This window comes from Ambystoma mexicanum, chromosome 8 (genome assembly GCF_040938575.1).
Source record: "Ambystoma mexicanum isolate Mex_15411 chromosome 8, UKY_AmexF1_1, whole genome shotgun sequence".
NCBI classification, from domain to species: Eukaryota; Metazoa; Chordata; class Amphibia; order Caudata; family Ambystomatidae; genus Ambystoma; species Ambystoma mexicanum.
Window position 1 is genome coordinate 3273480 of NC_090929.1, and position 144179 is coordinate 3417658.

General features: G+C 52.2%; 1 protein-coding gene across 5 annotated transcripts; it reads right to left on the bottom strand.

Moving 5' to 3' along the window:
• Positions 1-9712: 9712 nt before the first annotated feature.
• SLC25A25 (solute carrier family 25 member 25) lies at positions 9713-112049 on the bottom strand. 5 transcript variants are annotated; one of them, XM_069609097.1, is made up of 11 exons: positions 111588-112049; positions 37889-38015; positions 37275-37362; positions 36787-36822; positions 36553-36664; positions 34776-34934; positions 33793-33945; positions 24618-24725; positions 23767-23934; positions 12310-12460; positions 9713-12228 (listed from the first exon to the last, which is right to left on the bottom strand). In XM_069609097.1, the coding sequence occupies exons 1-11, from the start codon at positions 111891-111893 to the stop codon at positions 12044-12046; spliced, it is 1593 nt and encodes a 530-aa protein (XP_069465198.1). In that variant the 5' UTR covers positions 111894-112049; the 3' UTR covers positions 9713-12043. The 5 variants fall into 5 exon arrangements, with proteins under 5 accessions (XP_069465198.1, XP_069465200.1, XP_069465201.1 ...); XM_069609099.1 differs by lacking the exon at positions 111588-112049 and adding an exon at positions 49852-51124; XM_069609100.1 differs by lacking the exon at positions 111588-112049 and adding an exon at positions 46469-46642.
• Positions 112050-144179: the final 32130 nt, after the last annotated feature.

Here is a 144179-nt window from a genome sequence, read left to right on the forward strand (position 1 = left end):
GGTGTTTGCCCCTTAATCACGATGAGACGGTTTGTGCAGCTTGCAAGCTCCTGCGTCCGAAGACGCTGAAGGAGCGCCATGTTAAGTGGTGGGCGGCCTACGGAATGTTGCAGGTCAAGTCTAGTTCTCCCGCTGCCACAACCGCCAATTGTGATGAGGGGCTGAGTGACGAACAGGCCTCTGATTAATTGGCAATTGACCTCTTTGCAGAGCACTCTTGCTCTGCATCGTCTGTCCCCAGCCCCACTAGGCAAGACCTCAGGTCCTGATATGGGGACTGTATGTAGAACCTGATAATATAGAGGTCTGGTTTGTTATCAGTACAGAATCATTACCCATCATTACTCTTGGTTACAGAACCATTATTTAGTATTACCCCCTTTAGGAATTATTGCATCATGTTTAGTTATCCATCATATATTCTGTTTACTTCTGATTAGAACTGACTAGTAACATTACACTATCCACATATTAGACTGCCACTTTGTATGCATTAGCCATTTGCATTTAGAATGACACACTGTCATATTTGGAATACCATGCAGAGCCATTTAGAATGACACATTGTTATATTTGTAGGTACACATGTAGAGACTGTCATGTATACATGTATGCATTGTAGAGACACCATGCAAGTAGAGTGTGCACTTAGAATATGCTTTGAGCATATAGATAGCGCTTGGAATTGCGAGAGAAATCGTAAACGCTAGAAAGCATTTAGATGGCATTTTAAAGCCATTCCACTGAAGGAGACAGAAGCGCCACGGTGTGCGAAGATTGTTTTGAATTACACTGAGTACAAGTATTCGTTAACAGTTGCTTGGCAGGCAGAGACGGATATAACACGAACCTTGTCCAAGTGGAAGGCGAAGGAAGCCTTATCAGCATGGGCTTGTGTGCTTCGCGGAGACAGAAAAGGTGGGAGGCAGCGCCACATGGAGAATGGGAGTGTGTGCTTTTGCGAGGAGAGATGGCCTGTTCTCTGGTGGAAAGAGGATTTCGTGAAGCCAACAGTGGAGTGAATGGGTATGAATGGAGAAATAGGAGGCAGGCACCGCAGACAGATAGGCCATGTTACAGATATGATGTCCAATGTCACATTGACAAAGAACACGGAGTGAAAGAACACAGACTTTCAGGCATTGCTAAATGCCGACAGAGAAAGAGACATTCTTAGCTTAGAGAACAAAGCAACCATGGGGAATGAGTACGTCATTGCCTAGTATAACCAGGGAAGAGGGGAGTTGCTAGCGCTAGTTGTTGTTGGAGATGGTGTTAGATGTTGAAGGAGTTAGAGTTTGATGAGAGAGCTTGGCAAAGGCTTCAGGCAGTTCGAGAGATACTGACTGGCTGGTTGCAGAATAGCGGGAGAGGAGAGACTTGACAAAGACAGAGCTGGAGAAGGGAAAGAGGCACATGCAAATGGGAATTATGGTTTATGGCCTAAACTGATGATTAGAACAGACACTCAAACAAAGAGCTTTGGGAAAGGGGAAATCAGACAGGGATTGTCTTAGAGAGTGTGAAGCATGGTGTGGATTGGAGAGGAATGCGGACGCTTGCATTAGACTGCATTTGAATCACAGGCTTGCATTAGAAGCCTGTAAAGCTTGTAGTTATTGCATGGTAGATTTGTACCAGAAGCATAAAAGGTGCAAATTAGATATTTGCAATGGTTTTAATAGTGTTTGCATCATGCTTTGCTGTGCATAAATAAATGTATTCTATTGTTATAATTGAATCGAGTCATGTTTTTTCTTTGTGTCTTGTTATTGTGTCCATAGGAGTATGATAGGAGTATGTTGTTAGAAGTAATCTAGGAGTAACACAGTGCACATAGGCCCTGAGATACGAAAGCAGGGGGGGTATAGTGATTCACCCCCCCCTAGGAGATTGTCGAAGAGCGGTGCATGGTTGCCCAGGGGGGCTAGACCGTGATAGGGAATTGTTTTAGGACTAACATGTACACCCCAGCGACAAAGACGCACACATTCCACACACTAAGAACACAATCCCAGGGATGTTTTCGATGAAACAGTCAAAGCTGTCCATAGTGCCAACGGGCACACCGATCACTTCTGCCTTGCCCGCCGATCATCAGGATCGGCAGCCCTCCCCGCAACCGCGCCTTGCGACTGGGCCCTCTAAATCAAAGGGCGCTGCCCCCAATATTCAGGAGTCTGTCGAGACGCATCGGAAGAAAGCACCCACGGCCGAGAAGGCCCCGGTTCTGCTGAAAGTAACCGCGCAACCGCAGGCCCAAACTTTACAACTTCCTGATTCTGAAGTGATTACCGAAAGCATCGCTAGGATCATTCTCAGAAGCAACGGTCCAAGGATTCATCGAAACCCAAGGACAAACACAAGGATCCGTCGAAATCCATGGATAGGCCGAAGGATTCATTGGACCCCACGGAAAGGCCCACAGACAAAAGGACACGCGTCAACCGTCGGTCCCCCAAATTTTTGGAAGGCACTGGAGGGATTTCTTTGACGTTAAAGAATAAATCTCGAAGTTTAACGACACAAGATCCATTACAAGAGCCCTTTCTACCCCTGTACCGCTCTGGTGCATCTTGTTTGGACCAGAGAGACATTTTAGGGATGTATGGATAGGCTAGAGAGGTTTGTAGAACTGAGAAATCCACACCCAAAAGACCTAGAGAGGGAAATCCCCCGCTCCCTGTGGCTAAGCTTCACAAGGTCTTTGAGCCTTCTCAAGATGAGGAAGAAGAATATATTCATGACCTCACTGAGGAGGAAGTTCAAGATCCATTTGCTGACACTGGGTATGTTTTGTTTTTTTTGTCCCACAGAGGGTTGGGGAGACAACCCCGACCCCATTGATCCTCGTCCTTTGCAGTCTCCTACTCCAACACCAGAACCTGACTCCTTGTGCTTGGTTTCCCCCCACCACTCAACCACCCCCACTCGGCAAACCTTCCCGGTCAACGACCAAATGACGTTCAACGCCATATTGAGGGAAGCAGCAGAACATTTCCATATTGCTACCCAAGAGGCTGTTCTAGAAGCTGATTTTGTGGAGGACATTTTGAAAGAAAAACCACTGGCCAACTAAGCTATTCCTCTGTTGATTTCTATCAAGCGGTTGGCCCCTTCTTTGACGCCTGCCCTTACTAGAGCAGTAAATCCAAGGGTAGAAAAACTGTTTCGACCCTCCCCTCTGACACCCTTTACATCAGGGATCATGGTACTCCAGATTCACTGGTAGCAACAACCAGGAAGAGAGCAGGGTTCCCCTATCAACTGGGGAGGCGCCCCCGACAAGGAGTGCAAGAGGCTGTACGCTCTGGGAAAAAGGGTCACGGTGGCAGAGGCTTATTCCACTGCATTGTAAATAATACAACCTTGTTGGCCAGTTATGCTGATGCACAAAGGGCCATGCTACAAGAGGACCTTCAAGAAGTCCCTGAGCCGGTGCAAGCCCGTCTGTTCTCCACAGTAGCAGAAGGCAGACAAGTTAACCAGAGAATCCTAAAAAATACTTTGGATGCAGCAGAGACAGCTGGCAGGTCCCTGGCTCAGGGTACACTCCTGAAGAGTCACGCATGGTTAAGGAACTCTGGTTTCAAACCAGAGACCCAAGCTTCATTTATAAATAAGCCAGTGGAAGATGCTAATTTATTTGGGAAGGCAGTTGATGAAGCCCTCGAAACTGCAAAGGACGACTCTGGATCAGATCCCCTAGAGACCTTCACAAAGAAGGGGAAACGGGAGTGCTTCGGGTGCGAAGGACAGTAGAGAAAAGATGTCTTGATACTGCTTGTCCCACCTGAGGATCAGACCTAGAATGAGTGTCTAGGCAATAGTGTTTTGTAAAGGTGTGTACAGAACTCCAGTTTGCCGCTTTGCAAATGGGCTCAAGGAATGAACACCATGGAAGCCCAAGTGCCCCCAGAAGTGTGCTCTAGGCTTGAAGAGAAGTTCTCTCTTAGCAAGAGTGTAACATAGTGTGATGCATTTGACAATCCATCTTGAGATAGCCTATTTAGAGACAGGATCCCCTTCTCTACCAGCTGCCACTGAAACGAAAACTTGGTTTGTTTTCCTAAGTGGTTTAGTTCTTTCCAGGTAGAACATGACTGCCCTGCACACATCTAGTGTGTGTAGGGTTCTTTCGGCCATGCTAGTGGGATTCTGGAAAAAGGTAGGTAGTTCAATCGATTGGTTCACATGGAACTTCGAGATGAATTTAGGCACAAATCTGGGGCAAGTGTGCAGAACTACCTTATCCCTGTGGACTGTAACAAAGGGGTCTAGAACAGAAAGTGCCCGTAGTTCACTAACCCTTCTGATAGAAGTGATAGCCACTAGGAAGGCTGTTTTATAAGTGAGGTCTTTTAGACTTGCTTTACGCAATGGCTCAAAGGGAGCTCCATGAGCCTGGTCAAAACCACATTTAGGTCCCACCCAGGAGCTGGGTGAGAAATGGAAGGATAAATCCTCTTAACCACTTCCATAAAAGGCTTTATCACCGGTATCTTCCACCACAATACCTTTTGTTGTGATGTGGTGCAGGCTGAGAGAGCAGCCAGATGAACCTTTAGGGAAATGAAGACCAACCCATTGTCTAACAGATGGGTAAGGTACAGCACAACGTGTGTGGGTGACCAATCGATCAGATTGATGCCCTTGGAATTACACCAGATGACAAAACGTTTCCATTTGCTGGCATAGCAATAATGTGCGTTAGGTTTTCTAGCTTCCCTGAGTATGTCCATGCACCTCTGAGGGAGCTGTAGGTGTCCAAACTCTATGACCTCAAATTCAGAGTTTGTGGACATGGGTCGCCCCCCCGTCCTGAGACATGTTGTATGGGCAGGGTAGTTTTACTGGTGGGGAGAGGGACATTTCCATCAGATGAGCGAACCAGGGTTGGTGGGCCCACATGGGAGCCACCAGTATCATGCTAACTGGTTCCTGGTGCATCTTGTGCACTATCTTGTTGAGAAGTTGAGTCGGGGGGGATAGGGGGGATTGCGTAGACAACTTTCCCTGACCATGTTATCCAGAGACCGTTCCCTTGAAGCGGTTCTGGGGGTACCTGGAGGCGTAGTCTTGGCATTGGGCGTTCTCCTGAGTTGCGAACAAGGTCGATCTCTGGGAAGCCCCATTTTGCGAAGACGGACACAATGTCTTCGTGCTGACACCATTCGTATTCTCCAGGCAGAGGAAAATCTCTGCAGAGCACGTCTGGAACATGTTGGGGCAACAGAAACATCTTGTGTTTGAGAGCCCATATCCAAATGTTTTGGGACAGCTTGGATAGCCCTGGAGAGTGAGTGCCCCCCTGTTTGTTCAGGTAATACATAACTGTAGTGCGGTCTGTTAGAATCAGCACTGTCTTCCCCTGTAGTTGCATCTGAAAGGCCTTTAATGCATTGAACACCGCTAATAGCTCCAGTAAATGTATATGGTTGGACGCTACTTGAGGGGACCACCCTCCATGTGCTGTCTGCTGAAGCAGGCGAGCCCCCCACCCCGTGAGAGCTGCGTCTGTCATGAGAGTGGCTTCCACTGCAGGGGCGGTGAAGGTTTTCACCATCAAGAGGTTTTCTCTTGACCACAACTGCAGAGAGAACAAGGGCTGGCGAGACAACTACCAGATCTTCCCATTGTCCGCTGGCCTGACACCACTGGCTGTTGAGCCACTCTTGCATGAGATGCATGTGCGGCTGGGCATGGGGAACCAAGTATATGCACGACACCATCATTCCTAGCAAATGCATGGCTTTGCGCACCGTCACCTCCCGACTGGCTACATATTGAGGGATCTGAAAAAGCATGTTCTGAACCCTCTCGTTGGAGAAGACAAGGCCATTTTTTGTCCGGATAAGAGCTCCCAGAAATGGTTTTATTTGGCTGGGGACTAAACTGGATTTCTTCTCATTGATAGAGAACCCCAGACTGAACAGAAGGTCTACGGTCTTTCGGGTGTTCTAAAAACATGTGTCGTACGAGTCCCCTGTTATGAGCCAGTCGTCGAGGTAAGGGTAAACCAGGACGGATAACCAGCACAGGTGTGCTGCAGCTACTTCCAGGACCGTCGTAAACACCCTTGGTGCCGAGGCGATGCCGAAGGGGAGTACCTTGAATTGGTAATGCCTGTCCTATCATGAACCTTAGATATTTTCTGTGCGCTGGCAACATTGAAATATGAAAGTATGAATCTTTCATGTCCAATGTTGCCATCCCCCTGTTTCAACAGTGGGATCACCTCCTGTAGCGTTACCATGCAAAACTTTTGAGGTTTTATGAACTCGTTCGCTGGGCACAGGTCTAGAACAGGGCGTATGGTGAGGTCCTTTTTGGGTACAAGGAAGTACACTGAATAAATACCCTTGTTTACCTGAAGAATAGGGATGGCATCTATGGCGCCCTTTCCCAGCAGCACTTCCACCTCTTGATTCAGGATCTCCAGATGTCCGATGAAAGGTGCCGTGAGCGCGGTGGTCTGAATTGTGGAGGTCGGGCGAATTCCACACAGTACCCGTGGGTGAACGTCTTTATGACCCACTGGTCTGAAGTTATCCCCTCCCATGCCGTGAGGAAAGATGTTAAGCGCCCCCCCGGCCGGGGTGAAATGGGAGGGGACATGGATCTGATGGTCATTTCTGACCGGAGGCTCCAGCTCCTCTAGGACTGGGGCCTCTACCTCTGGCTATGCCGACCCCTTGGAGGGTAGTATGCAGGGCTTCCTGATGTTTGTCCGGCATTGTAGTTTCCCGTGCCATAGTTGTTCTGACTTGCATGGGACTGCCCTCGAAAGGACCGCTGAGAATGATTTCCTCTCTGGGGGGGGGGGGGGGGGAGGTCTTTGAGTGATTTGTTGCAGAGACTTAAGAGTCTCATGCTCCTTTTTGGCTGTTTCTAGGGCCCCATCGACCGCCTTTCCGAAGAGGTTAGCTTCTTCAATTGGTTTATTGATGAGCGAGGCTTGTGTTTCAGGTTTAAACCCTGAGGTACGCAGCCAAGCGTGCCTTTTGAGTAAGGTTCCTTGAGCCAGAGACCTGCCTGCTGTTTCAGCCCTGTCCAGAGTGTTCTCATCACATTCTGGTTCACTTGCCTGCCTTCGGCCACAATAGTGAGAGAAGCTTGGACCTGATGGGCTCTGGGACATCTTGGAGACCTTCTTGTACTAGGTTCCATTGAGCGTCAGCATATCTCAACAGTAGCGTAGTGTTATTTTCTATGTGCGTAGTATATGCCGCAGTCGAGGTAACCCGTTTACCTAGGGCATATAACCATTTGGATTCTCTATCTGGAGGTGCCTCCACTGTAGCAAGGGGTACTCCTGCTCGTTTCCGGGTGGTAGTCACTACCAGTAAATCTGGGGTGCCGTGCCCTTTAATATATTGTTGGTCCGAAGGAGGTGGCCGAAACAACTTTTCAACTCTGATTCACTGCCGGGTTTGAGCTGGTGACACTAGAGAAGGAGCCAATCTTCTCTTAATAGAATTATGGAGGGGAATGGCCTGGCTAGAGGGAGGTTTCTCCTTAAGGATATTCTCTACAAAGTTCTGCTCAGGCACTGCCTCTTGCGTAGAGATTTGAAAATGCTCAGCTGCCTTCTTTAATATGGTATTGAAGGCCATTTGGTCGTCTACAGGCGAGGCCTGGCGAGCTGGGGTGGACAGGAAGGAATCCAGGCACAATACATCAGTGTCCTGATCTTGATGTGGAAGCGTCCATGGGTCCGTCACCACTTGCTGGGTTTCTTCCCAATTTTCCGTGGCATCTGCCTGGTGCTCATCGTAATTCTGTAGGAAGGAAGGTTCTTCATCCTCACTGTAGATGTCCCTATAGGTATCCATCCGGACAATGTCTTCCTGATGGACGGGGCCAGAAGGCTGATGTTCATGGAAATGTGAAGCAGATTGAAGGGTAGGCTCACCCAGAGATCTTTTCGGGGAAGGATGGTCAGAGAAGTTGATAATTCTTTCAAGACGGTCCCATACACCCTTCAAATTTCTCTGTAGTTCATTTAGAGGACCCAGAAGAGCCTACAGGTGGAAAAGCGTCGTCTTCCGCCCTCTGGCATCGAAAATTGTCTCTCAGGGTGTTGGAAAGAGGCTCTTGACTGTCCTCATAGGTATTGTGAGAACCGAGGCACCCTGATGTATCTAAACATTTGTCCGCGGCCTGCCCCAAGTTTTTCAGAGGAACGGGAATAAGCCCAAATGCTGAAGTAATTCTCCCAATGCTTTGTTCGATTACTGCCGAATCGGCGTGAGTTAGTAGTCCCGAAGGTTTATCGGCAGACTTACTGCCTTCTGCGGTGTTAGAGGACCTATCGGTTGGTTTTCGCCTTGACGCCTAGTCGTGATTCTTGGGCCTACCGCGGCCTTCGGAATTGTCATAGCATTGGATTTCCGCACTTTGACGTGTAAACCTGATTTAGGGATCGTACCCTTGTTTGTCTTGAAATGCCCAGTCGCAAGACGCTGCTGCGGATGCGGGGAAGGCTTTGAATCTGAACGATCCGAGGAATCCGCTGACTTTTTCGATGGCCCTGCCGGAGATTTTACCTTTTACGAAGTCTCCGTCGAAATAGGTGTAGGGGTTGTGTGCTTAATGTGATGCGCTTTTACGCCCCTGTCGCCGGGCGTTGTCCCTGAAGCGAGACCCGAGTCAGGCCTTCAAGGGCCGGGGACAGGCGTGGCAGACCTAGAAGTGTCCGCCTCAAGGTCTATCACATCCGCAATGGATGTTTGGTCATTGGAGGTGCCCCCGTAACTTTCGGCGGGTGTGGTGGTGGGGGAAGGGGATTCCACCCACGGCATACCGTACACGACCCACCACTTTACACGGCGCTCCTCAAGGGTCTTAAGCCAAAGGAGTTTGCAAACCGCTTTTCGTCGTGATCCAAGGGGAGACAGGAGTTGTAGGTCCTGTGTTCGTCCTTCCAAGGGCATCTAGTCCTACACTTAGGACATAACCTAAAAGGAGTCCTTTCCATAGCCAAAGGGGAAGATGACCAGAGCTATAGGGTAAAGAGGGAGAAAAAGGAAAGACATACCGGAAATATGGCCACCCCGACCCCACTCTCCCTACTGTACAGGCCGGCCAGAAGGCCCGGCCACGTGGATGCTTCAGCCGCCGGATCGTAGGCACCGAACACCACCGCCGTAGACAAGTCCCCCCGTAGTTTCGTCGAAGTTGTTCTTGGCGTCGAAATGACTTAAGGGGGGGGGGGGGAATAACCGACATGTCAGTTAGGATATTAAACAATGTCTCTTAAGTAAGAGCTCTGCTATAGGGTAACCAGTTATCTGGGCAGAAAAAACAATCTGAGGGACCTCAGCGTGTGAGGGATTTTGGGAACACTACACGCCACGATAGGGATAGTGCTACAGACACGCCTATGCCGACTTCCCCTTTTGGTCCCCGAAAGACAAGATGCAATACTCCGCAGTTACCACTGGATGTCAGACCATGTGCACAGCATTTGAATCTAAGCAGATACAATCATCAGAAAATAAAATACCATTCATTCATTACTATGGTCAGCTTTGGTAAATTTGTTATGGTTTCTCTCCACATCTGCCTTCTAGAAGAACTTTAGTCCCTCCTAAGTTTACTCATTTACTCCCCGGATACAGCCGTGTGCCCCAGGCCTAGCAACCTCACATTGGCAGATGATCAGAGGATTCTGCTTCCAGGATTCATAAAAATACACGCACAATGTACGCATTTGTTAAAGTTATTTAATACAGTTCTATGCCAAGATCACATGGTTTGGTTTTGCAGCTTGAAGGTAAAGTAACAGGCAGGTTATGTTTTGCATTGTTTCATCGCTGCAGTCCACAAATACCCCTGTAATTGGGCAACAATGGTTTGAGCAGGTTTACACCTGGTTGGGCGCAAGACATTTTAAGTTCAAACACTCCCAGGAGAGACAGTCCTGGAGCCACAACACATTTAGGACTTTGGACAGAACCAAAGAACCAGAAAATCCAGTGACACCGATAGGAAATTCAAGGCTGACATCTAGGACCCACAGGGACTCGGTCCAGTGCAGGAAGTAGTAGACCTCAATTCTACAGCCTCCAACAGATATGGAACAATTAAAGTGCAAATGTTCCCCCTGCATTCAGACACAGGAGGTGGCGGCTGCTTCCTGCGTCCCTGAGAATTTCCCTTCCTTCAGCAAAGCAGCTGCACCAATGCAGCCTTCTACACGCCCTTAAAGTCAAGGCCACAATCCCACTGAAAGCCACTTCCTTCAAGGAAGTATTTACAAACGGAACAACATTTCCTGACTGCAAATGTCTTACAGGAAACTGCTACCCACCGCACAGCAACGCTTGAGACAGGGTACCCTCCGGTGGATGCAAAGAACACACCTAGAATGGCACCCCAACACAGCATCCGTGGCAAACTTGTTCCTCCAGCTTCCGAAAATAAAAAGTGTCAGTCATATTAGGAAACAAGACATGACTCTAAAAAGAACATGAAATTATTCAAAATAAATACAAAATAAATACTCAGTAAAACCTAGAGCTGCTTGAACGGAATGTGGGTCGAGCCCTTGAGAATAAATGGAAACGATTGACATTCATTGCAAGAGACACATTCTCCTTGAACCAGACGCACCATCCCCCAAGCACACAAACATGTCACATACCTTGGTCAAGAGGGGTTCACGAGGAGCAAAACACAAACATCCCCCCCACGGAATAACCCGCCACAACGGCACAGCATTTGACGGGACACAAGACCGGCAGGGCGCAAGGTAGGGCATATGGCCTGTGCACCCAGGTCACCTGATGGGGCATGGCCAGGGATTGGGTCCACGGGAAGGGACAAGGCCAGTGTGTCCGGCAGAAAGGATAGGTTACGGCCTGTTTCTCCAGGCAGTAAAGATGGGGTACAGCTGTTCTTCCGGCCAGTGACTTGGCACAGTAGCTGTAAATACAGGATGTCACAAGTGGAGGACAGTTTCCAGATCACATAAGGCAAATACATGTGTCATGATTTCACATGGCAGCTATTCAGCAATCAAATATTCAGTATTCTTTCTGAAACCAGAGCAATAAAAACAGCAATTCTGAATTAAATAATCATGAAAACCTATTGTGGGAACAATGTGTGTGAAGTTGGGATTGATACCCACAGAGGGCAATCTTACACTGTTAAATACCCACAACGTACAGATTGTGTACATGCCTCCACACTGTACACACGCCTACATTGGTGTATGAAGGAGAGGGCTTGAAACTATTGAGAGGACCAAAATTGGGCAGAGGACTAACGGTCCTGCCCACCCCACATATGCAGACAGGAAGCATTCACAGTCCATCTGGAGCCGCCCGCACTCAGGTGCACATTCTAATAGCAGCCTCCAAGCATGATGCCCTCAGAATTACATGTCGGAAATGTCACAGAAAATAAATACAACACTGTGTGGTCACTCAGAAAATCAATCAATGTTCTTTCCACAAAATGAAAGGTATAATCGCACCCCCGCCTCCCCCACATACACAGACTCGCAAGCCCCACAGGTTTCACAATGCTTCCTTCATCCATTCTTGGTGCACTTTACACACTACATCACCAGAAGTCAGTCAGGGAGGACCCATTTTTCTGCAAGCTCAATGTATGAATTTCCCAGGGGGCTTAAGTGTAGACCCCCCGCCCTTTTCACAGGTTTCCCATATTTCACTGGGCACGCAGGCACAAGAGAACATTCAGCGTCCGCGGCGGGTCTCTCCTTGCAGCTTTCATGAAAGTTGAACATGAATACATTCTAAAACATACGATAATAAATGTAAACATTGGCAATAAATATCCGTAGGGAATCCGGCTGCACCATCTCTTCGGGGGTCATTCCAGGCAAGAGGCCATGGTGCTGGAAGAGCCAGCGGAAGTGCAGTCCCTGTAGATTCACAGGGGAGCGAGGAGCCCCCTCTGCCTCCTTGCTCGAGGTACGTGTCAGGTATAGTCGACTCAATGCATTCACAGAATGAGAAGCTGCTACACCATGGGCTTTGCCCAAAGCTATGAGAGCGGATCGGTGCCCTCACCGGGACTGCACCCCTAGGGAGATCTTTAAGTTCTCGTACACTACATAGCTGATGCTGACCGCAGGGATCACCTTCATGAAGTTTGGAGCCAAGCCACGGTAGAGCCCGAAGGCTCCCTCTGTTTTCAAGATGTGCTTGAAGAGTCCACTCATGCTGACTTGGGGCGCTCCCTCAATTGAAGCTGCAATGGAAACACAGGGTTAGAGGACAGAAAATAAAACAGCAGGCTTCTGTCTTGCTATCGGGTGGCCCGGAGTCTAACCTTGGGCCTGCATGCGTGTCCTCACTAGAGCCAGAGGGTAGCTAGCCAGCTGTCCACAGGTACTGGAGATGGTCCCACAGGCCAACAGAACAAAGACTCCAGGGTCAGCGCTGTTCACTGCGAATCGCTGCAGCCAGGCATTTTTCAGCGTCTAAAGAAACAAAAGGAGATCAAGAGGCTTAAGTAAACCAGTGACAGAAAGGGTCATGGGTGACATACAAGTGGCATAACAGGTCAGATTAAGCAGGCCCAGGCAGTGCTTAGAGCTCCGAGTTTAGCACGACTCCTCAATCTTGTAGACATGAATTATTTAATCCCCAGGATTTGCCTTCAATGGCTACCAACTTAATGGATATTGCCTTCAGTGGTAGTGACATTACCGCAAAACAAAAGACACAAGGGCCATTTCCAGGCCACTATCTCTGCCACCACCTGCCTGAAAACCCGCTGCTCCATTAGGAATGCCTTCAAGGTCAAATGCAGTTTAGACTTTCTGCAGCACTTTTTAAATGTTGCTGTAGGCATGGAGCGAACTACACCAAACCAAGCCATCCGTCTCCTCCACTACTTCCCATGGTTAACTAAGCCACAGGCTAAAGAAAAGAGGGCTCAAGGACCCAACGGACAATCAACCTTGCAGTTGACTATAAGATATATAGCAAAGACGAATGCTCTCCATTATTTGAGGTGCCAACTGTGAAGGCAATCACTTCCTACCGCCGTAAACTTGAGAACATTCCCTTAGTCAAAGTAATACTGTGTTACCATGTATTGTTGCTCCCCGCCACCCCCCGTTTTACTTCCAAGAGCTAGCCTTGATCACTCAACCACTGCTACCACCGGGTGAGCCCAGAAGCCAAGGATTAGCCAACTTGCTAAGATTTGGGAAGCCAACATCATCTACCGACCTTAGAACTTGGGAGTCGTCATGACCAAAGTGCAGCATTGAATAGGACACGAGGGAGGCGTTTCGCACAGAGCTCAAGGACAGGGAGGGCATGCGAGAGGAGTTCCAGGGAGGAGGCAGGCGTTTCGACCAGCGGGGAGGTCCGGAGCGGGGAGGTCCGGAGCGGGGAGGTCCGGAGCGGGGAGGTCCGGAGCGGGGAGGTCCGGAGCGGGGAGGTCCGGAGCGGGGAGGTCCGGAGCGGGGAGGTCCGGAGCGGGGAAGGCAGGAGCGGGGAAGGCAGGAGCGGGGAAGGCAGGAGCGGGGAAGGCAGGAGCGGGGAGGTCCGGAGCGGGGAAGGCAGGAGCGGGGAAGGCAGGAGCCAGGGAGGTCCGGGCCGGGGAGGTCCAGAGCCGGGGAGGTCCAGAGCCGGGGAGGTCCAGAGCCGGGGAGGTCCGGAGCCGGGAAGGCAGGAGCGGGGAGGTCCGGAGCCGGGAAGGCAGGAGCGGGGAGGTCCGGAGCCGGGAAGGCAGGAGCGGGGAGGTCCGGAGCCGGGAAGGCAGGAGCGGGGAGGTCCGGAGCCGGGAAGGCAGGAGCGGGGAGGTCCGGAGCCGGGAAGGCAGGAGCGGGGAGGTCCGGAGCCGGGAAGGCAGGAGCGGGGAGGTCCGGAGCCGGGAAGGCAGGAGCGGGGAGGTCCGGAGCCGGGAAGGCAGGAGCGGGGAGGTCCGGAGCCGGGAAGGCAGGAGCGGGGAGGTCCGGAGCCGGGAAGGCAGGAGCGGGAAGGTCCGGGGCCGGGAAGGCAGGAGCGGGGAGGTCCGGGGCCGGGAAGGCAGGAGCGGGGAGGTCCGGAGCCGGGAAGGCAGGAGCGGGGAGGTCCGGAGCCGGGAAGGCAGGAGCGGGGAGGTCCGGAGCCGGGAAGGCAGGAGCGGGGAGGTCCGGAGCCGGGAAGGCAGGAGCGGGGAGGTCCGGAGCCGGGAAGGCAGGAGCGGGGAGGTCCGGAGCCGGGAAGGCAGGAGCGGGGAGGTCCAGAGCCGGGAAGGCAGGAGCGGGGAGGTCCGGAGCCGGGAAGGCAGGAGCGGGGAGGTCCGGAGCCGGGAAGGCAGGAGCGGGGAGGTCCGGAGCCGGGAAGGCAGGAGCGGGGAGGAGTCCTGCGCGGGAAGGCAGGAGCGGCGGGGAGGTCCGGAGCCGGGAAGGCAGGAGCGGGGAGGTCCGGAGCCGGGAAGGCAGGAGCGGGGAGGTCCGGAGCCGGGAAGGCAGGAGCGGGGAGGTCCGGAGCCGGGAAGGCAGGAGCGGGGAGGTCCGGAGCCGGGAAGGCAGGAGCGGGGAGGTCCGGAGCCGGGAAGGCAGGAGCGGGGAGTTCCGCCCCACAGGCAGGAGCGGGGAGTTCCGCCCCACAGGCAGGAGCGGGGAGTTCCGCCCCACAGGCAGGAGCGGGGAGTTCCGCCCCACAGGCAGGAGAGGGGAGTTCCGCGGGCATGAAGGAGTTCCATGCTGAAGGAAAAGAGGGGCCGGGGGAGTGCTGTGCAGAGCTAGACAGGAGAACATTCCAAGAAGAAAAAGGCAGAGGTTCTGTGATGAGCTAGGGAGAGTCAGAGCAGAGTAGTAAATGACAGGAGGAAGACTATCGAGCTAAAGAGAAGAGTGTGGAAGAAATAATTAAGATAATGCAATGAATCAATTCAAATTTAGTTAAAAAAACTGTTGGCAACGCTCTGACACACAAGGGTCTGGGACTGGTTCTATGCTCTACTCCTCAGGATGCAAAGTCTAGTCCCCAAGCACAGGCGTAGCACGTCCAGGCTAGAGGGTCCAGACATGTTATGCCTGGTTTCCTAAAGTGAGGCTTGGTTTCTAAATAATCTTGAGACCCAACGGGCACGCTTGTCATCTGATGACCAACAAGGGCACATAGGGAGAACACTTCCAGTAAGGATAAACCCTGTTCACTGTCCCAGGCAGAGTGGCCAGAGTTGGTACAATACAAGCTTGCTGATTTGTCCCAGAAATGAAACGTGCAGGAGGGAGTAGAGCAAATGCTGAGGCGTAAGTGTGGGAAGGGCAGGGCCTGAGGCAATCACTACACGCCATACTACCCAACCACGCATCTAACAAAGCATTACCACTGTAAACCAGTCATAGCTGTAGCATATTTGCACTTGGAAACTCTAATCTATACATGTATGAGTAGATTTAAATATGCACCCAATCTCTGATAAAAGTTGAATTTAGAAGTGTACCCAATTGCATTTAGAAGTGTAACCAATTGCATTTAGAAGTGTACCCAATTGCATTTAGAAGTGTACCCAATTACATTTAGAAGTGTACCCAATTACATTTAGAAGTGTACCCAATTGTTTTTAGAAGTTGCGGCCAATAGCCTCTCTGAGAAAAGTTGAATCTAGAAGTGTTCCCAATTGCATTTAGAAGTGTACCCAATTGCATTTAGAAGCTGTGACCATTTGCATTGAAGTATACCCAATTGCATTTAGAAGTTGCGCCCAATAGCCTCTCTGAGAAAAGTTGAATCTAGAAGTGTTCCCAATTGCATTTAGAAGTTGCGCCCAATAGCCTCTCTGAGAAAAGTTGAATCTAGAAGTGTTCCCAATTGCATTTAGAAGTTGCGCCAAATAGCCTCTCTGAGAAAGTTGAATCAAGAAGTGTTCCCAATTGCATTTAGAAGTTGTGCCCGATAGCCTCTCTGAGAAAGTTGGACTTTGAAGTGTACCCAATTGCATTATAAGTTACTCCCAATTGCATTCTAGAAATTGCACCCATTAGCCTCTCTGAGAAAAGTTGAATTCAGAAGTGTACCCAATTGCATTTGAAGTGTGCCCAATTGCAGTTACAAGCTGTGACCAATAGCCTCTCTGAGAAAGTTGGAATTTGATATGTGCCCAATTGCATTTAAAAATTGCACCCAATAGCCTCTCTGAGAAAGTTTAACTTAGAAGTGTACCCAAATGCATTTAGATGTTGTGACCAATAGCCACTCTGAGAAAGCTGAATTTAGAATATTCCTAACCGCATTTACATTAGGAATATACAATACATTAATATAACTAACAGTATAGCTGTGTAATGTAGAATCTAGACGGCAACTAAGATTCTGATACAAAGTTGATTTAGATGCATACCTAATACCCTCCCCTGTATAAAGGTGAATTGGAAGAAGTACTTCCACCTGCTCAATTCCTTTAAGATAACTAACAGCTTAGCTGTGTAATGTAGAATCTAAAACGGTGACTAATAATCTAACACCCTCTCTATGTAAATTAAATCTAGAAACTGACCGAATACAGGTGAACTCAGAAAGGTAACCTACTAAACTTATATCATCTCTGCCGGCAAATTGCATCTAGAGAGCTTCAAATAGTCTAATTTCGTCTCTGACCTGTTGAACCTAGAAGTGTGCCTAAAGGCGTGACACCCCGATCCTATAACTACAATCAGGAAACGCTCCTAAAATCAACCTAAAAGTCCACACCAATCATGAGCGCACCCACCCCATCAGAGTCTCTCAGAAACGAGCCCCGTGGACCACCCAACACTCTCCGACCTGCCTTCACTCCCGCCCCCTCCGTCCCAAATCACCCCACCCTCCTCCACACTTGCTTCCACTCCCCTCTCCAAACACCAAGCCAGAGGAGCACGATGGCGAGTCACTCACCCTAGGACCATTCATCCCCTGAACCCCACCACTGACCCGCCAGCATTGCCCATACCTCCCTCCCCTCACTATCAGACCTGTCACACCCCACCCCGAAATCACCCACCCACAGCCTTGCCCTCATACCCCTACCACCTTCCCCCCCCGACCGCACTCTTTCCCCTCCCTAAAAACTGCGCGCCTAGCCCTGGCACGAACCGAAGCTGCTTCCCTCTCTCCCTCTGACCCCCCTACCCTCTCCCACACACCAGTCGCAGCAAAGAATCTAAAGAGGAAACGCTCCTGGTCCTCCTCAATCTCTCAGCACTCCTCGCCTCCCCTGTCTCTACCCACCACCTCTCTCCCGCAATCTCCGCCTTCCCCCATGGCCGCCCCCTTTCTGAAACCCCTCTCCCTCTCCCAACTGCAACGGAAACTCCCAGCCGCCCACACCTCTCCCTCAAATCCCCCAACCCAAACCCGATCATCCCATCACACCCAGCCCCGCCCGAAACCTGCCAATGTTTCCGCCCGCCTACTATTCCCTTCTAGCATCACTCACCTTACCCCCCCCCGTTCCACTCCCTCCGCCACCGCTTCAACCCGCTCCAGCACCGAGACCTACCTTGCCTGCCGATGTGAACTGTATCCTATTTAACGCCCGTTCCGTAGCAAAAAACAGACATTCCATCTATGACCTCCTCACCTCTGCCAAACCTGACCTAGTTTTCATCACTGAAACCTGGTTCTCCAATGACTTTGGCCCAATCGCTAGTGAAGCCTTTCCCCCTGACTACTCCCTCTTCCCACTGAACCGTCCGTCCAGAGGAGGTGGGGTAGCATTCGTCTTCAAATCTCTCTTCCGCGCCTCAATCATAGACAACCAACCCTCCATCCCAACCTGCGGATCTCTCCTCGTTAAACTTTCCCTCTCCCCATCGCTCTCACACAGCTTCCTAATAATCTACAGGCCCCCTGGCTACGATAGACAATTCGCAAACAACCTTTGCGATTCCATCGCCACTCTCCAACTAAACCATCCCAACCTCACCCTCCTTGGTGACTTCAACATATGGCTCGACATCCCCACCAACCCTATGACACACTCCCTGGTTGACGGTTTAGATGCAATTAATCTTCAACCCCACATAAACGGCCGACCCACTACAAAGGACACACTCTAGATGCCATCTTTAGCTCCAACACCCTGATTCATTTAAAGCCCCCCACCCCAGTCATCTGGTCCGATCACTTCATACTCTCGTTCGCCATCCACTCACCCAACCCCCTTCCCGTACTCGCATCCGAACCTCCGAATTTACGCAAATGCTGGAAAAAACTAATGATCACCCCGGACCTAGCCGAGGCACTCCTCCAATCTCCACCACCCACCTGCCGTCCCAATAACCAACTATCCCTTGAGGCCTTTGACTATTGGCTCAATACATCTCTTCTGCGACTCACCTCCCCGCCCCCGTGTAAACCATCAACCCGCCGTGGCCCTTTCCCCAGATGGTTCACCCCTGAGTTGAAGATCACTAAACGAATTTACAAATACCTAGAACACAAATGGGAGAAACAGGACCACTTTGGCCCAACACCTATATCAATACCAGGCCGAAATTCGGAAAGCAAAAAAAGCCCACTACAACTCCCGAAACCTAAACTGCAAAAACCCAAGCAAAGAACTCCACAAATCATCTCAGAATTCACCAATCCAGCTTGTAATACAACTGTCCCGACCCCCTCACAATCACTCTGCGACTCACTCTCCCTCCACTTTTACAACACGGCTATTGAAAGAACAAAAACTCTAAATACCAAACTGGCTCTACTACAGCCTCCAGGCAACCCTCTGCCCATACCGGCCAAACCTTCACCCGCGTCCTCTACGCAACCAACGTTTGAATCCTTTAGTCCAATATCACCAGAACAATTTCTCAAACTTCTATCTGCTTGCAAACCATCTGGATCACCACTGGACCCTTGCCCTGCCACAACCCTTAAAGAAGTTTTTGCTTCCACCTGCGCAGGCGAACACGCAAGATCTATCATAAATTCCTCCCTCTCCTCCGGTATCTTTCCCGACGCATTCAAAATAGTGCACGTCAAACCTCTAATTAAAAAACCTTCGCTCGACCCTCTCGAGCCCAAAAACTACCGCCCAATCTCAAACACCAGGTTCCTTGCCAAACTCATTGACCGAATCGCCTACTCCCAACTAAATGCCTTTGTCGAAACCAACAACCTTCTAGACCCCGCCCAATCAGGCTTCAGATCACGTCACGGAACTGAAACCACCCTAACCTCGATCTGGGATGACCTTAAAATGACAGCAGACTCCGCGGGATGCGCCGCACTAATCCTCCTCGACCTATCGGCCGCCTTTGACACGATCACTCAATCCTCCTAGACCACCTCCACTCCCTAGGAATTTGTGGAACCGCCCTTAAATGGATTGCTTCATTCCTCAAAGATAGGCACCAAATAACAACACTCTCCAGCTTCACCTCACAAGCCCGACCAGTCAACACGGGAGTCCCCCAAGGAGCATGTCTATCCGCCCTCCTGTTCAACCTCTACCTGATCACCCTCCCACCAATAATTTGTTCTCACAATATCCTGTGTTACAACTACGCTGACGACACTCAACTAATTCTAAAACTCCAGAACTCGAAACCCAACTCCCGACCTGACCTGGCATCCTGCCTCCTTAACATAGAACTCTGGATGACCCAAAGCCACCTCCTTTTAAACCACTCCAAAACAGAAATCATGGTCTGCGTCAACTCCGACCTTCTTCCGCACCCACTACCCTGGCCACCAGCCATGGACAACTCACCGACACCCTCCAACACAGTGAAAAATCTTGGATGCACCCTGGACTCCGACCTAACACTCTCGCGCCAAGTCAACAATGTCTCAAAATCCTGCCACTACCACCTCAAAAACCTTAAGCGCATCTTTCCATACCTCTCATTTCCCAACAGAGTCTCTACAGTCCAATCAATCGTCATATCAAGACTCGACTATGGAAACCCCCTATACCTCAGAATTCATACCTACCAACTAAATAAACTCCAAAGAGCACAAAACGCGGCAGCCAAAATGCTACTTGCGCTCGGTCCAAGAGACCACGTATCCCCAGCCCTTAAGACACTGCACTGGCTTCCAGTAGCCCGTAGGGTGGCCTTCAAAACTTTATGCCTCTCCCATTGAGCACTGCATAAAACTGGACCTCAATATCTTCAAGACAAGCTAATACCTTACCACCCCACTCGCACCCCAAGATCAAGCTCAGCCGGCCTCCTAGTAATTCCTAAGACAAACTCAATCAGGTTAGGCGGATCATCATTCTCAGCCCTGGCCCCAACCCTATGGAACTCGCTCCCATCCCACATCCGCCTAACTGAAGACTTAACGGCCTTCCGCAAACTACTGAAAACCTGGCTCTTCCCCCAAGACTAAACGGTTCCAAACTAGCTTCATCACAATAACACCGACCCAGCAATCGACCTGATGCAAGAAATGTACAGCTAAACAATCTCGAATGTAAACTATAAAGACAAACAGTACTAAACGAGCAATGTAATGATGAGCGCCGAGAGCGGATGAGTAGGAACGAATGTAGAGGATTAATGCAGTTGGCGGATGATTGTGGAGGGCGGATGATTGTGGAGAGCAGATGATTGTGGAGAGCAGATGATTGTGGAGAGCAGATGATTGTGGAGAGCAGATGATTGTGGAGAGCAGATGATTGTGGAGAGCAGATGATTGTGGAGAGCAGATGATTGTGGAGAGCAGATGATTGTGGAGAGCAGATGATTGTGGAGAGCAGATGATTGTGGAGAGCAGATGATTGTGGAGAGCAGATGATTGTGGAGAGCAGATGATTGTGGAGAGCAGATGATTGTGGAGAGCAGATGATTGTGGAGAGCAGATGATTGTGGAGAGCAGATGATTGTGGAGAGCAGATGATTGTGGAGAGCAGATGATTGTGGAGAGCAGATGAGTGTGGAGAGCAGATGAGTGTGGAGAGCAGATGAGTGTGGAGAGCAGATGAGTGTGGAGAGCAGATGAGTGTGGAGAGCAGATGAGTGTGGAGAGCAGATGAGTGTGGAGAGCAGATGAGTGTGGAAAGCAGATGAGTGTGGAGAGCAGATGAGTGTGGAGAGCAGATGAGTGTGGAGAGCAGATGAGTGTGGAGAGCAGATGAGTGTGGAGAGCAGATGAGTGTGGAGAGCAGATGAGTGTGGAGAGCAGATGAGTGTGGAGAGCAGATGAGTGTGGAGAGCAGATGAGTGTGGAGAGCAGATGAGTGTGGAGAGCAGATGAGTGTGGAGAGCAGATGAGTGTGGAGAGCAGATGAGTGTGGAGAGCAGATGAGTGTGGAGAGCAGATGAGTGTGGAGAGCAGATGAGTGTGGAGAGCAGATGAGTGTGGAGAGCAGATGAGTGTGGAGAGCAGATGAGTGTGGAGAGCAGATGAGTGTGGAGAGCAGATGAGTGTGGAGAGCAGATGAGTGTGGAGAGCAGATGAGTGTGGAGAGCAGATGAGTGTGGAGAGCAGATGAGTGTGGAGAGCAGATGAGTGTGGAGAGCAGATGAGTGTGGAGAGCAGATGAGTGTGGAGAGCAGATGAGTGTGGAGAGCAGATGAGTGTGGAGAGCAGATGAGTGTGGAGAGCAGATGAGTGTGGAGAGCAGATGAGTGTGGAGAGCAGATGAGTGTGGAGAGCAGATGAGTGTGGAGAGCAGATGAGTGTGGAGAGCAGATGAGTGTGGAGAGCAGATGAGTGTGGAGAGCAGATGAGTGTGGAGAGCAGATGAGTGTATGGAGCAGATGAGTGTATGGAGCAGATGAATGTGGACAAGCATAGAGGATTATTGTGGAGGGCCGATGAGTGTGGAGAGCGGATGAGTGTGGAGGGCCGATGAGTGTGGAGAGCGGATGAGTGTGGAGAGCGGATGAGTGTGGAGAGCGGATGAGTGTGGAGAGCGGATGAGTGTGGAGAGCGGATGAGGGTGGAGAGCGGATGAGGGTGGAGAGCGGATGAGGGTGGAGAGCGGATGAGGGTGGAGAGCGGATGAGGGTGGAGAGCGGATGAGGGTGGAGAGCGGATGAGGGTGGAGAGCGGATGAGGGTGGAGAGCGGATGAGGGTGGAGAGCGGATGAGGGTGGAGAGCGGATGAGGGTGGAGAGCGGATGAGGGTGGAGAGCGGATGAGGGTGGACGAATGTAGAGGACTGATGCGGTTGGCCGATGAGTGTGGAGGGCGGAGCGGATGAGTGTGGAGAGCGGATGAGTGTGGCGAGCGGATGAGTATGGAGAGCGGATGAGTGTATGGAGCAGATGAGTGTATGGAGAGCGGAAGACTGTATAGAGCGGAAGACTGTATAGAGCGGATGAATGTGGACAAGTATAGAGGATTATTGCAGTTGGCGGATGAGTGTGGAGGGCGGATGAGTGTGGAGGGGGGATGAGTGTGGAGGGGGGAAGATTGTGGACGAATGTAGAGGACTGATGCGGTTGGCGGATGAGTGTGGAGGGCGGATGAGTGTGGAGGGCGGATGAGTGTGGACGAATGTAGAGGACTGATGCGGTTGGCTGATGAGTGTGGAGAGCGGATGAGTGTGGACGAATGTAGAGGACTGATGCGGTTGGCGGATGAGTGTGGAGAGCGGATGAGTGTGGAGGGCGGATGAGTGTGGAGGGCGGATGAGTGTGGAGGGCGGATGAGTGTGGAGGGCGGATGAGTGTGGAGGGCGGATGAGTGTGGAGGGCGGATGAGTGTGGAGGGCGGATGAGTGTGGAGGGCGGATGAGTGTGGAGGGCGGATGAGTGTGGAGAGCGGATGAGTGTGGAGAGCGGATGAGTGTGGACGAATGTAGAGGACTGATGCGGTTGGCCGATGAGTGTGGAGAGCGGATGAGTGTGGACGAATGTAGAGGACTGATGCGGTTGGCCGATGAGCGAGGAGAGCGGAAGAGCGAGGAGAGCGGAAGAGCGAGGAGAGCGGAAGAGCGAGGAGAGCGGAAGAGCGAGGAGAGCGGAAGAGCGAGGAGAGCGGAAGAGCGAGGAGAGCGGAAGAGCGAGGAGAGCGGAAGAGCGAGGAGAGCGGAAGAGCGAGGAGAGCGGAAGAGCGAGGAGAGCGGAAGAGCGTGGAGAGCGGAAGAGCGTGGAGAGCGGAAGAGCGTGGAGAGCGGAAGAGCGTGGAGAGCGGAAGAGCGTGGAGAGCGGAAGAGCGTGGAGAGCGGAAGAGCGTGGAGAGCGGAGAGCGTGGAGAGGGGAAGAACGAGCAGAGCAGCTGAGTGTGGAGAGAGGCCGAGTGTGGAGAGGCGCTGAGTGTGGAGAGAGGCCGAGTGTGGATGCATACCTCTTACCACACCCCACGCTTACTCTGTCCTTACACCACCATTCAACTAGAACACAGAGATACTATGACACCATTCGGTATAACTGTTCTCATATCAACATCTGCCGCTCACTCCCCATCACTCTAAGTAAACATTGCTGGTCTCACACCCCCAGCCAAGCGTTCTCCTCAGGCCTAACGCTGCCACTCTCGGTCTGGATAATTCCGGCCAGATCTATCAGCCACCACACCTACCGCTAGAAAGCAGCTACCACAGGAATTCCGCACCAGCTGCACACATACCTGGTGCGCACACGCACCTTTGGACTCTCTCTACTCCTCTACTGACCAGGACTTCGGTTCCCAAGGGCGTTCAACCTACCAGCGCCTTCAGACCATACCAATGGTATATAAGGCGCTATATAAGTGCAAAATAACATAACATAACAAATAACATATTAGAGATGTGAAGGGAGGAGACATTAAATGGGTTAATGCAAAGAGGGCATCGCTGGAAAGAAATCCTCTTTTCCCAGAAACACAAACTGTTCCATCTGAGCAGCACATGACTTACCTCGTACACGGCGAGGTCAATGCCAGCATAGGGAATGATGCCCAACATGTTGGGGACGTATCCTTTGTAGAAGGCAGTCATTCCCTCCTTCACCAGAATCTTCTTACCACAGTCCAGCAAGCCCATGTATTGCCCAGTCTTCCTTAGAGCCATGCGCGTCTTCAAAACCTAGCGTACAGAAAATAAAGGAGTCAAGCAAAGCCACTCCCCTGCATACGGAGAACACAGAACAGTGTGGGGCAACGAGTATAAGATACTACAAGAAACCTTTACTACAAATCCAAGAGGCTGGGAAGACACATTAAACCACATTTCTGATCCACAGTGCCTGCCTGCCACCACAACTCCAAACAGCTGGGCATGGGAGCACATCATCTACCACACCTACAATCCACTAAGCCCGATAACACTACTGTGGCAGATTGTGCTAGCGGAGTATGTGTACAAATACTTCCAATCCTCAAACTGGCAGCATGTCCTCTTACAGTTCCCCCCGCCCCTCCTCCCGATCACGGAGCATGAGCATACCCTCTGCGATGATTCCAATCGACGGCCAGTGCACACCCCAACCCTCCAATCTACTAGAGGCTGGGAAGCATGCACTCAAATGGGATCAAATCCACCTAACCAGGTCCTTGCACTCACATTCAAACCACTTAGCCAGAAAGAATGCCTTTCAGTCAGGGCTAAGGTCCCCATGATAGTCACAGGTGGGCTGCAGGGAGGATCACTGTGCGCGCTAGGGACTCATGTCTGGTGCCACCAGGTGCTCACATATATCCTGAGACGCCAAACTCAATTGAGCCATACTATCGGACTACAGCCACTCCAACCATCCACACAAGCCTCACCTCCATTGGATAAATGCTGCTCTGTGCAATGGCTCCAGCCAGCGAGCCAGCTACCAACCGCTCGTGGATGCGCAGAGTCTCTTGGTCACTCCCGATGAGATGCTTTATCTGCAGAAATAAATCTGTTAGCTAACGAGGTAGCGTAAATATAGTAATCATCATTACAACGTTGAGGCAGACTAGACAGAAATCATCAGTTGTGAGCTACTGTGGAAGCGTACACACAGGAATCCTAAGCACTGAGCCAAGGGAGCATACAAACAGGATGCATCAACATCAACCTACAGACAGAGCTTAAGCACAGGAATCATCAGCAGAGCTGAGAAAACACACAGGAAGCATCTCTGAGGCAAGTGATCGTACACAGGATGCATCAGCACTGAGCTACTGAGGGAGCGTACACAGGAAATCATCAGCACTGAGCTACTGAGGGAGCATACACAGGAAATCATCAGCACTGAGCTACTGAGGAAGCATACACAGGAAATCAGCACTGAGCTACTGAGGAAGCCTACACAGGAAATCAGCACTGAGCTACTGAGGGAGCATACACAGGAAATCATCAGCACTGAACTACTGAGGAAGCCTACACAGGAAATCAGCACTGAGCTACTGGGGGAGCATTATGTGATGATCTCTACGAATTCCTCACTAAACCCCCGCCTAAAGTCTCGCTTTCTGACCTTGGGTGTGGTGTACTGCCAGAGGATCACCTGGGAGGAGACAAGGCCCAGGGTGGTGAGGAGATCCCATGGGATATTAGACAGTATGTGTCCTTTGAAAGGGAACATCTTTCTAAATTTCCAAAGCAGGTAATGGCTTATTTCCATTATAAAATATCTGAACCACATAACAAATCTGTGGCTCTGGGCACAAGGACTATACAACCTGAACAAGCCTCACCCACCGAAAGACCCATCTAAGTATTTCAGGATAAACATCTTCCTTACGCCCAAAGTTATAATGGAAAGAAATTGCCTTAAATAAAGTTTTTCCTCTAACTGCAAATTCTAATGATTTATGCTTAAATAACTAAGGGGAATAAATGTACCCTTAAAAATCAAAAGTTAAAGAATTTTGTTGCTGGGCACTGCAAGTGACATAATCCCATAAGTACGGGGACGAGTAAGAACTGGCCAATTAAGCAGAAGTGGGAGAACCAGAGGGACGCCGGAACGTGGATGTAGCAGATTTCACCTGCTTGTTCTGAGGGTGCTGTCCCTCCCCCCCAAACTCTGAAGTGCAGAGGCTGCGCAGCGCAACACGGGCAAGAAGGCGGCCTTTCCCAATGGGAGCCTAATTGCTGTGGTTGCCATTTTTCAGAGGCCGAGGAGTTGTTATCAAGCCGTGCGTCTCGGGAGCGAGAGGGGCTTCTTACACAAGTGGCAGCAAGGAAGCGTGTGGGTCCCTATGAAGCCAGAAGCAGTAGAAGGTGTGGCAGAAGTATCGGAAGTTGTGCATCCCCAAGAACAAGGTTCACAGAAGCCGGTGGGTGAAACCGGGCATTCTGATTCCTTGCCTGTGAACACCTGAATATCTGTTTTGGAATCTTGACTTCCTTCTATCCTCATCCTGCTCGACCTTTCTTCTGCTTTTGACATGGCCAATGACGCCATCCTGATCAATCAACTCTACAAGAACTCGGCCATCACGTATCAGACCCTGGAATGGTTGACCTCCTTCCTTATGCACCGACCGTCCCAGGTCCAACTTGTATCCTTTCTCTCTACCACCTCGCTCTCCTCATGTGGTGTTCCCCAGGGCTCTACCCTTTCACCCTGGTTCTTCAATGTCTACTTGACCCCTTTAGCCCACCTGAGCTCTACCTTCTCCTCTAACTTTCAGTGTTATGCGGATGACAGTCAGCTCTCTTTCAAGATCCCCTCAGCATCCACTGCTCTCGCTCATTCCTGACTGTATCTGCAATTCAGGATTGGTGTGCCTCCAACAAGCTCTGCCTTAATGACAGTAAGACTGAGATCCTTCTCATTGGGACTCCTCCTCCCGCTTTCCCCATCTTACTCTGGCCACCTTCTTTGGGTCCTCTTACTTTGCCATCCTGTGAGGCAAAAACCCTTGGGGACATCTTCGACTCCACTCTCTCCTCCTCTCCTCACATCAGGCCCACTACCAACTGCACCTCCTGAAGGGTATTCTTCCTTTTCTTACTTTCCCCCAGAATCCCACTGTCTCCAGAGGCCTGGTTCGATCTAGGCTGGACTACTGCAAGAGCCTCTCTCAATCTGCCTTCCTCTACTCTCCGCCCTCTTCAACTAATCCAAAACAGGACTACAAGACTTTTCCTTGGCCTCAAGCCCAGGGACAGTATCTCTCCAGCCCTGAAATCTCTCCACTGGCTCCCAGTGGCTGCAAGGATCAAGTTCAAGACCCTCTGCATTGCCCACAGAGTTTTCGGGTGCCATGACTCGCATTACAACCAACTCAGTCTTCCAAAATACCTTCATTCCCGAGCCCTTCACTCGGCTACCTCCAACCCTATATGGGTATGACGCTTCTCCAGGCAGAGAGTTGGGGGGTAGATCTCTCTCCTCTGCAGGTGCCTCCATCTGGAATGGTCATCCTTCCCACTCAAACTTGAGCCGGACCACCTGAAGTTCCAGAAGCAGCTCAAGACCTTGCTTTTCTCCTCTGCTTTCTCCCTCCCCTGCTGACCCACCTGTCTGCTTGGGTACCCTCAGAGCCTCAATAGGACCCAGGTCAATCCATGTTCAGGCTCCACTGCACTACCTCTGGGACTACTGTGCACTTAGGAGCTGTAACTGTAACCGCTACATTCCCCTGCCTCCTTGCACTTACCCAGAGCAACTGCTGCCCTGATTGCACTTCCTCCTTCCCTCTCGCCCTGGCACCTCCCTCTCTTCCCCCTGCACTTTGCACTGTTGCACTATCTGAATGAAAAGGCCAATTAAGATCATTGATCTTGTCCTCCTACCTTGTCTTGTCGCACCTTGAAACACATGTGTATAGGCGCATTATAAATGACATATTATGCAAGCACGCCCGGGTACAGTATCCAGTTTCCTATTCACTCGCGAATAGTCAGTTCGAGCTAAGTGGTTCGTTGAAGCTTAAATAAGGGAACAATGGAAAAGTAGCACTCCCATTTACTCACATGAAGAGCAAACACTCCGAGAGACCATTGTTAAACAAGACTGTAAAACATATGAAGGAGTGGTCGCGTGTGCCTAATTGGGCTTCAGTTCACAGGGGCATTCATCTTTTATAAAAGAAGTTAAGCAGTTAAACATCTACAATTGAAGAGAAGACCAAGCATTGCCCAAGCCAAGTGTCTCCCCATACTACGATTGAAAGCAGACTTTCTCAGCGCCAAAAAGCAATCCAACTATTAATGTGAACCCAGTAGCAGTTCAACCTTGACTAAGATGCAAGTGTGCAAGCATTACCTGAAGCCAAGAGAGTGACACCAAGGCTTCTGGGTAATTACTTGGGCTAACAGTTGGCAAAGAGGTGAAGGCAAAGTTGGGGATGGGGAACTTGCTGCTTGTAAAGATAATTTGAAGTAGACACAACCTATATTGCCAAAGACTGTGGAAGAAAGAGAATTGGGTCATAAAGGCAAACCTAGGTTGTTATTGTGGCAGAGACACAAGAAAGGCAAAGAGGCTTCCCCTTTTGAAGAGAGATATTCAGAGGAAGAGTGCATTGCAGCTTGGGAGGTGTAGGAGTACTTTAAAGTGAATCTTGTCAAAACAGGTCTTGAATCACAAATGACTGAAGCTGTGGCAGTCGTCCAAGTACTGAATCTGTGGTGGTTGTCTGTCGATGCAACATTTCAGTACCCCTAAATGAAGTGGAGTACGAGGAGGCAAAGGAGATTGTTCTCATGGTAAACTTGAGTAGAAGTGAAGAAGTGGAAGCAGCAGCCCTGTGAAGTCATCCTGACAAATATACCTACTGTGAATCCTAATCCTGTAACTAATGTTAAAGGACATTTGTACCGCGCACTATCACCACCGGAGTGGCCCCTTAGCGCTCTGGTGGCTCTGAAAGAGAAGGGGAGGTTGAGTTAGTGGGAGGAAGCAGGAAAAGTGCAAGAGAGCAGTGATGTGCTGCTGGCGGCTTCAGCCCGCTGGGTCCGTTGGCTGGGCCTGGGGTGTTTGCGGCCCTTAGTCGTCGTGTACTGTTGTGCAAGGCTGTGTGTGTTTTTTGTTTTGTTGTTGTAATGTAGTGAAGTTTGTGCGGTTTGTTGTGCTGCAGGTTTTGGTTGTGTTTGGTTTTGAGTTTGAGAGGTGTATGCAAAAGGGAAATTGTTAGTAGGGTTGGTTAGTTTGCGTCTCTATCCTGAATTGAAGTGTTCGGCTTTTTTAGTCTCCCTTGTTGCGGCTCTGTCCTGATCTGGGTGTGACTGGCATACAGGTTCCTTACTCCTCTAGCCCCCGCCTCTAATATGCTCTCTCATAGCTCCCCTTATCTTCCATTCATACTCCTGTGGCCATTGCACCTGACAATGACAACCTCTCAGGTAGTGCGATCACATTGCCAATATCTCGATAATTCCACACCCGTGGTACCTGGCGGAGATTAAGTAAGGGCGTGCGAGAGTGTTGGTGGGATTGTCTGGGGTAGTTGACTCAGTCTCCGTGCGTGCCACCTGTGTTCCAGTCTATCCGGTGTCACCCGTCCAGGTGCCATGGCCGTTATTCTCTCGGGTCAGGGATGTCCATGTCTTTTCGGTTTAGTCATCCTTTTTTGTCCAGTTTCGGTTTCTTGGTTTAGTCTGTGGTGTTGTAGAGCCAGGTTTTTAGTGATTCCCTGAATTTTAGTTGATCTTCAGTGCTTCTTATTTCTTTTGGGATGTTGTTCCAGGTTTTTGCAGCTAAGTGGTAGAAGGAGGTGGCTCCAATTTTTTTTTTTAATGGTATGGTTTGAGTTCCAGGCGGATTTTGTTGCTTGATCGGAGGGGTCTCGCTGGTTTGTAGACTGTTATTTTTTTTTGTAGGAATTCTGCTCCTTGCCCGCTGATTGCTCTGTGCGTTATGCACATTGTTTTGAAGGTGATGCAATGTTTTACTGGGAGCCAGTGTAGTATTTTTAGGGCTGGAGTGATGTGGTCTTTTCTGGATAGTTCGATGAGTAGTCTTGCCGTTGTAGTTTCTTCAGGAGGTATTCTGGTGTTTCCGAGGTACAGGCTGTTTGCATAGTCGATTTTAGACATGATTAGGGCGACGATAGTGAGTGATTTGTGCGTGAAGGAGAGGAAAGGTAGAATTCTTCTTGCCGTGTGGAGGAGGAAAAAGCATTTCTTCACTGTTGCATTTATTTGTGGTTCCAGGGTTAGGTTGTTGTCCATTAGGACTCCCAGATTTTTTTACTACCTACGATGGTGTTGGTGCATTTCCCATTTCCATCGGCCACGGGATGGTGGTTTCGTTCTCTCGGTCTTTGGATATGATCGTGATTTCTGTCTTTCCTGGGTTGATTTTCAGGTTGTTTGCATCCATCCAGTCAAAGACTTTTTTTAGACAGTCGGTTAGGGTTGAATGGTCGGCATCGGTGTCTTTGATTTTGTAGATGATCTGAGTGTCATCTGCGTAATTGTAACATGTAATGTATTTTTTGAAGATTCTGATGACTAGAGTCTGATAGATGTTGAAATATAGTGGAGATAGTGAGGATCCTTGTGGCACTCCGCAGTCGTTAACTCGTGGAGTTGATTTGAAAGGTTTTATCCATACGGTTTCTGTTCTGTCTGCTAGGAATGATTTGGTCCAGCGTAGTGCTTTGTCTGTTATGCCTATGTCTTGTAGTCTTTTGGTTAGGGTGTCGTGGCTAACTGTGTCAAAGGCTGCAGAGAGTCGAGCAGAATAAGGGCTGAGGTAGTGTTTGAGTCTGCGTTAGTTTTGAGGTCGCCCAGATGGATAGTAGTGCTGTTTCCGTTCCTCTCGCTGGTCTGAAACCGATTTGAGCTTGGTCCAGCAGGTGGTGTTTTTCTACGTGTTCTTGCGTTAGTTTATATACATAGGTTTCTAGAAGTTTCACTGGGTAGGGGATGTTAGGATCTGCCTGTAGTTGGAAAGGTCCTCTACGTCACCACTTGTGTTTTTTAAGTGTGGCTTGATGTATGCCGATTTGAAGATTTTCGGTACAGTCCCTGTTGATAGTGATAGATTTAGAATGTTTCTGTAGTGTTCTGCTGGTGATCCTTGCGCGAGGATTGATTTGTAGATGTCTGGGGGATATGGGTCCATGGGTGATCCCGCTTTCTTGCTTCGTTTAACCAGCATTGCGAATGCCTCTGCTGATATTTCAGGAAAGCTTCGGAGTTTGTGTGTTGAGGTTCCGAGTTGGGTTCGTTGGGTTGTATGTTGTGGTTGGTTGGTCACTTTTGTATGGTTTGACGGATGTCGTTGATTTTTTTTTTTAAGTGATCTGCCAGGTCGTTGCATAGTTTTTCAGAGGGGGTTGGGGTGTTATCGTATCCTGGTGGGATTCTCATTTCTTCAATGATGCTAAACATTTCTTTTTGTGTGTTGGTGGCATTGTTGATTCTGTCATCGTATTGTCTGTTCTTTGCCTTTTGAATTTCCTTCTTGTATGCATGGATTTGTTTCTGGTACAGTGTTTTTTCCCTGGGTTGTATTCTTTCCCTCCATTGCAGTTCCATCTTTCTGTTTTCCTTTTTCATGTCGTTTAATAGTGGGGTGAACCATTTTGCCATTGCTCTTTTCTTTGTTGGGGTGAACGGTTTTTCTGGGGTGATCTTGTCTATTGTATCTGTGATCCATCTGTGTAGTATCTCTGCTTTTTCGTCTAGGTCGGCTAGCTCCAGTTCTGTAGTTTCGTTAATTCCAGTTGCTCGAATAGGTTGCTTTCTTTGACACGTTTCCAGTTTCTTTTGGTGGTGGTTGTGAGTTTCGGATGTAGGCTTGGGTGGGCAGAATGATCAAGAATGGGATGATGAGATGGTCGCTCCATAGTATTTGTATCGGAGGTGCTGTGGTGATGAGTTTTTCTTTGGCGAAAATTGCATCTAGGGAGTGTCCTGCCGAGTGCGTTGCTCCTTTGACTAGTTGTAGTTTCATGGTGCTGAGTCGGTCAATTATTGAGTTTTGGCAGTTGGCGTGGCTGTCTTCAAACCAGATGTCGAAGTCCCCCAGGATGATTAGGTGTTCGTGGTTGATGGCTAAGTTGGTGATGGCTTCTATGAAGTTATCAACGAATGTTGCATCATACGTTGGTTGTCTGTACACCAGGATGAACGTGATGTTATTTTGGGCTCGCTGTTAGGTGTATTACCATGGTTTCGCAATTGAGGATGTTGAGTGGTTCGTCAGTTTTTATTTTCAGGTGTTCTTTGAATGCTATAGCGATGCCTCCTCCTTTTTTGTTTTTTCTGTTTATTTGTAGGCATTTGAAGTCGGCCGGGAGGCAGCTTTGGAGTGTGATTTTGTAGTTGTCGTCCAGCCATGTTTCTGTGATGAACAGGATGTCAATGCTTGTTGTCGTTGAGTAGGTCGAAGATCTCTGTTGAGTGTTTTGACATGGATCTTGCGTTTATTAGATTGCAGTGAAGTTTGGAGGTGTTATTTGGCTTGGGTTTTGTCGAGGTCGTCTTCTGGTCGGGGTTGAGGTTTCCTTCTTTGTCGGCCACTTGTTGGGCTGTGGGGTTCGGGGTGTCAGCGTCTTCGAAGAGTTCTTCTAGGTTTTGTCTTGGGTTTTCATCGGGTTCGTCTTCCAGGAGTTGTGGGTGTTGATTGGGAGTTCCTCTTGCTTTGGTGATGTAGGGGGTTATTGGGTCGGTCGTCTGTTTTGGACATCCTTCTACTTGCTTGTGTTAGGTTGACTGATGTTGCTGCTTCTAATGTTGGGTTGGATTGCCGTGTTGGCCAGTTGGCTGCGAGGTATGGAGTTAGGTAGAGGGCTTTTTCTCTGAGTTTTCCTTCGGTTTGTGTTCCTGCCTGTGGGGGTCCAGTCTATGGTTTTTCTAGGTTGCTGTTCTGGCGTGTTTGTTCTTTCATCTCTTCGTCTTTCTCGGAATTGGTTGTTTGCGCGGCATTGTAGGATTGAGAGTTGTTTAATCTTTGTTTGGTGATGTCTAGTTGGTCCTGCTTTGGTCTGGTTGTCTTGTGGTCTTGTGGTGTAGTGGCTGGTGAAGGGGTGTCTGCTACTAATTTGGGCTCCGTCTGTGGGTGGTACTGCGGCCGGAGTTGACGACTCGTTCAGTTGCTACATACGGACTGTTAACCAAGAACTATGTTTAACTGGCAGTGGTAGAAGTTGTATTTCTTTTTTGAACTGTGGCAAAGCTTCTTGGATTACTGAAAGTGTTGGCAAAGCATTGTGACAGGGAGTACCATTGGTGCTGTTCTGAGTGGAAAGTCCATCTTTTACAAAGGAGAACAGATATACTATTGTTGGAACTTTGGTTAACAAAACTTTACCTTGACATTGAAATATCAAGAACTGATTTGAGACTATTCTATCTTCAAGGACTTCCTTGTTCCATTTTATTTTTGAACATTGGAGAGGGGTTCACTTGAATTCTGGGGAAGGGAACTCGTCCAAGGTATTGAGGGGTTATCAAGAAACTGCGAATGTTGTTGATGCTATTTGAATTGTCATATTTTCTTTGTATTTAATGTTTATTGTGAGAGCCAGACATCTTGTGTTAAGAGTGTTTCCATTTAGTTTGGGTTAGGCAGGGAAATCCTCAGTAGAGTAGGGAGAGGGGCATTTTACATTATTTATACTTTAATAAAATGGCATGTTTTGAACAATCGCAGTTGTCCGCCTTGCACTGCTGATCCCTCGCATAACATAGGAAGAATCAGTGCTGAAAGCATGCAGGTGGATAGGCTTCAAGCACAAGAATTGTCAGTTCTGAGGCAACCGAAAGCAGAGGCTGCACTACTGACATTTTAAATAAATAAATTGACAGCGCTGCCCGCGCAGGGTCTGAAAGCCTCGCCCGTGCAGGGACGGCAAGGGATTATACCCAGTACTTCCTTCTGACAGCAGGAGCAACTGAACAGGAGGCCATTCAACCTGCTTGACCAGTGCGACCGTGACATTGGTGTGACACCCTAACATCTGCTTGACACCTGCAACAATACAACACCCAGGCAGTAGAAGATGTCACGATTGCTTTCTTCACACCTACCCACAATTCACACCGCCCCACAAGAGGCCTTACCTGCTCATAAGCCATAAATTTGATGGCGGACTCCGGGGCTATTTTTAAAACATTGATGCCATTCCCTCGCCAGAGCGATCGGGTGCCCCCCTCCCGGAGCATCTGTGTGAATCCGCCTACGATGCACATGTTATTAGTGCGAGTAGCGTGAACCTGCAGAAAGGGAAAGACTAATGGTTAAAAGAACTGATGCTTGGTCAATCACAGCTGTGTGATGGGACACGGACATAGAGGAAGAGCTACAGGGCCACACATAGGCAGGAGGTTTGGAACCAACCACAGATTTTAAGACGTGATGTGCCCTGGACTCACACAAGAACACCACACAAGAGAACAACGCACAACACGGTGAACCCACAAGTCAACCAAAGGTGTGTCAGGAGGGGAGAGCATGAAATATATGGAGGGGTGGGGGCAGTTAAGAATCTGCAACACAGTGCCTGAATAGCTGTGTGGTCAGTGTGCCCGGCAGCGAGTAGAGGGCAAAGTCTCTTTCAGGAAGGGACATGTCCACAGAGCAGGTGTGGCCTGCATTATGAAAAGTGTGTACACAGCCATTATGAGGGGACAAAGCTGTGTGTGTTTCAGAACTTCGCTGAAATCTAGCGCAAGCAGCCAGTAGGCTGCTGTGTGTGAGACTTGCATCATAACCAAAGTCTTAACCAGAGCCGGAAAAGTAGAGCAGAGGTGAGAAGTAAAGAAGCCCCATGAAGGCATGCCATTCGCATTGGCGCAGGCACCGCCTTTGGCAATCTCACCACGCATCCCAGGAAGTCACAAGATGTTTCGTCCTGCCACTCTGCATAGGGCTAAGTGCAGATTGCACCCACAGCTAACAATCTTTCGCAACACTTTTGCCCTCTGGAACCCACAGCAGTTATCTATGAAGCACCCAATCTGAAGCCTACGGGGATGTGACGCCATTGCACCACGTGAAACCAAGGCTGGGGTTCAGGCCACCTCCAGGAGATGCCTGCTCCTACCTGCATGAGCACTTTCAGCCGGTCCAGCGGAGCCGTGCAAGTTCTCGAGACAGCTCCAGCACCACCGCCTGCCACCAGATGCCTCCACAGCATCCCAGTCTGCTTCTCCTCTGCAGTGAATTCATCTGGGACCGCCAGGTTCTCGCCAACATCGAAGATCTACAAGGAAAGTCTCAGAGGTCAGAGCAGGAAACATGACCAGAAACATTCAAAGGCAGCACAAGCAAAACTCTCCAACTGCACACACACTTTGAAGACACTGCCCAATTTCAGCAACACTCAAGAGTGACAACCATACTCTTGAGACGGCACTCGTCAGTGTTGTCAGCCATCTTAGTACCTTCGATTTGGCATCATAGGAGATACTGATAGAGGAAGCTAGAAACAGGAATCCCACTGTGTGCACCACGCAGTGGTTACGCCATTGCAGTACCCACACAGCGTTCCCAGTGGCACAACCAATAGCACAGCCATAGCACCTGAAAAGTGAAAGAGTAACCACCGGCGCCTGATGCCACCTTCCTGCCATGCTCACACACCACACTGCCCGCCCTCTCCTGCTCCTCCCACCATTGCATGTACACCAGTGACAGCTTCTTTCACCAGGGAAGCGAGGCGTCACCTTCCTCCCAGCTACCCCATCTGTGTAGTCCTGTAGCAGAGTCTACAGAGGGGCTGTGGGGCTTCTGAATCACACAGGGAGGGTGTACTGTAGTACATAATAGGGGACCAGGCACAGGAAAAATCCAGACCCAAAGCCAATACTGCAATGCAAAAGAGTGCACATGTCTTACAGGACACTAAGCGAACTATGCAAGAATCTCACCGCCAGCTCAGGAACCACCAACCCTGACGCTAAGATCTACAAACTGAGACGCGAGTCCAATTCCCAGGGAAGCCTTTGCGCATCCGGCTGCCACGCCACCTTGCACACAATGCTTGTAAAGTGCACAAGGAGAAGCGGATTCTGACCGCACAAATCTTTCCATGTTTGCGTCCTTGTAGCACACCCAGCGATGACATTTCAAGGCACTTGCAAGCAGCTTGTGGCGCCAGTTTTAACTGGGTCCGGTGTCACATTCCTCAGACTGGAGAGTTCCTCACAATCTCAGACAAAAAGAGTTAAGTTTGGCCATGGCGGGTGCACCCCGTACCGCCCTGTGCAGCTCTTTCCCACCTCTTGTCCCGGTCTCCACCAGCCACCCCACTCAGACAATACCTCACTTCCGGCCAGCATATTTCTCCCAGCTGGCGTGCTGTTGCCCCATGACAGAGTGGGACTCAAAGGCAGCAGTGCTGAGTTCGACAGTACGCCTGTGGCATCCCCAGGTCCTGACAGAGCAGGAACAGTGTCGGGTTCCCCAGTAGGCCTGTGTCAGTACTCCCCAGGGGTGGGCCTGTACTGGCCTCGGGACAGACAACATGCCACCCAATGCACGATAATCTTATCCACTGGCATCACCTAATTGTGTATAGTGGCCTTCCAAAGGACCACGCACACAATTTTCTTGTGTTTGTGGGGTCTGGAAACACAAGAGCAGAAAATAGAAAAATAGATGTGAGAAGACACCCCTTTATGTCATCTTGGTATTAAGAAAGGGTTGAGGGGCTTTCAAAGGCCCTCCAAACAAAACGATTCAGGGCCAGCTGGAGAAGCCGGCCAACTGAGCGCAGACACAGGGGCAGTGCTCTGGACAGGAACAGATTCGCCCTCACTGATCTTCAGGAGATGGGGGGATGCCAGGGCCCCTGAGAGATGAGATTATGGGGCACATACCGTTGAATGCTTCCAATACAGGATGATTTCAGGAATGTTTTCAGCAGGGTGCAAGAGATGGTAATCTCGCCACTCGTTCCAGTTAATGGTCATTGTCCCATCCTTATCCATGCTGAAAGGAAGAGAGACGGAGGGTGATCATCAGAGCAAGGGTAACACAAAAACGGAGGATAAGGTGGCAAAAACCTGCACGAGGAAAGCAGAAAATCTGAGGCAAAGCGGGCACATACTTACTATGTGACAGGACCCCAGAAATATCCCGTCCTTATTCTGAGAGACAGACAGACGACGGGCGGGGAAGCAAAAGCAAAGGGAGAGAACAGTACATGAGACAGCGCGCAACACCACCTCAGGAACTCCAACCCCCCAACATTTCATATTAATGCCCCATACAAAAAGAGCAGAATCAGCTGCCACCTCTGCCCACAAGAGGCTCCCACAAACTGGCCAAGAAACACTTTTGACCACAAGTTTGAGCAGAACAGCCAAGAACATCCTGCACAAAGAATGGGCAGAAGCCAGCTCTACCCACAAGCTGCCACACATTCTGCCCGCACCTTGCCTCATACAGGTTTGCTAAGAATATATAAACTGGCCAGACACACAGATAGAGCACAAAGTCTACGCGCAGGGTCCACTATACGGAATTACCAATAACTGGCGATTCACAAGACTGTTCTAGCCACCAGCACCGGACTGTGAAAGACGTCCTGATGCCTCACCTTTTCAGAATCTTCTCCGCTTGCTGCTCCGAGATGCTGACACCCAGATCTCGGAGAGACTGCACGATCTCCTGGGCATCGATGCGGCCTGTAGGGCAGAAGACAACATCATTTCTACCATTTCACCATCGCAAGGAAAAGCTCAAAATCATTTCTATGGCACCCCAGGAATGACCCTCACATCCTTGTAGGTCAAACGATTACTTTAGTTTCAACAGGCTCCCCAAGACTGCGAACCATTACACCATTGCAAGGAACAGTTTAGCATCATTTCTATGGCCTTTATGACAGAGACCCTTACATCCTCAGTAGGAAAGTCTTACCGTCGGCTCACCTGTTCGACAGGACTAAGGACCCTTACACCCTCAGTGGGAAAAGCGTATTGTGGTTTCTACTGCTACCGAGGACCCTTACACCCTCAGTGGGAAAAGCGTAGTGTGGTTTCTACTGCTACCGAGGACCCTTACACCCTCAGTGGGAAAAGCGTACTGTGGTTTCTACTGCTCCACAGGACTGAGGACCCTTACGCCCTCAGTGGGAAAAGCGTACTGTGGTTTCTACTGCTCCACAGGACTGAGGACCCTCCCTTACACCCAGGTTAGGGAAGCACTTACCGTCATTCTTCTTGTCCAGGCTCTTGAAGACCAGCCTAAGCTTCTTCTCGTGATCTCGAAGGTAATGAACAAACTCTTCAAAGTCCAGTTGCCCATCCTGGTCCTTGTCACCTGCCTTCACAATTTTCTAGAAGGAAACAAAATGACAATTAGCTTGATGTTTTCTTCCCGGATACCCTACAGCTTGAGCTGTACCAGCTCCCAACTACTACCACATCTGCAGATACTGATTCTGCGACAACAAAGCCACACCAAAGTAAAGCAAAACTTGCCAAAGAAGAGGGGCCACATCAACAAACATGTCCCAGTGCCTCATTTCCAAGAGTGAGAGACGGCCGGCCGGTGCAGGCCTTGCAAATTCTTGTCATGCACAGTCAAACATTTGACATTTAGTGCAAAGTTTGTTTGCTGTAATTGTCAAATAAGTTTCAAACATCCCCATACTCCAACAAGTTTGAGCATAGGACAAACGGTACTTGCCTCGCCAAAGTGAGTGGGCTAGTAGATTTTGCGAGCCCTGATAAGAGTGGGGGTTTCACCCCAAACTATATAAAGCACACCTTCAGAAAACACTTTCTGTAAATTCCATGCAGGTATCAAGCTCACTTAAGTACAGAGCTGATGCAGTCCAGTAACCTTTTCTGCCGAGCTCCACGCAGGCGTGGATACCATGTGGTACGCAGGCCCCGAGTACAATGAACAAATCCAGAGCTCTGCGCAGGTGAAAGTCTACGTCGAAAATGCCAAATCCCTGACAACTGGATGGGCCACGTAGTGAGCAAACTTTAACCAACAAACATGCAGACATGTGCGCAGGAGCCCACGGTGTAAGTACACCTCCAACCAGGAGTACAAAGGAGAACTTGCTACAGAGCTTTGGGGCCCCTTGATACAACAAGCACGCCTGGAGGCACACAGGTGTGGGGGGCATGAGGTAAGCACACCTTCACCCAGCAGTACAAATGAGAACTCATTGCAGAGCTCCAGGAGGTCTGGGGTCCCTGTCTACAAGCACGCCTGGAGGCACACAGGTGTGGGGGGCATGAGGTAAACACACCTTCACCCAGCAGTACAAATGAGAACTCATTGCAGAGCTCCAGGAGGCCTGGGGTCCCTGTCTACAAGCACGCCTGGAGGCACACAGGTGTGGGGGGCATGAGGTAAGCACACCTTCACCCAGCAGTACAAATGAGAACTCATTGCAGAGCTCCAGGAGGCATGGGGTCCCTGTCTACAAGCACGCCTGGAGGCACACAGGTGTGGGGGGCATGAGGTTTTTTTTGCCCTGCATTGTGTTAAACTAGGGTGCTCTTTCTCCCCTCGCAGGATTCTCAAACTTAGGTGGCCCTGACCTAATACGCATTACTGTTTTTTTTTGCCCTGCATTGTGTTAAACTAGGGTGCTCTTTCTCCCCTCGCAGGATTCTCAAACTTAGGTGGCCCTGACCTAATACGCATTACTGTTTGCTCTGCATTGTGGTAAACTAGTGCCCTCCACTCACTTCCTGTCTGCATACTCGGGTCGTCCGCCTCCCCTCCTACTCCATGGTGCTCTCTATCTCGCCTATCTACTCTAACTGCTTCTCTATTGACTATCCTGCTCTCCTCACTAAATCCGGTAGGAAAAAGTTTAAAAAGGACATCCTGGTCTCCAACCCAGGCCTCCCTATCGCTGACACCTACACGAGCGCCTGCTCCAAGGAAACTCTCACTGACATTCTCTTTTTCGTGCCTTCTCCTGACCTATGGACCCCTCACATGGTCGCTGTGCTCTCTCCTTTCTCCTCCTCTCCCATTAATGGTGGCACCCGTTGGGATGTCCTCTTGGCCCCTTTCCACTCCTCTAAGGCCATCATTAATGTCTATGCCAACGGGACCGTCTTGGTCCAAGGCCCTCAGGCCAACCTTCACCTCTTTGATAGACGCTTCCCACGCCTCATCAACTTCCTCTCCGCTCCCGCTGTCCCCCCTCCTCTGTCCTCGGCTACCTTGCCTCTCCCCTCCCTCCCTGCCCCTTCTCTTGCTCCCTCTTCAATTCCTTCTCTAACACCTCCGCAGGGCGTACCTCTGATCTGTACCCCTCCCCGGAAGTTTTTCAAGGGTGGCAACCTTCTCCACATTGCCACTCTAAATTCTCGCTCTGCCATCAAGCACTCCTCTGATATCTGTCGCCTTCTTGAGGAACTGGACCTCGACGTCCTCGGTCTCACTGAGACGTGGTTCACTGCCAGCTCTGCCACCAGCTTCGACACACTCCTACCTGAAGGCTACAAGATCCTCTCCGTGCCCAGGCCCAACCGTTCAGGGGGTGGTGTTGCCCTTATCTTCCCTGAGTGGATTCCTGCCACTGTCACTCCTACGCAGACCTACTCCTCTTTTGAATGTCTTGTCTGCCGACTCTCTCTCTCTCCTAGCCATTCCCTTACCGTGGCTACTATCTATCGGCCACCTGGTCAAATTTCCTCCTTCCTCTCTGAGTGGGCTGACCTCTCCTCCGCACTCCTGTCCTCAACCACCCAACTCCTCTTTCTCGGTGACTTCAACATCCACCTCGATGCCTCCTGTCCCCCCACTGGTCTCTTTCGCGAACTCTGCAACTCTCTCTCACTCTCTATTCTCCCGTCTGGGCCTACCCACTCTGCAGGGCACACTCTTGATGCTCTGATCTCCTCTGACCTTCCCCTCTCCCTCCCTCTCTCCACTCCTCTCTCCTGGAGCGATCACTTTCTCCTATCCTCCCACCTCTCCCTCCCTACCCCACAGGCAAAGCCACCCTCTTCACTGCCACCCACCTTCTCGGTCATCCGACCCATGAAGCGCGTGTCAGCTGAGGCTTTCGCCGCTACCTTCTCGCCCCCTCCTCCCCCCTCGGCTGACTCCCACCCTGACACAGCCCTCTCCATGCTCTATTCCGCTATAACTGATACTCTCGATATCCTTGCCCCCGTCATGAGAATCCGCCTGAAGCCCAAAGCCAAATGTAACTCCTGGTATGACTTGGATCTCGTCACCCTAAAACGCAAGTGCAGGGTGGCAGAGAGGAAATGGCGTGCTTCATGTTCATCCTCTGACAAACTGGCCTGCCGCCTGCTCCAAAGGCAATACCGGCTCTCCGTTCTCACCAAGAAGAGAGCCCTTATCCAAGCCCGCATCTCTGAGGCATCTAACAACTCGGCCGAACTCTTTAAAATCTGCAAGGAGCTGGCCAACCCTGCTGCAGTCTCTACCTCTCCGGTCCCCTCCCAGGCCCTCTGCACTGCACTGGCCTCGCACTTCATCTCAAAAACTCAGGACATCCTATCCTCGCTCTCCTCCTCTCTCCTCCCTCCCTCTCTTCCCGGCTCTTCCTCTTGCTCTCTTGCAGCTGCCCCTCCGCCCCCCTTCTCTGCTTTTCCACCTTTTTCTGCTGATGAGGTTTCCAGACAAGTCCGATCTATGAAAGCCTCGTCAAAACAGGTTCACCCCTGTTCCTCCAAAACCATCAAGGACCACATCGACTCCCTGGCTCCTGCCCTTGCAGACTTTTGCAACCTCTCATTCGCCTCTGGAGTCTTCCCATCCCCCCTCAAGCACTCCCTTGTGCACCCCCTCCTCAAGAAACCCTCTTCCGACCCCTCCTGCCCCGCTAACTATCGCCCAATCTCCATTACTCCCTTCCTGGGCAAGCTCCTGGAGAAACTGGCCATCTCCCAGCTTAACCTCCATGCTGAATCTGTTGGTAATCTTCATGACCATCAATCCGGCTTCAGAGCGGCCAGAAGCACGGAAACTGCTCTCCTGAACATCCGTGAGGACCTGCTCCTGAACCTCGATTCCAACACTCCCTGTGTTCTCATTCTGCTCGATCTCTCCTCTGCCTTTGACACTGTCAACCATGCCATCCTGCTAAACCGCCTCCGTGATAACCTGGGTATCACTGGACAGGCTCTGGCATGGCTGACCTCCTTCCTTTCCGGTCGACCCTCCCAGGTCCAAATGGGCTCCTTCCTCTCTGACATCTTTTTCTCCACCTGTGGTGTCCCCCAGGGATCCAACCTCTCTCCCTGGCTTTTCAACCAGTATCTGGCACTCCTTGCCCACCGCATCGCCGCTCTCTGCCCCTACTTCCAGTGCTATGCGGACGATACCCAGCTCATTTTCAGGCTACCCTCGGCCTCCTCCTCTCCTTCCCTCATCTCCGACTGTCTGTCTACTATCAAGGAATGGTGTGCCGCCAATGACCTCTGCCTTAACGCCAGTAAGACTGAGATTCTACTCATCGGCACACCCACTCCCTCCTTCCCTTCAGCTCTCTGGCCGGCCTCCCTTGGCCCCCCTCCTGCCCCTACCTGCAAGGCTAAAAACCTCGGGGTCATCTTCGACTCCACACTCTCCTTCTCTCCTCATATATCTGACGTCTCTAAGAAGTCTCACTACCAACTGCACCTCCTCAGAGGTATTCTTCCCTTCCTCTCCTTCCCCCAGAAGCTCACTGTCTCCCGAGCCCTGGTTCTCTCAAGGCTGGACTACTGTAACAGCCTCTATCTAAATCTGCCTGCCTCCACTCTCCGCCCTCTGCAACTTATCCAGAACAGAACTGCGAGACTTGTCCTTGGCCTCAAGCCCAGGGACCGTATCTCTCCTGGACTGAAATCTCTTCACTGGCTCCCAGTGGCTGCGAGGATTAAGTTCAAAACCCTCTGCATTGTCCACAAGGCCTTCTGGGGCCTGGGGCCTAAATACCTTCAACTCTCTCTTCCTAAATATCTTCCTTCACGAGCCCTTCGCTCATCCGTCTCCAACTCCCTCATGGTCAGCCGCTTCTCGAAGCAACGAGCTGGGGGTAGATCTCTCTCCGCAGCAGGGGCCTCCCTCTGGAACAGCCTTCCTGCCTCCCTGAAACTTGAGGAGAACCATCTCCGGTTCCGGAAGCACCTCAAAACCTTCCTCTTCGCTTCTGCCTTCTCTCTCCCTCTCCCCTGCTAAACCTGCTTAACTCCCCACTGAATTCTGCACTTAACCTGCATCTGGGCCACTCTCAGCGACCTCGGTCCAGGGCCCAGCCACTCTCCTCTTGCACTGCCTCCCCTGGCCCCCCCTGCACCGTGGGACTGTCACTGTATCCCTACAGCCCCCTTCCCAGCACTTGCTCTGCACTTACCTCGCACTTGCCACCAGCTGGCCCTTTTTATTCATTATTTATTTTACGCTACTTACCTTGTACTGCACTTTCCCCCCCACCTCCTCCCCTTGCACTTTCTCCTTTTTCCCCTTACCTCTGCACTTGCGCGATCTGAATGACACCTGGCCTAGTAGGATCGTTTGTCTGTCTTTCCCTTGTTTCCCCCCCCCCCGCCTCGTCGCGCCTTGAAACACTTGTGTATAGGCGCGTTACAAATACCATATCATATCATATCATATCATATCAGGTAAGCACACCTTCACCCAGCAGTACGAATGAGAACTCAATGCAGAGCTCCATGCAACACACACGCCGGGAACCAATAGGTTAGAGAGGCGGGGGCATTAAGGATAGCTTACGTGTGCCATGGCCATGATTGACAGGCCTTACAGGCGAGTCAGGTCCATGCCATAATGATTGGTGGTGAAGTCACAAGACTTGCCTCACAGGACACCCCGTGCAGCCAAGCTAGTCCCAATATAAAACCGGTAGGCTAAAGATAGCTGACTCCCCAGGCATGCAGGGAGGACCTGATGGGTTTCCCGCCTTCTGATCCAGTGAGCATCGCTTCATGCCCACCCCCAGCTCATCAGGTCACTGAATGCCTCAGCTGCACAGCACTGCCACTGCAAACTAGGCTTGGCAGCAGGCTGCACAGGACTGCCACTGCAAAGTAAGCTTGGCAGCAGGCTGCACAGCACAGCCAGTGCAAAGTAAGCTTGGCAGCAGGCTGCACAGCACTGCCAGTGCAAAGTAAGCGTGGCAGCAGGCTGCACAGCACTGCCAGTGCAAAGTAAGCGTGCCAGCAGGCTGCACAGCTCTGCCAGTGCAAAGTAAGCGTGCTAGCAGGCTGCACAGCACTGCCAGTGCAAAGTAAGCGTGCCAGCAGGCTGCCCAGCACTGCCAGGGAAAGGTAAGCGTGGCAGCAGGCTGCCCAGCACTGCCAGTGCAAGGTAAGCGTGGCACCAGGCTGCACAGCACTGCCAGAGCAAAGTAAGCGCGGCAGCGGGGTGCACAGCACTGCCAGTGCAAGATACGCGTGGCAGCAGGCTGCACAGCACTGCCCGTGCAAGGTAACCGTGGCAGCTGGCTGCACAGCACTGCCAGTGCAAAGTAAGCGCGGCAGCAGGCTGCACAGCACTGCCAGTGCAAGATAAGCGCGGCAGTGAGGTGCACAGCACTGCCAGTGCAAGGTAAGCGTGGCAGCAGGCTGCACAGCACTGCCAGTGCAAGGTAAGCGTGGCAGCAGGCTGCACAGCACTGCCAGTGCAAGGTAAGCGTGGCAGCGAGGTGCACAGCACTGCCCGGGCAAGGTAAGCGTGGCAGCGAAGTGCACGGCACTGCCAGTGCAAGATACGCGTGGCAGCAGGCTGCACGGCACTGCCAGTGCAAGATATGCGTGGCAGCAGGCTGCACGGCACTGCCAGTGCAAAGTAAGCGTGGTGACAGCAGGGTCACCCTCTAGAACCTCAAGGAAGACCCCTGCTGTAGGCTATGGCACTGGGTTGTGTGTAGCCCACCGCCGCTGTATGGTCCCTTTGTACTTTGGGGTCGGCAAGAAAAGCGGAAATGTGTGCAGATCAGAAGTAAGCAGCCTCGGTTTGCCGCACTGGATGTGTGTATGCAGGAGGGAGCTCCAGCCTTGTGTACCTGCCATGGGAGAGTGGCTTAGAGGTAGAGTTACACAGGTTAGTGGTCACTGTGGAACCCAGACCATAGAGTAGAGATATCATAGTGGCTCAGGCTAGAGACCCATTAAAGCAGGGACTGCACAAAAAGCGGCGGACCCTTTAGGGCAGCGCCACTTGCCTACTCAATGGGCGGGATACCGGGCTAGTGGAGAGCGGCAGGGCATTAGTCACCCTCTGCCGTCCAGTCTACCTTGGTATGAACGGGAGGGGGTCTATGTCATGGACCCTTGAACCAACAGGCCTTTTAGTAAGCAAGTATGGGGTCAAAGCTCTGCATTACCTGGTCCAGGGTCCCAGAGGACATCGATCCCCAGCCCCTCCCGCGCCATCCCCCACCAGAGCCAATGCAGCGCTAGGGGTCCTGAGCAGGATGGGGCAGGTTTGTTAGGGGAGAATGAAGGGCAAGGAGTGCTGAGCAGGATGAGAAAGGTTTGATAGGGTGGCAATGGAGCACAATGAGTGCTGAGCAGGATGGGGGCAGGTTTGGTAGGGTGGAACAGAGCAGGAGTGCTGAGTGGGATGGGGCAGGTTTGGTAGGGTGGAATGGAGCAGGAGTGGCGAGTGGGATGGGGCAGGTTTGCGGGGTGGAATGGAGCCGAAGTGGTGAGTGGGATGGGGCAGGTTTTGCAGGATGGAACAGAGCAGGAGTGCTGAGTGGGATGGGGCAGGTTTGGTAGGGTGGAACGGAGCAGGAGTGGTGAGTGGGATGGGGCAGGTTTTGCGGGGTGGAATGGAGCAGAAGTGCTGAGCAGGATGGGGGTAGGTTTGGTAGGGTGGAAAAGAGCAGGAGTGCTGAGTTGGATGGGGTAGGTTTGGTAGGGTGGAATGGAGCAGGAGTGGCGAGTGGGATGGGGCAGGTTTGCCAGGGTGGAATGGAGCAGGAGTGCTGAGTGGGATGGGGCAGGTTTTGCGGGGTGGAATGGAGCAGGAGTGCTGAGTGGGACGGGGCAGATTTTGCGGGGTGGAATGGAGCAGGAGTGGCGAGTGGGACGTGGCAGGTTTTGCAGGGTGGAATGGAGCATGAGTGCTGAGTTGGATGGGGCAGGTTTGGTGGGGTGGAATGGAGCAGGAGTGGCGGGTGGGATGGGGCAGGTTTGGTAGGGTGGGATGGGGCAGGTTTGGTAGGGTGGGATGGGGCAGGTTTGGTAGGGTGGAACGGAGCAGGAATGGCGAGTGGGATGGGGCAGGTTTTGCAGGGTGGAATGGGGTCGGCCAGAGGGTCCCATGAAAGGTGAACATGCATCTGCCCCAGGAGGTCCTTGAAAATGCCCACATTCGCCCCCCGCCCCGGCGGCAGCACTGCTTCCAGAGGCACCCGGGAACCCCAGAGCTGCAACTGCCCTCCTGGCTCCTACCCCAGGAGCTTGCGCTGAGACTACACTCAATTGCACTGCACCGTCAACACATTTAGGGGGCACTTTAATGCAAGTGGCAGAGCCCCTCCCATCCTGTTCCGGGAGCGCCTGCAGCGCTAGGAAGGGCCCCAGGCTCCAAGATCCACTCCGAGGTGCCACTAAAACTCGGAAAAGTACCCAGTTACATTGGGACGGCCCTTGGTGCAGCGCTCATAGAGCCGCCCCCCCAAAAGTACACCGCATGTCCCAGAGCTGGAGAGTCCCCCTAAAACACACTTTACAGCAGGTCTTAAACTGTCACCTCCCCTCGAGTGCTTGCTATAGCTGCCCCCGCCCCCCCGGGCTCCGCTGCTCCCCGAAGCCCCTCCTGTACCTGTCGCCACTGGCGGTAGGTGCTGAACTCCTGGGAGGGCACGAAGACGCCCACCCGGAGGATGGACTTGAGCCCCGAGGGGAGCCCCTTGGACTCGAAGTACTGGAACTCCCTCTGGGAGCCGTCGGGCACCGGCAGGTAGAGGCACAGGCAGAGCATGGTGGCCCTCGAGAGTCTGGGAGCAAGTGGGCAGACGGGATCCTGGCACCAGACTCAGGAGCCAGCCGGCCAGGCCCTGCCCTCCTCGCAAACCCCCTCGGGCAGCCAATCCGGGGATCCGGTTACTACCGGCCTTGCGTCACTACTCGGCAGCTCTGGACAAGAGCCAAAGTCCATGGACTGTCCCACGTCATGAGTTCAAGCCCCCACCCCAATCCACGGGACACGGGCTGTCAGGAGCCAGGGCATGTTAGGAAATGTCCCTGGCACAATTCACACCTGCCTGTGCCAGGAGAGTCCACCACAGGAAGATGAAATGACGCCCCTCTGTACATGTATTCACAGCGTGAAATGCACCCTACAAAACTGCCAGCCCCGTGACCCAGCGATGCCACCGCCACCCGGGCCCGCCCAAATACTAGGATTGGAGACCGTGCCCCCAAGGAGATGGTAAGGACCTCCAAGATCAGCATTGCAGAAGCCCGGGCGGCGGGAGGCCTGCCCCTGCAGGCGGCACCCCTGCGACCAGCCTCCGCGAGGGGCACAACAGGCCCAGCTGGGGCATGGCGCCAGCCATTAGGGGCAGCGCAAGCCTCGCTGGGGCACACTTGGCCCCAACTCAGCCATCCCAACTTTCACCCGGGGGGTGGGGGATGTGGGGGGGGTCTGGGGGACAGTGATCACGTGCAGCAGGCAAGGCCAGGGCAGAAATGGCCATTTCTTAATATTCAGGTGGGCTGATAAGCGGCAGGTGGCAGTGGGCAAAGATTGCATGTTTCCTGGTCCGAGTTCACGGAAGCCATGAACCTTTCATCAGAAGCCCAAGGTTTTCCATTTGGGGGCGGGTAATCAGCAGCATTCCCAAATCCAGGAACTCTGCCATCATTCGGGCCGGTTCATGTAAGCAATCTGGCAGGGTTGCAAGTTCAGGCTCTGCAGCAAACAATACTGTTCTCTGCCTCAACCATGTCCTGAGCCTAACCTACCTGTGACCTACACGCAGGCAGGAAAGCTCACCAGGCTCTTCTATGCTGCAAGCAGGCACTGCAAACTGTCCAAGCTCTTCTTGGTGCAGGCAGGAAACTGACCAGGCTCTTCTAGGGTGCAAACAGGCACTACAAACTGACCAGGCTCTTCTAGGGTGCAAGCAGGAAACTGACCTGGCTCTTCTAGGGTGCAAGCAGGCAGTACACACTGACCAGGCTCTTCTAGGGTGCAAGCAGGAAACTGCAAACTGACCAGGCTCTTCTAAGGTGCAAGCAGGAAACTGCAAACTGACCAGGCTCTTCTAAGGTGCAAGCAGGAAAATGACCAGGTTCTTCTAGGGTGCTAGCAGGCACTACAAACTGACCAGGCTCTTCTAAGGTGCAAGCAGGAAACTGACCAGGCTCTTCTAGGGTGCAAACAGGCACTACAAACTGACCAGGCTCTTCTAGGGTGCAAGCAGGAAACTGACCTGGCTCTTCTAGGGTGCAAGCAGGCAGTACACACTGACCAGGCTCTTCTAGGGTGCAAGCAGGAAACTGCAAACTGACCAGGCTCTTCTAAGGTGCAAGCAGGAAACTGCAAACTGACCAGGCTCTTCTAAGGTGCAAGCAGGAAAATGACCAGGTTCTTCTAGGGTGCTAGCAGGCACTACAAACTGACCAGGCTCTTCTAAGGTGCAAGCAGGAAACTGACCAGGCTCTTCTAGGGTGCAAACAGGCACTACAAACTGACCAGACTCTTCTAGGGTGCAAGCAGGAAACTGACCTGGCTCTTCTAGGGTGCAAGCAGGCAGTACACACTGACCAGGCTCTTCTAGGGTGCAAGCAGGAAACTGCAAACTGACCAGGCTCTTCTAAGGTGCAAGCAGGAAACTGCAAACTGACCAGGCTCTTCTAAGGTGCAAGCAGGAAAATGACCAGGTTCTTCTAGGGTGCTAGCAGGCACTACAAACTGACCAGGCTCTTCTAAGGTGCAAGCAGGAAACTGACCAGGCTCTTCTAGGGTGCAAGCAGGCACTACAAACTGACCAGGCTCGTCTAAGGTGCAAGCAGGAAACTGACCAGGCTCTTCTAGGGTGCAAGCAGGCACTACAAACTGACCAGGCTCTTCTAGGGTGCAAGCAGGAAACTGACCAAGCTCTTCTAGGGTGCAAGCAGGCACTACAAACTGACCAGGCTCTTCTAAGGTGCAAGCAGAAAACTGACCAGGCTCTTCTAGGGTGCAAGCAGGCAGTACACACTGACCAGGCTCTTCTAGGGTGCAAGCAGGAAACTGCAAACTGACCAGGCTCTTCCTAAGGTGCAAGCAGACACTACAAGCTCACCAGTCTCTAAAGTGCTAGTAGGCACTTCAAGCTGACTGGGCTCTTCTAAACTGAAAGCAGGCGCTAAAGGCACCAGATTCTTCTAGGGGGCTAGTAGGAACTACAAAAGCTAGCAGTAGTTTGGAGCCCTACACTGACGTGTAGCTCGGGCAGGATTTGGGGAACAAACTGTTAATTTTATTTCCTCCAGCTTCGAGACAAGCTGGATTGATGCAGTGTCTACATTGGCACATCGCAAAATTGTCGTACAAAGCCCACCTCGGGGTACTTAAAGCATGACGACATGACTAATTCCTCACCACTACTACAAAGGGGGGGGAGATGGAGGGGCTTAACCTCACATTCTCTTCCTCTCTAGGGTGCCCGCTCCAATACTGTGGGGAGGGAGAGGACAGGATAGGATTTCGGTGCCGCACTTTTACCCTGGCTGATTCAGAACGCCTCGTGAACAGGGGGTGCAGGGGAATTAATGGGTTTAGGAAGAGTGGGGGCGCATGAGGGGGCTGCAGCAGGGGTGCTAACCCGGAAAGAATGACAAGGAGAGGACCGCAGCCACCCCCGGTACCACAAAACGGGCGGCCCGCTGCAGCGCGGTGGTTGCTAAGTGCCGTACTGCAAAACCATAACTCCCCCGATCGATATTGTGTGATCCTGAGCAATCACCGTGGAGCTTTTAGCAACGAGTGGAGCAGAGATTGGAACATTTATAAAAAGTGAACATTAACAATTGTCACTGTTAGTCTGGAGCTGAAAGGGGAGCGAGCCCACCTTTCCTATTTCCCAAAGTTTTGATCTGGGGTACGGTGGGACTCCCCGGCTTAGGGTCTATAGAGACAGGAGACATCAGCTCGGACGGCAAGCGAACAGGTCCCCTCATATTAGCATGCACTGGAAGCCCCCCAGGGCCCGTTACCTCGACCGACTGCTCGTCGGGCCCCAGCACCAGGATGACTGTGGATCTCGCTCCAGCAGGGTCCGGCTTCCCCTCCGCTTCCAGGCCACGCTGTCCTTGGTGTTGGGGCCCCTCAGATCCGGGGTCAGGATTTTGGGGTTCTTTATCATTTAGTTCTTGGCCTTGCGACTCTTGGCACCAGACCCGGAGCAAAGCCGTGAACAGGAACTGCCAGAGCCGATGCAACATCCCGTTGCCCACCAGTGTAACCTCTAGGCAACCCCAAGGAGACGGCGCCAGGCCCCCTACCCTGCCCTCTCGAGGTTATCCTGCACAGGTCTGTATGCACCAGTCTGTCTCCTGCACAGGGAGGCCTCTCTCCACCAGTCTGCCTCCTGCACAGGGAGGTCTCTCTCCACCAGTCTGCCTCCTGTACAGGGAGGTCTCTCTCCACCAGTCTGCCTCCTGCACAGGGAGGTCTCTCTCCACCAGTCTGCCTCCTGCACAGGGAGGCCTCTCCACCAGTCTGCCTCCTGCACAGGGAGGTCTCTCTCCACCAGTCTGCCTCCTGCACAGGGAGGTCTGTATGCACCAGTCTGCCTCCTGCACCGGGAGGCCTCTTCCCACCAGTCTGCCTCTTGCACAGGGAAGCCTCTCTCTCCCCACGAGTCGACCTCCTGCACAGGGAGGTCTGTATGCACCAGTCTGCCTCCTGTACAGGGAGGCCTCTCTCCACCAGTCTGCCTCCTGCACAGGGAGGTCTCTCTCCACCAGTCTGCCTCCTGTACAGGGAGGTCTCTCTCCACCAGTCTGCCTCCTGCACAGGGAGGTCTCTCTCCACCAGTCTGCCTCCTGCACAGGGAGGCCTCTCCACCAGTCTGCCTCCTGCACAGGGAGGTCTCTCTCCACCAGTCTGCCTCCTGCACAGGGAGGTCTGTATGCACCAGTCTGCCTCCTGCACCGGGAGGCCTCTTCCCACCAGTCTGCCTCTTGCACAGGGAAGCCTCTCTCTCCCCACGAGTCGACCTCCTGCACAGGGAGGTCTGTATGCACCAGTCTGCCTCCTGCACCGGGAGGCCTCTTCCCACCAGTCTGCCTCCTGCACAGGGAGGCCTCTCTCTCCCCACCAGTCTGCCTCCTGCACCGGGTGGTCTCTCTCCTGCAGTCACAATCTATCCTTCACAGGCAGTCCCTTACAGACTCCTGGCAGCTCTAAGGGGAAGGAAGAGCTCCATTCATACACGATGACTCGGCTTCCTGGGAGGAGGGGCTCACCAGGAATGGGCCGAGCCAATGCAGAGCCCGGGGGAGCATCGCATCTAGCCCTGACCAAGCATCTCTGCAAATGCAATGCAGCAGAGCCTAGCCAATCACAGCCACGGACAGCATCACGATCAAGACAGGCATCCAATCAGGTGGCTGCCCTAGCAGACATAAGGAGCCAAGACCAAGACATCAATTCTTCTCCCTCATTCATCCGACCCCCCCCCCCCTCACCCTCTCCCCACACAGCCTGTGACCACCAGGACACTTCCAGCCTCACCTAGCTCCACTCCCCAGGCAAGCCGGTCCCAAGGCGGGGGGGGCAAGAGGATGGAGCGCCCACCCTGTCGGCATCAAAGCCAGGAGGTCATTGGGGAGCAGCGGGTTCTAGGCCAGTACATATTCTGGCATGCAGGAAGCGGGGGGTGCACGGCCCCTTGCAGCTGCGCTATCAAAGTAAGCAGAAGCCGACCATTCCGGGAGCTAAAGAGCACCCACCAAATTCCAACCTTGGGGCCCCTTCAAAATATTCCACCAACTCTGCACTACGGACAGGAGGCACCCCCATGCTTACCAGTTACCCCTTACACCACACATTACACCCCCATGCTTACCAGTTACCCCTTACACCACACACCTCGCCCCCATGCTTACCAGTTACCCCTTACACCACACACCGCGCCCCCATGCTTCCAGTTACCCCTTACACCACACACCGCGCCCCCATGCTTACCAGTTACCCCTTACACCACACACCGCGCCCCCATGCGTACCAGTTACCCCTTACATCACACACTGCACCCCATGCGTACCAGTTACCCCTTACAGCACACACCGCACCCAATGCGTACCAGTTACCCCTTACACCACACACCGCACCCCCATGCGTACCAGTTACCCCTTACACCACACACTGCACCCCCATGCTTACTAGTTACCCCTTACACCACACACCGCACCCCCATGCGTACCAGTTACCCCTTACACCACACACTGCACCGCCTTGCTTACCAGTTACCCCTTACACCACACTGCACCCCATTCTTACCAGTTACCCCTTACACCACACACTGCACCCCCATGCTTACCAGTTACCCCTTACACCACACACTGCACCGCCTTGCTTACCGGTTACCCCTTACACCACACTGCACCCCATTCTTACCAGTTACCCCTTACACCACACACTGCACCCCCATGCTTACCAGTTCCCCCTTACACCACACACTGCACCGCCTTGCTTACCAGTTACCCCTTACACCACACTGCACCCCATTCTTACCAGTTACCCCTTACACCACACACTGCACCCCCATGCTTACCAGTTACCCCTTACACCACACACTGCGCCCTCATGCTTGCCAGTTACCCCTTTAAAATCGACCACCTTTCCACTACACACTGCGCCCTCATGCTTGCCAGTTACCCCTTTAAAATAGACCACCTTTCCACTACACACTGCGCCCTCATGCGTAACAGTTACCACTTTAAAATCGACCAGCTTTCCACTACACACTGCGCCCCCATGCTTACCAGTTACCCCTTTAAAATCAACCACCATTCCACTACACACTGCACCCTCATGCTCACCAGTTACCCCTTACACCACACACTGCACCCCTATGCTTACCAGTTACCCCTTTAAAATATACCATCTTTCCACTACACACTGCGCCCTCCTGCTTACCAGTTACCCCTTACACCACACACTGCGCCCTCATGCTTACCAGTTACCCCTTTAAAATCTACCACCTTTACTCTACACACTGTGCCCTCATGCTTACCAGTTACCCCTTTAAAATAGACCACCTTTCCACCACACACTGCGCCCTCATGCTTACCAGTTACCCCTTTAAAATCGACCACCTTTCCACTACACACTGCGCCCTCATGCTTGCCAGTTACCCCTTTAAAATATACCATCTTTCCACTACACACTACGCCCTCATGCTTACCAGTTACCCCTTTAAAATCGACCACCTTTCCACTACACACTGCGCCCTCATGCTTACGAGCTACCCCTTTAAAATCGACCACCTTTCCACTACACACTGTGCCCTCAGGCTTACAAGTTACGCTTTAAAATCTACCACCTTTCCACTACACAATGCGCCCTCATGCTTACCAGTTACCCCTTACACCACACTGTGCCCTCATGCTTACCAGTTACCCCTTTAAAGTCTACCACCTTTCCACTACACACTGCGCCCTCATGCTTACCAGTTACCCCTTTAAAATCTACCACCTTTACACCACACACTGCGTCCTCATTCTTACCAGTTACCCCTTTAAAATCGACCACCTTTCCACTACACACTGCGCCCTCCTGCTTACCAGTTACCCCTTACACCACACACTGCGCCCTCATGCTTACCAGTTACCCCTTTAAAATCTACCACCTTTCCACTACACACTGCGCCCTCATGCTTACCAGTTACCCCTTTAAAATCTACCACCTTTCCACTACACACTGCGCCCTCCTGCTTACCAGTTAACCCTTACACCACACACTGCGCCCTCATGCTTACCAGTTACCCCTTTAAAATCTACCACCTTTCCACTACACACTGTGCCCTCATGCTTACCAGTTACCCCTTTAAAATCTACCACCTTTCCTCTACACACTGCACCCTCATGCTTGCCAGTTACCCCTTTAAAATCTAACACCTTTCCTCTACACACTGCGCCCTCGTATTTACCAGTTACCTCTTTAAAATCTACCACCTTTCCTCTACACACTGCGCCCTCATGCTTACCAGTTACCCCTTTAAAATCGACCACCTTTCCACTACACACTGCGCCCTCCTGCTTACCAGTTACCCCTTACACCACACACTGCGCCCTCATGCTTACCAGTTACCCCTTTAAAATCTACCCCCTTTCCACTACACACTACGCCCTCATGCTTGCCAGTTACCCCTTTAAAATAGACCACCTTTCCACTACACACTGCGCCCTCCTGCTTACCAGTTACCCCTTACACCACACACTGCGCCCTCATGCTTACCAGTTACCCCTTTAAAATCTACCACCTTTCCACTACACACTACGCCCTCATGCTTGCCAGTTACCCCTTTAAAATCGACCACCTTTCCACTACACACTGCGCCCTCAGGATTACAAGTTACGCTTTAAAATCTACCACCTTTCCACTACACACTGCGCCCTCATGCTTACCAGTTACCCCTTACACCACACACTGCGCCCCCATGCTTACCAGTTACCCCTTTAAAATCTACCTCCTTTACACCACACACTGCGCCCTCATGCTTACCAGTTACCCCTTACACTACACACCGCGCCCCCATGCTTACCAGTTACCCCTTTCCACTACACACTGCGCCCTCATGCTTACCAGTTACCCCTTTAAAACCGACCACCTTTCCACTACACACTGCGCCCTCATGCTTACCAGTTACTCCTTTAAAATCTACCACTTTTCCTCTACATGCTGCGCCCTCATGCTTACCAGTTACCCCTTTAAAATCTACCACCTTTCCACTACACACTGTGCCCTCATGCTTACAAGTTACCCCTTTAAAATCTACCTTTCCACTACACACTGCGCCCTCCTGCTTACCAGTTAACCCTTACACCACACACTGCGCCCTCATGCTTACCAGTTACCCCTTTAAAATCTACCACCTTTACTCTACACACTGCGCCCTCATGCTTACCAGTTACCCCTTTAAAATCTACCACCTTTCCTCTACACACTGCACCCTCATGCTTACTAGTTACCCCTTTAAAATCTAACACCTTTCCTCTACACACTGCGCTCTCGTATTTACCAGTTACCTCTTTAAAATCTACCACCTTTCCTCTACACACTGCGCCCTCATGCTTACCAGTTACCCCTTTAAAATCTACCATCTTTCCACTACACACTGCGCCCTCATGCTTACCAGTTACCCCTTTAAAATCTACCACCTTTCCACTACACACTGCGCCCTCATGCCTACAAGTTACCCCTTTAAAATCTAGCACCTTTCCACTACACACTGCGCCCTCCTGCTTACCAGTTACCCCTTTAAAATCTACCACCTTTCCACTACACACTGCGCCCTCATGCTTACCAGTTACCCCTTTAAAATCTACCACCTTTCCTCTACACACTGCACCCTCATGCTTACCAGTTACCCCTTTAAAATCTACCACCTTTCCTCTACACACTGTGCCCCCATGCTCACCAGTTACCCCTTACACCACACACTGCACCCCTATGCTTACCAGTTACCCCTTTAAAATCTACCATCTTTCCACTACACATTGTGCCCCCATGCTTACCAGTTACCCCTTTAAAATAGACCACCTTTCCACTACACACTGCGCCCTCATGCTTGCCAGTTACCCCTTTAAAATAGACCACCTTTCCACTACACACTGCGCCCCCTTGCTTACCAGTTACCCCTTTAAAATCTACCACCTTTCCACTTCAAAATCTACCACCTTTCCACTACACACTGCGCCCCCATGCTTACCAGTTACCCCTTTAAAATCTACCACCTTTCCACTACACACTGCGCCCACATGCTTACCAGTTACCCCTTTAAAATCTACCACCTTTCCACTACACACTACGCCCTCATGCTTACCAGTTACCCCTTTAAAATCGACCACCTTTCCACTACACACTGCGCCCTCATGCTTACCAGTTACCCCTTTAAAATCGACCACCTTTCCACTACACACTGCGCCCTCATGCTTACCAGTTACCACTTTAAAATCGACCACCTTTCCACTGCACACTGCGCCCTCAGGCTTACAAGTTACACTTTAAAATCAACTACCTTTCCACCACACACTGTGCCCTCATGCTTACCAATTACCCCTTTAAAATCTACCTCCTTTCCTCTACGCACTGCACCCTCATGCTCACCAGTTGCCCCTTACACCACACACTGCGCCCTCTCATGCTTACCAGTTACAACTTTAAAATCTACCACCTTTACTCTACACTGCGCCCTCATGCTTACCAGTTACACCTTTAAAATCGACCACCTTTCCACTACACACTGCACCCTCATGCTTGCCAGTTACCCCTTTAAAATAGACCACCTTTCCACTACACACTGCGCCCCCATGCTTACCAGTTACCCCTTTAAAATCTACCACCTTTCCACTACACACTGCGCCCCCACGCTTACCAGTTACCCCTTTAAAATCTACCACCTTTCCACTACACACTGCGCCCCCATGCTTACCAGTTACCCCTTTAAAATCGACCACCTTTCCACTACACACTGCGCCCACATGCTTACCAGTTACCCCTTTAAAATCGACCACCTTTCCAATACACACTGCGCCCTCATGCTTACCAGTTACCCCTTTAAAATCGACCTTTCCACTACACACTGCGCCCTCAGGCTTACAAGGTACGCTTTAAAATCAATCTACCACCTTTCCACTACACACTGCGCCCTCATGCTTACCAGTTAACCCTTACACCACACACTGTGCCCTCATGCTTACCAGTTACCTCTTTAAAATCTACCACCTTTACTCTACACACTGCGCCCTCATGCTTACAAGTTACCCCTTTAAAATCTACCACCTTTCCACTACCCACTACGCCCTCATGCTTGCCAGTTACCCCTTTAAAATAGACCACCTTTCCACTACACACTGCGCCCCCATGCTTACCAGTTACCCCTTACACCACACACTGCGCCCTCATGCTTACCAGTTACCCCTTTAAAATCTACCACCTTTCCACTACACACTACGCCCTCATGCTTGCCAGTTACCCCTTTAAAATCGACCACCTTTCCACTACACACTGCGCCCTCAGGATTACAAGTTACGCTTTAAAATCTACCACCTTTCCACTACACACTGCGCCCTCATGCTTACCAGTTACCCCTTACACCACACACTGCGCCCCCATGCTTACCAGTTACCCCTTTAAAATCTACCTCCTTTACACCACACACTGCGCCCTCATGCTTACCAGTTACCCCTTACACTACACACCGCGCCCCCATGCTTACCAGTTACCCCTTTAAAATTTACCGCCTTTCCACTACACACTGCGCCCTCATGCTTACCAGTTACCCCTTTAAAATCTACCACCTTTACACCACACACTGCGTCCTCATCTCATGCTTACCAGTTACCCCTTTAAAACCGACCACCTTTCCACTACACACTGCGCCCTCATGCTTACCAGTTACTCCTTTAAAATCTACCACCTTTCCTCTACATGCTGCGCCGTCATGCTTACCAGTTACCCCTTTAAAATCTACCACCTTTCCTCTACACGCTGCGCCCTCATGCTTACCAGTTACCCCTTTAAAATCTACCACCTTTCCACTACACACTGTGCCCTCATGCTTACAAGTTACCCCTTTAAAATCTACCACCTTTCCACTACACACTGCGCCCTCCTGCTTACCAGTTAACCCTTACACCACACTGCGCCCTCATGCTTACCAGTTACCCCTTTAAAATCTACCACCTTTACTCTACACACTGCGCCCTCATGCTTACCAGTTACCCCTTTAAAATCTACCACCTTTCCTCTACACGCTGCGCCCTCATGCTTACCAGTTACCCCTTTAAAATCTACCATCTTTCCACTACACACTGCGCCCTCATGCTTACCAGTTACCCCTTTAAAATCTACCACCTTTCCACTACACACTGCGCCCTCATGCCTACAAGTTACCCCTTTAAAATCTAGCACCTTTCCACTACACACTGCGCCCTCCTGCTTACCAGTTACCCCTTTAAAATCTACCACCTTTCCACTACACACTGCGCCCTCATGCTTACCAGTTACTCCTTTAAAATCTACCACCTTTCCTCTACACACTGCGCCCTCATGCTTACCAGTTACCCCTTTAAAATCTACCACCTTTCCTCTACACACTGCACCCTCATGCTTACCAGTTACCCCTTTAAAATCTAACACCTTTCCTCTACACACTGCGCCCTCGTATTTACCAGTTACCTCTTTAAAATCTAAAACCTTTCCTCTACACACTGCGCCCCCATGCTCACCAGTTACCCCTTACACCACACACTGCACCCCTATGCTTACCAGTTACCCCTTTAAAATCTACCATCTATCCACTACACATTGTGCCCCCATGCTTACCAGTTACCCCTTTAAAATAGACCACCTTTCCACTACACACTGCGCCCTCATGCTTGCCAGTTACCCCTTTAAAATAGACCACCTTTCCACTACACACTGCGCCCCCTTGCTTACCAGTTACCCCTTTAAAAACACACTACGCCCTCATGCTTACCAGTTACCCCTTTAAAATCGACCACCTTTCCACTACACACTGCGCCCTCATGCTTACCAGTTACCCCTTTAAAATCGACCACCTTTCCACTACGCCCTGATACTTACCAGTTACCCCTTTAAAATCGACCACCTTTCCACTACACACTGCGCCCTCATGCTTACCAGTTACCACTTTAAAATCGACCACCTTTCCACTGCACACTGCGCCCTCAGGCTTACAAGTTACGCTTTAAAATCAACTACCTTTCCACCACACACTGTGCCCTCATGCTTACCAATTACCCCTTTAAAATCTACCTCCTTTCCTCTACGCACTGCACCCTCATGCTCACCAGTTGCCCCTTACACCACACACTGCGCCCTCTCATGCTTACCATTTACCCCTTTAAAATCGACCACCTTTCCACTACACACTGCACCCTCATGCTTGCCAGTTACCCCTTTAAAATAGACCACCTTTCCACTACACACTGCGCCCCCACGCTTACCAGTTACCCCTTTAAAATCTACCACCTTTCCACTACACACTGCGCCCTCATGCCTACAAGTTACCCCTTTAAAATCTACCACCTTTACTCGACACTGCGCCCTCATGCTTACCAGTTACACCTTTAAAATCGACCACCTTTCCACTACACACTGCACCCTCATGCTTGCCAGTTACCCCTTTAAAATAGACCACCTTTCCACTACACACTGCGCCCCCACGCTTACCAGTTACCCCTTTAAAATCTACCACCTTTCCACTACACACTGCGCCCCCATGCTTACCAGTTACCCCTTTAAAATCTACCACCTTTCCACTACACACTGCGCCCACATGCTTACCAGTTACCCCTTTAAAATCGACCACCTTTCCAATACACACTGCGCCCTCATGCTTACCAGTTACCCCTTTAAAATCGACCTTTCCACTACACACTGCGCCCTCAGGCTTACAAGGTACGCTTTAAAATCTACCACCTTTCCACTACACACTGCGCCCTCAGGCTTACCAGTTAACCCTTACACCACACACTGTGCCCTCATGCTTACCAGTTACCTCTTTAAAATCTACCACCTTTACTCTACACACTGCGCCCTCATGCTTACAAGTTACCCCTTTAAAATCTACCACCTTTCCACTACACACTGCGCCCTCATGCTTGCCAGTTACCCCTTTAAAATAGACCACCTTTCCACTACACACTGCGCCCCCATGCTTACCAGTTACCCCTTTAAAATCTACCACCTTTCCACTTTAAAATCTACCACCTTTCCACTACACACTGCGCCCCCATGCTTACCAGTTACCCCTTTAAAATCTACCACCTTTCCACTACACACTGCGCCCACATGCTTACCAGTTACCCCTTTAAAATCTACCACCTTTCCACTACACACTACGCCCTCATGCTTACCAGTTACCCCTTTAAAATCGACCACCTTTCCACTACACACTGCGCCCCTATGCTTACCAGTTACCCCTTTAAAATCGACCACCTTTCCACTACACACTGCGCCCTCATGCTTACCAGTTAACCCTTTAAAATCTACCTCCTTTCCTCTACGCACTGCACCCTCATGCTCACCAGTTACCATTTACACCACACACTGCACCCCTATGCTTACCAGTTACCCCTTTAAAATCTACCATCTTTCCATTACACACTGCGCTCTCCTGCTTACCAGTTACCCCTTACACCACACACTGCGCCCTCATGCTTACCAGTTACCCCTTTAAAATCTACCACCTTTCCACTACGCCCTCATGCTTACCAGTTACCCCTTTAAAATCGACCACCTTTCCACTACACACTGCGCCCTCATGCTTACCAGTTACCCCTTTAAAATCTACCACCTTTCCACTACACACTACGCCCTCATGCTTACCAGTTACCCCTTTAAAATCGACCACCTTTCCACTACACACTGCGCCCCTATGCTTACCAGTTACCCCTTTAAAATCGACCACCTTTCCACTACACACTGCGCCCTCATGCTTACCAGTTAACCCTTTAAAATCTACCTCCTTTCCTCTACGCACTGCACCCTCATGCTCACCAGTTACCATTTACAGCACACACTGCACCCCTATGCTTACCAGTTACCCCTTTAAAATCTACCATCTTTCCATTACACACTGCGCTCTCCTGCTTACCAGTTACCCCTTACACCACACACTGCGCCCTCATGCTTACCAGTTACCCTTTTAAAATCTACCACCTTTCCACTACGCCCTCATGCTTACCAGTTACCCCTTTAAAATCGACCACCTTTCCACTACACACTGCGCCCTCATGCTTACCAGTTACCCCTTTAAAATCGACCTTTCCACTACACACTGCGCCCTCAGGCTTACAAGGTACGCTTTAAAATCTACCACCTTTCCACTACACACTGCGCCCCCATGCTTACCAGTTACCCCTTTAAAATCTACCACCTTTACACTACACACTACGCCCTCATGCTTACCAGTTACCCCTTACACCACACACTGCGCCCTCATGCTTACCAGTTACCCCTTTAAAATCTACCACCTTTACTCTACACTGCGCCCTTATGCTTACCAGTTACCCCTTTAAAATCGACCACCTTTCCACTACACACTGCGCCCTCATGCTTGCCACTTACCCCTTTAAAATCTACCACCTTTCCACTACACACTGCGCCCCCATGCTTACCAGTTACCCCTTTAAAATCTACCACCTTTACACTACACACTGCGCCCTCATGCTTACCAGTTACCCCTTTAAAATCTAACACCTTTCCTCTACACACTGCGCCCTCGTATTTACCAGTTACCTCTTTAAAATCTAAAACCTTTCCTCTACACACTGCGCCCTCATGCTTACCAGTTACCCTTTTAAAATCTACCACCTTTCCACTACGCCCTCATGCTTACCAGTTACCCCTTTAAAATCGACCACCTTTCCACTACACACTGCGCCCTCATGCTTACGAGTTACCCCTTTAAAATCGACCACCTTTCCACTACACACTGCGCCCTCCTGCTTACCAGTTACCCCTTACACCACACACTGCGCCCTCATGCTTACCAGTTACCCCGTTAAAATCTACCACCTTTCCACTACACACTACGCCCTCAGGCTTACAAGTTACGCTTTAAAATCTACCACCTTTCCACTACACACTGCGCCCTCATGCTTGCCAGTTACCCCTTTAAAATAGACCACCTTTCCACTACACACTGCGCCCTCATGCTTACCAGTTACTCCTTACACCACACACTGCGCCCCCATGCTTACCAGTTACCCCTTTAAAATCTACCTCCTTTACACCACACTTTGCGCCTTCATGCTTACCAGTTACCCCTTACACTACACACCGCGCCCCCATGCTTACCAGTCACCCCTTTACTCTACGCACTGCAACCTCATGCTTACCACTTACCTCTTTAAAATCTACCGCCTTTCCACTACACACTACACACTGCGCCCTCATGCTTACCAGTTACCCCTTTAAAACCGACCACCTTTCCACTACACGCTGCGCCCTCATGCTTACCAGTTACTCCTTTAAAATCTACCACCTTTCCTCTACACGCTGCGCCCTCATGCTTACCAGTTACCCCTTTAAAATCTACCACCTTTCCTCTACACGCTGCGCCCTCATGCTTACCAGTTACCCCTTTAAAACCTACCGCCTTTCCACTACACACTGCGCCCTCCTGCTTACCAGTTAACCCTTACACCACACACTGCGCCCTCATGCTTACCAGTTACCCCTTTAAAATCTACCACCTTTCCACTACACACTGTGCCCTCATGCTTACCAGTTACCCCTTTAAAATCTACCACCTTTCCTCTACACACTGCACCCTCATGCTTACCAGTTACCCCTTTAAAATCTAAAACCTTTCCTCTACACACTGCGCCCTCGTATTTACCAGTTACCTCTTTAAAATCTACCACCTTTCCTCTACACACTGCGCCCTCATGCTTATCAGTTACCCCTTTAAAATCGACCACCTTTCCACTACACACTGCGCCCTGCTGCTTACCAGTTACCCCTTACACCACACACTGCACCCTCATGCTTACCAGTTACCCCTTTAAAATCTACCACCTTTCCACTACACACTACGCCCCCATGCTTACCAGTTACCCCTTTAAAATCGACCACCTTTCCACTACACACTGCGCCCTCCTGCTTACCAGTTACCCCTTACACCACACACTGCGCCCTCATGCTTACCAGTTACCCCTTACACCACACACTGTGCCCTCATGCTTACCAGTTACCCCTTTAAAGTCTACCACCTTTCCACTACACACTGCGCCCTCATGCTTACCAGTTACCCCTTTAAAATCTACCACCTTTACACCACACACTGCGTCCTCATGCTTACCAGTTACCCCTTTAAAATCGACCACCTTTCCACTACACACTGCGCCCTCATGCTTACCAGTTACCCCTTACACCACACACTGTGCCCTCATGCTTACCAGTTACCCCTTTAAAGTCTACCACCTTTCCACTACACACTGCGCCCTCATGCTTACCAGTTACCCCTTTAAAATCTACCTTTACACCACACACTGCGTCCTCATGCTTACCAGTTACCCCTTTAAAATCGACCACCTTTCCACTACACACTGCGCCCTCCTGCTTACCAGTTACCCCTTACACCACACACTGCGCCCTCATGCTTACCAGTTACCCCGTTAAAATCTACCACCTTTCCACTACACACTACGCCCTCATGCTTGCCAGTTACCCCTTTAAAATAGACCACCTTTCCACTACACACTGCGCCCTCCTGCTTACCAGTTACCCCTTACACCACACACTGCGCCCTCATGCTTACCAGTTACCCCTTTAAAATCTACCACCTTTCCACTACACACTACGCCCCCATGCTTACCAGTTACCCCTTTAAAATCGACCACATTGCCACTACACACTGCGCCCTCATGCTTACCAGTTACCCCTTTAAAATCGACCACCTTTCCACTACACACTGCGCCCTCAGGATTACAAGTTACGCTTTAAAATCTACCACATTTCCACTACACACTGCGCCCTCATGCTTACCAGTTACCCCTTACACCACACACTGCGCCCCCATGCTTACCAGTTACCCCTTTAAAATCTACCTCCTTTACACCACACACTGCGCCCTCATGCTTACCAGTTACCCCTTTAAAATCTACCGCCTTTCCACTACACACTGCGCCCCTCATGCTTACCAGTTACCCCTTTAAAATCTACCACCTTTACACCACACACTGCGTCCTCATGCTTACCAGTTACTCCTTTAAAATCTACCACCTTTCCTCTACACGCTGCGCCCTCATGCTTACCAGTTACCCCTTTAAAATCTACCATCTTTCCACTACACACTGCGTCCTCATGCTTACCAGTTACCCCTTTAAAATCTACCACCTTTCCACTACACACTGCGCCCTCATGCTTACAAGTTACCCCTTTAAAATCTACCACCTTTCCACTACACACTGCGCCCTCCTGCTTACCAGTTAACCCTTACACCACACACTGCGCCCTCATGCTTACCAGTTACCCCTTTAAAATCTACCACCTTTCCACTACACACTGCGCCCTCATGCTTACCAGTTACCCCTTTAAAATCTACCACCTTTCCTCTACACACTGCACCCTCATGCTTACCATTTACCCCTTTAAAATCTAACACCTTTCCTCTACACACTGCGCCCTCGTATTTACCAGTTACCTCTTTAAAATCTACCACCTTTCCTCTACACACTGCGCCCTCATGCTTACCAGTTACCCCTTTAAAATCGACCACCTTTCCACTACACACTGCGCCCTCCTGCTTACCAGTTACCCCTTACACCACACACTGCGCCCTCATGCTTACCAGTTACCCCTTTACTCTACGCACTGCAACCTCATGCTTACCAGTTACCCCTTTAAAATCTACCGCCTTTCCACTACACACTGCGCCCTCATGCTTACCAGTTACCCCTTTAAAATCTACCACCTTTACACCACACACTGCGTCCTCATGCTTACCAGTTACTCCTTTAAAATCTACCACCTTTCCTCTACACGCTGCGCCCTCATGCTTACCAGTTACCCCTTTAAAATCTACCATCTTTCCACTACACACTGCGTCCTCATGCTTACCAGTTACCCCTTTAAAATCTACCACCTTTCCACTACACACTGCGCCCTCATGCTTACAAGTTACCCCTTTAAAATCTACCACCTTTCCACTACACACTGCGCCCTCCTGCTTACCAGTTAACCCTTACACCACACACTGCGCCCTCATGCTTACCAGTTACCCCTTTAAAATCTACCACCTTTCCACTACACACTGCGCCCTCATGCTTACCAGTTACCCCTTTAAAATCTACCACCTTTCCTCTACACACTGCACCCTCATGCTTACCATTTACCCCTTTAAAATCTAACACCTTTCCTCTACACACTGCGCCCTCGTATTTACCAGTTACCTCTTTAAAATCTACCACCTTTCCTCTACACACTGCGCCCTCATGCTTACCAGTTACCCCTTTAAAATCGACCACCTTTCCACTACACACTGCGCCCTCCTGCTTACCAGTTACCCCTTACACCACACACTGCGCCCTCATGCTTACCAGTTACCCCTTTACTCTACGCACTGCAACCTCATGCTTACCAGTTACCCCTTTAAAATCTACCGCCTTTCCACTACACACTGCGCCCTCATGCTTACCAGTTACCCCTTTAAAATCTACCACCTTTACACCACACACTGCGTCCTCATGCTTACCAGTTACTCCTTTAAAATCTACCACCTTTCCTCTACACGCTGCGCCCTCATGCTTACCAGTTACCCCTTTAAAATCTACCATCTTTCCACTACACACTGCGTCCTCATGCTTACCAGTTACCCCTTTAAAATCTACCACCTTTCCACTACACACTGCGCCCTCATGCTTACAAGTTACCCCTTTAAAATCTACCACCTTTCCACTACACACTGCGCCCTCCTGCTTACCAGTTAACCCTTACACCACACACTGCGCCCTCATGCTTACCAGTTACCCCTTTAAAATCTACCACCTTTCCACTACACACTGCGCCCTCATGCTTACCAGTTACCCCTTTAAAATCTACCACCTTTCCTCTACACACTGCACCCTCATGCTTACCATTTACCCCTTTAAAATCTAACACCTTTCCTCTACACACTGCGCCCTCGTATTTACCAGTTACCTCTTTAAAATCTACCACCTTTCCTCTACACACTGCGCCCTCATGCTTACCAGTTACCCCTTTAAAATCGACCACCTTTCCACTACACACTGCGCCCTCCTGCTTACCAGTTACCCCTTACACCACACACTGCGCCCTCATGCTTACCAGTTACCCCTTTAAAATCTACCACCTTTCCACTACACACTGTGCCCTCATGCTTACCAGTTACCCCTTTAAAATCTACCACCTTTCCTCTACACACTGCACCCTCATGCTTACCAGTTACCCCTTTAAAATCTACCACCTTTCCTCTACACACTGCGCCCTCATGCTTTCCAGTTACCCCTTTAAAATCTACCACCTTTCCTCTACACACTGCGCCCTCATGCTTTCCAGTTACCCCTTTAAAATCTACCACCTTTCCACTACACACTGTGCCCTCATGCTTACCAGTTACCCCTTTAAAATCTACCACCTTTCCTCTACACACTGCACCCTCATGCTTACCATTTACCCCTTTAAAATCGAACACCTTTCCTCTACACACTGCGCCCTCGTATTTACCAGTTACCTCTTTAAAATCTACCACCTTTCCTCTACACACTGCGCCCTCATGCTTACCAGTTACCCCTTTAAAATCGACCACCTTTCCACTACACACTGCGCCCTCCTGCTTACCAGTTACCCCTTACACCACACACTGCGCCCTCATGCTTACCAGTTACCAATTTAAAATCTACCACCTTTCCACTACACACTACGCCCCCATGCTTACCAGTTACCCCTTTAAAATCGACCACACTTCCACTACACACTGCGTCCTCATGCTTACCAGTTACCCCTTTAAAATCGACCACCTTTCCACTACACACTGCGCCCTCATGCTTACCAGTTACCCCTTACACCACACACTGTGCCCTCATGCTTACCAGTTACCCCTTTAAAGTCTACCACCTTTCCACTACACACTGCGCCCTCATGCTTACCAGTTACCCCTTTAAAATCTACCACCTTTACACGACACACTGCGTCCTCATGCTTACCAGTTACCCCTCTAAAATCGACCACCTTTCCACTACACACTGCGCCCTCCTGCTTACCAGTTACCCCTTACACCACACACTGCGCCCTCATGCTTACCAGTTACCCCGTTAAAATCTACCACCTTTCCACTACACACTACGCCCTCATGCTTGCCAGTTACCCCTTTAAAATAGACCACCTTTCCACTACACACTGCGCCCTCCTGCTTACCAGTTACCCCTTACACCACACACTGCGCCCTCATGCTTACCAGTTACCCCTTTAAAATCTACCACCTTTCCACTACACACTACGCCCCCATGCTTACCAGTTACCCCTTTAAAATCGACCACATTGCCACTACACACTGCGCCCTCATGCTTACCAGTTACCCCTTTAACATCGACCACCTTTCCACTACACACTGCGCCCTCAGGATTACAAGTTACGCTTTAAAATCTACCACCTTTCCACTACACACTGCGCCCTCATGCTTACCAGTTACCCCTTACACCACACACTGCGCCCCCATGCTTACCAGTTACCCCTTTAAAATCTACCTCCTTTACACCACACACTGCGCCCTCATGCTTACCAGTTACCCCTTACACTACACACCGCGCCCCCATGCTTACCAGTTACCCCTTTACTCTACGCACTGCAACCTCGTGCTTACCAGTTACCCCTTTAAAATCTACCGCCTTTCCACTACACACTGCGCCCTCATGCTTACCAGTTACCCCTTTAAAATCTACCACCTTTCCACTACACACTGCGCCCTCCTGCTTACCAGTTAAACCCTTACACCACACACTGCGCCCTCATGCTTACCAGTTACCCCTTTAAAATCTACCACCTTTCCACTACACACTGCGCCCTCATGCTTACCAGTTACCCCTTTAAAATCTACCACCTTTCCACTACACACTGCGCCATCATGCTTACAAGTTACCCCTTTAAAATCTACCACCTTTCCACTACACACTGCGCCCTCCTGCTTACCAGTTCACCCTTACACCACACACTGCGCCCTCATGCTTACCAGTTACCCCTTTAAAATCTACCACCTTTCCACTACACACTGCGCCCTCATGCTTACCAGTTACCCCTTTAAAATCTACCACCTTTCCTCTACACACTGCACCCTCATGCTTACCAGTTACCCCTTTAAAATCAACACCTTTCCTCTACACACTGCGCCCTCGTATTTACCAGTTACCTCTTTAAAATCTACCACCTTTCCTCTACACACTGCGCCCTCATGCTTACCAGTTACCCCTTTAAAATCGACCACCTTTCCACTACACACTGCGCCCTCCTGCTTACCAGTTACCCCTTACACCACACACTGCGCCCTCATGCTTACCAGTTACCCCTTTAAAATCTACCACCTTTCCACTACACACTGTGCCCTCATGCTTACCAGTTACCCCTTTAAAATCTACCACCTTTCCTCTACACACTGCACCCTCATGCTTACCAGTTACCCCTTTAAAATCTAACACCTTTCCTCTACACACTGCGCCCTCGTATTTACCAGTTACCTCTTTAAAATATACCACCTTTCCTCTACACACTGCGCCCTCATGCTTACCAGTTACCCCTTTAAAATCGACCACCTTTCCACTACACACTGCGCCCTGCTGCTTACCAGTTACCCCTTACACCACACACTGCGCCCTCATGCTTACCAGTTACCCCTTTAAAATCTACCACCTTTCCACTACACACTACGCCCCCATGCTTACCAGTTACCCCTTTAAAATCGACCACACTTCCACTACACACTGCGTCCTCATGCTTACCAGTTACCCCTTTAAAATCGACCACCTTTCCACTACACACTGCGCCCTCATGCTTACCAGTTACCCCTTACACCACACACTGTGCCCTCATGCTTACCAGTTACCATTTTAAAGTCTACCACCTTTCCACTACACACTGCGCCCTCATGCTTACCAGTTACCCCTTTAAAATCTACCACCTTTACACCACACACTGCGTCCTCATGCTTACCAGTTACCCCTTTAAAATCGACCACCTTTCCACTACACACTGCGCCCTCCTGCTTACCAGTTACCCCTTACACCACACACTGCGCCCTCATGCTTACCAGTTACCCCGTTAAAATCTACCACCTTTCCACTACACACTACGCCCTCATGCTTGCCAGTTACCCCTTTAAAATAGACCACCTTTCCACTACACACTGCGCCCTCCTGCTTACCAGTTACCCCTTACACCACACACTGCGCCCTCATGCTTACCAGTTACCCCTTTAAAATATACCACCTTTCCACTACACACTGCGCCCTCATGCTTACCAGTTACCCCTTTAAAATCGACCACCTTTCCACTACACACTGCGCCCTCAGGATTACAAGTCACGCTTTAAAATCTACCACCTTTCCACTACACACTGCGCCCTCATACTTACCAGTTACCCCTTACACCACACACTGCGCCCCCATGCTTACCAGTTACCCCTTGACTCTACGCACTGCAACCTCATGCTTACCAGTTACCCCTTTAAAATCTACCGCCTTTCCACTACACACTGCGCCCTCATGCTTACCAGTTACCCCTTTAAAATCTACCACCTTTACACCACACACTGCGTCCTCATGCTTACCAGTTACCCCTTTAAAACCGACCACCTTTCCACTACACGCTGCGCCCTCATGCTTACCAGTTACTCCTTTAAAATCTACCACCTTTCCTCTACACGCTGCGCCCTCATGCTTACCAGTTACCCCTTTAAAATCTACCATCTTTCCACTACACACTGCGTCCTCATGCTTACCAGTTACCCCTTTAAAATCTACCACCTTTCCACTACACACTGCGCCCTCATGCTTACAAGTTACCCCTTTAAAATCTACCTTTCCACTACACACTGCGCCCTCATGCTTACCAGTTACCCCTTTAAAATCTACCACCTTTCCTCTACACACTGCACCCTCATGCTTACCAGTTACCCCTTTAAAATCGAACACCTTTCCTCTACACACTGCGCCCTCGTATTTACCAGTTACCTCTTTAAAATCTACCACCTTTCCTCTACACACGGCGCCCTCATGCTTACCAGTTACCCCTTTAAAATCGACCACCTTTCCACTACACACTGCGCCCTCCTGCTTACCAGTTACCCCTTACACCACACACTGCGCCCTCATGCTTACCAGTTACCCCTTTAAAATCTACCACCTTTCCACTACGCCCTCATGCTTGCCAGTTACCCCTTTAAAATAGACCACCTTTCCACTACACACTGCGCCCTCCTGCTTACCAGTTACCCCTTACACCACACACTGCGCCCTCATGCTTACCAGTTACCCCTTTAAAATCTACCACCTTTCCACTACACACTACGCCCCCATGTTTACCAGTTACCCCTTTAAAATCGACCACATTTCCACTACACACTGCGCCCTCATTCTTACCAGTTACCCCTTTAAAATCGACCACCTTTCCACTACACACTGCGCCCTCAGGATTACAAGTTACGCTTTAAAATCTACCACCTTTCCACTACACACTGCGCCCTCATGCTTACCAGTTACCCCTTACACCACACACTGCGCCCCCATGCTTACCAGTTACCCCTTTAAAATCTACCTCCTTTACACCACACACTGCGCCCTCATGCTTACCAGTTACCCCTTACACTACACACCGCGCCCCCATGCTTACCAGTTACCCCTTTACTCTACGCACTGCAACCTCATGCTTACCAGTTACCCCTTTAAAATCGACCACCTTTCCACTACACACTGCGCCCTCATGCTTACCAGTTACTCCTTTAAAATCTACCACCTTTCCTCTACACGCTGCGCCCTCATGCTTACCAGTTACCCCTTTAAAATCTACCACCTTTCCTCTACACGCTGCGCCCTCATGCTTACCAGTTACCCCTTTAAAATCTACCATCTTTCCACTACACACTGCGCCCTCATGCTTACCAGTTACCCCTTTAAAATCTACCACCTTTCCACTACACACTGCGCCCTCATGCTTACAAGTTACCCCTTTAAAATCTACCACCTTTCCACTACACACTGCGCCCTCCTGCTTACCAGTTAACCCTTACACCACACACTGCGCCCTCATGCTTACCAGTTACCCCTTTAAAATCTACCACCTTTACTCTACACTGCGGCCTCATGCTTACCAGTTACCCCTTTAAAATCGACCACCTTTCCACTACACACTGCGCCCTCATGCTTGCCAGTTACCCATTTAAAATCTACCACCTTTCCACTACACACTGCGCCCCCATGCTTACCAGTTACCCCTTTAAAATGTACCACCTTTACACTACACACTACGCCCTCATGCTTACCAGTTACCCCTTACACCACACACTGCGCCCTCATGCTTACCAGTTACCCCTTTAAAATCTACCACCTTTACTCTACACTGCGCCCTCATGCTTACCAGTTAAGACCACCTTTCCACTACACACTGCGCCCTCATGCTTACCAGTTACCCCTTACACCACACACTGCGCCCCCATGCTTACCAGTTACCCCTTTAAAATCTACCTCCTTTACACCACACACTGCGCCCTCATGCTTACCAGTTACCCCTTACACTACACACCGCGCCCCCATGCTTACCAGTTACCCCTTTACTCTACGCACTGCAACCTCATGCTTACCAGTTACCCCTTTAAAATCGACCACCTTTCCACTACACACTGCGCCCTCATGCTTACCAGTTACTCCTTTAAAATCTACCACCTTTCCTCTACACGCTGCGCCCTCATGCTTACCAGTTACCCCTTTAAAATCTACCACCTTTCCTCTACACGCTGCGCCCTCATGCTTACCAGTTACCCCTTTAAAATCTACCATCTTTCCACTACACACTGCGCCCTCATGCTTACCAGTTACCCCTTTAAAATCTACCACCTTTCCACTACACACTGCGCCCTCATGCTTACAAGTTACCCCTTTAAAATCTACCACCTTTCCACTACACACTGCGCCCTCCTGCTTACCAGTTAACCCTTACACCACACACTGCGCCCTCATGCTTACCAGTTACCCCTTTAAAATCTACCACCTTTCCTCTACACACTGCACCCTCATGCTTACCAGTTACCCCTTTAAAATATAACACCTTTCCTCTACACACTGCGCCCTCATGCTTTCCAGTTACCCCTTTAAAATCGACCACCTTTCCACTACACACTGCGCCCTCATGCTTACCAGTTACTCCTTTAAAATCTACCACCTTTCCTCTACACGCTGCGCCCTCATGCTTACCAGTTACCCCTTTAAAATCTACCATCTTTCCACTACACACTGCGCCCTCATGCTTACCAGTTACCCCTTTAAAATCTACCACCTTTCCACTACACACTGCACCCTCATGCTTACAAGTTACCCCTTTAAAATCTAGCACCTTTCCACTACACACTGCGCCCTCCTGCTTACCAGTTACCCCTTTAAAATCTAGCACCTTTCCACTACACACTGCGCCCTCATGCTTACCAGTTACTCCTTTAAAATCTACCACCTTTCCTCTACACACTGCGCCCTCATGCTTACCAGTTACCCCTTTAAAATCTACCACCTTTCCTCTACACACTGCACCCTCATGCTTACCAGTTACCCCTTTAAAATCTAACACCTTTCCTCTACACACTGCGCCCTCGTATTTACGTTACCTCTTTAAAATCTAAAACCTTTCCTCTACACACTGCGTCCCCATGCTCACCAGTTACCCCTTACACCACACACTGCACCCCCTATGCTTACCAGTTACCCCTTTAAAATCTACCATCTTTCCACTACACATTGTGCCCCCATGCTTACCAGTTACCCCTTTAAAATACACCACCTTTCCACTACACACTGCGCCCTCATGCTTGCCAGTTACCCCTTTAAAATAGACCACCTTTCCACTACACACTGCGCCCCCATGCTTACCAGTTACCCCTTTAAAATCTACCACCTTTCCACTCTAAAATCTACCACCTTTCCATTATACACTGCGCCCCCATGCTTACCAGTTGCCCCTTTAAAATCTACCACCTTTCCACTACACACTGCGCCCACATGCTTACCAGTTACCCCTTTAAAATCTACCACCTTTCCACTACACACTACGCCCTCATGCTTACCAGTTACCCCTTTAAAATCGACCACCTTTCCACTACGCCCTCATACTTACCAGTTACCCCTTTAAAATCGACCACCTTTCCACTACACACTGCGCCCTCATGCTTACCAGTTACCACTTTAAAATCGACCACCTTTCCACTACACACTGCGCCCTCAGGCTTACAAGTTACGCTTTAAAATCAACTACCTTTCCACCACACACTGTGCCCTCATGCTTACCAATTACCCCTTTAAAATCTACCTCCTTTCCTCTACGCACTGCACCCTCATGCTCACCAGTTACCCCTTACACCACACACTGCACCCCTATGCTTACCAGTTACCCCTTTAAAATCTAGCATCTTTCCACTACACACTGCGCTCTCCTGCTTAGCAGTTGCCCCTTACACCACACTGCGCCCTCTCATGCTTACCAGTTACCCCTTTAAAATCTACCACCTTTACTCTACACTGCGCCCTCATGCTTACCAGTACACCTTTAAAATCGACCACCTTTCCACTACACACTGCACCCTCATGCTTGCCAGTTACCCCTTTAAAATAGACCACCTTTCCACTACACACTGCGCCCCCATGCTTACCAGTTACCCCTTTAAAATCTATCACCTTTCCACTACACACTGCGCCCCCACGCTTACCAGTTACCCCTTTAAAATCTACCACCTTTCCACTACACACTGCGCCCCCATGCTTACCAGTTACCCCTTCAAAATCTACCACCTTTCCACTACACACTGCGCCCACATGCTTACCAGTTACCCCTTTAAAATCGACCACCTTTCCAATACACACTGCGCCCTCATGCTTACCAGTTACCCCTTTAAAATCGACCTTTCCACTACACACTGCGCCCTCAGGCTTACAAGGTACGCTTTAAAATCTACCACCTTTCCACTACACACTGCGCCCTCATGCTTACCAGTTAACCCTTACACCACACACTGTGCCCTCATGCTTACCAGTTACCTCTTTAAAATATACCACCTTTACTCTACACACTGCGCCCTCATGCTTACAAGTTACCCCTTTAAAATCTACCACCTTTCCACTACACACTGCGCCCTCATGCTTGCCAGTTACCCCTTTAAAATAGACCACCTTTCCACTACACACTGCGCCCTCATGCTTACCAGTTACCCCTTTAAAATCTACCATCTTTCCACTACACACTGCGCTCTCCTGCTTACCAGTTACCCCTTACACCACACACTGCGCCCTCATGCTTACCAGTTACCCCTTTAAAATCTACCACCTTTACTCTACACTGCGGCCTCATGCTTACCAGTTACCCCTTTAAAATCGACCACCTTTCCACTACACACTGCGCCCTCATGCTTGCCAGTTACCCCTTTAAAATCTACCACCTTTCCACTACACACTGCGCCCCCATGCTTACCAGTTACCCCTTTAAAATGTACCACCTTTACACTACACACTACGCCCTCATGCTTACCAGTTACCCCTTACACCACACACTGCGCCCTCATGCTTACCAGTTACCCCTTTAAAATCTACCACCTTTACTCTACACTGCGCCCTCATGCTTACCAGTTAAGACCACCTTTCCACTACACACTGCGCCCTCATGCTTGCCAGTTACCCCTTTAAAATCTACCACCTTTCCACTACACACTGCGCCCCCATGCTTACCAGTTACCCCTTTAAAATCTACCACCTTTACACTACACACTGCGCCCTCATGCTTACCAGTTACCCCTTTAAAATCTAACACCTTTCCTCTACACACTGCGCCCTCGTATTTACCAGTTACCTCTTTAAAATCTAAAACCTTTCCTCTACACACTGCGCCCTCATGCTTACCAGTTACCCCTTTAAAATCGACCACCTTTCCACTACACCCTGCGCCCCCATGCTTACCAGTTACCCTTTTAAAATCTACCACCTTTCCACTACAGACTAAGCCCTCATGCTTACCAGTTACCCTTTAAAATCGACCACCTTTCCACTACACACTGCGCCCTCATGCTTACGAGTTACCCCTTTAAAATCGACCACCTTTCCACTACACACTGCGCCCTCAGGCTTACAAGTTACGCTTTAAAATCTACCACCTTTCCACTACACAATGCGCCCTCATGCTTACCAGTTACCCCTTACACCACACACTGTGCCCTCATGCTTACCAGTTACCCCTTTAAAGTCTACCACCTTTCCACTACACACTGCGCCCTCATGCTTACCAGTTACCCCTTTAAAATCTACCACCTTTACACCACACACTGCGTCCTCATGCTTACCAGTTACCCCTTTAAAATCGAGCCAGTCAAGAGATTTCAGAGCTGAGAGATACAATCCCTGGGCGTGAGGCCAAGGACAAGTCTCGCAATCCTGTTCTGGATATGCTGTAAAGGTCGAAGAGTAGAGGCAGGAAGATTTAGAAAGAGGCTGTTGCAATAGTCCAGCCTAGAGAGGACCAGAGCTCTGGAGACAGAGAGCTTCTGGTGGAAGTGAGAAAAAAAAAGAAGAATACCTCTGAGGTGATTTAATGCAAAGCATACAGGAATCCTCACTGGTGCCATTTGTCCCCTCTTTCCCACTCTCAGAGAGGTATTTTGAAAGCGTACAATAAGAGTATACCAGACTGACCATCTTGGAATGATAACCTATCAGAAAATAATTCATATGGTTAGTCTAGTGTTGCCCCTTGCAAAATACATATGAGGTTGTACAAACAGAACACCTGCAAAACGGGGCCAGTGGGCCCTCAGACCCAGTAGGCTGGTCACACCGCAGCGTGCCAGTACTGACAGTTTGAAACTGAATTCAGGCCCGGCCTTCCCTAAGAGCAGGTACTTGGGCAGCAGCAGCTGTGTTTTCACAATGGAATTCTTCTGTAAAATACTTGAGTTACAATGTAATGAAACCAGCTGCATCTATATAGCAAATATTTATTGATACTGAGGAGGGGGGTACGTCACACGGCAGAGGTGTAGTTTGGGAGCGACATGCGACAGTCGGGGGGCGCACCTTCTGTTTCGCCCTCGGCACCAAGTTGGCTAGAAACTGCCCTGGCTGCACTTCTCAGAACCCCCAGCCCGTCTCCCGGCAGGGCACAATGCCAAGTGAAGAGCTGCGATCTCACCCTGGCAGGAGGACACTGAGCCAAAGCCGGGCTGCTGGAAGGGTGTGACCACCGCTTCAATCCAGTTCCAGGACCTCAGAGGCGGCGCGCGCAGGTGTCCAAGGCTCTGGGGCAGGACCAGCAACCATCACAAACCACACCAAACCAGGAGGCAATGAGTGGAACGGTTAGGGGCCTGGCGCACTACCCGCTATCACTCCAAAGAGGGCTAAGAAAGTAACCATCACAAACCACACCAAACCAGGAGGCAATGAGTGGAACGGTTAGAGGCCTGGCGCACTATCTGCCATCACTCCAAATAGGGCTAAGACAGTAACCATCACAAACCACACCAACACAGGGAGCAATGGTTAAAGGCCTGGCGCACTATTCGCTATCACTCCAAAGAGGGCTAAGAAAGTAACCATCACAAACCACACCAACACAGGGAGCAATGATTAAAGGCCTGGCGCACTATCCGCTATCACTCCAAAGAGGGCTAAGAAAGTAACCATCACAAACCACACCAAACCAGGAGGCAATGAGTGGAACGGTTAGAGGCCTGGCGCACTACCCGCTATCACTCCAAAGAGGGCTAAGAAAGTAACCATCACAAACCACACCAAACCAGGAGGCAATGAGTGGAACGGTTTTTGGCCTGGCGCACTATCTGCCATCACTCCAAATAGGGCTAAGAAAGTAACCATCACAAACCACACCAACACAGGGAGCAATGGTTAAAGGCCTGGCGCACTATTCGCTATCACTCCAAAGAGGGCTAAGAAAGTAACCATCACAAACCACACCAACACAGGGAGCAATGATTAAAGGCCTGGCGCAATATCTGCTATCACTCCAAAGAGGGCTAAGAAAGTAACCATCACAAACCACACCAAACCAGGAGGCAATGAGTGGAACGGTTAGAGGCCTGGCGCACTACCCGCTATCACTCCAAACAGGGCTAACGAAGTAACCATCACAAACCACACCAATACAGGGGGCAATGATCAAAGGCCCGGGGCACTATCCGCTATCACTCCAAAGAGGGCTAAGAAAGTAACCATCACAAACCACACCAACACAGGGAGCAATGATTAAAGGCCTGGCGCACTATCCGCTATCACTCCAAAGAGGGCTAAGAAAGTAACCATCACAAACCACACCACACCAGGAGGCAATGAGTGGAACGGTTAGAGGCCTGGTGCACTATCCGCTATCACTCCAAAGAGGGCTAAGAAAGTAACCATGACAAACCACACCAACACAGGGAGCAATGATTAAAGGCCTGGCGCACTATCCGCTATCACTCCAAAGAGGGCTAAGAAAGTAACCATCACAAACCACACCAACACAGGGAGCAATGGTTAGAGGCCTGGCGCACTATCCGCTATCACTCCAAACAGGGCTAAGAAAGTAACCATCACAAACCACACCAAACCAGGAGGCAATGAGTGGAACGGTTAGAGGCCTGGCGCACTATCCGCTATCACTCCAAAGAGGGCTAAGAAAGTAACCATCACAAACCACACCAACACAATGAGCAATGATTAAAGGCCTGGCGCACTATCCGCTATCACTTCAAAGAGGGCTAAGAAAGTAACCATCACAAACCACACCAACACAGGGAGCAATGATTAAAAGCCTGGCGCACTATCCGCTATCACTCCAAAGAGGGATAAGAAAGTAACCATCACAAACCACACCAACACAGGGAGCAATGATTAAAGGCCTGGCATACTATCCGCTATCACTCCAGACAGGGCTAAGAAAGTAACCATCACAAACCACACCAACACAGGGAGCAATGGTTAAAGGCCTGGCGCACTCTCCGCTATCACTCCAAACAGGGCTAAGAAAGTAACCATCACAAACCACACCAAACCAGGAGGCAATGAGTGGAACGGTTAGAGGCCTGGCGCACTATCCGCTATCACTCCAAAGAGGGCTAAGAAAGTAACCATCACAAACCACACCAAACCAGGAGGCAATGAGTGGAACGGTTAGAGGCCTGGCGCACTATCTGCCATCACTCCAAAGAGGGCTAAGAAAGTAACCATCACAAACCACACCAACACAGGGAGCAATGGTTAAAGGCCTGGCGCACTATTCGCTATCACTCCAAACAGGGCTAAGAAAGTAACCATCACAAACCAGACCAACACAGGGAGACATGGTTAAAAGTCTGGCGCACTATCCGCTATCACTCCAAACAGGGCTAAGACAGTAACCATCACAAACCACACCAAACCAGGAGGCAATGATTAAAGGCCTGGCGCACTATCCGCTATCACTCCAAACAGGGCTAAGAAAGTAACCATCACAAACCAGGGAGCAATGAGTGGAACGGTTAGAGGCCTGGCGCAATATCCGCTATCACTCCAAACAGGGCTAAGAAAGTAACCATCACAAACCACACTAACACAGGGAGCAATGATTAAAGGCCTGGCGCACTATCCGCCATCACTCCAGACAGGGCTAAGAAAGTAACCATCACAAACCACACCAAACCAGGAGGCAATGGTTAAAGGCCTGGCGCACTATCCGCTATCACTCCAGACAGGGCTAAGAAAGTAACCATCACAAACCACACCAACACAGGGAGCAATGATTAAAGGCCTGGCGCACTATCCGCTATCACTCCAGACAGGGCTAAGAAAGTAACCATCACAAACCACACCAAACCAGGAGGCAATGATTAAAGGCCTGGCGCACTATCCGCTATCACTCCAGACAGGGCTAAGAAAGTAACCATCACAAACCACACCAAACCAGGAGGCGATGAGTGGAACGGTTAGAGGCCTGGCGCACTATCCGCTATCACCCCAAACGGGGCTAAGAAAGTAACCATCACAAACCACACCAACACAGGGAGCAATGATTAAAGGCCTGGCGCACTATCCGCTATCACTCCAAAGAGGGCTAAGAAAGTAACCATCACAAACCACACCAAACCAGGAGGCAATGAGTGGAACGGTTAGAGGCCTGGCGCACTATCCGCTATCACTCCAGACAGGGCTAAGAAAGTAACCATCACAAACCACACCAAACCAGGAGGCAATGAGTGGAACGGTTAGAGGCCTGGCGCACTATCCGCTATCACCCCAAACAGGGCTAAGAAAGTAACCATCACAAACCACACCAACACAGGGAGCAATGGTTAAAGGCCTGGCGCACTATCCGCTATCACTCCAAAGAGGGCTAAGAAAGTAACCATCACAAACCACACCAACACAGGGAGCAATGATTAAAGGCCTGGCGCACTATCCGCTATCACTCCAGACAGGGCTAAGAAAGTAACCATCACAAACCACACCAACACAGGGAACAATGGTTAAAGGCCTGGCGCACTATCTGCTATCACTCCAAACAGGGCTAAGAAAGTAACCATCACAAACCACACCAAACCAGGAGGCAATGAGTGGAACGGTTAGAGGCCTGGCGCACTATCCGCTATCACTCCAGACAGGGCTAAGAAAGTAACCATCACAAACCACACCAAACCAGGAGGCAATGATTCAAGGCCTGGCGTGCTAGCCGCTATCACTCCAGACAGGGCTAAGAAAGTAACCATTACAAACCACACCAACACAGGGTGCAATGATTAAAGGCCTGGCGCACTATCCGCTATCACTCCAGACAGGGCTAAGAAAGTAACCATCACAAACCACACCAAACCAGGAGGCAATGATTAAAGGCCTGGCGCACTATCCGCTATCACTCCAAACAGGGCTAAGAAAGTAACCATCACAAACCACACCAAACCAGGAGGCAATGATTAAAGGCCTGGCGCACTATCCGCTATCACTCCAGACAGGGCTAAGAAAGTAACCATCACAAACCACACCAACACAGGGAGCAATGATTAAAGGCCTGGCGCACTATCCGCTATCACTCCAGACAGGGCTAAGAAAGTAACCATCACAAACCACACCAAACCAGGAGGCAATGATTAAAGGCCTGGCGCACTATCCGCTATCACTCCAAACAGGGCTAAGAAAGTAACCATCACAAACCACACCAAACCAGGAGGCAATGATTAAAGGCCTGGCGCACTATCCGCTATCACTCCAGACAGGGCTAAGAAAGTAACCATCACAAACCACACCAACACAGGGAGCAATGATTAAAGGCCTGGCAGACAATGGCAAGTGAAGAGCTCCGATCTCACCCTGGCAGGAGGACACCGAGCCAGAGCAGGCCAGGATGCTGGAAAGGTGTGGCAACCGCTTCTATCCAGTTCCAGGACCTCTGCGGGTCTGTGATGTAAAACTCTAAAGACAGTAAATGTGCGGACATTATTCCATAACACTTTTAAGTATGTTTCTGAGTCAATTTATAGACAAGAAAAATATCATGCAATGACATCGCTGGATTCATCGACCTTCCCAAAGGCTAAAGTGCATCCCAGGGTGCAATGACATCGCTGGATTCATCGACCTTCCCAAAGGCTAAAGTGCATCCCAGGGTGCAATGACATCGCTGGATTCATCGACCTTCCCAAAGGCTAAAGTGCACCCCAGGGTGCAATGACATCGCTGGATTCATCGACCTTCCCAAAGGCTAAAGTGCATCCCAGGGTGCAATGACATCGCTGGATTCATCGACCTTCCCAAAGGATAAAGTGCATCCCAGGGTGCAATGACATCGCTGGATTCATCGACCTTCCCAAAGGCTAAAGTGCATCCCAGGGTGCAATGACATCGCTGGATTCATCGACCTTCCCAAAGGCTAAAGTGCATCCCAGGGTGCAATGACATCGCTGGATTCATCGACCTTCCCAAAGGATAAAGTGAATCCCAGGGTCCAATGACATCGCTGGATTCATCGACCTTCCCAAAGGCTAAAGTGCATCCCAGGGTGCAATGACATCGCTGGATTCATCGACCTTCCCAAAGGATAAAGTGCATCCCAGGGTGCAATGACATCGCTGGATTCATCGACCTTCCCAAAGGCTAAAGTGCACCCCAGGGTGCAATGACATCGCTGGATTCATCGACCATCCCAAAGGCTAAAGTGCATCCCAGGGTGCAATGACATCGCTGGATTCATCGACCTTCCCAAAGGCTAAAGTGAATCCCAGGGTGCAATGACATCGCTGGATTCATCGACCTTCCCAAAGGCTAAAGTGCATCCCAGGGTGCAATGACATCGCTGGATCCCAGGGTGCAATGACATCGCTGGATTCATCGACCTTCCCAAAGGCTAAAGTGCATCCCAGGGTGCAATGACATCGCTGGATTCATCGACCTTCCCAAAGGATAAAGTGAATCCCAGGGTGCAATGATCATCGCGCGGAGCGCCTAGAAGCAGAATTGCAATGAGACGCCTAGTCGCAGTATAGTGCACAGGTTAGTAAGTGAAGAAAATCAGATGGATGAATTGGGCTCTCAGTATTGAGATTCCGCATCACCCTGGGCTCTAAGCCCCCCCAAGACTCCTATCAATTGAGCGTTTTGGCCCAGCAATCTGAGGCCCCCCTCAACACATGGAACTGTAGCCCAGTGGTGGGGGTTTATAATACAGCCGTGCAGGTGTGTGGCAAAGAAGCCAGCTTCACTCCATAAACCACTGCTCGACAATGAAATGGGTGCATTTCACATCTATGTAGAAGATAACAAGTTGACAAAGCAACGTTAACAATGAATTGCGCATCAGTAATGATTGAAAGTCTTTGCCCTAATGAGCGGCATGAGCGGTGGGCGGCGTGTGCAGAGGCAAGGAGATTGTAAGAGCATAATGAAATGAAAGAATTAGTAGAAACTGGACCCATGTGAGTTAACTTCTACAAGTTGAAGTACAAGCATATCCGTGTGCCATTTATGCATGCCCCATTATGGTTTGATTGGCCTCTAAAAGTGTCCCAATGCCAATGCAGACTCATTCTCAAATACCTTGGTTAATGTCATGGCACCGGGTGGCCATGAGTCAAATGCGGCTCCTGGTAGCAGCCGGTGCCAAGCTAACCAGGCTCCTCCTGGTAGCCGCCAGTGCCAAGCTAACCAGGCTCCTCCTGGTAGCCGCCAGTGCCAAGCTAACCAGGCTCCTCCTGGTAGCAGCCAGTGCCAAGCTAACCAGACTCCTCCTGGTAGCCGCCAGTGCCAAGCTAAACAGGCTCCTCCTGGTAGCCGCCAGTGCCAAGCTAACCAGGCTCTTCTCAGCTACAATGCAATTTCGAACTCTGGAATGTGTGTATGCCGTATTCTCCGACACTCAGTATGCTCTTAGGGCAAGTGATCACACATCCATGATGTGTGTGTATTAGTGTCAGCTGCAGGGGTTGGGAGTGAAGCGGGCGGCCACAGTGAAACCCCACAGCAGTCCACTGCCAATGGACCGAAGACAGTTTAGAGAATACACACACAACTGCTCAAAGCTGGTCCTGGCAATGGACGCCTTCACTTTCCGAGGCATGCAATAGTCATGGCAACCTATGGCTAACAGCGGAATCTCAGGGGGCACAGCACACTTATTTCCCATGCAAAGGATGCGAACCAACCGATGGAGCCCACATAGCCAGAGGTACAGAAAACCGAGCAAAGTAACCCAGAGGGGCTTGGGGATTCCACTGGAGAACACACTGACATCTCTGCTGGTCAGGTGACAGGGCAGTGCCCGCTGACAGTATGGAGCAGTCAGTGGTACTTTGCTGAATAAGGTAACCAGGATTTGAAATTGTCTTGGCACGCCTTCTCGAGACGTGACCGAGCACTCGTAATCTAGCCTTAGGCAGGGGAACTGGGCGACATCAGATACCGGGCAACAGTCATCAAGGCTAATAAAGATATTGGTACAGTCCGAGGCGTTCACCTCCATACAATTGCAGTGCTCGGGGCTAGAAACCGGCCGCCCCTGGCCAGGATCTTCAGGGCAGCAGACTGGGGTCAGTGGTTCCAGGGTTGGTCCGAGCCTGCAGGTGGAAGTCAAGAAAGCGAGAGTAGGAGGGACTAGTTATCCACGAGCACTCGGATCTGTAGCCGCACTGGCGGTGAATTGGCAGACTCTGGAACCATGGCTAGCCCGGCCCGAGGAGCGGAGCCGCCAGTGGCTTCTTTTCTTCCCCAGCCCTTTGCTTCATGAGAAACTTGCTCGAGGTCGTCTCATCAGTGCTCCCTGGAATCTAGAGCCGATGGGAGCCCCTCCTTAATCGCTTAATTGGGGAGAGGAGGGGGGGAGGGGGGGGGGGTTGAATGCTGTGATAGAGGAGTTCGCGGCCTCTTCAGACTATGCAGCCATAATCCTACTGGACTCCCTGGGACCTCCGCCCACCGGTGGCACTCCGCCAGGGACTAGGAGGAAAGCAGGGTACACAAGTCCCAGTCCTCACAAACTCTAAAATCCTGCTAGACCAGCAGGTTGAGAGCTAAGAAATTCATTCGACCCATGGCAACGGGCAACACAAACGTTACTAGCACTTTCCTTAAAAGGACGCTCGTCACCATTGGCAAACTTTATGTTTGGACCATTGCTGCCACCCAGAAGCCCCCCACAAAGTTAAGCCTATAAAGTTTGTTTGAAGTAAATGTCCAACAAAAATGTCAAACATTCCAGAACTTTATTGTACTCGACCTTCATAAAACGTAGTCGACTATGCAAGTGGTGGAGTATATTCGGCACGGTCTGGTATGGGGTGCACACGGATTGATAACATGTCCGGGTCAAAGGATCACGTAACAGGACTGGTCAGTCGAGTAAACGTGAAGGAAGCTCACACACCTAGACACAATTACACACACTGATCGTCTCTGCTATGCACTACCCTGCTGCCCCTTTTACCTCAGCGCTTTGAGAATGCCAAGAGCTGTTAAAAGCACTACATTAGCAAATAAAACACTGTGCCCTGAAAGGCAACTAGCTCATAACTCATGCCACACAAGCGCTGGTACCACCACGCAGTACACACCTGACTCGACACCATGCCACGGAATGTACAAGTGAAACAAGGGGTGGGGTCAGAGGGCACTCCTGTAGCTACACCGGAAGGCCTGAGCTGCCAGTTCTCCAGACCACAGCCGCTCCCAAAGGCCTGTGCACGTCTGATGGGCAGCTTTATAGACCCCGCCCGCTTAGCGACCAGCTCCCTCGGAGCCCCCTGGCAGCACGCAGGCAGCATAATATCACACTACACGTGCCCGTCAATACACACAGCGACCAGACGAGGCCTGCCAACACTTGCCCACAAAGCGCTACACCCCAACAGCATACAAACTAGAGCCCGCACTCTCCCCTCACTGCACAAGAACCCCAACCACTCACACAACAGGTTATGCAGTACTCGGAAGCCTAACAAAACCTTTATGTGAGCCAAACATCTCTGCAGCCACATTAACAGCAAAACACACTAGGAATCAAACAGTTACCCACTCATTCACACTCCTAGACACCCAACACAAATATGCAGGAACTGAGCACCAAAGGCCTCCGCCCCCCCCCCCAAAATGCTACTTAAAAGCCCGCCGGCACAGCGCAAAGCTACACCGTTTGCCGAACTCGCCGGAAATCGTGATCCTGCAAATAGCTTCAACCCCATAAACATGGCTCGCAATCAAGCCTTGTAGGGGAGGACTGGTCCAAAACGACCCCCCTCACCTGCACTTTCTCCCCAGGTGAGGACTGTGGCTCTCTTGGGCGTCTCCTCGTGCCACCCGGGCCCAGGTGGTGGAGGGCACGCCCACTGGAGACATTGCCCGCACGTATTAATTGCCCGCACATATCGAATGCCCACATCTATTGATCACAACACAAATTTAGTTAGGCCCAAAAACCATTCTCTGCCCAGTAAAGATGGTGTGAGCTCAGCGCACTGTAGCGCGGCCCCCACCCTTGGAGAACATCCCTGCTGCCGCAGCACCCTGGTAGATCCGCTGCGAGCCCGTTCCCACGAGCCAGAAGGACATGAGCCAGTGTAATGCTCTAACATTGTAACAATCACCTTCCGTAGTGTATCGTATCATCGCTCCCAGCATGACCCGGCCAGCAGGCTTAGGCAAGATAAAATGAACAGTAAAATGGTCGTCACAGGCCTGACAATCCTCATATATTTATGTTTAAACTACTTGCAAAGGATGCTTTCCTCTCATAAAATCCCTTATATTATAAAAGCCTGTAAGATGTATAATTAAAAAGAGATCATGCCCCCATGATATAAGCAACAATGAACATACACCATTGCAGTTGGATGCTAATAATAAAGGAACGCACCAAGAATCTATTTGTTACACGTATTACTGAGATACGTACACCCCATGGGCTCGCGCCATAACTAAAGCTAATGCTGCTAGAGTACACGAGAAAGCGGATGCAACTATACTATGAACTCATTAAAGAATGCGCAAGAGTACACGTATCATGTGTGAATGTCTGAGCCCCTCATATGCAACCACCGTCACGGACGGTGGCGGGTCGTTTTCTATGTACTCCACTGATCCAACCACTACCTCATTTACCGCAAATGTATATGCATGTAAGTAAAACACTGTAGCTGCTAGAGTGTAATGTACAAATATGATGCTCGATCTGGGTATAATCGAAACGCACCCAGCAAAGGTTAAAAGCATGTTTTTGACGTGATTCTAAATAAGTATTATAGAAAGTGTTCAAATGTTTGCGATGTCTTTACTTGTATTCAGCAACACACGAGGGAGATACCTTTGTGAAATACTTGCAAGGCCATTCCCCCTCCCACCCTGTGAAGGCTGCCAAAGGCATGAGAGCAGAGACCGCGCCGCGCTGCTTTACCTCCCCCAAACCAGACTGGAGCCGCTTCAAAGATTTGTAACCCCCTCTGTAGCACCCAAGGCCACCACCCGCCACCTGCATTATTTACAGCATAGCAGTAAACCTCACAACCCACCAGACCACCTCAGACTTACGGCCCTGTGCAATAAAGACACCCCACACTTTGACAACACACAGCGGAACATCCATAACAACTTCTAACAAGGCAGAAAGACATGTACCGCCCGTGCCAGGCCCTGAAGCTTAGCCCCTCGACCTATGGCCCCGGTCAACAGGACACTGGTAACCATGCCCTGACGTATTGCCTCCAGTCCCCTCACAAGGTGCATTCCTCCTGTGTTGCATTAACCTGTTGCATAACCTATTGTAAGATTTACTGAAGAAGATAACACTAAAACTGCTTGAATGACTGCGGTGTGCATGGAATAGGGCTAATAAGTCAGGAAGAGACATTCATCTCTGCCACTGGCCACGATGGCCCCACAACACCGCCTGGATGAACTCCGCCACCCGGCCAGGCCCAGCCCAACCCACGAGGCTGCCCAATGACGTCTTCCAGCCAAAGCCAACCACATCACAGCAGCACCTATAGTTAGTCGTCGCCACCCAATCCCCATGAATTTGTGCCCCCTATAGTATGTAGGTTTTGATGACGTTTTTTGTAAATATATACGCCTGTCTTTGCTATTGTCAGACAGAGCGCTCTCGGAGTTTGCAGAGTTCTTTGCATGCCCAATTCTGATTGATAAACTCCCATTTACGCTCACCCGCACTCTGTCTTGGCCTTATTCCCATTTTGGGAGAGTCCTTCATTGTCTCTCATTGCGGGGAGGATCGTGCTGTTTGGGGACGCTTGCCTTCAGCCTTTAGGCAGCCCTTCCAGGCAGGGCTCACCACGGTGTCTTCATGCCAAGCAACCCTGTGATGCATCAAAAACTCAACATCCCCGAAGATTACACGCAGATCAGTACTGATGGGAATGAGTGTGCCACACGGCAGGGGGCCAAGCACCCATTGCATGGTAGTATTTTCCATACCACCACGCGAGTCTGCCCGCTGGACACAAACACCCAACACGCAGACAGAGCTCCAAGTAGTTCTGTTCTGCCTTAAAGCTCCTCCCCTCTGCACATGGAGGCCACCATCAGCACCAAGCTGTTCCCTGCACAAGCCAAGTGCTTTCACGGTTTATTAGTCACGAGAGGGAGTGTTGGCACTCTGCTCTATCGCACAACTAAACATTAACCAATAACCTCCCATTCGACTAGTCCAAGACCTCCTCGCCAGAGAACTGGGGGACTAGCAATTGAATCAAAGAACAGATACCAAAGCAAACAGCCTCCCTGCCGAAGACTGGATCTTCACGACTGCATCCCTGGCTCACACCCTCTCCACTTCACCCCCTAAATCCATCTGCCCATTCCCAACACGCTCCGATCAACCCAAAGACACTTCATGCCACTAGCTAATAAGAGCCAACCTGTGCCCACCTTCAGCAAGCAGTGGGCAGCGCCCCCTCACCAGGCTTACTCAATGGCACAGCTAATGGAGAGCCAAGCCTGGTCCACCTTCAGCAACCAGTGGGCAGCGCCCCCTCACCCGGCTTACTCAATGGCACAGCTAATGGAGAGCCAAGCCTGGTCCACCATCAGCAACCAGTGGGCAGCGCCCCCTCACCCGGCTTACTCAATGGCACAGCTAATTGAGAGCCAAGCCTGGGTACACCTTCTGCAACCAGTGGGCAGCGCCCCCTCACCCGGCATACTCAATGGCACAGATAATAGAGAGCCAAGCCTGGGTCCACCTTCAGCAACCAGTGGGCAGCGCCCCCTCACCCGGCTTAATCAATGGCACAGCTAATGGAGAGCCAAGCCTGGGTCCACCTTCTGCAACCAGTGGGCAGCGCCCCCTCACCCGGCTTAATCAATGGCACAGCTAATGGAGAGCCAAGCCTGGGTCCACCTTCAGCAACCAGTGGGCAGGATCACCCACTCACCCGGTATACCTTAATGGCATACTCTGATCCAACTGTCGTTTTTTGTCCGCTATTCTCTCACATGGGTGAGTGACGAGCCGAAACCCTCAATCACACCCTCTAAGTGAGCAGGCAGCTGGCGTACAGCAGGGACAAACATGTATCACAAAGCACAGGTGACTTCGGTAAGTAACACGCCTCTCAACACCCAACTGGCACTAGCAGCAACCCAATCCCCTCGAGTTCTCACGTTGAACCATTCCAACGCTCACAAGAGGGCACCGTCGCCGAGGTACCCCATCCTGCATAGATGGAATATCGTGTCCCAGACCCAGGCACGCCCAGGTGGCATCTCCACCGGGAGTCACCATCCCCTCGTGGACAGGCACGCAGCCTGGGGCCATATACTAACTGAAAAAGAAGCAAAGACAGTCACTCCTCTTCGACGACACCGAAGTGTAATTTTTTTTTCAAAACACAAGCTGCATATCTGTCCCCTTACATGTGCACCCTCCCCCCAGCGCCTCGCATTGGGGCACCTGGACACCCACAAACGGCTCAAACAAAGCCCGCGGGAGTCCCAAGATCACAGTAGAAAGCTGTGCAGCACGAGTGCCAACGTGGCTGGATCCACTGCCGTGAACCCCCACACCTCGAGCTTGTGCATACGTGTGGCCCCGGCCCCTGAGGGCAAGTTCTGCTTCTGCACTGCCAGGACTCCTGCCCGTTTCCAGTCCACTAGTCTCTGGATCGCACCAAAGCAGCCTACACAGGTCGCTGCCAACCCAGCACCGAATACCACAACATCTCCGCCTGCCTGCACAGTCCAAGTACTGTTTACACCACAGAAGCCGAGCGATGCCACAGTGCCTGGGGCGAGGGGGTGCAGAGGCTAGAATGACTCACCAGAGGAGGATGCACGCCAGGGGTGCCAGGGCCACAGTGCCTGGGGCGAGGGGGCGCAGAGGCTGGAACGGCACACCCAAGGAGAGGATGCACGCCAGGGGTGCCAGGGCCACAGTGCCTGGGGCGAGGGGGTGGAACGGCACACCCAAGGAGAGGATGCACGCCAGGGGTGCCAGGGCCACAGTGCCTGCGGCGAGGGGGCGCAGAGGCTGGAACGGCACACCCAAGGAGAGGATGCACGCCAGGGCCACAGTGCCTGGGGCGAGGGGGCGCAGAGGCTGGAACGGCACACCCAAGGAGAGGATGCACGCCAGGGGTGCCAGGGCCACAGTGCCTGGGGCGAGGAGGCGCAGAGGCTGGAACGGCAGACCCAAGGAGAGGATGCACGCCAGGGGTGCCAGGGCCACAGTGCCTGGGGCGAGGGGGCGCAGAGGCTGGAACGGCACACCCAAGGGGAGGATGCACGCCAGGGGTGCCAGGGCCACAGTGCCTGGGGCGAGGGGGCGCAGAGGCTGGAACGGCACACCCAAGGAGAGGATGCACGCCAGGGGTGCCAGGGCCACAGTGCCTGGGGCGAGGGGATGGAACGGCACACCCAAGGAGAGGATGCACGCCAGGGGTGCCAGGGCCACAGTGCCTGCGGCGAGGGGGCGCAGAGGCTGGAACGGCACACCCAAGGAGAGGATGCACGCCAGGGCCACAGTGCCTGGGGCGAGGGGGCGCAGAGGCTGGAACGGCACACCCAAGGAGAGGATGCACGCCAGGGGTGCCAGGGCCACAGTGCCTGGGGCGAGGGGGCGCAGAGGCTGGAACGGCACACCCAAGGAGAGGATGCACGCCAGGGGTGCCAGGGCCACAGTGCCTGGGGCGAGGGGGCGCAGAGGCTGGAACGGCACACCCAAGGGGAGGATGCACGCCAGGGGTGCCAGGGCCACAGTGCCTGGGGCGAGGGGGTGCAGAGGCTGGAACGGCACACCCAAGGAGAGGATGCACGCCAGGGGTGCCAGGGCCACAGTGCCTGGGGCGATGGGGTGGAACGGCACACCCAAGGAGAGGATGCACGCCAGGGGTGCCAGGGCCACAGTGTCTGGGGCGAGGGGGCGCGGAGGCTGGAACGGCACACCCAAGGAGAGGATGCACGCCAGGGGTGCCAGGGCCACAGTGCCTGGGGCGAGGGGGCGCAGAGGCTGGAACGGCACACCCAAGGAGAGGATGCACGTCAGGGGTGCCAGGGCCACAGTGCCTGGGGCGAGGGGGCGCGGAGGCTGGAACGGCACACCCAAGGAGAGGATGCACGCCAGGGGTGCCAGGGCCACAGTGCCTGGGGCGAGGGGGCGCAGAGGCTGGAACGGCACACCCAAGGAGAGGATGCACGTCAGGGGTGCCAGGGCCACACTGCCTGGGGTGAGGGGGCGCAGAGGCTGGAACGGCACACCCAAGGAGAGGATGCACGCCAGGGGTGCCAGGGCCACAGTGCCTGCGGCGAGGGGGCGCAGAGGCTGGAACGGCACACCCAAGGAGAGGATGCACGCCAGGGGTGCCAGGGCCACAGTGCCTGGGGCGAGGGGGCGCAGAGACTAGAACGACTCACCAGAGGAGGATGCACGCCAGGGGTGCCAGGGCCACAGTGCCTGTGGCGAGGGGGTGCAGAGGCTGGAACGTCACACCCAAGGAGAGGATGGACGCCAGGGGTGCCAGGGCCACAGTGCCTGGGGGGAGGGGGTGCCAAGGAGAGGATGCATGCCAGTGGTGCCATGGCCACAGTGCCTGGGGCGAGGGGGCGCAGAGGCTGGAACGGCACACCCAAGGAGAGGATGCACGCCAGGGGTGGCAGGGCCACAGTGCCTGGGGCGAGGGGGCGCAGAGGCTGGAACGGCACACCCAAGGAGAGGATGCACGCCAGGGGTGCCAGGGCCACAGTGCCTGGGGGGAGGGGGCGCGGAGGCTGGAACGGCACACCCAAGGAGAGGATGCACGCCAGGGGTGCCAGGGCCACAGTGCCTGGGGCGAGGGGGCGCGGAGGCTGGAACGGCACACCCAAGGAGAGGATGCACGCCAGGGGTGCCAGGGCCACAGTGCCTGGGGGGAGGGGGCGCAGAGGCTGGAACGGCACACCCAAGGAGAGGATGCACGCCAGGGGTGCCAGGGCCACAGTGCCTGGGGCGAGGGGGCGCGGAGGCTGGAACGGCACACCCAAGGAGAGGATGCACGCCAGGGGTGTCAGGGCCACAGTGTCTGGGGCGAGGGGGCGCGGAGGCTGGAACGGCACACCCAAGGAGAGGGTGCACGCCGGGGTGCCAGGGCCACAGTGCCTGGGGCGAGGGGGCGCAGAGGCTGGAACGGCACACCCAAGGAGAGGATGCACGTCAGGAGTGCCAGGGCCACACTGCCTGGGGCGAGGGGGCGCAGAGGCTGGAACGGCACACCCAAGGAGAGGGTGCACGCCGGGGTGCCAGGGCCACAGTGCCTGGGGCGAGGGGGCGCAGAGGCTGGAACGGCACACCACAGGAGAGGATGCACGCCAGGGGTGCCAGGGCCACAGTGCCTGCGGAGAGGGGGCGCAGAGGCTGGAACGGCACACCCAAGGAGAGGATGCACGCCAGGGGTGCCAGGGCCACAGTGCCTGGGGCGAGGGGGCGCAGAGACTAGAACGACTCACCAGAGGAGGATGCACGCCAGGGGTGCCAGGGCCACAGTGCCTGCGGCGAGGGGGTGCAGAGGCTGGAACGGCACACCACAGGAGAGGATGCACACCAGGGGTGCCAGGGCCACAGTGCCTGGGGCGAGGGGGTGCCAAGGAGAGGATGCATGCCAGTGGTGCCAGGGCCACAGTGCCTGGGGAGAGGGGGCGCAGAGGCTGGAACGGCACACCCAAGGAGAGGATGGACGCCAGGGGTGCCAGGGCCACAGTGCCTGGGGCGAGGGGGCGCAGAGGCTGGAACGGCACACCCAAGGAGAGGATGCACGCCAGGGGTGCCAGGGCCACAGTGCCTGCGGCGAGGGGGCGCAGAGGCTGGAACGGCACACCCAAGGAGAGGATGCACGCCAGGGGTGCCAGGGCCATAGTGCCTGGGGGCGCAGAGGCTGGAACGGCACACCCAAGGAGAGGATGCACGCCAGGGGTGCCAGGGCCACAGTGCCTGCGGCGAGGGGGCGCAGAGGCTGGAACGTCACACCCAAGGAGAGGATGCACGCCAGGGGGTGCCAGGGCCACAGTGCCTGGGGCGAGGGGGCGCAGAGGCTGGAACGGCACACCCAAGGAGAGGATGCACGCCAGGGGTGCCAGGGCCACAGTGCCTGGGGCGAGGGGGCGCAGAGGCTGGAACGGCACACCCAAGGAGAGGATGCACGCCAGGGGTGCCAGGGCCACAGTGCCTGGGGCGAGGGGGCGCAGAGGCTGGAACGGCACACCCAAGGAGAGGATGCACGCCAGGGGTGCCAGGGCCACAGTGCCTGGGGCGAGGGGGTGCCAAGGAGAGGATGCACGCCAGGGGTGCCAGGGCCACAGTGCCTGGGGCGAGGGGGCGCAGAGGCTGGAACGGCACACCACAGGAGAGGATGGACGTCAGGGGTGCCAGGGCCACAGTGCCTGGGGCGAGGGGGCGCAGAGGCTGGAACGGCACACCCAAGGAGAGGATGCACGCCAGGGGTGCCAGGGCCACAGTGCCTGCGGCGAGGGGGCGCAGAGGCTGGAACGGCACACCCAAGGAGAGGATGCACGCCAGGGGTGCCAGGGCCACAGTGCCTGGGGCGAGGGGGCGCAGAGGCTGGAACGGCACACCCAAGGAGAGGATGCACGCCAGGGGTGCCAGGGCCACAGTGCCTGCGGCGAGGGGGCGCAGCGGCTGGAACGTCACACCCAAGGAGAGGATGCACGCCAGGGGGTGCCAGGGCCACAGTGCCTGGGGCGAGGGGGCGCAGAGGCTGGAACGGCACACCCAAGGAGAGGATGCACGCCAGAGGTGCCAGGGCCACAGTGCCTGGGGCGAGGGGGCGCAGAGGCTGGAACGGCACACCCAAGGAGAGGATGCACGCCAGGGGTGCCAGGGCCACAGTGCCTGGGGCGAGGGGGTGCCAAGGAGAGGATGCACGTCAGGGGTGCCAGGGCCACAGTGCCTGGGGCAAGGGGGTGCAGAGGCTGGAACGGCACACCCAAGGAGAGGATGCACGCCAGGGGTGCCAGGGCCACAGTGCCTGGGGCGAGGGGGCGCAGAGGCTGGAACGGCACAACCAAGGAGAGGATGCACGCCAGGGGTGCCAGGGCCACAGTGCCTGGGGCGAGGGGGCGCAGAGGCTGGAACGGCACACCACAGGAGAGGATGCACGCCAGGGGTGCCAGGGCCACAGTGCCTGCGGCGAGGGGGCGCAGAGGCTGGAACGGCACACCCAAGGAGAGGATGCACGCCAGGGGTGCCAGGGCCACAGTGCCTGCGGCGAGGGGGCGCAGAGGCTGGAACGGCACACCCAAGGAGAGGTTGCACGCCAGGGGTGCCAGGGCCACGGTGCCTGGGGCGAGGGGGTGCAGAGGCTGGAACGGCACACCCAAGGAGAGGATGCACGCCAGGGGTGCCAGGGCCACGGTGCCTGGGGCGAGGGGGTGCAGAGGCTGGAACGGCACACCCAAGGAGAGGATGCACGCCAGGGGTGCCAGGGCCACAGTGCCTGGGGCGAGGGGGTGGAACGGCACACCCAAGGAGAGAATGCACACCAGGGGTGCCAGGGCCACAGTGCCTGCGGCGAGGGGGCGCAGAGGCTGGAACGGCACACCACAGGAGAGGATGCACGCTAGGGGTGCCAGGGCCACAGTGCCTGGGGCGAGGGGGCGCAGAGGCTGGAACGGCACAACCAAGGAGAGGATGCACGCCAGGGGTGCCCAAGGAGAGGATGCACGCCAGGGGTGGCAGGGCCACACTGCCTGGGGCGAGGGGGTGCAGAGGCTGGAACGGCACACCCCAGGAGAGGATGCACGCCAGGGGTGCCAGGGCCACAGTGCCTGGGGCGAGGGGGCGCAGAGGCTGGAACGGCACACCACAGGAGAGGATGCACGCCAGGGGTGCCAGGGCCACAGTGCCTGCGGCGAGGGGGCGCAGAGGCTGGAACGGCACACCTAAGGAGAGGATGCACGCCAGGGGTGCCAGGGCCACAGTGCCTGGGGGGAGGGGGTGCCAAGGAGAGGATGCATGCCAGTGGTGCCATGGCCACAGTGCCTGGGGCGAGGGGGTGCAGAGGCTGGAACGGCACACCCAAGGAGAGGATGCACGCCAGGGGTGCCAGGGCCACAGGGCCTGGGGCGAGGGGGCGCAGAGGCTGGAACGGCACACCCAAGGAGAGGATGCACGCCAGGGGTGCCAGGGCCACAGTGCCTGGGGGGAGGGGGCGCAGAGGCTGGAACGGCACACCCAAGGAGAGGATGCACGCCAGGGGTGCCAGGGCCACAGTGCCTGGGGCGAGGGGGCGCAGAGGCTGGAACAGCACACCCAAGGAGAGGATGCACGCCAGGGGTGCCAGGGCCACAGTGCCTGGGGGGAGGGGGCGCAGAGGCTGGAACGGCACACCCAAGGAGAGGATGCACGCCAGGGGTGCAAGGGCCACAGTGCCTGGGGCGAGGGGGCGCGGAGGCTGGAACGGCACACCCAAGGAGAGGATGCACGCCAGGGGTGCCAGGGCCACAGTGCCTGGGGCGAGGGGGCGCGGAGGCTGGAACGGCACACCCAAGGAGAGGATGCACGCCAGGGGTGCCAGGGCCACAGTGTCTGGGGCGAGGGGGCGCGGAGGCTGGAACGGCACACCCAAGGAGAGGATGCACGCCGGGGTGCCAGGGCCACAGTGCCTGGGGCGAGGGGGTGCAGAGGCTGGAACGGCACACCCAAGGAGAGGATGCACGTCAGGGGTGCCAGGGCCACACTGCCTGGGGCGAGGGGGCGCAGAGGCTGGAACGGCACACCCAAGGAGAGGATGCACGCCAGGGGTGCCAGGGCCACAGTGCCTGGGGCGAGGGGGCGCAGAGGCTGGAACGGCACACCACAGGAGAGGATGCACGCCAGGGGTGCCAGGGCCACAGTGCCTGCGGAGAGGGGGCGCAGAGGCTGGAACGGCACACCCAAGGAGAGGATGCACGCCAGGGGTGCCAGGGCCACAGTGCCTGGGGCGAGGGGGCGCAGAGACTAGAACGACTCACCAGAGGAGGATGCACGCCAGGGGTGCCAGGGCCACAGTGCCTGCGGCGAGGGGGTGCAGAGGCTGGAACGGCACACCACAGGAGAGGATGCACACCAGGGGTGCCAGGGCCACAGTGCCTGGGGCGAGGGGGTGCCAAGGAGAGGATGCATGCCAGTGGTGCCAGGGCCACAGTGCCTGGGGAGAGGGGGCGCAGAGGCTGGAACGGCACACCCAAGGAGAGGATGGACGCCAGGGGTGCCAGGGCCACAGTGCCTGGGGCGAGGGGGCGCAGAGGCTGGACCAGCACACCCAAGGAGAGGATGCACGCCAGGGGTGCCAGGGCCACAGTGCCTGCGGCGAGGGGGCGCAGAGGCTGGAACGGCACACCCAAGGAGAGGATGCACGCCAGGGGTGCCAGGGCCACAGTGCCTGGGGCGAGGGGGCGCAGAGGCTGGAACGGCACACCCAAGGAGAGGATGCACGCCAGGGGGTGCCAGGGCCACAGTGCCTGGGGCGAGGGGGCGCAGAGGCTGGAACGGCACACCCAAGGAGAGGATGCACGCCAGGGGTGCCAGGGCCACAGTGCCTGGGGCGAGGGGGCGCAGAGGCTGGAACGGCACACCCAAGGAGAGGATGCACGCCAGGGGTGCCAGGGCCACAGTGCCTGGGGCGAGGGGGCGCAGAGGCTGGAACGGCACACCCAAGGAGAGGATGCACGCCAGGGGTGCCAGGGCCACAGTGCCTGGGGCGAGGGGGTGCCAAGGAGAGGATGCACGCCAGGGGTGCCAGGGCCACAGTGCCTGGGGCGAGGGGGCGCAGAGGCTGGAACGGCACACCACAGGAGAGGATGGACGTCAGGGGTGCCAGGGCCACAGTGCCTGGGGCGAGGGGGCGCAGAGGCTGGAACGGCACACCCAAGGAGAGGATGCACGCCAGGGGTGCCAGGGCCACAGTGCCTGCGGCGAGGGGGCGCAGAGGCTGGAACGGCACACCCAAGGAGAGGATGCACGCCAGGGGTGCCAGGGCCACAGTGCCTGGGGCGAGGGGGCGCAGAGGCTGGAACGGCACACCCAAGGAGAGGATGCACGCCAGGGGTGCCAGGGCCACAGTGCCTGCGGCGAGGGGGCGCAGCGGCTGGAACGTCACACCCAAGGAGAGGATGCACGCCAGGGGGTGCCAGGGCCACAGTGCCTGGGGCGAGGGGGCGCAGAGGCTGGAACGGCACACCCAAGGAGAGGATGCACGCCAGAGGTGCCAGGGCCACAGTGCCTGGGGCGAGGGGGCACACCCAAGGAGAGGATGCACGCCAGGGGTGCCAGGGCCACAGTGCCTGGGGCGAGGGGGTGCCAAGGAGAGGATGCACGTCAGGGGTGCCAGGGCCACAGTGCCTGGGGCAAGGGGGTGCAGAGGCTGGAACGGCACACCCAAGGAGAGGATGCACACCAGGGGTGCCAGGGCCACAGTGCCTGGGGCGAGGGGGCGCAGAGGCTGGAACGGCACAACCAAGGAGAGGATGCACGCGAGGGGTGCCAGGGCCACAGTGCCTGGGGCGAGGGGGCGCAGAGGCTGGAACGGCACACCACAGGAGAGGATGCACGCCAGGGGTGCCAGGGCCACAGTGCCTGCGGCGAGGGGGCGCAGAGGCTGGAACGGCACACCCAAGGAGAGGATGCACGCCAGGGGTGCCAGGGCCACGGTGCCTGCGGCGAAGGGGTGCAGAGGCTGGAACGGCACACCCAAGGAGAGGATGCACGCCAGGGGTGCCAGGGCCACGGTGCCTGGGGCGAGGGGGTGCAGAGGCTGGAACGGCACACCCAAGGAGAGGATGCACGCCAGGGGTGCCAGGGCCACGGTGCCTGGGGCGAGGGGGTGCAGAGGCTGGAACGGCACACCCAAGGAGAGGATGCACGCCAGGGGTGCCAGGGCTACACTGCCTGGGGCGAGGGGGTGGAACGGCACACCCAAGGAGAGAATGCACACCAGTGGTGCCAGGGCCACAGTGCCTGCGGCGAGGGGGCGCAGAGGCTGGAACGGCACACCACAGGAGAGGATGCACGCTAGGGGTGCCAGGGCCACAGTGCCTGGGGCGAGGGGGCGCAGAGGCTGGAACGGCACACCCCAGGAGAGGATGCACGCCAGGGGTGCCAGGGCCACAGTGCCTGGGGCGAGGGGGCGCAGAGGCTGGAACGGCACACCCCAGGAGAGGATGCACGCCAGGGGTGCCAGGGCCACAGTGCCTGGGGCGAGGGGGCGCAGAGGCTGGAACAGCACACCCAAGGAGAGGATGCACGCCAGGGGTGCCAGGGCCACAGTGCCTGGGGCGAGGGGGCGCAGAGGCTGGAACAGCACACCCAAGGAGAGGATGCACGCCAGGGGTGCCAGGGCCACAGTGCCTGCGGCGAGGGGGCACAGAGGCTGGAACGGCACACCCAAGGAGAGGATGCACGCCAAGGGTGCCAGGGCCACAGTGCCTGGGGCGAGGGGGCGCAGAGGCTGGAACGGCACACCCAAGGAGAGGATGCACGCCAGGGGTGCCAGGGCCACAGTGCCTGGGGCGAGGGGGCGCAGAGGCTAGAACGGCACACCCAAGGAGAGGATGCACGCCAGGGGTGCCAGGGCCACAGTGCCTGGGGCGAGGGGGTGGAACGGCACACCCAAGGAGAGGATGCACGCCAGGTGTGCCAGGGCCACAGTGCCTGGGGCGAGGGGGCGCAGAGGCTGGAACGGCACACCCAAGGAGAGGATGCACGCCAGGGGTGCCAGGGCCACAGTGCCTGGGGCGAGGGGGCGCAGAGGCTGGAACGGCACACCCAAGGAGAGGATGCACGTCAGGGGTGCCAGGGCCACAGTGCCTGGGGCGAGGGGGCGCAGAGGCTGGACCGGCACACCCAAGGAGAGGATGCACGCCAGGGGTGCCAGGGCCACAGTGCCTGCGGCGAGGGGGCGCAGAGGCTGGAACGGCACACCCAAGGAGAGGATGCACGCCAGGGGTGCCAGGGCCACAGTGCCTGGGGCGAGGGGGCGCAGAGGCTGGAACGGCACACCCAAGGAGAGGATGCACGCCAGGGGTGCCAGGGCCACAGTGCCTGCGGCGAGGGGGCGCAGAGGCTGGAACGTCACACCCAAGGAGAGGATGCACGCCAGGGGGTGCCAGGGCCACAGTGCCTGGGGCGAGGGGGCGCAGAGGCTGGAACGGCACACCCAAGGAGAGGATGCACGCCAGGGGTGCCAGGGCCACAGTGCCTGGGGCGAGGGGGCGCAGAGGCTGGAACGGCACACCCAAGGAGAGGATGCACGCCAGGGGTGCCAGGGCCACAGTGCCTGGGGCGAGGGGGTGCCAAGGAGAGGATGCACGCCAGGGGTGCCAGGGCCACAGTGCCTGGGGCGAGGGGGCGCAGAGGCTGGAACGGCACACCACTGGAGAGGATGGACGTCAGGGGTGCCAGGGCCACAGTGCCTGGGGCGAGGGGGCGCAGAGGCTGGAACGGCACACCCAAGGAGAGGATGCACGCCAGGGGTGCCAGGGCCACAGTGCCTGCGGCGAGGGGGCGCAGAGGCTGGAACGGCACACCCAAGGAGAGGATGCACGCCAGGGGTGCCAGGGCCACAGTGCCTGGGGCGAGGGGGCGCAGAGGCTGGAACGGCACACCCAAGGAGAGGATGCACGCCAGGGGTGCCAGGGCCACAGTGCCTGGGGCGAGGGGGCGCAGAGGCTGGAACGTCACACCCAAGGAGAGGATGCACGCCAGGGGGTGCCAGGGCCACAGTGCCTGGCGCGAGGGGGCGCAGAGGCTGGAACGGCACACCCAAGGAGAGGATGCACGCCAGAGGTGCCAGGGCCACAGTGCCTGGGGCGAGGGGGCACACCCAAGGAGAGGATGCACGCCAGGGGTGCCAGGGCCACAGTGCCTGGGGCGAGGGGGTGCCAAGGAGAGGATGCACGTCAGGGGTGCCAGGGCCACAGTGCCTGGGGCAAGGGGGTGCAGAGGCTGGAACGGCACACCCAAGGAGAGGATGCACACCAGGGGTGCCAGGGCCACAGTGCCTGGGGCGAGGGGGCGCAGAGGCTGGAACGGCACAACCAAGGAGAGGATGCACGCGAGGGGTGCCAGGGCCACAGTGCCTGGGGCGAGGGGGCGCAGAGGCTGGAACGGCACACCACAGGAGAGGATTGCCTGGGGCGAGGGGGTGCAGAGGCTGGAACGGCACACCCAAGGAGAGGATGCACGCCAGGGGTGCCAGGGCCACGTTGCCTGGGGCGAGGGGGTGCAGAGGCTGGAACGGCACACCCAAGGAGAGGATGCACGCCAGGGGTGCCAGGGCTACACTGCCTGGGGCGAGGGGGTGGAACGGCACACCCAAGGAGAGAATGCACACCAGGGGTGCCAGGGCCACAGTGCCTGCGGCGAGGGGGCGCAGAGGCTGGAACGGCACACCACAGGAGAGGATGCACGCTAGGGGTGCCAGGGCCACAGTGCCTGGGGCGAGGGGGCGCAGAGGCTGGAACGGCACACCCAAGGAGAGGATGCACGCCAGGGGTGCCCAAGGAGAGGATGCACGCCAGGGGTGCCAGGGCCACACTGCCTGGGGCGAGGGGGTGCAGAGGCTGGAACGGCACACCCCAGGAGAGGATGCACGCCAGGGGTGCCACGGCCACAGTGCCTGGGGCGAGGGGGCGCAAAGGCTGGAACAGCACACCCAAGGAGAGGATGCACGCCAGGGGTGCCAGGGCCACAGTGCCTGCGGCGAGGGGGCACAGAGGCTGGAACGGCACACCCAAGGAGAGGATGCACGCCAAGGGTGCCAGGGCCACACTGCCTGGGGCGAGGGGGCGCAGAGGCTGGAACGGCACACCCAAGGAGAGGATGCACGCCAGGGGTGCCAGGGCCACAGTGCCTGGGGCGAGGGGGCGCAGAGGCTAGAACGGCACACCCAAGGAGAGGATGCACGCCAGGGGTGCCAGGGCCACAGTGCCTGGGGCGAGGGGGTGGAACGGCACACCCAAGGAGAGGATGCACGCCAGGGGTGCCAGGGCCACAGTGCCTGGGGCGAGGGGGTGGAACGGCACACCCAAGGAGAGGATGCACGCCAGGGGTGCCAGGGCCACAGTGCCTGGGGCGAGGGGGTGCAGAGGCTGGAACGGCACACCCAAGGAGAGGATGCACGCCAGGTGTGCCAGGGCCACAGTGGCTGGAACGGCACACCCAAGGAGAGGATGCACGCCAGGGGTGCCAGGGCCACAGTGCCTGGGGCGAGGGGGCGCAGAGGCTGGAACGGCACACCCAAGGAGAGGATGCACGTCAGGGGTGCCAGGGCCACACTGCCTGGGGCGAGGGGGCGCAGAGGCTGGAACGGCACACCCAAGGAGAGGATGCACGCCAGGTGTGCCAGGGCCACAGTGCCAGGGGCGCAGGGTGCAGAGGCTGGAACGGCACACCCATGGAGAGGATGCACGCCAGGGGTGCCAGGGCCACAGTGCCTGGGGCGAGGGGGTGCAGAGGCTGGAACGGCACACCCAAGGAGAGGATGCACGCCAGGTGTGCCAGGGCCACAGTGCCTGGGGCGAGGGGGCGCAGAGGCTGGAACGGCACACCCAAGGAGAGGATGCACGCCAGGGGTGCCAGGGCCACAGTGCCTGGGGCGAGGGGGCGCAGAGGCTGGAACGGCACACCCAAGGAGAGGATGCACGTCAGGGGTGCCAGGGCCACACTGCCTGGGGCGAGGGGGCGCAGAGGCTGGAACGGCACACCCAAGGAGAGGATGCACGCCAGGGGTGCCAGGGCCACAGTGCCTGGGGCGAGGGGGCGCAGAGGCTAGAACGGCACACCCAAGGAGAGGATGCACGCCAGGGGTGCCAGGGCCACAGTGCCTGGGGCGAGGGGGTGGAACGGCACACCCAAGGAGAGGATGCACGCCAGGGGTGCCAGGGCCACAGTGTCTGGGGCGAGGGGGCGCGGAGGCTGGAACGGCACACCCAAGGAGAGGATGCACGCCGGGGTGCCAGGGCCACAGTGCCTGGGGCGAGGGGGCGCAGAGGCTGGAACGGCACACCCAAGGAGAGGATGCACGTCAGGGGTGCCAGGGCCACACTGCCTTGGGCGAGGTGGCGCAGAGGCTGGAACGGCACACCCAAGGAGAGGATGCACGCCAGGGGTGCCAGGGCCACAGTGCCTGGGGCGAGGGGGCGCAGAGGCTGGAACGGCACACCACAGGAGAGGATGCACGCCAGGGGTGCCAGGGCCACAGTGCCTGCGGAGAGGGGGCGCAGAGGCTGGAACGGCACACCCAAGGAGAGGATGCACGCCAGGGGTGCCAGGGCCACAGTGCCTGGGGCGAGGGGGCGCAGAGACTAGAACGACTCAGAGGAGGATGCACGCCAGGGGTGCCAGGGCCACAGTGCCTGCGGCGAGGGGGTGCAGAGGCTGGAACGGCACACCACAGGAGAGGATGCACACCAGGGGTGCCAGGGCCACAGTGCCTGGGGCGAGGAGGTGCCAAGGAGAGGATGCATGCCAGTGGTGCCAGGGCCACAGTGCCTGGGGCGAGGGGGCGCAGAGGCTGGAACGGCACACCCAAGGAGAGGATGCACGCCAGGGGTGCCAGGGCCACAGTGCCTGGGGCGAGGGGGCGCAGAGGCTGGAACGGCACACCCAAGGAGAGGATGCACGCCAGGGGTGCCAGGGCCACAGTGCCTGGGGCGAGGGGGCGCAGAGGCTGGAACGGCACACCCAAGGAGAGGATGCACGCCAGGGGTGCCAGGGCCACAGTGCCTGGGGCGAGGGGGCGCAGAGGCTGGAACGGCACACCCAAGGAGAGGATGCACGCCAGGGGTGCCAGGGCCACAGTGCCGGCGGCGAGGGGGCGCAGAGGCTGGAACGGCACACCCAAGGAGAGGATGCACGCCAGGGGTGCCAGGGCCACAGTGCCTGGGGCGAGGGGGCGCAGAGGCTGGAACGGCACACCCAAGGAGAGGATGCACGCCAGGGGTGCCAGGGCGCAGAGGCTGGAACGGCACACCCAAGGAGAGGATGCACGCCAGGGGTGCCAGGGCCACAGTGCCTGGGGCGAGGGGGTGCCAAGGAGAGGATGCACGCCAGGGGTGCCAGGGCCACAGTGCCTGGGGCGAGGGGGTGCAGAGGCTGGAACGGCACACCCAAGGAGAGGATGCACGCCAGGGGTGCCAGGGCCACAGTGCCTGGGGCGAGGGGGCGCAGAGGCTGGAACGGCACACCCAAGGAGAGGATGCACGCCAGGGGTGCCAGGGCCACAGTGCCTGGGGCGAGGGGGCGCAGAGGCTGGAACGGCAACCCCAAGGAGAGGATGCACGCCAGGGGTGCCAGGGCCACAGTGCCTGGGGCGAGGGGGCGCAGAGGCTGGAACGGCACAACCAAGGAGAGGATGCACGCGAGGGGTGCCAGGGCCACAGTGCCTGCGGCGAGGGGGCGCAGAGGCTGGAACGGCACACCCAAGGAGAGGATGCACGCCAGGGGTGCCAGGGCCACAGTGCCTGCGGCGAGGGGGCGCAGAGGCTGGAACGGCACACCCAAGGAGAGGATGCACGCCAGGGGTGCCAGGGCCACGGTGCCTGCGGCGAGGGGGTGCAGAGGCTGGAACGGCACACCCAAGGAGAGGTTGCACGCCGGGGGTGCCAGGGCCACGGTGCCTGGGGCGAGGGGGTGCAGAGGCTGGAACGGCACACCCAAGGAGAGGATGCACGCCAGGGGTGCCAGGGCCACGGTGCCTGGGGCGAGGGGGCCCAGAGGCTGGAACGGCACACCCAAGGAGAGGATGCACGCCAAGGGTGCCCAAGGAGAGGATGCACGCCAGGAGTGCCAGGGCCACAGTGCCTGCGGCGAGGGGGCACAGAGGCTGGAACGGCACACCCAAGGAGAGGATGCACGCCAAGGGTGCCAGGGCCACAGTGCCTGGGGCGAGGGGGTGCAGAGGCTGGAACGGCACACCCAAGGAGAGGATGCACGCCAGGGGTGCCAGGGCCACAGTGCCTGCGGCGAGGGGGCGCAGAGGCTGGAACGGCACACCCAAGGAGAGGATGCACGCCAGGGGTGCCAGGGCCACAGTGCCTGCGGCGAGGGGGTGCAGAGGCTGGAACGGCACACCCAAGGAGAGGTTGCACGCCGGGGGTGCCAGGGCCACGGTGCCTGGGGCGACGGGGTGCAGAGGCTGGAACGGCACACCCAAGGAGAGGATGCACGCCAGGGGTGCCAGGGCCACAGTGCCTTCGGCGAGGGGGCGCAGAGGCTGGAACGGCACACCCAAGGAGAGGATGCACGCCAAGGGTGCCAGGGCCACAGTGCCTGGGGCGAGGGGGTGCAGAGGCTGGAACGGCACACCCAAGGAGAGGATGCACGCCAGGGGTGCCAGGGCCACAGTGCCTGCGGCGAGGGGGTGCAGAGGCTGGAACGGCAAACCCAAGGAGAGGATGCACGCCAGGGGTGCCAGGGCCACAGTGCCTGGGGCGAGGGGGTGCAGAGGCTGGAACGGCACACCCAAGGAGAGGATGCACGCCAGGGGTGCCAGGTCCACAGTGCCTGGGGCGAGGGGGTGCAGAGGCTGGAACGGCACACCCAAGGAGAGGATGCACGCCAGGGGTGCCAGGGCTACACTGCCTGGGGCGAGGGGGCGCAGAGGCTGGAACGGCACACCCCAGGAGAGGATGCACGCCAGGGGTGCCAGGGCCACACTGCCTGGGGCGAGGGGGTGCCAAGGAGAGGATGCACGCCAGGGGTGCCAGGGCCACAGTGCCTGGGGCGAGGGGGTGCAGAGGCTGGAACGGCACACCCAAGGAGAGGATGCACGCCAGGGGTGCCAGGGCCACAGTGCCTGGGGCGAGGGGGTGCAGAGGCTAGAATGACTGCTAGAATGACTCACCAGAGGAGAGGATGCATGCCAGGGGTGCCAGGGCCACAGTGTCTGGGGCGAGGGGGCACAGAGGCTGGAACGGCACACCCAAGGAGAGGATGCACGCCAGGGGTGCCAGGGCCACAGTGCCTGCGGCAAGTGGGCGCAGAGGCTGGAACGGCACACCCAAGGAGAGGATGCACGCCAGGGGTGCCAGGGCCACAGTGCATGGGGCGAGGGGGCGCAGAGGCTGGAACGGCACACCCAAGGAGAGGATGCACGCCTGGGGTGCCAGGGCCACAGAGCCTGGGGCGAGGGGGCGCAGAGGCTGGAACGGCACACCCAAGGAGAGGATGCACGCCAGGGCCACAGTGCCTGCGGCGAGGGGCGGCGAGGGGGCGCAGAGGCTGGAACGGCACACCCAAGGAGAGGATGCACGCCAGGGGTGCCAGGGCCACAGTGCCTGGGGCGAGGGGGTGGAACGGCACACCCAAAGAGAGGATGCACGCCAGGGGTGCCAGGGCCACAGTGCCTGGGGCGAGGGGGTGCAGAGGCTGGAACGGCACACCCAAGGAGAGGATGCACGCCAGGGGTGCCAGGGCCACAGTGCCTGGGGCGAGGGGGCGCAGAGGCTGGAACGGCACACCCAAGGAGGGGATGCACGCCAGGGGTGCCAGGGCCACAGTGCCTGGGGCGAGGGGGTGCAGAGGCTGGAACGGCACACCCAAGGAGAGGATGCACGCCAGGGGTGCCAGGGCCGAGGGGGTGCAGAGGCTGGAACGGCACACCCAAGGAGAGGATGTACGCCAGGGGTGCCAGGGCCACAGTGCCTGGGTCGAGGGGGTGCCAAGGAGAGGATGCACGCCAGGGGTGTCAGGGCCACAGTGCCTGCGGCGAGGGGGTGCAGAGGCTGGAACGGCACACCCAAGGAGAGGATGCACGCCAGGGGTGCCGGGCCAGTGTCTGGGGTAAGGGGGTGCAGAGGCTAGAATGACTCACCAGAGGAGAGGATGCACGCCAGGGGTGCCAGGGCCAGTGTCTGGGGTAAGGGGGTGCAGAGGCTAGAATGACTCACCAGAGGAGAGGATGCACGCCAGGGGTGCCGGGGCCATTGTCTGGGGTAAGGGGGCGCAGAGGCTGTAATAAGTCACCCAGGAACAGGTTGCACACGAGGTTCCAAGCGCCGAGTCCACATTGACTGGGACTCCAACAGCTGCCCTCGGTGGAGGCCTGTAATGCACATCTAAACCGTTGCCCTGCAGCACGACTGAATTAGGGTGGGATCAAGGGTCAGCCAGAGGGGAGACGGCAATGTCTGAGTGGAGTCCACACTGCAAGGCTTCAATGGAGAAGAAGGGTGGCACAAGCAGAGGCTCCAACCACTGCCCTAGGAGTGCCCACTGTCTGAAGCTCCAATGGAGAAGAAGAGTGGCACAAGCAGAGGCTCCAACCACTGCCCTAGGAGTGCCCACTGCCTGAAGCGCCAATGGAGAAGAAGGGTGGCACAAGCAGAGGCTCCAACCACTGCCCTAGGAGTGCCCACTATCTGAAGCTCCAATGGAGAAGAAGAGTGGCACAAGCAGAGCCTCCAACCACTGCACTAGGAGTGCCCACTGCCTGAAGCGCCAATGGAGAAGAAGGGTGGCACAAGCAGAGGCTCAAACCACTGCCCTAGGAGTGCCCACTGTCTGAAGCTTCAATGAAGGAGGGTGGCACAAGCAGAGCCCCAACCACTGCCCTAGGAGTGCCCACTGTCTGAGGCTCCAATGGAGAAGCAGGGTGGCACAAGCAGAGGCCCCAACCACTGCTAGGAGTGCCCACTGTCTGAGGCTCCAATGGAGAAGGAGGGTGGCACAAGCAGAGCCCCAACCACTGCCCTCGGGGCGCCCACGGCCCTGGAGGATGGCACAAGCAATACAGCACTGCGCCCGCAATCTCCATCGGAGTTCTTTGCAGTCAGAGCAGCCACACCCAAGACACACGGGGCGAATTCATTTTAAGGGTCACGCTTGCAATCCATTCGTTTGCTAACATAGCAGGGCGGCGACTAGCTGAAACGTGAAGGCAACATGGGCAGGCCGCTGGTTATCAATCAGGGGGTCCCAGCACGGGGTGCCGACTCGACAGCCTGGGAGGCGAGGAAAAGGGGGGGCCACAAGTGCTGCTGAGAATCCACATTCCGCAGATTGCATCGAAAGGCGCTTCTTTCGGGACGTGAGGGCTGCTTCCCTGCCCCCCGCCGGGGCCCGCACAGGCGCCAGAAACGCCTGGCAAACTCACACGGGAAGCATCTGTCCGCCCCCTGCCCCCAGGCTACACAGGGCACACATTATTAGACGCAACTGCCCGCCTAAGGGTGGCAATCTAGAGCACCCCGGCCAGACTGGAGGATGAAGAGGGGGCATGGCGCCCCCTAAAACTCAGCTCTAAAACAGATCCTTTCACTTAGTGAGTAAAACGATGCTGGTTGCCGTAACCCTCCCGCTTCTCTGTCCGAGGCACTGGCGTGAGTTCCCTAGAGTGCCCATGTGATCACAAGGTGAGATTTGCCATCACTAGAGAAGGCCCATCACATGCAATCTACTGCCATCACATGCCAAGATACCCGCATTGAGTGCCCATGTGATCACAAGGTGAGATTTGCCATCACTAGAGAAGGCCCATCACATGCAATCTACTGCCATCACCTGCCCCGATAGCCGCACAGAGTGCCCATGTGATCACAAGGTGAGATTTGCCATCACTAGAGAAGGCCCATCACATGCAATCTACTGCCATCACATGCCAAGATACCCGCATTGAGTGCCCATGTGATCACAAGGTGAGATTTGCCATCACTAGAGAAGGCCCATCACATGCAATCTACTGCCACCACCTGCCCCGATACCAGCACTGAGTGCCCATGTGATCACAAGGTGAGATTTACCATCACTAGAGAAGGCCCATCACATGCAATCTACTGCCACCACCTGCCCCGATAGCCGCACAGAGTGCCCATGTGATCACAAGGTGAGATTTGCCATCACTAGAGAAGGCCCATCACATGCAATCTACTGCCATCACATGCCAAGATACCCGCATTGAGTGCCCATGTGATCACACGGTGAGATTTGCCATCACTAGAGAAGGCCCATCACATGCAATCTACTGCCACCACCTGCCCCGATACCCGCACTGAGTGCCCGTGTGATCACACGGCGAGATTTGCCATCACTAGAGAAGGCCCATCACATGCAATCTACTGCCACCACCTGCTCCGATAGCCGCACAGAGTGCCCGTGTGATCACACAGTGAGATTTGCCATCACTAGAGAAGGCCCATCACATGCAATCTACTGCCATCACATGCCAAGATACCCGCATTGAGTGCCCATGTGATCACACGGTGAGATTTGCCATCACTAGAGAAGGCCCATCACATGCAATCTACTGCCACCACCTGCCCCGATACCCGCACTGAGTGCCCGTGTGATCACACGGTGAGATTTGCCATCACTAGAGAAGGCCCATCACATGCAATCTACTGCCACCACCTGCTCCGATAGCCGCACAGAGTGCCCGTGTGATCACACAGTGAGATTTGCCATCACTAGAGAAGGCCCATCACATGCAATCTACTGCCATCACATGCCAAGATACCCGCATTGAGTGCCCATGTGATCACACGGTGAGATTTGCCATCACTAGAGAAGGCCCATCACATGCAATCTACTGCCACCACCTGCCCCGATACCCGCACTGAGTGCCCGTGTGATCACACGGTGAGATTTGCCATCACTAGAGAAGGCCCATCACATGCAATCTACTGCCACCACCTGCTCCGATAGCCGCACAGAGTGCCCGTGTGATCACACAGTGAGATTTGCCATCACTAGAGAAGGCCCATCACATGCAATCTACTGCCATCACCTGCCCCGATAGCCGCACAGAGTGCCCATGTGATCACAAGGTGAGATTTGCCATCACTAGAGAAGGCACATCACATGCAATCTACTGCCATCACATGCCAAGATACCCGCAGAGTGCCCATGTGATCACACAGTGAGATTTGCCATCACTAGAGAAGGCCCATCACATGCAATCTACTGCCATTACATGCCAAGATACCCGCATTGAGTGCCCATGTGGTCACACAGTGAGATTTGCCATCACTAGAGAAGGCCCATCACATGCAATCTACTGCCATTACATGCCAAGATACCCGCATTGAGTGCCCATGTGATCACAAGGTGAGATTTGCCATCACTAGAGAAGGCACATCACATGCAATCTACTGCCATCACATGCCAAGATACCCGCACAGAGTGCCCATGTGATCACACAGTAAGATTTGCCATCACTAGAGAAGGCCCATCACATGCAATCTACTGCCATTACATGCCAAGATACCAGCACAGAGTGCCCATGTGATCACACAGTGAGATTTGCCATCACTAGAGAAGGCCCATCACATGCACTCTACTGCCATTACATGCCAAGATACCCGCATTGAGTGCCCATGTGGTCACACGGTGAGATTTGCCATCACTAGAGAAGGCCCATCACATGCAATCTACTTCCATCACATGCCAAGATACCCGCATTGAGTGCCCATGTGATCACACGGTGAGATTTGCCATCACTAGAGAAGGCCCATCACATGCAATCTACTGCCATTACATGCCAAGATACCCGCATTGAGTGCCCATGTGATCACACGGTGAGATTTGCCATCACTAGAGAAGGCCCATCACATGCAATCTACTGCCATCACATGCCAAGATACCCGCATTGAGTGCCCATGTGATCACACGGTGAGATTTGCCATCACTAGAGAAGGCCCATCACATGCAATCTACTGCCATCACATGCCAAGATACCCGCATTGAGTGCCCATGTGATCACAAGGTGAGATTTACCATCACTAGAGAAGGCCCATCACATGCAATCTACTGCCATCACCTGCCCCGATAGCCGCACAGAGTGCCCATGTGATCACACCAGGTGAGATTTGCCATAGCTAGAGAAGGTACACCACATGCAATCCCGCACTGTGCACCCGATTGATCACACCACGTGAGATTTGCCATCACCAGAGAAGGAAGACCGCACGCAATCACTTGCCCAGATACCTGCACTGAGTGTCCGTGTGATCCAACCAGGGGAGATTTGCCATTACTAGAGCAGGTACATCACATGCAATTTACTGCCATCACATGCCAAGATACCCGCACTGCGTGCCCGTGTGATCAAACCAGGTGAGATTTGCCATTACTAGAGCAGGTACATCACATGCAATCTACTGCCACCACCTGCCCAGATACCCGCACTGAGTTCCCGTGTGATCACAAGAGGTGAGAGTTGCCATCGCTAGAGAAGGTAGACAGCATGCAATCACTTGCCCAGATACCCGCACCGAGTGCCTGTGCGATCACAAGGCATAAAATAAGCGGTATTGCATCGCAAATTGCGATATAAGTAATCCCTGTTGCTGTTTATGTACATAATCAACACACAGTTACTGCAATATGATTCCCCCCCAAAAAAATGTGTACATTTAATGCCTGCCTCTGTGCACAGAGTACACTGCAGACGAGGCAGGCAGAAGCACCCGGGGTGGGCTCAAAACAAATCAATGTGAGCCCAGCCCAGGTGCGGCGTCACGTGAGGAGGATCTCCGCCCCCTCTCTCATTCGACTCCGGCTTCCACGGTAAGGAGCTTTGGGTGGGGGAGCCGGGCCCTTTTTATTAGTTTATGGTGCTGGGTGTAAGTGGCTGATAATATGGCTCCTGCCCGTTCAGGTGGAAGAAATATTCTCAGCCACTTACGATAACGCAGCCTTGTGCTCGTAGAAGGCCTCTTCTACGAGCACAGGGCTGCGTTATTACGGTGGGTGCTGGGTGTTACAAAATTCCTGAGATATATGCCCTGCCCACACCGAGTCACACAAAACCGCGCTCTGCCCACATGTCAAAAAGGTAAACTAAATGTGATGTCACATCAGAAATTTGGGGTTCAAATTGAAATATGCATATTTCATTAAATTGCCTTTTCACAACCACCAAAATTGCATTGGACAAAAGGCATTCACTTTCCATAAAACCAACACTTTAAAATGTGCACATGTAAACTCCAAGAACCGATACAAAGGTCTTTCCCTGAATTTTGCAGTACCGGCATTGGACATTTCACCTTAGTAGTTTTTCATCAGGTTAGGTAGGGGGACACATGGGGCACTGCCCCCCTCCTAGCTACGCCACTGGTCATACAGTGAAGGTCATTAAGAGCACATTATAGACGCCAGGGCGCAGGACCAGATGTAGAACCGTGGAGGGGACTGATGTGTGCCCACCGGCCTTCCGGTGGAAACAGTGGGGCAGGATCGGACTGGGGCATACAATTGTCTCGCGCCAACTGAACAAGTGCTCCACAGTGAATTAATTCCTGTTGTGACATTGTTTGAATAGCCCAAGGGGGAGGTGAGGCAAATTGTACATTTTAATTCAACACTGGTCAAAACTATTGGGCCAGTTTGATGAGTTACTGGACTCAAGTAACTCATCAAACTGGTCCACATTGGCCAAAAAGGTGGCTCACTTTGACCCAATATATATATGGGCCCACACAAGCATTTTGCGTTCTTGGTTAAGCCATGGGTCTATTGCCCTATATAGGCCAGTCCGAGCAGCTTGCAGTGCCGCATGGAGGTTAGATGCCGAATTTATCACGAGGCAAGCAGTCAGAGTCGGTAGGAAGCTTTACACTGGCCAGTTATCGGACTGGAACCATGGGGGCAATTGCTGGACCCCCCCCCCCCCCAAGAGGCTTGAGGCCTCACTTGTTGGTAAAAGCGAAAGGCCCCAACAATGTCCCCGATTGCTGGGCAGGGTGCTGGCAAGTGGCTGCGCTGGCATTTGTTCGGCTGTCGATTCTCAAGGCCCCCCCTCCCCTCCAGAGTGAGTGTGCATTGTTTTGGGTAGCCGGTAAATGAGATGGTTTTTGCGTATTTTGTAGGAATTGGTCTGCAGTGTAGAGGAAGATTAGGCAGAGTGGACCTTCCCACATGATAACAACGGCCCCGAGAGGCAAGCCTAGCTGAACGTTTTATTCTAAAAATATAAAGCAGCGAACCTTTACATTTTACAGACAGTGCAATGATGTTATACTTCAGGAGGTACATAGAAATCATTTCTGCATTCTTGCTAATTCTATATCTTGGGGTACAACTAATTCTGGTGACATTCAATATTAGTACAACATTCCCCCCCCAGACTCACTCGGATCGCGCCCCCCAGATCCCACCGCTTCCCCCAGACTCACCCGTATCCCATCCCCCCCAGACTCACCCGTATCCTCTCCCGCCCACTCACCCGGATCCCACCCATCCCCCCCAGACTCACCTGGATCCCACCCCTCCCCCAGACTCACCCGGATCCCACCCATCCCCCCCAGACTGACCCAGATCCACCCCTCCCCCTAGACTCACCCAGATCACGCCCCTCCCCCCCAGACTCACCCGTATCCCATCCCCCCAGACTCACCCGTACCCCCCCCCCAGACTCCCCCGGATCCCGCCCCTCCCCCCAGACTCCCCCGGATCCCGCCCCTCCCCCGCAGACTCACCCAGATCCCGCCCCTCCCCCGCAGACTGACCCAGATCCACCCCTCCCCCGCAGATCCCCCCGGATCCCGCACCTCCAGACTCACCCGTATGCCATTCCCCCCAGACTAACCCGAATCCCGCCCTTCCCCCCCCAGACTCACCCAGATCCCGCCCCTCCCCCCCAGATCCGCCTCTCCCCCAGACTCACCCAGATCCACCCCTCCACCCAGACCCCGCCCATCCCCCCTAGACTCCCCCGGATCCCGCCCCTCCCCCCAGACTCCCCCGGATCCCGCCCCTCCCCTGGATCCCGCCCCTCCCCCGGATCTCACCCCTCCCCCCCCAGACTCCCCCGGATCCCGCCCCTCCCCCCCAGACTCACCCAGATCCTGCCCCCCCCCCAGACTCCCCCGGATCCCGCCCCTCCCCCGGATCTCACCCCTCCCCCCCAGACTCCCCCGGATCCCGCCCCTCCCCCCCAGACTCACCCAGATCCTGCCCCCCCCCCCAGACTCCCCCGGATCCCGCCCCTCCCCCGGATCTCGCCCCTCCCCCGGATCTCACCCCTCCCCCCCAGACTCCCCCGGATCCCGCCCCTCCCCCCCAGACTCACCCGGATCTCGCCCTCCGTGCGGTGCACGCCCAGCCTGCGCAGCCCGATGCCCAGGTCGGTGACGCAGATGCCGCCGTCGCGGTTCACGTCCAGCTGCTGGAAGAGCAGCTGCAGCCGGTGCTCCTGCTCGGGGCCCCCGCACTGCGCGCCCCCGCAGGGCGCCAGGGGGGAGGGCGGCAGCCCCGGGCCCGCTTTCCTCAGGGGGGAGGGCGGCGCCTGCAGCCCCGGGGCCCCTCCGCCGCCGCCGGCCTCGCACTGGCACAGAACCCCGCCCAGCAGCGGGGGCAGGACGGGCCGCAGGGGCATGGGAGACGCGTGCGTGGGGGGGGGGTCACTCGTGGCGGCTCCGGTACTTCCGCTCCCAGGGGCTCCCAACGCCGCGCGCGCGAGTCACGAGCCTCTAAATGCCGGTAAATGGCGCCGCCGCGTCCCGTGCAGATGCCGGAAGTGCGTCACGGACCCGCCCCCCTCCGTCAAACCCCCAGACGTGGCCGCCCGGCTCGTGCCGCAACCCACCAATCAAAGCGCCAGAACAAGGGCCGCCCCAAAGCCAGCGCTGGCATTGGTGGGCACCCTCACACCTACGAGGCGGGTCCTGGTCCTTTGAATGGCGACCCAATCGCCGGCGGCCACTGGAAGAGTGCCCGCAGCGCCAGCCAATGGAAATACAGAGTTCTAAACGGGAACGTTCAAACGTCGAGCGACGCGGTGGAGGCCAGCTGTCGCCTGGGAAACCGGGACTCGCTTCCGGGTCATGAGCAGCGCGCACTTCCGGTGCTCCCGGAGGAGGAGGAGGAGGAGGAGGAGGAGGAGGAGCTGCAGCTGCTGCCGCTGCCGCCGCCGCCGCCGCCGCCGCCGCCGCCGCCGCCGCCTGCCTGCATGCATTGGGGACAGGGGCACAGCCAGGCCACCAGCATGCACCACTGCCCCCTCCCCATCCACCTCATGACATAGCTCTCAACCATTTGGGTTGCAAAAGCGGGTGAAACCACCCGATTTTGTTTTTGGCGGGTGAGAGGCCCATTGAAACGAATGGGCGTGCAGGAGGCTTGGCGGGTGAGTCAGCCCTTTACAGGGCGGGTGACACCCGCCAGAAGCGGGCGAGCTGAGAGCTATGGCATGATGTCATGATGACCTGATGTAATGCAGGGCAGAGGCATAGAGTGCATTGATGTGGAGCCCTCCAGGGAAAGCCTCTCGGGAGAGCATTGCAACTCTCCATAAGGGGGTACATTCTACATTACTCTGCATAACCTCTCATGTGGCTAGAAAGAAGCATTTGGAATGAGAAGGGTGATGAAAAGGGGTGCGGTTCATAAAAGGATACATGTGACCGAGTGCTTGGCCACTACTAGTAGTAAACATAGTCGTTGTTGTTAAAGTTCTGTATAATTTTCCGGTTCCTTTTTGATAGTCCCTTCTTTAGGACTTCACTTCTTTCTTCATGGTGGCTCTTTACAACGTCCTTGTGGTCAAACATTCCCGTGTTAGTCTTCGTCGGTGCCCAATCTCCTGGAAGTGTCTCTGGTCAGGTGGTCAGGCGGCCATTTGTTGTTGTCTTTGCTTGTGCTTGGTCTATTGAAGTCATTCTCTACTCTCACTACATCATCTGCTGACCATCTTTTCCCATCTTCCAACACCACCGATTTGCCCTGACAACTCTTCACTCTGTGGCTATCTAAATCTGGATTCACCTTTGAGTGTTTTCCTGGGCTCTCTGATGCACACCCAGTCTCCTTTTTTGATGACCTTTTCCTTCACACCATTCCTGTGATCGTAATATCTTTTGGCTGTTTCTCTTTTACACTCCTTAATATTTGATCAACGTCCAATCTTGCCTCACCTGTATCTGTGAACATCCATGCAGGTCTCAATCGGTTGAATGCCACCCTGCCTCGCATCATGGTGAATGGTTCAACATCCATGGTAGAATGTGGTGTAGACCTAGAAGCACACAGAGCTTCTTTGAGCATTTCTCTCCATGGAAGAGAATTAGATATGGCCATCTGAATCACACTCTTTACAAATATAATCATCCTTTCTACAAGTCCGTTGGCAGTTGGATGGTACAGTGAGGTTGTTACATGGTCAATAGCTCTATCTCTCAAGAAACCTTGAAATACTAACTAAGTAAATTGGGACCCATTATCAGACACCAACTCCTTGGGGTAACCTTCTCTGCTGAAAACTTTAGTTTAGAAATTCAGAATCTTTTCAGTAGTAACACTTCCTTCAGACACTCCCCACTCCACCCACTTAGAGGTGTAGCTAACAAGAACTATGATGTATATTTTAACCAGGTCAAGATTTTCATATGGCCCCATGAGATCAATTGCTAATTTAGACCATGCACTGCCGGGAACCTCTACTGGTTGCAGTGGTGTTTTTCTCAAGATATTAGACTTGTCACTTTCTTCCACCTCTCTCCACATATGTTCGGCCACCAATAGTTAGTTCCTCCTCACACTTTTCTTGGTCAAGCTCCTTCCCAGATGTCCTTCATGTGCCTCTTACTTGCATGGGAGAAATTATTCAATCTCCCCTATAAATGTGTTCTTGGTCCATTGATAACTCTTCCTTAATTTGCACACAATCTCCCAGAGTTTGTTCATATTCTTTCCAATCACAGGCTATGGCTTTTCTGATCTCTACTTGTTCAGGATCTGTGTTACTCATGTTCTTCCATTCTTTCTTGTCAATACCTGGGTTCACAGTGGCTTTGGGTAATTTAAAGAATGTTTATTCAGCAACAATGGTCAAAACTACTAGCTGCAGGGTGAAGTAACTTGCCCAATTTGACCCAACAAACTGGCCATCACCAGCATTTTGAGTTTTTGGTTTGGGCATTCCCCTATATGCCAGTCCAAGCCTGTGCATGGAGCTGTGTGCTCTGCATCCCCTTATTGGGCCGCAGTGCTGTGAACGGTCTGGAGTGTGACATAGGCATGCTCTTACTATTCCCCCCCCCCCATTGTGCAAGGAGAGTGCACAGTAGGAGCACACAGCCACAATGCTGTGTCCTGCTCCAGACCACTGTTCTGCAGGCAGCCCCGGCTGAACAGGAGCACACAGCAACCCTGCTGATCCGGACAGGATGCCCAGAGAAAAAGCATGCCACAGTAAGAAAGGACTAGACTGGCTGCCCACAAATGCCAGTCTAGCCAACTAGTGGCACATACCATACAATACCTAATTTGCATATGGATTGCAGAAGCGACTTCACAGAAAATGACATTGCAAAAAGCATCATTAGTCCTTAATACTTGGAGGCACCATGGAAGTAACTTTAGACTAAGTTGCCAAAAGTAAGCCAAGTGCCAAATAACCTTGTGGGGCAAAATACCTAAATTGCACTATATACGGAGCAACCCTATAGTCATTAGGATTTTTTTTTTTTAAATAAAAGCATGATATAGTCATATAAGCTATAAAGTGAATCACTTGCAGAGCTGCAGATAAGCCACAGTGTAATTAATTGATTTGCCCAGGATCACACACTTTGGTAAAATGGTCAGGATGTGGACAATTTAAGCAACTCAACACATCTCCCCAGGTTTTGTTGATATAGCTATGACGGTTTTGCTTTGCATTGTTTGCTTAAATAAGACTTTATTTATAGTGATGCCTTGGAAGCAAACCACATTACGTAATAAACTAGCGTTTCAGAATAAACTAACTTTACAATATATACATCATCATAGAAATATGTTGAGCAATAAGAGCATTGCTTTGGTTGTATTCTCCCATCCTGCATGCAAAGTCCCAATACCATCATGCAGATTAATGTGAGCATAACAAATCCCCCTTGGGTTTTAACGCCATGGTCGTGTCATAAAGCATGCAGCGTTATACACTCTTCTAACTTCTGATCACCCCCTCCACATTTCTTAAAGGGCAAAGGTCCCTACCAATGGACCCCCTGCTAGTTAAGAGAAAACCTGTGTTGGGAAGAACCAGAAGAATACAGAAAGAGTAACAAAGTGCATAGGGGTATTGGTTGCGTGACCTATAATGGGTGGTTCGTGTGGTCTGACAACTGCGCCTAGAACGAGTGCCCCCTTTTTGGAAAGAGCCAATCAAAGTAAACATAAATAAGCTTATGTTTTGCACCACAGTTGCTTATGTGATGTTGAAGTCAAGAAACCGTCTTACCTATACGAACCAGTGAAACATATTGATGGTAAAAGATATGGGAAGTGTCCCAAGGAGCTGGGTTATTTTGAAAAGCTATGAACCCGAAGGCCCTTAACACTCTACACGGGTGGATGGGGAAGCAGAAATTACTCCAGCATCAGTAATAAAACCGACTCTGAAAGTTGCCAAAAGATATGGTCTGTTTTAATAACAATTAGCAAAAACAGTACAAAGAACATCATCAGATGTCTGGCAGTAAGATCTCATTGTGTTGTTGAGTGACTTCAATTCAGCAATCCCACTAAGTCAGTGCCTCGTCTGGGACGCCCAAGGGAAGCTCTTATTTATATATTTTTATGACAAGTTATACTCTGGATGATAAACCCTTGTATAACCCCCCTCTCTTTGAATCCCCCTGACCTCACTGAGCCAAGAAGTAGGTGTGTTTTGCAATTCAAAAGATTTATTGGAAACATTTGGTGATGGAATGCGTGAACACGAAGGAATCTAGACATCTGTACCTCCCTGCGCTTGACGACAATCTATGGATATTCCAAACAGACGATCTGTGGAATAGACTGATTTCCAGTGAAAACAACAAGTGGTCGCAAGCCTTAGCTAAACTCATCGACATGGTGTTCGACCAAATTAGACAGCAAGACCTCAAAGGTGGTCTGCCACAGTAGCAGGCTTGTGACAAGTGGAGGAGCCCTGTTCAATGTGACCTTGCTAGGTGGGGGAGGCAAAGCAGCAACACCGCATTTCCATTGCTATCAAGGGACATTTGCACCACATACTACTGTCGATTTGTGACAAAACTTGGTTTTCACCGAGTAAAGTTCAAATAAAAAAAAAAAAAACAATTAGCTAAAACAGTGAGTACAATGAACATCATCAGATGTCTGGCAGTAAGATCTCATTGTATTGTTGAGTGACTTCAATTCAGCAATCCCACTAAGTCAGTGCCTCGTCTGGGACGCCCAAGGGAAGCTCTTATTTATATATTTTTATGACAAGTTATACTCTGGATGATAAACCCTTATATAACCCCCCTCTCTTTGAATCCCCCTGACCTCACTGAGCCAAGAAGTAGGTGTGTTTTGCAATTCAAAAGATTTATTGGAAAAATTAAACAATATATATATCACACTTTTATAATAAATTAATATTTGATATCACACTTAAGAATATGACAGTGATCAACAATGGATAATATTACAATTGTACGCTTATTTAATTAGGAAGGAAAAGGTAACTGAGAATGTTTTTAAGGTTTCAAGGAAAAACAATGATGGAAAGAATGCAGTACAGAAGTAAACTGATAGGGTTTCACAAGAGATAATATGGTCCATTTTCCCCTGGTGGCAATTCACCCCCCGCCCCCTTATGCAATATAAAAAGATGGAAAGGAGAGCACACAGTTCTCAGGAATACAATCAAATGTAGTTCAGTCCCCCACCCCCCCTAGTAAGCTTAGATCACAGGGATGATTTTAAAACACAGGCAAAATACTTTAAATGTGATTTGCAAACAAGGGAAAAATATGCTAAAAATGATTTTAATTCCCTGTAGGAGGTTCAGGGTAGGTGACAGCTACTTTGAATTAGTCCAGGTCAACCTAACAATGATTAATGAGGGATTATCTGGTTGAAACGAATTTCAGCAATGCAAGCCAAAGCAGCTATTTTGACAGAAAACGACATTGAGCAAAATGACAATTTGCGGCAATTTTTCTGAATGCGTCGAGCGCGATTACGGAAAAACTATAAGGGGTAGAATGTCGGTTGTAGGCTTGTTGGAAAGCCTAGAATCTTAGCTTTAAAATGAAAGTTAAATCTAGCACCTACGATTCAAAAGATACGGACGATTAAGTGAAAGTAGTTTGTCAAAATTAAAGTAAACTTCAGAATGACAAAATGACACTTTTACAGCTTTGAAATGACAGAATGAACACACGATTCCTATGATGCAGTTCTGGAAAGGTTCAAATGTTCTGAATCAGATTATTTTAAACTAAGAGATTGGTTCTGGCACAGTTCTAGCTGAGTACTCACACTATAAATTTGAAATAGGCCGTCAAGGTCTGATCAGGTTTGGACTGGACTCCTGGTTGGTGGTTCTGAAGTCACAGCTCTCTGGGTCAGCTCTGCTCTGCACTTACAGCGGTCTGGTCTCTGGTTCTGGCAAAAGTTCTTGGCACTGCAGAGCGGTCTTGTCTCTGGTTCTGCTGGTCTGCATCAAGTGGATTCTGAATACAGCACTGCTTTCTGGGTACTGGTACAGGGTTCTAGCCAGAATCAACAGCTTGCCCGGCTGTTGAATTGTTTGGTTAGGTTTGCTGGATGCTGAGGCCCGCTGAGAAGAGTTCAGCTGTTTGGGTTAGGCCTCTCTGCTTTAAGTTCTGGCTTGGTTCTGGATCTATCTGGAGTTGAGTTCTGGATCTTGAAGTCGTCCGGCAAAATGCTTCGCAAAAAAATGGAAAGTGAGTGTGTTGCCTGTCCAAAGCAGTCTCTTTTTATGTGTTTTGAAAATGGGTGTGTGCGTGGGCATTACTAAGCCTGCCCCTCACAACTTATCATTGGCCAAGCTCTCCTCTCTCCCTTGATTTGGGGAAGGAATGGAGTGTCATCAGGCATTAATTTTATGGAATACAGAAAGAACACTCCCCTTGTCAATTTGCACACAAATCTATTTTTGATCCAAATACATATTTATCTATGTACCATTTTTCTAATATTATATGTCCAGTTAACATATTTTCTGTAGCACCAAACCATCCGATCCCTGTCTTTGTAAGATGTCGTGTCCACTTATGACAGAATGCTGCCCTTTTCATCAAGAACACAACCTCTAAACCTTTCCAGAATTTACACAAACATGCACAAGGAATATGGGCATCAGATGATAGTGTCAGATTTTTAACATACAGACATTCAGAGTAATACCTTATTTTCCGCTACTACCCCCAGAACATACCACAGAGTCCTAACACCTCTTAAAATATGCACAGAAAAATCACAAGAATAATAATATTAATTATATAATTTTGACAAGTCCGTACTATGAATTATCCACCTCTTTTTAAAATGATGCTCTGGCCCAGAGGGGTGTGCTTTCCCAAAGCACATGGTGGAATTTCTGGTTTGTCCACTTCCTCCAACTCAAGTTGCTCACAGAGGCACTGCTCCTCCCAGTTTCTCCCAAGAGGAAGCCCTTTACGACCCCCCCCTAATTTAACATTTGCCTGAGCCAAGGAAGGCTCATTGTTCTGTTTCCCTGCTCCCAGGTGCTCCTCCCCTCATTCAATCATAGAGGTGTAATCTCCTTTTGGTGGGAACAGCAGAAGGCAGCCAGGCCTGCGAATGCAGTGGCTGAGCAAGTTTCAAATCCTGTCGGGGGTAGTTGCCGGGCAGAATTCAATCTCTTCAAGCCATGCTTCAGCCAAATGTCACTTTTGTTCCCAGTTTTTATTCATTCAAATCAAACTTACAATTTCTACACATGCAGCTAGAACGCTGATTGTTCAAAACTATGACATTTAAACAGTTGCAATCTGTGACACTCAAAGTAGGTCACTCATTTATTTTAAACATCTCGATTTTAGTGGCTTTGTCCAATTTCACTTCAGCTGCTGACATCCACAGCTCAACCAGTTTTGTTATAAACATTGTTTTGGTTTTTCATCTTTCCAGATTTTGTACGCACACAAGACTACATTCTGCCAAATGTCTGCTGATGTTCAGTGAGATTTTTGAATATCTTGCAATGTTTAAAATAGGCATTTTTAGCTTGCATTTCAGAGAAACAAAGGTGATTTCAAAGAGCTTTCTGAGCTAACAGGCACTGCTGTTTTTCCTTTGGCACCACGTTTCACTCATGGCGCTTTTGGCCCATCACACTCGCACTGGTGAGGGGCAGGTTAGGCGACCATTTTGGTGTGCGCAAAAACTGCACGGTTTTCCTGGATTCTGGCGCAATGTGGGCTTTTTTGGCCATCTTGGATTTCCTGAGCCCACAGCCCCAAATGTTGCAGCATAATAACTCGAACATGGGTCAAAACCCCTGACAGTATCACATAAAAAACACGTATAAAATTCATCATTGACGTCACACCACGTGGCAAATTAAGGAAACTTGTACGAAATTGGATAAACGGAAAACATCTATGGATAAACGGAAAACATCTAGGTATACTTTCTATGGGGGTGGTGTGTGATTGGGTCTCAACTGTCAGGTGGACAACTCTGCCGACCCCTAGAGCAAGTCATTGTGAAATACATGACATCCTATTGGTCTCTAAACTATAGGGGTCTTTGGTACGTGGCCCTCTATAGTTAGTTGGCACGCTCGTACCCATCTGGAATATTCCACTAGTTAGCAGCACACAAGCTGGTACCCCAGGTGCTGGCGGGTTGGTCTTGACCATGCCTCCCCATTCAATTAGCCCAACATCCATCATCACTCAAGCTGCCTGCCATTAGAATAGTCATTTGAACTTGGCCTTGCAAGCGTCTTTACTCCTGGGAATAAAAGGGAGTGTGAGCGTGACTTTATCTTCTTGTCTCGGTGTAGCTTACACAAAGTCTATTTTTATCTGGTCATGTATCGGAAGACCAAGTTTTGAGCTCCTTCGTTGTATTTAATGTTATTAAATGAATAAAACTCGGCACTCATTGTCCTTTTGCTGCATCTTAACAGGAGCTCAGCTCTCGTCTCACGTTCATTGTTTCTTTTCATTATTGATAACCAGTTTCTTGGCTGCCTTAATCCTTGACATCAGGCCAAGCAGACTTCTTTCATTCCTCTTCCATCTTCAGCTGGGCTTATTCTGCTGTGCCACACTTTTCAGCCCTTCTATTCACGGGGTCCAGTTTACTAACATATGATGTGGAACTTCCAAATTCCTATACATATATGTTTATGTTTGTTTGTTTGTACCTCGGCGGCGCCGCCTGCACTATTCACTACGTAAAGCCAGCCTTATGATTACTTTGTCTACTTGCATTACTGCATCTGTACAATTGTAAAATGGTTTTCATTTTCTTCCGTGCTCTTCACATGTGATCTTTCGTTCTGCACGTAAAGAGTCACTCAATTCTTTATTTCGTCATCAGCTTCTTTATGGTCTATTCATCTTCTCTCTCATCTCTTCTGAGTTGTGTCTCTTCCTTCATCTGTCTTCACATGCTCTTCGGGGATTCTTCCCAAGAGACTGTCAGCTCTTTGTGGATACATAAAGAATGGTCTCTGTAATGAGATGCTGGACCACTGAGGTGCCTGAACAGAATTCTTGTCTTTAATGACAAAAAACATTAAGCAAAAAAATAAAAACCCCAAAAATTCAGGAAAGTTCTTTCTTTTCTCAGGTTGGGCAAAAGGAAAAATAATAAAATATGCTTAAAGTCTCTTCTGGTAGTTCTCAGTATAAGGATGAACTCTCTGGCTCTTTTTCCTCCTAATCCTCGTAAGCCCAGCAGTGATCAGGTGCTTTCCCCTCCAAGTCCTGTCGATTCTGAAAAGGCACGGAAAAGAACACGTTAGTCCTTCATTGGGTAAGCCCCCTTATAAGGCAGAAAACAATCAGAATCTAGCATATGTTGTAGGTTACAAAAAAAAACATCCCGCCCCTTTCTTCTCTCAACGCAGTCCTCTGTACTGCCTCGCCTTGTGGCTCCAGCGTTAGGAACCTGGTGCCTTGTCACTAGGTTGACCCCCGCCAAGTAGGTGGGATTGGCACCATCTGGCTTTTTGTGGACTCAAGGAATTTAATTCGTATTGTGCAAGGTCGTGGTCTAGTCCCACTGGTGCTGTCTTCCGCGCCTCATCTTTGTAAAAGCTATCTGTTGGTTTGATCTCTTCCTGGTCCGCTTCCCCACATGTCGGTGCGGTGGCCGTGTTTGGCTGTAGTGCTCCTGCTTCGCCGATTTCACCCCGGCCCGCTTCCCCACATCTACAAGCATCATCATTTTTGGCTGTGCTGCTCCTTCTGATGTTGCACCCCCGAGGCGGTCAGGTTGGTTAGGGCGACCCCACCATTCGCCCACGTATGTATCACGCTCTCCTTCCACTGCGTCCTGTTCCACATACGGGTAGCCCTTACAGTCTCCTTAATGGATACTTTGCTTTGAAGGCTGCTTGTGTTATAGGCACCATTACAGGTGTCGCCTGCGTCGTTGTTTCCCAACATATAGGCAATTTTGGGGCAGGTCTTCCGGTAGAGGCTTTCGGTTCCTCCTCTACACTCCCCCCTTCTCTTTGATTAATCGACCACTCTCACATCAGACTCCGCACCTAAACATCCTTTCTTGAAGAAATACTTCTTTGGAGTCCAGATCTTCATCACACATTTCAGAGATCCAGCTGATTTTACATGGTTGTCAACACTCCAAGTCATGTGGCTGTACTGTCCACTCGGGCTGCAGGAGATCCATCTTCCAACATACTTCTTGTGGTTCTTTTGATACAGGAACTTTGTTCCCTCAGGTGCATGGATGCTGGCCTTTATACAGTTTCTGATTTCTTCATAAATCAGCTCTTTCGGTTCACATCCAGATTCAACATCGATCATGATCTTCATTCCTACTGCTTTCTTTGCTGTCTTGCATCCTGTGATTTTTATCCTGATCACACAGAATCCAAACATGATCATCACCAACAGGGCTCCAAGGAACTTGAAGATGTTCGCCATCCACTTTGGTACCCATGAGAAGATTGATGTGAACCAGCTGTCGTCTGAAATGTCTTCTGTCTCGTCTTCCATCTTGGTTTGCAAGTTCGTTAACATTGTTATGGCCTCTGTCAGGGTCCCATTCTCGTCATCGTGAGAAGGTATGAATCTGCAACATGATTCTCCGATTTTGGCACAAACACCTCCGTTCACGGGTGTAATCATATCCAAGACGTATCTGTTCTGGAGAGTTATCAGTCGTATGGCTCTCAGCTCTTCCTTGATAGCATTGAATCCCTTTATGGTTGTGTTGATAGTCTGCAGGAGCTCCCATCTGGTTATTTGTAACCATTTAGTATTTGCCATCGTCTGGATTCCTGGCATAAAGATTGTCGCAAATACTACTGAAGTCTGACTGATCAACCTGTGTTCATACGGAATGTCATTAAAGGCTTCTATTGATTTTGCTGGGAAATTGTTCTCCCTTATTCACGTTTGAGAAATCTAAGTGATCTCCTTTTCCTTAGATGAGCATCAGCCTTTGGAAACTCTCCAATATTTGTCACTTTTCAGAATCACCAATGCTGGAACATGAATAATCACTATAGGACATAGCCCTCCCCAATCTCTGGGTAGCTTCATGTAAGCTCTGGGTCCGCAGGTCCAGTAGTGGTCTATTCTCACTACTGTCCCATCCTTCATTCCTGGTACATCAAAGATTCATCCGCACTGTTGATTCTCTCTAACTTTCTTTGTGCCATTATTTCTGAAGCATAGATCTGCACCTGCCAGAGGAACTATCTGCACTGGCCTGCCTTTATCTTCGACCCATGTCAGCAGTTTGGCAAGCTTCAGCCAGAGGGGTTTGCATCCTTTTTCCACACAATGACTGGTTTGTGATGTCCTGTTACTGCCACTGCTCTGCATATAACTACACCTTTTTCCTAGCCGTCTGGTGACAGTCCTGTTCACCAACCTTGCATCAGCCTTTTTCTTGCAGCTTTGTATTTCTTTTTAAGTCTTTCCTCTACAGTTGAGCTTTCTGTTTATTTCCCATCTGATTGCTGCTCCTTTCATTCCAAGCTGTTCGTATCTTATCACATGATTTCTGGTGAACGATCTTGCTCTTGTCTTTAAATCTTGAACATAGTTGTCTTCATCTGGTGCTGACCATTCTGTCACCCATATCAAAGATGCTGTTCGGCCCTGGAACTGACCTCTCGTATTGCATAGAACAAGGTGATATTTATATAGCTATGAATATCTTAGAATTCCCCAATGCATAAGGTAGGAGAGCACAAACATAGCAACTCTCCTCAGAGGTTCTTTTTCCTACCTCTACCATGTGCTGATACCACATTTTATTCTCCAAGTGTGCTGTACTGTCTAGATAATTATTCAGCTCATAATCATCTTCTCTTGTGCTTCTCTTGGGCTTTGTTCTTACCAGATAAGCTTGTATAAGTAACTCATGAATGATGTCAGAATACATCCTACCTACAGGAAGAATCATAGGAACACTTGTCAGTGAAATAGGTGACTTTACACGTGTCACTGGTGTAGGCATAATTACATATGTCCCGGTCTCTGTGTAAGTGATTTGTCTGCAAGGGTCACTGGTGTGGGTAGAACCAGAGGGAGAGGGACTGCTGCTTTCTTTGGACCAATAAAGTAAACAGGGTGTACCAATAGAATCAGAAAAATAACAATGAATTCTGTGCATGCATAGATTATACACCAATACATTAGTCCCCACCAGCGGCGTTTCTCACACGTTGCTGATTTTCCTCCACTGTATTACTTCCAGGATTCCACATTATGCCTGTGTATTACTTTTTAAGGAAGGAAAAAACCTTTTTAATCAGGCAAATTCATTAAATGCTCAGATAACTGCAATATTTGCTCAATGATGGCTGAAAGTAATCTCCTTATAACTGGACCCATCTTAGGATCGTGCAGGAAAAAAACATATGTCAGTACTTCTCCCCACAAGTGCAGGATATGCCCGAAGAATAAAAATAACAACAGTAAGCAAGAGCCATTGCATGTTGACATCAGATAAGACCATTTGGGTGTCCAAAGACAAATTCAGTAAGGAACGAGTCAGGATACTGTTCCCTCTTCCAATTTTATACCAAGTGCTGTCGTTCAGGCATACTCATGACACATCACCAACTTTCTAAAGTTAATTTTCAAAGTATTCCAACGAGTTTGCATGCCTGCTATAATATCTACAAGGAGTGTCCTCTGGGAGCTACAGTCTAAATGCAAACTTGCATTTATTCAATTACCAGCTTCAGCGTCCTTCTTCATCGTCGTCCATTGATCGGGTCTGCACATGCTGAACTACTTTGTGTTGACTTGCTTCTGAATTAATGGGTGGAGGTGTTCCGTGTCACCAGCATATAACTTGACGTCATTCAAGTGTATCCATGCTCATCATTCCTGAACCTTTACTGCTGGGGGAGTGACATTTTCTATAATATAAGATCCACTAAAGCGGGGCTCATGCCACTTCGTAATGAAGTTATGTATCAACGCGGCATCTCCCTCTCAAAGTTTGGGTGCTGATGATAAATGTTTCTCAGGTTCAGTTGCTGAATGGTCTTCATCTGTGTCCTGAGACTGACACCCATTGCGCTTGAATTGATCTGAATGACAGAGATACTAGCGGTCATACATGTTAAATAAGCAAGTAACTAATTTCCTAACATTTCTGCTGTGTTCTGGGCATCACTTCTAATCCTTGATGGAGGAGTCAGAGGCATTCTCATTCGCCTCCCTGTTACTAGTTCATTCGGTGTGAGGTGGTGGTCCGACCCAGGCTAGTTCCTTAATGCATATAATGCTAAGAGCAAGCAAGAAAGCCATCCCTTCTTTAGTGACAATTTCAATTTAGCAATTATTTTTTTCAGCAGACTGTTGAGTCTCTCACATATCCCGTTCGCCTGCGGGTGACAAGCTGAAGAAAACGTATGACTTATGTTTAATAACAAGCTGATCTGTTCAAACAATCTATTAACAAAATGTGGGCCATTGTCGGATCGCAGCACCTCACAAACTCCCCATCTAGGAAAGACTTCTCAGACTAAAAACTTTGCTTCGCAAATATCATCAGTGTGTGTACATGGACCTGCTTCGATCCATCTCGAAAAGGGACACACTACCACTATCATACCTGTAACCACTACATACCTGTAGCATATGAACATAGTCGATACGTAAATGCTGAAAAGGACCATTTGGTTGAGGAATTACTCCTCTGATTGTTCGCAATGTGTGCCCAGCAGTAAACTTTGACATACTGACATGATCTCTTCCAGGGTTTCAGGTTCAGGAGTCCGGGCCAGGAAGGATTCTTTGTCCCAATCTGTAGGCTCTAGGTGGATTTCAGCATGGCAAACATGACATTCTTACGTTCCCCAGTATCGAGGTACCCATGAGTTCCCATAGAAATTCATAGCGTCATAATTCCCCTAAGATTGACGCCCTGTGGGTCACTGCTTAAGTTATAGAGAACCAGACATTGGGCATAGAAGGCTATATAAGCCCCGCCTCCACTGTAACGGGTGCTTCATATTAGTACCGCTGACAGCGGTGTAATGCTACCGCCGCTCAGCTCACAGAACCTGCAGAACAAAAGAAAAAGTATTATTAATAACTTGAAATGCTCACAGAATATTCGCAGACCACAGATTTAAAACTTACCTGACCAAAGTTTTCCACAGCCGAAGTCTTCTGACAGGTGATTTCAGCATCATTCAGAGATTTTCCGACTTCCGAACACCTGCAAGACAAAGGTACCATAGTTCATTAACGAACATTACAGAACAAAAGTGACAGAAAATAACTATACACATATACATACCTGAAGCTCCGACAAGTCTGTTCCTCACATTCTAACACTGCGCTTTACTGAAGAAAGCTATAGTTTCATAAAATTAACAAACGCTGTGCCGCGCTCCTTATCCTATTACGCGTGCATACTTAGCACAAGAAGAAAACCCATACCGGGGTACCAAAGGCACTCTGTACCGCATGCTACCACAAACAAACGCATGCCTGCATACCTAAATAGAGAGCTTCATGGTTTTTCCTCAATAACGACCAAGCTCTTCAAGTTTTTCTCTTCAGAAATGTCTCCTTTTCTCTGTAAAATAAAAAGAAAATCCTTAAAGTCAGCAAGAGAGATCTCTCCATCCACAGAACATTTGTTCTTTGAGGCATTGGTGCCTTTTTCTGACTAAAGACTTCTATAAAGCATAAAGACACTTACCTTCAGAGGCTTATCTGTTTTAACAGCATCATTGTCTTCTGAGCCACAACATCTACACGCCCCTGCTTGAAGGCAGGACGGAGAGCTCCCAAATAACAAAACACAGTTGAGGAGAGTGTGGTTCTTAGAAGTACAAAGGGAGAGCCAGTCATGGTGGAAAGCATGGGAGAATCACTAATGGAATTACCTTTTATATTGATTACAGTTCCCGCCGTTTCTGTTTTCTCTCTCTTTTATGACAGGAGAAAAACCCTAAAAAACAGTGTAGCAGATCAACAGAGGTTGGATCATTTACGCTCCTGCGGCAACAAGGTAAGCGTTACACATATGTGTCATGCTTCTCTGCCTCTGGGTGGCGCTGTCTTCAGACCCACAGGGTGTTTTCTACCATCTTCAGAGAAGCCCCAAAATCATTATTTGACATTTCCTTCCCGAAATTTGTATTTCCGAAAACAAACTTCAATTCCCATAATGCACCTTGTAGCAGTTCTCATTTCCTGGTTATTCCTATGCATCAGTGTTGGAACCACAAACCCCAGAAACCCTAGAGATCAGTGCTACTTTCACCTTCCCAGGACCAGAGTGTCATGACCCGGCGAAATTGCCCCTTCTGGACCTCATGGTCATTGTCACGAAGGGCTTGTACTCCTTGTTCCTCCCAACATGGCCGTACCAAGCTCTGTGCTACGCACTAGCTTTCACGTCGTGGCACGTACTATAAATTGGTCATGCCCCTGCGGGTCCGCGCATCTCAACGCTATCTTCGGTAGTGACCCGACGTGTGCTTACTCTCTACATTGGTTTCCTTTGATCCTCTTACTTCCTTCCTTGCCTTTTATCCTGTTCCTGGATTTCCCCCCTACTTACTCGTTCATCGCTAATCCTGGATACCCTGGAACCACGAACTTCCCGGAACTCTGAACGCGTCCTGCAACCTGACGAGGCTCGGGTGAGCCTATTCAAGACCCGAACCATCCACAGGAAGAGTCCTGCGGCTGAACAATGGAGATCCCGATCACAGGTGAGACGGGGGGAGATTTACGACAGTTTGAGACGCCAAACGATCAATACGGATTCTACCATGGAGAATGCTATTCAGGACCTGATGCGCGGAATGCAAGAACTTTCCACAGAGATGCAGAAATTAAAAGCCGAGAATGCGGCGCTAAGACAGCTTGTCTTGTCACGTAACTCCGCGAACAAGGACAGCGTATTATTGGGAGGAGTGGTTGATAAATACGACGGTTCAACAAAGACCGTACGTGGATTCCTGGATTCTTGTTTGGTACATTTTACCTTCAAGCCCTACTATTTCTGAACTCCTAGGGCTAAGGTGGGCTTCATAATATCGCATCTTTCCGGTAATGCCCTTACATGGGCCACTCCTTTACTCAATTCAGGGGATGCTCTCCTGGATGATTATGAAGGGTTCATCGTGGAACTCAAGACCATGTTCGAACGTCCAGAGCTGGTCCACGGCGCTCAAGAGAAGTTACTTGACTTCCAACAAGGATCCCAAGACATGTTGACCTATGTTACCAGATTCAAACAGCTAGCCAAAGAGGCGGACTGGCCCCTAGAAGCCAGTTTTACCTTGTTTCGCAGAGGTCTTAATGAAGAAATTAAGGACGAATTAGCCACGGTGGCACGTCCTAGTTCATTCTAGGCCCTCCTGGACTTGTCTATGCAAATAGACTTCAGAATCCAAGAAAGAAAGGCCGAAAAGAAAAAGAATAAAGTCTCAATTCAAAGAAACTCCCCAGAGAATACTACAAGGACCGAATCTGCCAAGAATCCGAGCACTGATTCTGAACCCATGCAACTTGGAGCCTTTCGTGGACCAATTTCCCCGCAGGAAAGGTTAAGAAGGATACACACAGGCTTATGCATATATTGTGCCTCAGATAAACATCTAGTTAAAGAGTGTCCTCTGGCTCCTCCCCGACGCTCGGGAAACGCCAGCTCCCGATCCTAAATGGAGCAAGGTTTCGGGAGAGCGATGTTTGCTCCACATCAATTCCATCCTTGAACTCTCCTGGACAAAACAAATTGGTGATATTACAGGCCTTTTTATCGCCATCCAAGGACAAGGTCTACCCCATACTGGCCTTGGTGGATTGCGGAGCAATGGGAGTCTTCATTGATCAAGATTGGGTCAGAAGTCATAACATTCCATATGAAACAAGAAGTTTTTCACAGCCAGTGGAAGCAATTGAGGGAAGACCTCTTTCCTCAGGACCCATAAGTCTGCAAACAAGGGAGATCCATCTTTCCATAAATCATCATCAAGAAAGAATTGTGTTTGACATTATAAAATCAGCCCATTACCCCTTGGTTCTGGGCATGCCCTGGTTACAAAGGCACAATCCATATATTAACTGGACGGTCGGATCCTTATTCCTGGGCTCGGAGTTCTGTATGAACCATTGTTTAAACCTGGATACCTCAGTCACAGCTCCTATAAGTCTACCAAGGTGTCCAGAGACACCACTCATGGTTTCCAATATTGTACAAGTTCCAGAGATCTATCAAGGGTATGCTGATGTATTCTCTACTGCCATTGTTCAAGCCTTACCTCCACATAGATACCCGAAGACTGTGCCATAGATACTGAACCCTCAGCAGTGATTCCCTTTGGCAGGATGTTTATCCTTTCAGAACCCGAAAAGAGAGCCCTCCGGGAATACCTAGACACTAATCTTGAGAACGGCACCATAAGACCTTCAAAATCACCAGCTGGTGCTTCATTGTTCTTCGTTCCAAAAAAGGATACCAAAGAGCTCAGACCTTGCCTGGACTATCAGGGCCTAAATCAATACACCCTGAAAGACAGATACCCACTACCCCTGATCTCGGATATCCTTGAAGCTGTGAGAGGTGCAGTGATATTCACGAAACTGGATCTCTGAGGTGCTTACCGTTTGATCCGTATCCGGGAAGGAGACGAATGGAAAACAGCCTTTAGAACACGCTTTGGTCACTTTGAATACCTAGTCATGCCCTTTGGTCTGACTAATGCTCCCGCAGTCTTCCAGCGTTTTATGGATAGGGTGTTCTCTGACATGTTATTTCTCAATGTTATCGTCTACTTGGATGACATATTGATCTTCTCCAAGGACTCCTTGAAACATGAAGAACATGTAAAAGCAGTACTTCAACGTCTCTGTGAAAATCAACTCTTAGCCAAACCAGAAAAATGTTTGTTTCATGTTACATCAGTTCACTATCTGGGATTTGTCCTTAGTTCAGAAGGAATTAGTATGGACCATTCAAAGGTGAAGGCCATACTGGCTTGGCCCGCCCCAACATCTGTTAAGCAAATACAATCCTTCCTGGGGCTTGCCAACTTCTACCGGAAATTCATTCCCACCTTTTCCGAGATTGTTCAACCCATTGTTAATCTCCTGAAGAAAGACGTTCCATTTAACTGGTCTATACCACAAGACAAGGCATTCCAACGCTTGAAAGAAGAATTCACTCAGGCCCCCATCCTGGCCCAACCTGACATAAATCGTCCTTTTCTAGTGGAAACCTCCAATTACGCCATAGGAGCAGTTTTAAAACAAGAATCCAATGATAAGTTGGAACATCCCATTGCTTATCTCTCACAGACCCTGACCACCAGCGAGACTCACTACTCAGTTCTGGAGAAGGAGCTATTGGCTATTCGTCATGCCTTCACTGAATGGAGACATTTACTCCTGGGTGCTAAATATCCAGTTCAAGTCCGGACTGATCATCGAAATCTTCAGGTCCTACAATCCATGGAGTGCAGGAACAGTAGACCAGCTCGATGGGCCTACTTCTTTGCTCAATATCAATTTCAAATTTCACATGTTCCTGGATCGCAAAACTTGATTGCTGATGCCCTTTCTCGGCGTCACGACTACGTTCCCTTGGAGGATAAGATCTATCCTAAAATGTTTCCACCCACAATCTTTGTAGCTCAAGCGATCAATCTCCTGGAAGAAATCAGAGCACAGACTCAATTATCTGAACTCTGGAAGGACATATCGAAGAAAAATCCCTGGCGTCTGACAATCAAGGAAGGATATTTATCCAAGAACAATTCAGTGGTCATTCTGACAAAAGAACTTCAACAGAAGGTAATGAATCTATGCCATGATACTCTTCACTCCGGCCATCGAGGATTAACCAACACCTTCCGTCTTATACAAAGACAGTTCTGGTGGCCAGGGATGAAGTCCAGTGTAGTTCAATACATCAAGACCTGTGCTATTTGTAGTCAGAACAAATACGATAATCAGAGGCCGGCGGGTCTGCTTCTACAACCTACGTTGCCAACCAGACCCTGGGAAGTTATTGCCACTGACTTCATTGTTGAATTACCACCTTCCCGAGGATATACAACCATCATGGTAACCATTGACTTGTTCACTCATCTAGCTCATTTTACACCATTGTATAAACTACCATCTTCCTCAGAACTTGCTGGAATTTTCCTGGAACATATTTTTATTCTTCATGGCCTTCCTGCCAAGATTATTTCGGATCGGGGGCCTCAGTATATTTCACAATTCTGGAAACATCTCTGTCGTGTTCTAGGAATCCAACATGCCCTTTCTTCAGGCTATCATCCACAAACCAATGGGGCAACGGAACGAGTAAATCAAACCCTGGAACAATATCTTCGTTGTTTTGCTACCAAGGTTCAAGACGATTGGTCTCTCCTTATACCTTTAGCCGAATTCTCCTACAATAACTCAGATCATTCAGCTGTCAAGATCAGCCCTTTCTATTGCAGTCAAGGTTATCACCCGTCTGTTTTACCATCAGTTCTTCCAGAATCTACTCCGGTACCTACCCTTGACTCTTGGATTCAGACGCTGATCGACTTACAAAGAGAGGCAAAGGATCAGTTAGAACAGGCCCACACTCGAACCAAAAGATATGCGGACTCTAAGAGAAGACCATCACCTTCCTATTCAGTTGGCGATCAAGTCTGGTTAGCCTCGAAAATGTTACCTCGACATCTACGACCAAACAAATTAGCTCCTCGCTATTATGGTCCATTTTCTATAAAGGAGATCATCAATCCTGTCTCCTTCCGACTTAAGCTCCCGGATTCCTGGAAGAAGATACATCCAGTCTTCCATACTTCCCTATTGAAACCCTACGTTAGTTCTACTCGAAAACCCTTCAAACCCACACCTGTTGTTGTGGACGACCAGTTGGAATATGAGGTGTCCAGGATATGTGATTCCAGGTATAGGAGGGGTCGACTACAATATCTGGTCGAGTGGAAAAGCTACCCCCCTAGCGAGAGAACATGGGAACCAGTTTCTAATTTAAAGACCCCTCGTTTGCTCAGAAGATTCCATCTTATTCACCCAGGCAAGCCTGGAGGAACCAGTCTTCGGAGGGGGCATGCTGTCATGACCCGGCGAAATTGCCCCTTCTGGAACTCTTGGTCATTGTCACGAAGGGCTTGTACTCCTTGTTCCTCCCAACATGGCTGTACCAAGCTCCGTGCTACGCACTAGCTTTCACGTCATGGCACGTACTATAAATTGGTCATGCCCCTGCAGGTCTGCGCGTCTCAACGCTATCTTCGGTAGTGACCCGACGTGTGCTTACTCTCTACATTGGTTTCCTTTGATCCTCTTACTTCCTTCCTTGCCTTTTATCCTGTTCCTGGATTTCCCCCCCTACTTACTCGTTCATCGCTAATCCTGGATACCCTGGAACCACGAACTTCCCGAAACTCTGAGCACGTCCTGCAACCTGACGAGGCTCGGGCGAGCCTATTCAAGACCCGAACCATCCACAGGAAGAGTCCTGCGGCCGAACAAGGGAGATCCCGATCACAGGTGAGACGGGGGGAGATTTACGACACAGAGAGGGAGGAGGCAGATTACCTTCAGGCGTGCTGCCAGAGGTGCTGCTAATTAGCCTGCTTCAGCACAGGGCAGTATTTAAGCAGCTGCCTGCAGGAGCACAGGTCTCTTCCATTGAGTTCGCTCCCAGCCCTTTTTGCCTTCAGCCATGATATTCTGTGGTTTCCTGTTGCTGTCAGATCCTGCTCCTGTTCCAGTTCTCTGTGCTCCCTGCCTTGCAGCCTGCTACTCTCCTCTGCCTTCTTCCCTGCTCTTCTGAGCTTCCTGCATTGGAGCCCTGCTGCTGTTGCAGTCATTGTTCCCTGTCTGCAGCCCCTTGCTCTCTACCTCATATTATCTTGCTCCTTGCCTGCTGTTCCTTCAATCTGTTTTTCCTGGTTTTAGCTTTCAAGTTCCAGCCCTAGGTTTCCTTGTTATTTGTCTTCTGTTCTGTCCTTGTTATCCCACTTCAGAGCTACAGGTTCTTGTTATCTGTCTTCTGTCCTACCCTTGTTACCCCACTTCAGAGCTACAGGTTCTTGTTATTTGTCTTCTGTTCTGTCCTTGTTATCCCACTTCAGAGCTACAGTTTCCTTGGTATCTGTCTTCTGTCCTACCCTTGTTACCCCACGTCAGAGCTACAGGTTCTTGTTATGTCTTCTGTTCTGTCCTTGTTATCCCACTTCAGAGCTACAGTTTCCCTGTTATCTGTCTTCAGTCCTGCCCTTGTTATTCCAGTCCAGATTTACAGTTCCTGGTTACCGGTCTGCAGTTCCAGTCTCCTGTTCTATTGCTAATAGATGCTTTTCTACTTGCTTTTCCCCTTCTGAACCTAGCTTACTTGACTGCATAGTTGTCCCTAGTTATTTATGTTACCGTTCTTGTCCTCACTTGTGCTTCTGTTATTCCTTTGTTCAGAGTTTGGCTGCAGGGGTTCCCAGCAGACAATCTCTGCTCCTTCCCTTCCCTTGTCTTGTTTTATTTGTAGTCTATAGTGAATTTAATGTAACAGTGTGTTGTGTTCTGTTTCCTCAGAGGGCATCCGCTGTAGGTTCTGGCTGGGCTGGACCCATACTGGCTTGTCTTGTAAGTACAGTCCTTGTTTGTGCCCTAGGGTCCAGACACAGAAGCCTCTCCTGCTTCCCCCTTCCATTGGCTTGCAAGGAGGGGTGCCTGTAAAAGTAACTTGCGCAGAGGCATTGAGCTTCCCTTATATCTGTGGGCAGTCTCTAGTTCAACCTGTGTATACACCCCTAGTGGGGTTCCTCTTTGTTTGTCCAATGCACGGTGCCCATGCCTTCTTGTTCACTATTGAGATCCGTCTTTTCTTCCTGTTCCATCATTCTGAATTACCTTGCCTATTCTTCATTCTTGTTTAGCTTCCTGCTGTATGCGCTTACCTGTCCCCCTTACATCATCACAGCCACCCAAAACCTACTTGGGTGCCCTGCTCAACCCTTGAGAATATAATGCAATTTACTACATAAAATGCAACGTTTTCTAACAGGTTTGGTACAAACCAATCCTCCACAATAGCTGCTGCAAGGCTTTCCCTAGTTATGTGCGCTGGGTAGTGCAGCTGTTCAAGCGCTACATTTAACAATGCTACTGGCATTACTGGCTTCCAAGTGCTGTCTTGCTGCCATAATGCTTCAGTGGGGGATAAAGAACAACCCCTACTTTTCCATAATTCTTGCACTTCCTGTGGTGCACTGCCTTGAATTTCCATAAGTTGTGTTTTCGGTAAATGATTAAAAACTTTCTGCATCATCACTGCCATAATTTCTCCCTCACTTATATAAGGAGTATCAGAACTTGAGATGTCTGAAGAAGTTGCAACTCTCTTGGCTTCTTCCTCCACGGCTTAGTTTCCGTGTGAAATAAAATCAGTTCTCTTACTGTGTGCTGCGCATTTAACTATTGCAATGGCTGCTGGGAGCTGTAGTGCTTTGATGAGTCTGTCTAATAATGCTGCATGCTGCACTGGAGAGCCATCCACTCTGAGGTAGCCCCTCCTTTTCTAGCGTGCTTGCCCTGCTTGTACAGATGACGTCACGTAGGCAAAGTCACTTTACACTGTCACTTCCTCTCATTTGTATTTCTCAAGCGTGATAATAAGCGCTACCAATTCTGGTGCTTGTGCCGAGAAATGAGATGGCAGTCGTATGCTTGCCACAATTTCAAATTCCCCATTTGCTCTACGCCTCACCACAGCTGAACCAGTCAGTCTCTCTCCATTAATTTGATCGATTTTTGACGACCTGTCAATAAAGAGAATCGCTCCTTCTGACAGTGCATTTTCTTTTACACGCGGTACGTCTTCATATGATTCTTCATAACTAGCGCAATCATGCACATGCTCACCCTCTGCCACGGGTTCAGCTACAAATGTGGCAGGGTTCACGAACCTGCACCTGACTATCTTAATTGCAGGATTTGATATAACAATTTCTATGCAGATGCTCTCTGAGAAGTCAATGTAACCCTAGGTTTTTCCAAAATGGCAAACAAAGCATGCTCAACAAACAAAGTCATGGAACACCCCATCGCTATGGTTGTAGACTTCTCAATGGCAAACGCGGCTGCTGCTAGCAATTGTTCACAAGGAAAGTGTCCTCTCATAACTGGATCTAAAATCCCACAGTAATATGCTAGAGGTTTATACCCCAGGGTAGTTCTCCGTGCAAGTACTGAAGTCATAACTGTTCAATTTGTATGCGAAAATGGATAGAAGTCCTGACAATAATTAGGAATTCCTAAAACTGGAGCTGTACAAATTGTTTTTTTTAAATTCTTCAAACTCTTCCTCCATTTCCGCAGTCCATTCTATTTTATCTTTACCTGTACCTTATTTTAGAGCCTGCAAAAGTGACTTTGTGTATGAACTATAATCATATACCCATGCTCTAACATAGTTGCATAATCCCAAAAATTGCTGCATTTGCTTTATTGTGTGTGGATTTGCTGTTTTCAAAATAACTGCAGCCCTTTCAGGTGTGACCTTTTTTCCCTCATGTGACATCAACTGCCCTAAACACAACACCTCTTCTTGGCAATATTGTAGCTTCTCTTTGTCCACTTTATATCTTTTGTCTGGTAGGATAATCATTAGCTGAATCAAGTCTTGTCTGCACCCATCCTCTGTTGTGCTACCTACTAAAATGTCATCTACATACTGCAGCACAGCACTTTTCAAATCAATATTGCTTAGGTCCATCTGGAGGACCTTATTAAAGATAGATGGAGATTCACAATACCCTTAAGGTAAACAAGTGCTTTTCAGCTTTGTCTGACAAAACGTGAATGACGTCTTGAGAGTTTTTGTGCAACGAGATTGAGAAAAGCACATTTTTCAAATCAATCGCCATGAAATATCGTGCTGCAACAGAGATGTTACATAATATTGTTGCAGGATTCAAAACTAGAGAAAACTCTGCCTTTACAATCTGGTTAATTGACCTCATGTCCTGGATTAAACGCCAAGACCCTCCCTTCGATTTTTTCACAAGATACACAGCCGTATTGCATGGTGATTCTGACATCACTAAAATACCTTATTCCGAAGGGACCACCAGGGGGTGCAGGCAAGATGGAAGCCTGAACGCTCGCCACCGTCGGAACCTGTGTGTAACGGCAGTCCATCACTGCCTTGCCCAGCCCGCAAGCAGATCCAACATGAAGGACAGCAGCAGAAATAAACTAGCTAACATCCAGCCCAATCCTGGGAAAAATCAGAGCATAACTCCTAGTGATTCGGGCTCTGGCTCTCAAGCTCCTGAAGACCGGCCCAGACCATGCAGCGAGGCCGCGCGTACACTCCACGACACACGTGGCTACCTGCTGACACTGCAGAGGGGAGAGAACGGAACACCATCACTCACCGCCCCCTGCGGTCACCCCGTGGGCCAGGCTGTGAGCAGTGTGACACGCCCCACCCCAAAACACAGAGAAGCCGCCGACAACAGAGCACTCGAAACGCCATCCTGAAAGGTGCCCCCAGCACCGGCCTGAGTGACAGAGAAGCCACGCTGCAGGACCTTGCGGAGCGGCCCCAGTGATTGCATGTACCGCAACAGCAAAGAGTCACTGCTCCCCTTTCATGTGGGATACCGGTAAGGAGCGGGTCAAGAGGGGGGGTTGACCCAAACTGCAGACACGATAACCGCCACAGTGGAAAGCGGTCTGGGTCAAGCCCACTAGGGCTCCAGCAAACACAAGGAATGGACAGGTTCTCCCCTCAGCTCTCCACCTGCAGCCAGCTATTTCGTTTTTGTACTTTTTCACCGGCATCCACCCACAAGACGCCGGCCATATACAGGGCCTCAATGCGGCTCATCCTACGGAACATTCCGAGCAGTGCATAGCATGTACATGTGTTTGAGCGCCCAGCCCGCCCGTCGCACAGACTTCCCTGTGCACCTGCGGCCAGAGGCAAGGTATAAAGAAACAGACTGCATTGCTCTGTGAGGCCCCACTCATGGCACCAACAGGCAAGAAGTAGCTGTGACAATAGAGGCGGGACCACCATTCACGAACTCGAACAGCAAGAGTGCAGTGACCACGTTAAAGTGTGGGAGGCTTGAGGAGCTGAAAACCTCCCTAAAAAACCAGACAGCACCACGGCACCCAGCTGGCCAAACTGGCCCAAAGGAAGAGAGTGCTCCTCACCCCCACCATCCACAGAGTGAACTCTGCGTGTGAGCCTGAACCAATAAATGTCTTAGGAGTGCACAGCGCAACACAGCCACAACTGGGAGAGAGATGTGTCTGAGAGTGAGGCACCATTGCAACGATCCCCCGAGGTGAGACCCAAGACACACCACAGAATACCCCACAATCAACCCCATCAGAGGGAGCCTCAAACCCCCACCATCATCGCAAAAGTCACCGCCCAAGACAAAAGAGCCACGGCTCCCCCCGCCCCTCTGCCACAAGAAGCACGAAGAAGAACTGCCAGTTCCCCTCGGGCCCCAAACCAATTCAACACTCGTAATGACGTATAAACAATCGGAGTGCTTGCGGTCAAGGCACCCTGTCGCTCCCCTCAACTACAATATTGATTGCACCATCCCAGGTACAATTGCGCCAAGAAGGAACTTAAAGAGAAGGGAAGGGGTGACTTGAAGGGGCGCTGAAAGAAAGGTCAGCTAACACAATGCACGTGACTCAGCCCTCCAGGCGAACACAAGTGAAACGGGGCTTACATTCACAGAGAGCTAGATCCTGCCATAGCCTTGAAGCTACAAAAGTACAGAATGGACAGCAGCGCCATGACAACCCCCCCAACCCCAGGAAGTCTCACTGATCCCAGGAGAGGACCATGCAGCCTGCACAAAAGCGGACGTCTGCCTCCTGCTGGATGAAATCCGTTCCCACTGCAACAATATAACCTCCACAGTTAACGCTCTCCAGAAAAGAGTTCATAAAATAGAAGACAAGGTAGAAGCACTGGAGAACTACCAGCAGTCCACAGACATTATGGAAATGAAAATGGAAGGCCGACTGCAAGATCTAGAGCAAAGGAACTTTGATCTGGAGGCAAAGGTCGACGATGTGGAAAACAGAGAACGGTGGACGAACATCCGCATTCAAGGTCTGGTCGAGGCCCGAAACGAGACCCTGGCGAGTCGGGAAAGAAGGGTGAAAGCATTGGTGAACGTCCTCTTCCCAACGCCCCCGACCCCTGCGCTCGTTGATAGAGTTCACCGGGCGGGTGGCCCACCAGGAGGCCCAAGATTGATACTAGCAAAGTGCCCCTATTATAGGCAGAAAGCGGAAATTGTGAGGCTGGTGAGAGAACTAGACGTACTAGAGTTTGAGAACTCCAGGGTCAAGATATACCAGGATCCTCCACCGCCACTCTCGCACAGAGACGAGCCTGTCGTCCCCTGACTGCATGGCTGTGCAATCATTACACACGATACAGATGGGGCTACCTTTTTGCGCTCACATTCAGCTATGCAAATAAAGAATATAGAGTGGTCTCGGGGGGAAGAAGCAGCACAGGTCCTGAAGGGACTAAGAGCAATGGGGAGCGCGGCCGAAGAAGGGGAGCAAATGCCATCATCGTTGGAGCCAGCACGGACACCACAAGGACAATACCGAAGGCGAGGCCGAGCAAAAGGCACGAGGAACAATTTAAGAGGCTGGACCCCTCCTAGAGTAGACCAAACTTTCTTGACACAACTACTTGGAAACAAAGAATCCCATAGGGGCAAGCGCTGTTCTTGAGGAGGAAGAGATTAGACCGCGTTAAAGACCCTGCGCGGTAAAGCAACTGAGAGCCGCCTCAGCTTAAGGACACTCCTCTCTGGGCTCCCGTACGCACATGTGCCGGGCTGGGCAGCATTTGGAGGAGTCAAGGTGCAGAGCAACCTTTTATCAGTTGAAAAGTTATAAAGTTGTGGAGTTAAGGTTCCAATGGAGACACCCGTCGAGTGGCCCTATGTCTTTCACTAGGGCGTCTCTGAGGCTTGAGACATTCTATCTTTTCTTCTTTTGTTGTTCCTTACGGGGAAAGGGGACGGGAGGGGGGATTAGAGTGGGAGGCAAAAATCCACTGGAGGAAGTAACACTCCAGCAGGGATCTGTAGGTAGGCAGGCTCTGGGATCCAACTTAGCACACCCAAACACATGTAGCTCGACAATAGAGGCGTGTCAACAGCATGGGAACGCTCAGAAGAGGGTAAGGGTACACACATCCAACTAAGCACAAGACCCATAATGCACACATCATGGCAACTTGATGGCAGCTGACACCATACTCATGGGGTCCTTGAACGTCAAGGGTCTCAACTCGCCACAGAAAAGGTCCATGCTGACACGACTATTCCAACAATCTAAGTTGGATTTGCTGTTCATTCAAGAAACCAAATTTAAAAACAAAGAGGAGTTCCCACTGCATGGTAAGCGGGTGGGTGGAGCACTGTAGGCCTCGGGACCAGAAAAGAAAGGTGGCGTTGGCATCATGTACCGCAACTCCCTCGAGCTATGCATTACTCCGACTCAAAGATACCCAAACAGTAGATACCTAATTATACATGGGACCATTAGAACAAAAGACATCACATTGTGCTCAGTGTATGCCCCCAATGTCCAGCAACAAGCTTTCTGCAAAGACCTCCTCACACGGCTAGATATTGAAAGGTCGAGCTCTCTGATCTGTGGAGGAGACTTTAACTTAATTATGGACCCAACACTAGATTGGAAATTCTATAGAGATGAAGCAGCCCCTCCCCGAGACACTGGGTAATTCAGAAACCTAATACAAGAACACTTGTTGATAGACACCTGGAGAATCCAACACCCTTGACAGAAATCATACACGTTTTACTCTCCCCCGCACAAAACACTTTCATCCAAATAGATCACATTTTCTTGGAGGAGGATTTTTAGCACCGTTTGAGGAACACCTCTATAGAGCCAATAGGTTGGTCAGACCACAACATGGTCACAGTGGGTTTAGACCTGGGCCCTAACAAGCTTGCAGACAAACGTTGGATATGCAACGACACACTTCAGAGACGGGCTCTTCAGGGAATTCCTGGACACAGAGATAAGGGAGCTTTTAAAAAAAAGAAACAATATGGGTGACATCCCTGAAGCACCGTGTGGGAGGCAGAAAAGGCTACCATAAGAGTCCTCGGAATGGCCCAAGGGGCATCGATTAAAAGGCAGAGGAATAGAGCTAGACAGGGTCCACAGAATGGGCTTTCTCAACAGGAACCCGAAAGCCAGGCCACGAGACATGCTGGCCGCATTTACAAGATATGCACAAAAAGAAGCAGTTCTTAGTGCCAGACAGAAAGACCCAATAGCATTCAATGGTCAACGAATCGAACTGTACCAAGATCTCGCCAGCAGCACCCTTCTCAAACGGAGGCAATGGAGTCCAATTACCTCAAAACTTAAAGAAAAGGGAATTGGGGCCCAGGGGGAAGGGAGGCGAGATGGGCCAGAAAACGGAAGTGAGGGCCGGAGTTCAGGAGATCTGACCTGAGGACTGGGGTCAAGCACAAGGGGTGGTGGACAGAAAGGTTTTTTTCTCAAGGAGGAGGGGAGAGGAGACGAGCAAACATCATGGGATTAACGAAGGCGAGGAAGCCTGGGGAGGGGAGGAGAGAGACGGGAGGACCTAGTGCTAAGGTCTTCAGGGACAGGGAGGGGTGTGTGGGCGTTGGGGAGGACAAGGGGGTTTCTCGGTGCTGTCAGGGGGACGAGATAGACAAGGTAAAGGCATTCGGGAATCTGGAGTGGTAAGAAGGGTTGGGAGTGGAGAGCAGGGGGGTACACACAGCAGGGCCAGGAGACAAATCATTGTTCAAGTGGGTAAATCATAATGTTAGGGGTCTCAACTCCTCGTTGAAAAGGAAAAGTTGGAGCAATTCACCAAACGGGGGAAGCCTGACTTCTTGGGGCTGCAGGAAACAAAGCTACTTCGTAAGGACCAGAGCCGTCTTAAGCATAGGGGGTTTGGCCAAGTGTTCCAGGCCCCGGGCCCCACTAAATCAGCAGGGGTGGCACTGGCAGTCAGGGGTACGGTCAACTTCAGGGTGGAGGAGACTCTCTGAGACAAAGAGGGCAGATTTGTGCTTGTAAGAGGCAAAATCGCAGATGCGGAATACACGATAGGGGTCGTCTACGCACCCAACACGGGACAGGACCGCTTTCGGGGTATCCTAGTAACATTGGGAGAGTGGGCAAGGGGCCACATAATTATTATGGGCGATCTAAACATAGCCTGGGACAGGGCCAGGGATAGATCAGGGGGAGTCAGGAGTGTGGGTGGGGGGGCGGTGGCCTCGAGTGGGCTGTGGGACAGAATGAAAAACATGGGTCTGAAGGACGTCTGAAGGGAACTGAAAGGGAGCGCGGAGGGGTATACCTTCCTCTCAGAAGTTCACGGGACACAGTCCAGAATTGATTACTTCTGGGTCTCAGCGAGCCTAGTGGGAAGAGTTAAGGAGATAGAGGAAGGCCCCATGGGCATAGCAGATCACAAAATATTGTCCATACAGCTGGAACTGGGGGAAATGAGAAGGGGGATATGGGGATGGAAGTACCCAGAATATCTACTGAGGGATCCCATAATAAGGGAGGAGATGGAGGGCAAAATGAGAGAGTTCTTCGACAACAACAAAAGAGGAGATACGGGAGAAGACACGAGGTGGGATGCATTCAAAGCCACGCTGAGAGGGGAAATTATGGCAGCCCGTGCACAAAGGTGCAAGCAGCTACTGGCCCTGGAGACCCGATTGGAGGCAGAGGTTGAGGAGGTGAGAAATAAGGTAGCTGAAACCCCCAGCAGGCATACCCAGAGGGAATATAGGAGGGCGGTGGGCCAATTGGAGATCTTACGCACTAAAAAGGCAGAGGGGGCTCTTCTTTGGGTGAGGCAAAAGTTCTACGCTAAGGGGAACAAGGCCGGCGCCTTACTGGTGCGTCTCCTCTGGGGGGCGGAGTCAAGGAACACAATTATGGCCTTGAACACAGAATCAGGCGAAAGGGTCACACAAACAGAGGATATCCAAGAAACCATGGCCAAATTCTACGAGGTGTTATACACATCACAAAGCCCTCACCCTCACGCCCAGGAAGCATTCCTGGAAAAGATAAGCCTACGTAAAATAGATGGGGATGCCCAGAGGGGCTTAAGCCAAGAGATAACGGAGGATGAGGTGAGGGGGGTTGTTAGGAGTTTGCCCGCAGGCAAAGCCCCTGGCTCAGATGGGTACTCGACTGTTTTTTACAAGACCTTTGCCGGGGTCTTGGTGCCTCAATTGACCTATCTTTTCAACTCCTTTAAAGACAGAGGGCAAATAGCTCCTTCCATGAAAGAGGCTAAGATCTCCCTGATCCCGAAGGCGGGAATGGACCCTCTCGAAAGATCTTCCTATCGGCCAATATGAGAGCTCTATCACCAAACTAGTTGCAGACAACTGGGACAGTCTGGTCAAACATAAGGAAATCACAACCTTTCCATCCCCTTTTACACCTATTTTCAACCATAAAGATTTCACTCCTGAGATTGAGAAGGGGGCATTTAGGCAGGAAGGGGGATGCCAGAGGTTGAGAGATTTGTTTATAGGTGGTGAAATCAGTGCCTTTGTAGACTGCAAGAGAGACTTTGCATTGGGGGAGGGGGAGAGACTGAGATATTTCCAACTTCGTCACTGGCTCCTTCACCCCACGAATAAGGAGGCGGCCACTAGGCCACTGACCCCCTTCGAGAAATGTTTGAACTCGAAAGGCCTAATCTCGCAACTCTACAAGATTCTGGACAAGGCCACCCAGAAGCCGCAGTGGGCATACATGGGAAGATGGGAACACATTTTGGGCAAAGAGATTGAGAAGAGTGATTGGGAGAAACTCTGGAGAAAAATCCCCAAACTGGCGAGATCCTCACACATCCAAGAAGCTTGGTATAAAATATTGTATGGGTGGCACTATACTCCAGCTCGACTACACAGGATATATCTTGAGGCGACGGGACTCTGCTGGAGAGCCTGTGGCCAGGAGAGTACGGCGGAACATATTTGGTGGAGGTGCCCAAAAATAACCCCGTTCTGGAAGGACATTTGTCAAGCGACAGAACAAGTGTTTGGGTCTTTGGGAAGCCTTCCCCCGGAAAGGACCCTATTGGGCCTTCGGCCAGAAGAAACGACAGGAGAGCCGAGGGGGAGAGAAAGAGCGAGGGTGATGCTCCCCATAGCTGGAATGACAATAGTTGCCCAGAGGTGGAAAAGCTCAGATATAACGACGTTCCAAGACTGGCTGCGCAAAGTGTGGGAGATAGTTGCAATGGAATGGGCCACATATGCAATGAACAATGCACTACAGAACTTTGCTGGGGAATGGGGAGAGGTGTTAACCTTTCTCAGGGACAATTTTAGAATTGGATGGCGCCCACAACGCTTAAGACTCCTAGATTTACAATGACCTTGAGGAGTCTTTATGAGGTCACAGGGAGCAATGGAAAATCTGGAACAGCACTGAGGGAGGAGCAGGAGGGAAGGGGGGGAGTTCTGGAGATTGTTATGTTTGTTGAAAAATTCAATAAAAAGAGTTTAAAAAAAAAAGAAGGCAGAGGAAGCTCAGAGAGGTCCAACTAAATAAATGAATACACCAAAAACAATTGGCCCTGTAACAGGATAAAGGAAAGGCAGCAGAACTCTTAACCGAAGCAAGGGAACTCAGACAGGAACTCAAAGACGTCTGGCAAGGGAAAGCACTAGCCCACCTTAGGTTTGGCAAACAGAGATACCCAAGGCCCACACACTACTAGCCGCCAGGCTTAGAAAACAAAGAGAAGAAAGAGCAGTAAACAAGATAAAATCCCCATCCCGAGCTACCCTAACTGACCCAACTGACATAACAGCCCGTTTTGCTCAATACTATGAACAACTGTATACCTCTAGTTGCAACCCCTCTTCCGAAGGCATGGCAGAATTTGTTTCTAGAATTACCTTTCCTCCTATACAACCCTCAGACTGTGCCAAGCTCAATGCCCCCATAACAACAGAGGAAATCCACCACGCCATCTCAAACCTTAAAGCAGGCTCAACACCAGGCCAAGATGGCTTTGCCCCAACATACTATGAAAGACTAAAGAGCGCCCTCTCCCTGTTCCTATCCCTCTTGTTCAACGACGTGACAGGCTCCACCCTCCTTCACTGAAG

Excerpts from the sequence above, each read along its gene's own strand:
- SLC25A25 (XM_069609097.1), bottom strand. The coding sequence starts at position 111,893 with ATGCCCCTGCGGCCCGTCCTGCCCCCGCTGCTGGGCGGGGTTCTGTGC. Across the intron at positions 36,665-36,786 it reads TTCTGGGGTCCTGTCACATA|CATGGATAAGGATGGGACAA; the intron begins GTAAGTATGTGC and ends TCTTCCTTTCAG. Across the intron at positions 34,935-36,552 it reads TGTATTGGAAGCATTCAACG|ATCTTCGATGTTGGCGAGAA; the intron begins GTATGTGCCCCA and ends CTTTCCTTGTAG.